Source organism: Dryas octopetala, chromosome 2 (assembly GCF_963921425.1).
Source record: "Dryas octopetala chromosome 2, drDryOcto1.1, whole genome shotgun sequence".
Taxonomy (NCBI): domain Eukaryota; kingdom Viridiplantae; phylum Streptophyta; class Magnoliopsida; order Rosales; family Rosaceae; genus Dryas; species Dryas octopetala.
The window spans coordinates 29,052,973-29,164,992 of record NC_141367.1 but is presented as its reverse complement, the minus strand read 5'-3'; the positions used below and the strand labels follow the sequence as shown (position 1 = coordinate 29,164,992).

Genomic DNA, 112,020 nt, shown 5'->3' with positions numbered 1-112,020 from the left:
CTAAAATTTTGCCAACATATAGAAAATCTTTTGTATGTGCTGCATGTAAGAGGTGACCGTGTGATGTCCTAGCAAAAAGGTAAAAGAAAGAAGATAAAGAATTGACGAAAATATGCCAAACAATAGGCCCTCTAGCTCCTATCTATGACCAAACATATATATTTTCACCAGTCCAAGTTTATTAAAAAAAATCCCATTGAAAGAGCAAAATAAAAAAAATTTGGGTCCTACACTCCTACCCATTAAAGGAAAACAAAAAAGATGAAATAATAAAGAGAAAGCAAAAGACATGAACATGAATACATGATCCATGGCTAGCTACAAGTTATAGATAGAATATGCAGACAGAGTAGAGAGGGGCACAATAAAAGTGAGGAAGGTGGTGCGTACGGAAGGGGACTAAGATTTAACAGCTGCCCATTTTGGCACCATTACATCTTATGCTTTGGAATTTGGAGCGACCAACATGAAACATATGATTATGATTTATTGATTTATGCACAGTGGGTCCAATATTTCTCTAGCTACAAGCTCTCGCGTGGGCGTGGTGGGTGCCCGGTGGAGTGTGGACCAACCCACTAGGGCCAGCCAGCCACTCTCCAATTGCTAGCTTGGCCCGTCAACTCACCCCAAACAAAGTAACAAACCACCCCACCCAACCCAACCCACCTCTCTTTCACTCCAGCGCTCATTTTATGCACAGTTATATTAGGGTCGCTCTTCAATTCTGGAATATCGAGGCAAATCATAAAAGTTATGTATTTTTTTAACATTATATGTGTGTGATTTTTGGACAAGATATTTGTATGTGTCCAATGCTAGCTACCTCCTACATGCCCATTGTTGAATTTAGCTAGTATTTTTTCTTATAAATAATCATACATGTATTATGTTAACGGGTCAAATTAAATTACTGATCACATTTATTACAAAGATATAATGTAATTAAATTTTATATGTGATGTGGTTAGTAATGTAATAAGTAAACATAAATATAGAATGGATAGTCTTATTGAAAACCTCAAGATGTTTCTCTATACACAGCCAAGAAAAATGTGTTATCAACCAAGAGAAAAATTATAGGGTATAACTGATATACCGTCATGTGGTATAAATAATCTAACGTGTAAGAGTATTATTGGATGATGTGTTTATATTAGTAGAATATAGTATTGATAACATCCACCCATATTATAACACAGACTGGTTATACCATGTGTCAGTGTATCGGTTATACAAAATAATTTCTCCAACTAAAGTCAATAAATTGGCAAAAATAAAACCAAGGTCAACAATTTTTGTATATTTCTTTTCTTGCCTCAATAATGTACATGATCAACCCTTACACGTACGATTATAAGGGTATGGTTTTGAGAAGAACATGGAAGAAAACTATTGTCACATGGTGAACACTACAATTATTGTTGTCCCAGCTGAACAAGAAAAACGAAAACGTCCTTCATTTTTGTTTATCCAGATCACGAAAGAGAGTACTTACTGGATCTTCTTCTTCCACATGTCACTGCACGACATTGAATCTCTTGGAAAATTCCATGAGACCACAGGCACCAAATCAACTATATCTATTTAATTTCATGCCCTTTTTGGGCTTCACCGTCATACAATTAATTTCAATTTAATTAATTTTTGGTTCCGACACTTGTACCATAGGTGCACTGTCTCCACTTTCCCCCCCCACTCAAGCAACTAGAACTTTTCCTTCTTCACCCTTCAATTCCATACCTGAGGTCATTACGCTTTGCACTCTTTAATTAGTGATTGGTCCATATAGGATAAGCTCATCATCATCATCATCATCATCATCATCATCATCATCCTCTTCATCACCTTTTCTCTTCTGCTCAATTTTTCGATTCCATATTCTATTCCAAACCCATTTAATTTGTAATTTTGATAGATTTGTTATTCAATATATATTCTCCAAATCTTCTTTGTGGCATTGGTGTTTATGGAGTATAATTTGTCGCATATAATTTATATGGTGGGAACGTGGGATGATATTGACGCATATACTAAAATATTATATACCAACTTCCACACATAATTGTCCTCTGCTTACGCAACTTAATTAGTTAAGTTCATAATCCATTCTCAAAAAGAAATTAATTAAGGTCATAATCCACTAGTAAAGTTGTTTAGGTGTTTCAAGGCAGTGGTGGGTTTTTGCTTAATCATTATTTTAATTCTTCTTCAAAAGAAAAAGAAAAATCTTTAACAAGGTTGCTAGTAGTGCCACGTGTTGGACCCCATATGGCCGGCTTCAAGGTTGCGAATGTAATTGAATTTTAGGAACCCTGAATCCATTCACTTGAATAGGGTGTAATTCTCTTCTTCCCCAAAATTCACTGGAAATTTCTCGAGGAGAGTATTGCTGTATTAATTGATCACCATATATAATAAGCTTCCTAGTACAATCCTAAAGTCACAGTGTTGCCAAACTTGCAACCAAAAGACGTGCCTCAGTGATCAGTCTCCATCGTTTTTTTTAGAGGAAATTACAGATTTAGTCCAGTTATTTTATACCTAGTTCAATTTTGGTCCACAATCTTTTTTAAGTTCTGTTTTGGTCCACTAAATGTTCCACTTGTTCAGTAAAGGTCCATATTTGTTTTCTCAAATTTGGCATGCTTTTTATCCTATCAAATCTCACCCAAATTCAGCGAACATATACTTGTTTTAAAGCTATGTATTTCTTCTTTACAACCATATAAAAATCATTCAAATTGGAGTTCTAAAACTCAAGATAATTGACCCCAAAGTAGGGTACCCGAAACTGCCAATTTTTCAAACTTCACCCAATCTCAATTCTTTTAGATTATAATACTCCAAATTTGTTTTTATGATTAAGAAATGATGAAATATAACTTATAGTTCAATTATAATTGAAGAAAACACAACCCAAAGGATTTAAAGTCACAAATCTGGACCTTTACTGAACAAATGAAACAATTAGTGGACCAAAACAGAACTTAAAAAAGATTATGGACCAAAATTGAACTAGGTATAAAATAAGTGGACCAAATCTGTAATTTTCTCTTTTTTTTAATAGTACTCATCAATGAGTTGATGAACGTCCACATCTTTAGTACATGCATATCAATTATTGATTATTGACCCAATCGAAGAAATAGCTAAGTAAATATAGCTTTCATTCTAGAAACTGAACCATTTAAGCCCGTTTATTTTTCAAAAATGGAGTTTGAGAGAGTGAGAGATCTCACTCTCAAACTCTATTTTTGTAGGAAAAATTTGAAACCCATCAGTCCATCCAGAATGTGTTATGTTAAGCATTTAGATTATTTGAATTCTTGATTATAAGAATGACCAATATTTAAGAGGATTCTCAAAGTATGGAGAGCCACAAGCTAGCATTTGTCTTTGTCCCACCACAATTATACAAGCAGCTAATTTGGCAATGACAGCAAATACTTGAGCACATACACGACATGCAGTGTCAATATGTGGAAAATGCGCAATTAATTGTTTGTGGAATGTGGGCTTATGATCAAACTTCAAATTGCGTAAGCTTGTCAACTTCAAAGCTTTTGGTATCTCCATTAGTAGATTATTATTGTCCCACTTGAGTTTCATCATGTATTCATGTGGATAAAAGCCACTGATTGGGGTTAGTATACCCATGGTTAGAAGTTTGGGAATTGGACTTAAAACTCATGGGACAAACAATTGTGATAAACATTTAAAATAGGGAAATTATTGCTTCGTTCGTTTATTCTAATTTTTGTTGTTTTCTCATATGAATGTTAATTTGATGGTTCTCTCACTTTTTGAATTATTAATATAGGTAAATTTGTTATATAATGATATGATTAGAAAATAGTATATATATATATTCTCTTATGAGACAATCTAACAAAATAACATTAATTGTAAATTTAAATAATTGATTATATTCATGTACGATACAAATTTTCAGTCTGATAAAATAAAACTCTAGAAATAATAATAGATAATAATATAGTGATGATGCACCATCTCTTGAATTTATGTACATTTTTTTTTTGTTTTGATTAATTATCTTAAAATTTCTAAAAAGGGTAAGTATCATCTTTTTTTTTTTTTTTTTTTTTCTATAAGCTGTTAGTTCTTTTTTAGTACTCATGCAAGTTGTTAACTCCGATCCACTACTTCATTAAAGATAAATTAGTCTTATAATTTCATTAAATGATACTTAAAATAGATAGAACTTGATATATATAACTGTACTACTTACGATTGTTATCATGCATGTGTGCAAATTAACTATAATTAACTTGATAGTTGATATAAGAATGTATGATACAATGCATGTCTGCCCGAAAAGGCTAGCTGCAGGTGCGCGCTTTCCGCTTAATAATGATATTCTAAGCATTTTTTTCACTTTACAAGATATTGTGATGCTGTTTATTTTGAATATTCATTCATTATATAAATTATTGTTTGAATTGAGTGATTCAAATTGTCTATAGAAAATATCATTTGAGAACAAAGTGGTATGCAAACCAAAGCCACTCATTAAAGCTAGCCAAAGCTTTAGAAAAGGTCTTGAGGGAAATGAGTGTCTTTTTTATTGCATTGAGAGACACTTGAGGCCTACTGCTGTCTTCTCCAGTTTTGATTTTGGAATGGGACATCTCTCTCTCTCTCTCTCTCTAGCTCTCTCTCTCTCTCACTCACTCACTCTTTTGTGATCCATGGGCATGGGACAAATTAATTATAACCACGATTTGTGGTTTGTTTATGATTAATTTCAATTTCTAATAGCCCTTTTCAGCTGGTAGTCTTGTATATTGTGATGTGTGGTCATCAGTGTTCATACCTGGCTCATCTACATCCTTGGAAACAATAATAGTGGAATATTTTAGTTAGTGTACTCATTGTACCTAATACTATAAAATCTTCGGAGGGTCGCAGAATCTGTTCAATCTTCTTTTAAATTTCAAGTCATCCATTAGTTCCCCTAATAATTATTTTAATTCCATATATAAACTTTAAGGTGCTAGCTAGTGCTAGTCAATGTACCCTTTTGGTTTCATAAAAGGCTGATTATCAAATTTAGATCGACCATGCTCATTATGATGATTTATTTTTATGTATGGAAATTAAGGTTGGAAATTCAGGCCATAACATGACAGCAAAAAAGTTCAACCAGTACTCATGGGAATGGCAAGGAAATTTCCCAGAGCTGCAATGAATGGCTGAGTAGAGCCTAGTATATAACCTTTAGTGGAGTTTGGCTTACTAAAATAGTGGAGTTTTCTCAGATAAACCTTTAGGTTCGTATTAATTTAAGGTAAAGGTGCCCAAAAATTCATATCCTAGCTAATTAGTAGTCCATATATGATTCAAATGGTTACTTGGTTAAGTGATAAATTGAAGAAGTTAATTGCCATGGTGACAAACTTGATTGTTCCAAAGGAGTAAAAACAAATAAATAATCTTAAATGTTTGTCCCTACTGTAGATGCAGAGCACACTCATTAACCTGTAGGCTTATTTCCATGACACGTACAATATCTGGCACGTTATGCCCATTTGGCCATTAATGACATGCTTCCTGCCCCCAAAAGAACTGCAATGTAAGACCATATTTGGAGCTTGACACTGCCTTGCAATTTAGGACCCATAAAATCAGATGCCAGGAGATCCACCAGTGCCATGTAATTCAGTAGCCCTGCAGATGAAGCATTTAGCAGTCCTACCACAATTAGAGCTGTTGGACTGTTGTCACTGTACACATCTGACAAAGCAATCCCCAGTGCTATGCCAAATGGTGTTGTGGTTGAGAAGAAAAACATCATGACTGCTTTCATCTTAATTCCATATTCAGCCAGCTGCAAATACAAATTAAATGCCACGTACATTTGAAACATGTCCTAGCTAGTCTCCTAGTATATATTAATTATGCATGCAGAATTAATGCAAATTAAAACAAGGGCTGAAAGATTATTAATTGATGATCGATGAATATTAATGATCACCTGTAGTATGCATCCACCTAGATGTTGGGGTAAAACAGAATTGTAGTAAGAAAATTAGGAGATTTGTATGAGCGGAAATGCATCAAAATGACTTTTCATTCATGAAGAAGAGCAATACAAAAGGATGAAGTTTTTCTTCTTGCTGTAGAGCTGCTGCTCCTGCAGAGTTCTGATGGTTTTTCTCTTAGTTCAAGTATATTACAGACCACCTCCTATTACTAGGAAAAGAGACTTTTACAGAAATTTTTCTGGACATGTTCCCAGTCATTGAAATTCTAAAAAGCTTCTCTGACATACAGCTGTTCTAGCATACAAAACAATTAATGCTACTTCTTAAAATATTACAAATTAACTTCTAACACCCCCTCTTAATTTGTAATTTTCAATAGGTTCTTGAACTTCTCAAACTTCTCCATGGTGACTGCTTTAGTTAGAAAATCAGCTGGCTGGTCATTGGTATTGACGAACTCCATGCAAATTTCTCCTTTGCTCACCAAATCTCTAATGAAATGATAACGAAGCTCTATATGCTTTGAGCGAGAATGAAAAACTGGATTTTTTGTCAATGCAATTGCAGACATGTTATCACAGTAGATTGTTGTAGGCTCTTTTTGCTCCAGCTGCAAATCCTTGAGAATTCTTCTTAGCCAAACAGCTTCACATGCACTCTTAGTTGCTGCAATGTATTCTGCTTCTGCAGAGGATAAGGCCACTGATTTTTGCTTCTTTGAGCTCCATGAAATTACATTTGAACCAAGACAAAATACATAACCTGATGTACTCTTTTTGTCATCAAGAGCACCTGCCCAGTCACACCATTTTGCTGTGGACTTCTACTAACAGTGAGTTGCCGCTGGATCCCATTCTCTTTGCAATAATTCATGAATGGAGTGTATATAAATTCACCTCCACAATCTGTCCTTAAGGTCTTCATTTTGCAGCCACTTTGTCTCTCTGCTAGAGCCTTGAATTTAAGAAAGGTTGAGAATGCTTCTGATTTTTCACTTAAGAAGTATAACCACATCATCCTTGTGTAATCATCAACAAAAAGAATAAAGTATCTCTTATTGTTGAGAGATGGAGTCCTTGTAGGACCACATATATCAGCATGCACCAATTCTAAAGGGGCTTTAGCTCTCCATGAGGTTTTTGGAAATGGTAGCCTGTGCATTTTTCCATAGATGCAGCCTTCACAAATTCTCCCATCTTCTGCTATTTCAGGGAGTCCAATAACCATGTTCTTTTGCTTCAATAAGTGCACCCCCTTATAATTTAAGTGCCCATATCTCAAGTGCCATAAGTAAGACATATCTGAGCTCTCACTTCTTAAAGCAAAGTTTTCTTCAAGTGGCATGACAAGAGGAAACACCTTATTTCTGGACATTTCAACTTTAGCCACAGTCATGTTATTTTTCTTATCAACAATTTCACACTTTCCATTATCAAAATGTACTGAATAGCCTTTCTTTAATAGCTGGCCAACACTCAAAAGATTTTCGGTTAAGTTTGGCACATATAGAACATCAGAAATTAATCTTTTGTTACCTCCCTTAGTGTGGACAGCAATCACACCCTTCCCTTGAGCACTTTGTAACTTGCCATCTCCAAGTTTTACTTGAGAAGAGAAGCTCCGATCAAGTTGCACAAAAAAGTCTTGATTCCCGGTCATATGGTTGCTGCAACCGCTGTCCAAGTACCAAATATTATGGGAATTACATTCAGCACTCAAACAAGTATAAAATAAGTGTTCTTCATCAGTTTCCTTTGTAAACTTGGCTTCAGTCTGCTCCTTTTTGTTCTGGAACCAGCAATCCTTTTGAGAATGGTTTGGATATTTGGTGCATCTAAATCTGCAGTCTTTTGATTCATGGTTAAATTTTTTGCAAATAAAACATTGAGAGTTCATATTACCATCACGTGGCTGTGAGCTTCCCCTTTTTTCTTTCCAAGTGTTGTGGCTGAAATTTTTATCTCTTCTTCCTCTTCCAAACTGATGATTGTTCTTGGAGAATGAGCTTTGATTCCTCTCTTGATCTGATCTGCTATACTTCTTCTCTGAAATTCTGAGTTTTGACTGAAAGGCTTGCTCCATGGGCTGATTTGAGGACCTATTAATTCTCTGTTCATGAGCTTGGAGTGAACCTGTTAGCTCGTACATGGACATGTTTGACAAATCTTTGGATTCTTCTATAGCAGCAACAGCATGGTCAAATTTAGGAGGAAGACTCCTCAAAACTTTCTCAACCACCTTCTTGTCTTCAATGGTGTCTCCACAACCTTTGATTTGATTCACTATCTCAGCAACTCTTGAAGAAAAATCTTTAACATTTTCACTTTCTTTCATTGCCAAGTTATCAAAATCTCTCCACAAGGACTGCAACTTCAAGGTTATAGCTTTTTCTGAACCTTGAAATTCCTTCTTTAAAATATCCCAAGCAATCTTCGACTTTTTAACACCATAAATTCTTGGAAAAATTGATTTGCTTACCCCCTGCTGTATGTAACGAAGTGCAGTAGCATCTTTCTTTTTGTACTCTTTAAATTGCTTCTCTTGTGCTTGTGTCCAGCCACCAGATTCAGGAGGGTCTTGATAGCTGCTCTCAACGATGTCCCAAAGATCTTGTGAGATGAAGAAGGTCTCCATTTGGCTGCTCCAGTATTCATAATGTTCTCCTTCAAAAATAGGAACTTGGCTGGGAGAGTATGCAAACAAGGTAGGGACTGAAGTAGATCCCATTAGAACAAGGAATAAGAAATTGAGGAATGTGCAGGGAGATCTATAAGCAAGCTCTGATACCAAATTTGTTGGGGTAAAACATAATTGTAGTAAGAAAATTAGGAGATTTGTATGAGCGGAAATGCATCAAAATGACTTTTCATTCATGAAGAAGAGCAATACAAAAGGATGAAGTTTTTCTTCTTGCTACAGAGCTGCTGCTCCTGCAGAGTTCTGATGGTTTTTCTCTTAGTTCAAGTATATTACAGACCACCTCCTATTACTAGGAAAAGAGACTTTTACAGAAATTTTTCTGGACATGTTCCCAGTCATTGAAATTCTAAAAAGCTTCTCTGACATACAGCTGTTCTAGCATACAAAACAATTAATGCTACTTCTTAAAATATTACAAATTAACTTCTAACACTAGACCCATTCCTTCAAATAGTTGATGGAAGCAGAGGGCAGCAATTAGTGGTTTAATTGTGCATGGATTGTTCGATGCCCCCATTGACAAACCAATCACTACTGAGTGCACTACAATCCCTAGTTCCAATACCTTCACTAAAATAAAGTTTAATTATTAGTTGCTACACAATAATATAACTATTCAAATGCAGCACACAATCAGAATGTACATGACATAAAAATTTAAATGATTCAAATTAATCTTAAGATGTTATTAACAAATTTGAGATGCTAGATTGATTGTTTAATATATAAATATATACCTGTGCCACAACACGATGCCTCAGCAACTTGGAATATATCCTTGTCATTGAGCCCCTCCTGACTCTTAATGTGATCACCATTTTTGGCATTCTCTTCATCTTGACAAGCAGCAAGTGGACGAAGAAATCTCTTCTTGAAGTAAGTCATGGAAAACGAATCCACCATGAGAGTGAGCACGGCCGAAAGCATTGCCACGAAGGTCGTGAACGGGAACTTCCTCCAAGGCGTTTCGGGCAGACACTCGGATCTCAAGCAATCAAACGAATCGATCGGGCAACACATGCATGTACCGGTTGCCAGTATGACACCTGAGGCAAACAAGTTTTTATCGGGCTGGAGAGCGGGGACTGTACGTGAAAATATTGGCAAGCAAACACCAATCAAGCTTGCCGCTAGTATGGAACTTATGGCAATCACCTTCAATTTCAAGGCCTGTGACTTGTCATGGCACCCTTCCTCGCCTTTTGAATCGCATTCTTGTGGCACTACTGCTGCAGCATTCGCAGCAAAACTTAGCAGGACGATCAGGATGGAGAGGAACGCACACAGTTTGATAGCCATGGCAGTACCTACAGATTTGTCGTGTATGTGAAACTGAATTTGTTGGAGCTGAGTACGTAGAGTTTTTAAAGGTTCACAGGCTGCTGCTCAAATGTCTATAATGACCCCGATCAGGTTTGTTTTATCTGGCTTTTATGTGGTAAATTTTGGAACAACAAGGGGGTAATTTCGAGAGCGTACACTGGGATGAAGACAAATTGTGGTCGGGGTGTGGTGACTTTTCTTTTGACTCAACCTTTTCTGCCACGGTGTTAGTTAGGCTTGTACGAATCAGCTGCATGGATCACGTGGCAGTTTTCTATAAGGACTCAGGCTTGCGCCACTTAACCCATCACGTGTGCGAATCAGGATAGGCACGTGATACACACACTCTGCTTCCTAAGTTCCTATAATTAATATCATTTATAGGTTGTATAATGTATATGACAATTGTAATTATCTTACTAATATGAGTTCATTAAATTACATAAATTTAAAATACTTTTTATGCAACAAATGTCATGGTAAAGCTTGGAATACCAATAATTAAATATGAATTAATATAGGTTAATCAAATGCTTATCTTTAGTAATATAGGTTTCAAATTGTAACTTTTTTCAGAAGACAAAAAAAAAACCCTGTTTTCTGACCAAAAGGTAATTTTCAAACTTTCATTGAAAAAAATTGAATTGAATCCATAACTAACAAAATGCAAGTTGGAAAATTGGATATGACAAAAAATTTCCGTTTAAAACCAAAATCTGAAATAATAAACTTGGAATGAAGTTAAGCTATTAACCCGAGTGGTCCATTAAGAAGATTCAACCTTTTTTAAGTTCCAACAACAGAAATTAGGGCTTTATGGGCCAATACTTAATTGTCAGGCCCATCTCGGCCGTAATGGGCCAATACCCAACTGTCAAACCCAGTGTAAAATCACGCGGAGGCTTAAATTTCACGCAGAGACGGAAAAATCACGCACCGCCTATATTGCACTCTCCAATCTTATAAACATTCCAACGGTCACTCTCCTTCTCTTCCTCAACCCAAACTCCCACCTTTTTTATACTCCCTGAAAACCCTAATTCCAAGGTTGTTTTCGTTTCCTTCTCATTTATCTTCATGATTTCATCACTGTTCTACGGAATTTTGTCCGATTTTGACTTCTTTTTTTTGGTTAGGTTGTTCGAGGAGTGCGATTCGACTAGACGGTCCGGTGATAGATATCGGCCGAGTATTGGGAACCGAGGAGGACAGTGATATGGTGATGGAAATCTGCGTCACTCGAACTCTGACTCCGCCATTGACGCTCGAGCAAGGGCTTGAAAAAATCAAAGATCAAAGAGGCACTTGTAGTGGAATTCTCAGGTTCCAGGTAATTAAATCTACAATTACTGATTGGTCACTCATAGCTGGTCAGACTGTTTTTTGTCTAAGCATGGGCATTGACCGTCAAAACAAATAGCATCGCCTGAAATACATTTGAAATCTTTGCAGTCAGTTATAATAGAACAAGATGTTGGCACAGTCCTGGCTTCAGCTCCTCACAACGTCGTTGAGAAGAACGGTACACCTACACACAATTAACATTTGGTTAGTGACTACTTACCTTATTTATTATCTAACGTAAAAATGAATTGCCTATAATAGGAGTTTGTATGTCATACAAACAAATCAAATCGTGATTCACCAATTTAGACGCCACTGTTAAAAAGTGAAACTGTCTAATTGAAGGGTTAGAAAAGTGTTTGCATGACATAAGAAATCCTATTTATAAAATTTAGTCCCACAGTACGTCAACACTTGTATATAAGGAGAAAAATTGTGAAAAAAACTCACAAGATACAATGACCAAGATCGAAGAGGACCCAGCTGATAGCAGTCTTCTCCATATTTTTATGTTTGTGTGACTGTGTGGCACCTGGGACTAATGTGAATTTCAAGATTTGCTTTGCAGTATAGTAAGTGCCTTTGGGCTATATTTATTGGGGGTCAACATGTATTGTTTTAACCCTGAGAAATCTAACAAAAGACCCATATATAGAATGTCAATTAATTAATTTTTTAAGTAAAAAGAAAGGAGAAGAAATAAAAGAAAGATCAAATGTCATATGACAACTGATTAATGTTGCAATCTTTAAAGATTTAAATTGAATATTATTACATTTACATTTTATCTTATTTTGATGTTTTCGTTACTTCTGCGTTCTAATATATCGGTATGTAATTAATATGTAATTACTTGGTTATATTTATAGTGGTTGAAACATATGGCAACAAATAAAAATTTAAAATTAAATAGTATCAAATTTCTTATTTACGTTTTTTCCTATTATGACTATTTCGTTACTTATTTGCGTAAACAAAAAGGAAATTAATAACCCAATTTAGGCCATTAATTCATAGCTCCATAAGTGCCGGCCATTAATTTTCTATTTGTTTGAGGGCCATTAATTTATAAAATTATAATATTTTAGTTTATAAGGTAATCTTTTGACTTATTTGAGTTTGCAAGTGTGATTAAGATTCATCGGAGCTCGAAATGTTTTTGTATCTTGAAAATAGGTCATTCAATCTTGTTTAGGAATTTTTTGAGTCCACTCTTTAAGAATAAAAGCAATCCTTAATAGCAATGATTGTGCTAGACCATGGCCGGAAACCATGGTCTATGGAACAATATCCGCTAATCCCTTGTAGTTAGTGGGGATATGGGATGCCTTGAAATGACCTGTATGGTCGGAATTGGTATTCATGAGGAAGTTGGATTGAGGTCATTTTCAACCTCTGCTGAGTGATATGGAATGGTGGTGATAATTGAGCCAATCATATCCTCTTCATATGTTTATATATAAACATGAATCAATTGAGCCAAATTACTTTGTTCAAGGTGAACTACATGTCCACTCATTTGTTCTCAACTCAAGGCTTCTTATATAGCAAGTAAGATGATTCTTCGAGGAAGCTTACTGAGCTGCAGGCAACATGAAATAGACAAGAATTTGTGGACTTTGCTTTCCCTTTGATGGTGTTGGGGTGAGCAGTAAGTTGGACTGGGACAGATCGATATGCATTCAAAAGAAAAGTAATGGCTGCCAAGCTTCGGCGAACTTGCTTGAGCAGTTGAGCCTAAAAACAAGGAAATCATTCAAAATTTTCTACACAAAAAAAACATTATTTAGGTCCTGGTATAAGTTACTTAGGGTCCGTTCGTCTAATAACATTTTTTTTATGAACTGTGTAATAACATTTATGTTTTTACGTTTTAGTTTTTTTAAATAGTTAAGAAGATAGAGTGGAAATTCTGGTGCAATCCAAACTGACCATTTGTTATTAAGATCGCAAACAGTATTTTTTTGGGTACAATGGACTGCTGGAGGGACGAAGCTCAAAACAAGTTAATGATTTGCTCTAAATATTATTAAAACACATGTAGCATATCGGAAACTACGTACTAACAAATATTGTGCTTGTAACTGGAGTGGGCCTGCGGCCTAGGGGTTCATTTGAGAGAATTATTTGGGCCGGCCTGCCAGTGCAGGGGCACAGCATCTTGGTAATACTTCCGTTCTGATTGTTGAATAAATGTAGTGCTCTCATGCATGGACCGGGCTTTGACTCATAAATTTCAACTTATTGAGAAAAGTGTTAAAAAAATAGTCGTATCAAGTGTATAATATGATACCTGTTATGAATTTTATTTATATTAAAAAAGAGAATTTTACAAACATACGGTAGTAGTATTTTATAAATCCATATAAAGGTCCATTATAGAGTCACATAATACAAATAAAATACTGACATATAAACTGCTACATTATTTAAGATATAAATTTAGCATCTTTAACATTATTCTGAAAATTGTAAACTTTACTTAAATAAAAACATAAGCCGTTATTTCAGGAAGATGTTCACTTTGACCACACTCCACTCAAGAATCAATTATCCCTTAGGAAGGAGAAGAAAAGAGTAGTTTTAACTTTTAAGGAATGCAATGGATTTTGTGTGTTGTCGCTTGTTTTTCGTTCTCCAAAAAAAAAAAAAAAAAAAAAAGCCTAATCGATCTTAAGATGTAGTTGTGGTTGACCGAAAGATTGCCGAGATGAGCAGAGCCGTAGCGGAAGCCATGGACAGCATGGAGCAGTATCCGGTAAGCCTTGAAATATTGGGCTTATCGGGCATCATCAAAGCACTAAAGGCACCAGAGAACGCTAAGATGATGGAGATGATGAAGGCACAAAAGGTGGATGGGAGACCTTTAAAGGGTATGATCGGAATTGGCGTCCCGTTTGTGTATTCATGTGGAACTAGGATGAGAAGAGTGGCTGTTGTGAATGAGATATATAAGATCAACTCCAGTATTATTGTGGTCTGGCTTGATGTGCTTGATACCATCATCTGCTGCTGATGATCTTGCTTCTTAGCCATGGACGTCTACTTTTTTCAATCAAAAGCTCTACCTTGGGAAACATATTAGCACACAGAGCTTTTTGCACCCCAACTATTTATAACAACAAGCTCTTAAGGCATCTTTATCTTCTTCTACGAAGGTTGTGAAGGTGGAATTAGAGATAAAGTAAACTTGTCAACTTTTTCTTTGATTAATAGGAGTATAGGACAGGTATTCAATGCTCTTAGGGGACAATATTGTGGAAAAAAGTATGGCTGCGACGCTGCTGCGAACTTGTTCTTGTGGAAACTGGAAAGTTACCAAAGCAGTGGCCAGTGGGACACTGGGACCATGTATTAAATCAATCAATGAAACTTTCATCACTATCTTGCAGGTGTAAATTTTGCTTCTGCTTGGGAACACATCGTCATGACTCCTGACTCCTGAGCAGGTTAATTGGACTATTGGTTTGGTTCGATCAAAGCCCAAAGACAGAAATAAAACATAGCCCAGCCCAACAAACAAAACAAAAAACTACAACTTGGTAAACAAGAAACGGCAACAGAAAAGCCAAAACGGAAACAAAATATATTGTTTGCTGTCTTGACTTTGGTTGTATTTGAGATTTCGTTGTACCTAATTAGTTAGTTGCATGAGGCGACTCATTAGTAGGTCCACAAAGAAGGTACCTCTAGTGAGCTAGCACCTCCAATTATATTATATGTCCCATTAAATAATTGCTGAAATATATGTCATATGGAAATGTAAAGTGTATTCTCATATTGAAAAATTATAGTTTTGTGTAACCACTTATAAAAGTCTTAGACCTATCTTCTTATAGTCAAATGATTTTTGGTTGAATGCTTCAAATTCTTTTATGGTATTACAAGCTTACAGCCAGGTATGGGCTATACGTGCAAAAACGGGTAAGAATATGAAGAATTATCTCACATTGAAAAATTATAATTGGATTAGATGCTCAAATTTCTTTCATGTAGCAATTGATTTACTCGATTGGAAATATATATTAAGATGGCTTTGGTAGCTACATCTTCAATTCCCTGATTATATATATATATATATATATATATATATTAATTTCTGAGGCCCCCATCTTAATTAAGACTGAAAAAGTCCTCAGAATTAAGTTTTGTTTTTAGTTGTCTATATGAGTAATCATGGCATGCAATATTAAGGAAGCTTCTTGGAGCTATGTGAACCGTAGCCAGGAAATTAAACAGGGACAGAATGTTGTTCATACCAGTTAGGACGTTCGAGACGTACACGTATTCACAATATTGTGGAAAAAGCATGCATGTCTGGGAATCTGCTGCGAACTAATTAACTGGGGCCTGATCAGGAGAACGTAGGAAATAGCAAAAGTTAAAAAGAAAGGAAATTAAGGAGAGGAAGCATTTGTAGATCAGAGGCCTAAAGTTTGGACGTACGTTATGGTTCTAGAACATAGAACGCATTTGTTTAATATGGAAATCAAATAAAAGGAACGTAATTCGATATTTCAATGCAATTTTGGTTCTCACTGCAGTCAATTAAGCAAGCAAGCTTTTTGGTGCTGCATATCTGCTTGGAAATTTAACTAAAGCAGCGCGTACGAGTTGCGACCATGGAATTGAATTTCAATCAGACCAAGAAATGTCGCTGAAACTTCAGAGAGTTTTTTTCTCCATCGCAAGCTTTCTCGCCACCCGCGTAAATTATTTCTTTATAAAAGGTGTCAGACATGCAATCAGAAGTAGTACGTTGGTTGTAAGTGCTTTTATTTCCATGGCTTCTCCAAGTAGCTCTAGTAGTAGTACCAGTCCAGTAGTACCATTTTCCCTTGCCACAAAAATCAAACTCGCATATCTCCACGTTTGTAATGTGATATCCCATTTCTGGCAATCAGCAGTTCCTTCTTCAGAGCGTACCAACAGCAGCTCTGATGATCATCATGATCTAATCATACAGAGAACTTTGGTCCCGGTCCCACCGCCAATGACGACCACTCTGACTTCTTTCACAAGAATAAGGAGTTACAGCATGTCATGGGTGCCCACTCTGCAGACTCATAGTCACAGCCACAGTCCGTACTACTGGAGGTCTCAACCATCGGAATATTACTGCTTACCAGTTTATTTGAATGACTCTTATATCGAGACTCAAAGTTACAACCCAAAACCAAACACTGCTAGTACTACTACTCCACTTGGTTTGGGGAAGACGGTTGTGGGCCTCACATTCCAGACCGTTGGCGGCTTGGCTCTTGCTTTTCAGAGCTTCTCGGCAGCTTCATCATCTACTCTTCCAGGTCGACTTACCGGCCAACCTAATCATGACCATGATCAACAACAACGTTTGCAGACTCAGGCTCATATTGTGGGAGTGGTTATGGTGTATGCTTTTGCAGGGTGTTTCTGTGGGATTGTTCTAAGGCATGCCTACCCAAGGGTAGCATTCATCCTCGAGAAAATTGGGTATCTTTTCGCGACCTTCGGCTTCTTTCTAATGACAAGTATTTTCCTTTCAGGGATCTTTACTTGGATTTCCTGGCTAGCCTGTGTTTTTTCATTGCTAGCCCTTTTCATGGGCCGTAATTAATTAGGGTTATATATCAACAACCAAATATAACTTACCTAATAGGCAACCTGCCTTTTAACGGGTTGCTACTTCTGTACTGTTAGATTGTGTGTATTTAATTTAAGTTTTTTTATATTTTACCCACCTGAATTTTAGGATCAATCTTACTTCACCACCTAAAAAAAAATTGTGTCAATTTACCACCTGAATTAAAAATTTGTTACAATGTACCATCTCTTGCTCATTTTGTCTAAACTTTTGTTAAAAATAAAGGTGTTTTGATCTTTTTTAAGTTCCTATTATTAGAATAAAAATAATTTTTTTATATTTTACGCACTTTAACACAATTGAAACTAACTTAAAAGACCAAAACACATTTTTTTTCAACAAAAATTTAGACAAAATGAACTAGAGATAGTACATTGTAACAAATTTTTAATTCAAGTACTAAACTGGCACAATTTTTTTTTAAGTTGTAAAATAAGATCAACTGCAAAGTTCAGATGAATAAAGTGTAATAAAGCCTTTAATTTAATGGTCCTAATTACTCTACATCAGCATATATAACTCCTCCGTTCTATTCTTCTGCGTAACCTTCATGGATTCCACTTCTCTAGAAGCAGGTGCGGTCTAATAAAGATGAACAAGAGGAAGGGGTTCTTGATGAATGGAGAGAAAGTGAGCCCTGTGTATGATTTCATTCTAGGTGACAAAAAGTATTTGTTTTGAAATCTTGGGTAGAAGGGAAACATGTGAAAGGAATTTCAATATTACAATGCATGCGATTAAGAATTATCTAGATGCTGAAGATTGAACTTCAGTTCCAAACCAAACTAATTGCAGATCCGTATACATGACAAACCAGCCACCCATATGTTCCCAGAAAGATGATTTACCAAGCTTATTTTATACGGTCGAACTATCTCTTACTAAAGCTCAACTCAAGTTTATTTAGCTATCAAAGAGATGTTTGGGGAAGTCTTTCTTTCCATTCCCTGGGTCTATATGCTGAATATATAAGAAGAATTAAATTTCAGGCATACTTATTCTGTTATTAAGTATTGTAATCTGGATGCTCTGTTTTCACTTTATGACAATTTGTAATTCTATGTTTACTTCCAAAAGCTGATTCTCATATGTACAACACTTAAGAAGCAGTTTTATATGCCAAATGGAACAGCCAATAACACAATAACACTTTTTAAGTACATAAATTCTGTTGATGGGAGTTAAATCAAGAAATACAATGTCAGAATAAGGACTTGCATTTGTAGAAAACATCAAATTCATCAAAATTTCAACATGTTCTCTCTCTAGCTCTGCCTCAACTTTCATATGACAATACAAGAGAAGCAGCAATGAGCATGCAAAGAGATACATTCAATATTGCACCATGCTCGTACAGTCTGAAATATGAATACATGACAGACTATGAATTTTGGTGCCCACATTCACTTCAACTGCTCTCATCAGCCAGCAAAGATCAAAATAGAAACCAATGCTAAGAGCCCTCAACCAATCCATATAAATAAAACATGTAAGAAGAAAATCATTCAAAATTTTCCAAAAAAATAAAAAATAAAACGTAAGAAAGGAACCCCTTTTACAAGCTTTGCCAAATAAACATAAACGCATTTGTGCATACTGAGTTCCTCAATCCGGGGATAGAGCCAAGCACTGTTCTTTCCAAAATAATCAATGATTTGAGGGATTGTTGGACTCCAGTGAACACCTTATAAATATTTGAAGGACATCCAAACTTTATATAACTAGTAATTGCAATAACAATAGTAACAGATAAACATAATAGGAGTAGGGCTACAGAGGTTTGCAAGACAAGACACGCTAATAATGGCAACTTGAGCAATCAGAGAACTTTGAAGGTATGGGATTCCTCATCAAATTCAGTTCTAAGAATCTCATCATTTTGCTTCTTTTTGCAAGATTAACCTTGTTGCAGAAAACCATGAAAATCAGAGTACAACTTCTAGAGTAATATGGTGGACCAAGTCTCAATAACCAAAAAACACAAACATCTAACTACAAATTCAGATTAAATCTCATTTTGTGACAGATGTAGCAAAGCAATCAGAGAACTTTAAAGACCATGATATAGGTTACTTCCACATCAAATTCAGATTAAATAAACTTCATCATATTGCTTTGCAATTCTAATTCAGGATATTTGTGTTTTGGGAAAAACACAGTTGTGCAATAGAAAACCTCTAATTCACTGCACAACTCATACCAAAGTTTCAATTTAGCACCTAACCCTTTGCTCGAAATTTCCTTGCGACTATACTTCAAAGAAGCAAGGGGCTATCTGGTGCATTACAATATGATAATTCCAAGATAACACTTGATAATGTCAATTAAGCCCAATCCAATCCTACAATAATTACAGAGAAAGAGATAGAACAACGAAAGGCAAACATCATATATATGCAAGTACCTTGCAGCTGTACCTATCAGTTTATAGTACGCTTTCCACCTGATTTGTGAATTTGTGAGAAATCAAGTATCCCCAAAGAGAGATTTTTATAGGGGTTTGGGATTAGGGTTTCTATTGCGGTGGTCAAATGACTCAAATGACGAGGGCTTCGCTAACACGTGTCAAATGAGGAGAGCTGTGGCCCTGGCAGTAGTCTATGGTCACTGGTCGATATCAAATTATCAATTTCGCTTGAAAACGACTTGTCGTTTATGGAGGTCATGGAGGGTTCTATTTTTTGTTTGTTTTCATCCCCTATTTGCATTTTTTCTTTTTACACCGTGAAACAAGCAAAAGTTGCAGTGAATATCTACCGTACATACAAACATTTTATGTCATTTAAAAACATTGAACGGTGAAAATTTTATATCTTAATAGTAAAAAGTTAATTCCAACACTTAAAATAAAAGAAATATTCGTATTTCAATTGTAAGAATTTCCAAAGATGTAGGAGAGAAAAGTACCAACATATCTTGTCTTCCATAATAGAAAATAAAAAATAAAAAATTGCTAATGGTATGGGAATGGGTTGAATTGTTATCAATATTCACTGATATCTTGCCATTATAGAAGAAAAGAAATGATTCTTTCACGTGATATAATTTAATGTGGAGAATATCCTGAGGTCTAAAATTGATTTGAGACCTTCCATTTTTTGTTCCTCCAACTATGAACTATCTGTGATGTTATATGTGTTCTCTCCCATAAAATGGAGTGAAGGATGAGTTGCTTTTGCATACTGCAAATCATATATACTACATATAGCCATCACAACTGACAAGTCCCCCAACCACAACACTGCCAAGAACAATATGAAGAAACCTTCTTTGAAGTTAGCTTCATTGCTCTTTCTATTGGCTACAATGGCTTGTAATCTCTCTCTCTCTCTCTCTCTCTCTCTCTCTCTCTCTCTCTCATACATATACGCATACTGAGACACAGAAACACAGGCACAGAAACACATTGGTATTAGTTTGTACATGGAAGTGACTAGTGGTTACATTGATAATGAACTATAATGGGCAGGCATGGCATTGTGGAGGGTGCCAGGAGCTGAAGCAAGGGGTCCATTTCGTTGTCCTCGTATGATAGACTGCAACAAAGTATGTCAAGGATTTCCCTGGCGCTGTGTTCATGGCCAATGCATATGCGGTCATGACAACAGTCTTCCCCAAGGACCCAAACCCCAAGTTGAAGCCAATTTTGGACCAAATCAATTGTCTTGAATAAGGGTCAGGGAATAGGGATATCATTAGGGTCATCTCCACAGTATGTCCATGTCTAATTCTGAGCTGAATAAATAAAGGAACACCTTTTGTATTAATGACATTGTACATTATACAACATTTCATTCTGCAGAACCTAGAAAACCTAGTAAGCAGGCACCCAACTCAATGTAGAGTGCTTCAGAAAAAATTAGCATGGCTCCTCATGATGTTAGGAGTGGGAAAAGTTACCATCACAATTCTTCAAAGGTGAAAGGTTTCTGGTTAAGCAAATATATGGCTGACACTGAAAATAGTGAGACGAAAATTACTATGAAAACACATTTTCGGTTCAGGCGCCTGGCCTCTACCACTCTGGCAGTGTCAAGTTCTGAAACCATGCCACCAGCATGATTTACTGAACTGGAATCCCCTGCACCAGTATCATACTCAGGTGCCTCTTCTAATAGTTCATCAACCTGATTCAGTAAATAATAGGAGAAATTATGAGAAAAATGGTCCAGAATCAGAAAATAAATCATGAAGATATACAGAAGGTCAATCTCAGCAAACTTTCAGTCTTTGAGTATATTATGCAGTTCTACAATTTTAAAAGGAAAACAAACACCATTTCTAAATCCCTTACAAGTTTTGCACCTTAAAATTACATTGTAACTTGTAAGTTACCTTAATACAGCACCAGCAAAACACTAATAAAAAATTAACTCAAGCTTCAGTCAAATTAATATGACCAAAATAAATATATGTTGTAAAACTTTTACAGTTATACAAGTGGAGATGCAGTCCTGGTTATCAATTACGGTCACTCTTTTTTGATAAGCCACTAAGATCCTTCATTATTTTTCTCTTTAATTTCACATGTAAATCCACTAATCATAATATGAAAGATCTAAAAGAATACCCACCTTGAAACTTTTATCTAAGGACTCCGTCACAGCTTCCACGGGTGTTTTTATAGTAGTAGCATTGGAGAAATTATTCTTGAAAAACGGAAGCTCTTTGTTGTCACTGTCTTCATTGTTGCACGCAGTTACAGAGGCATCTCTTTTGGTGTTACATAGCTCCTCCACCAGAAGTTTTTTCTCCATTGTTAAGACATGTAACTGCGCAGAAGATATTATAGTTGAAACTTGGAAGGATACATATGAAAATGTTTTAATTTTTTTTTTTTTTTCAAAAGAAAAGTAGGAAAAAAAGAGTTATAAAGTTACAAAGAACTCAGACACCTGGAGTAATTGTTCCATGGAAAATTAGTGAATTTTATTTTCTTTTTACATATTATCTGAAGCAGCAGATTCATCATTCGAAATGGGGATTCCAGAGCAAAGGGGGGACCATCACATTGCTAAGTTTTGTTATGACATTGAGTTATTTCAGTTTCCACCATCATACATAACATTAGCCACTACTTTATATGGGAGCACCATTAACAAAACAACAGTGACTGGAGAGAGAGAGAGAGAGAGAGAGAGAGAGGTTTAAAGAAATGAAATGGTTATACAAGATTATATACCTGCTTTTGGATGCGCTCCCTTTCTATGGCTAATTGCATTGCCATATCCATAATTAACTTGATTCTAGTATTGAGTTCTTTTGCACTTGCAAATTTTTCATTGTTAGCTCGATCCAAAGACAATTCCAAGTATTCCATTCTATCCCTTAGAGCAGTTATTTCTTTATTTAGTTCTGAGTTAGTTTCAGATAGCATAACACATTGCTCCTCTGTACTTTCTGTCTTAATTTCAGCTTTTGAAACCTTTGATTTTAGATCTTCAATTAAGGTCTCCATATCCCAAATTGCAGAATACAGCATATTCTGCTGCTCTTGACTTGCTTCAGAAGATGCCTTTGCATGCTGTAATTGGATCTCTACTTCCCTCAACTGCTTCTCGAGAATGCCAACCTTTTTTTCTGTGTTACTAGCAGTTCCTTTGAGAAAATTCATCTCTTCAGTGAGTTCTACATTTGTCCCTGTTAATTCTGCAACCTTAAGTTCTGCACTCTCACCCTTAACTTCTGCTACATAGATGCTTTCTTTCAGAGACTCAACTAAACTTTTTGCTTCCCTAAGTTGCTCTTGACTTGATTCACTGGTGGCATTTGCATTTTCCAGTTCAATCTTTGATTCCTTCAGCTGCTTCTCAAGGAACATCACCTTTTCTCTCAAAGTACACAGTTCAGAATCTTTGGTAATGTTTTCTGCATTGCTCTTCTTGAGATTCTGTATGGCAGTATCTTTTTCTTCTAAACTATCTTGAAGTTTGGATGTTAACTCACTTTCTCGTTGAATTGAACCATTCAGATTAAAATGAACAAGCTGCTGTCGACCTAATAATTCCTTTGAAATCCCCTTGAGCACCTCAGCAGCATTCTCTGCCTCTAAAAATCTTCCCCAAACAACTTCTGTTGCTTCTTCCATGTGAAATGCTGCCTGTTCTATACAATGTAGCTTTATTTTAAGATCTTCTTCATTTTGTCTTGATTCAGTTAATTTCTTCTGAAGATGTAGCTCCCTTGAAAGTGATTTCTCCAGAATTTGTAGATTATGTCTTTGTTGTCTAGCCATTGGCATATTTCGCTTTGCATTTGTATTTGATATTTGACCATTTTCTGATAAATCCGTGGCAGTGTCAGTTTCCCCTGTTGACATGTGTGCCTCATGTAAATAATAACCAAGTAAAAGTGCATCTTCGCTCTATGAGTTTAAAGAAACTTCTAACTAAAGAGAAAATTTGAACTTACAATTCGCATGTGCAAAAGCTAGAACGGTTCTCTGAAACTTCGCTGACAGAATATTGACCTCTGAAATCTTCTCTTGAGACTGCTTTATTGATTCTTCAGAATCATACAACTTTTCTTCCATTGTAGCGTACCGTTCTCCCAAGTGTCTGCATGAAAATATTTTTGGACGGGCATCAACAATTTCTGCTTGCAGAGTACCCAAGAAAATGTCCAGCTCTCTTACCTCAGAATCTAAAATGCCAGACAGAAGATTAAATACCAATACTTTCTCAATAAAGTCTGCCAAGATAAAGTTATTCTCGATGGCCATTGCTTCAAAATCATTTTCCTGAGTGAATAGGTACATCAGAAGTACATGCAGATTTGCCAACTTCTCAGAAGAATATGCCAAGTCCAAGTCCACCTTTGTTAAAAATTTCATGGAGTCCTCTAACCCTTGCACGTCAGATTCATTAGATGACACCCCTTGATGTATGTAGTTTATCTCAAACTCTGGACTGCCTACATTAATATCACAAACAGCATGGTCTTCCATTCTAAATCCTCAGTTTGTGCTTTGGCAACCTGCTAGAGGGAAAATAAAAGGCTTAACACTGATATCTTCTATCTGAGTCTCTACTGTTAGACAATCACTGGATTGCAAAAACTTAAGCTGTTAGGGAATGGGGGAATGGGCCAATAATTTATACCAAGCTAACATCTTCCCTCACATGCAGCCCCATCATGCATGTGGTGATAGTCGTGAGACCAACAAATGCAAATAGAGAGGAGAAACAAATAGGTGCATCCCCACCCTACACCTTGCAAACCAACAAAAAAGGTGGAAAATGAGGATTCGAGGATTTCGAACTCGAGACAGCAACTAGATCTCTGGTACCATGTTAGACAACCCCAAACACTTAAACTGTTAGAAAATGCACTAACAATGCATATCAAGCTAACATCTACAAAGTTCCAAATGAGAGGGGTGGGAAAGACAAACTTAAGTCACAGCAAGCAATATAGGAACGGGTCCCATAGTACAGTCATTGGTACATATCATCAATATCCGTATCATTGCCACCAGATTACACTAATAGAGTACAAGTAACAACTAAAATCAAACATTTGACATTAGTGTAGACTAAAATTGGAAGTGAAACTTTACCAATTCAATCAAATCCTATCACCATTGCTGTCCCCACATTAGGCGAGGAAAGGCATTCAAAACATAAGTGCATTGATACCTAATTTGCAGCCAATGCCGTTACTGGGTTACGAACTTGCTACTCAAAGATTCACAACAATGACACAAGGACCAAACCTTTAGGGGTTTCTCAGTGAACACCTAATAAACTCCCTATGATTAAGCCAGTTATCAATCACCATGCATTAACTCTTTACAAATTCAACAAGTCACAGAATTAAGCCATCCAAAATGCATGTCAAGTACTCAAGTTCAAATATGCAGAGAAACCAATAAAAGTACATAGAAAGCAAAACTATATTTGACAAGGAATATCCATATCTACAAGAAGAAAAAAAAATCTGGGAAATTAAACATCTGGGTCCTGAGAATTCACCTGGGAAGAACCTTTCTTTGTCTTCTTGGCAACTGCTCACCAGGGAAATTTGACAAACAAATGGCAGGAAGGAAGAAATGAGAAAAGAGAAACAGTTTGTTTAACTACCTCTCATGTCTTCCCTTTTACCGTTAAAAACAATCAAGGTGGACTTTGGAATTTGGAGTTTGGACTTTGCTGTGAGGTTGTTTCTGGGATCTGTAAAGCTGAGGAGTCCAAGGCTGTCTAAGCCAAGCGCAAGACGGCAAGAGCCATGGGCACCACCAATTAGTCAAACCGTGAATGCTACTGCTACAGCTTATTAGCTGAACTGCTGCCGTACTCAGAATATTGTGTTGTGTTGTGTGGTGCACGTTGGCACCTACTCCACGTAGGGTCCAAATCCAATAATTGAGTGTACTAAATTACAATAATACAATTATACATTATGAGGTACCACTATACGACCTGTCGAATCGCCTGCTCTTTTAAAGTATCAAACGTCTGTCAGTCTGTGTGATCTGTGAGAGCTCATAACACTCATAACTCACAATCGATTCCATTCCAAGCTATTATTGCATCCTATGTGCATGTGATGTGCAATTGATTGCAGGCCATTTAAATACTTTATTTTAGTCAATCGTCATTCTCATTTCTCATCATTATTTTTATTTTCTTTTTAAACTAGATAAATAAGTATTGTAATATTTAAGAGTGTCAGAAGTGGAATGGTGGTTGCAAATGGAATTATCCTGCATTATAATATTTTATCGACCCATTGGGAAGTTGACAGCTGGCAAAACCTGGGTTGGACTTTGGACTTCGGACTTGCTAGTACCCAATAGGCCCATATCTCATACAAGATATGGGCCATAAACTTACCACCAATGCGTTCGGGTTGAACACAAAATAGCCCATGTTTTGAAACTCGGAAGGTTTTTTTTTTGGGCAAGATGGAACACATTTTAGAAAGTAGTCCGAATCAATCAGACATCGTTGACATATAATTAGGGATTTATTACATTTTATCCACCTCAATTTTCCCAGTCGATCTCATTTTATCACTTAAAAAAAAAAATTATGTTAGTTTACCACCTAAATTAAAAATTTGTTGCAATATATTACTTCTAGCTCATTTTGTATAAATTTTTGTTGAAAAAAAATGTGTTTTAGTCTTTTCAAGTTAGTTTCCATTATGTCAAAACGGGTAAAATATAAAAAACTTATTTTTATTCTAACAATAGAAACTTAAAAAAAATTAAAATACCCTTGTTTTTAATAAAAATTTAGACAAAATTAGCAAAATGTGATATATTGCAACAAATTTTTAATTCATATGATAAACTGACATAATTATTTTTTAGGTGGTACAATAAAATTAACCCCAAAATTTTGGGTAAAATATAAAAAAAGCCTATAATTAAAAGGTTTTATATCCTTTCATTATCTATTTGGTTTGGTGGTTTGGTTTCTCAGCTTGCCATAATGAATTGCCCAAATTAATGCTTTCTCATTTGTCAAATTGACAAATGAGAAATGACAACGGTTTGACACAACACTTAAGTTAGGAGCCCCTACAATCCAAGTTTGTACAAGAAAAAGCAACGAGACGCAAAGCACGTTGTGTTGTCTGAATCTCTCAATCACCGTTTGTTAATTGTCATGTCCTTTTGGTTTGGACCACCATAACCTTTTTCAAAATATCTAGCTCATAGGAATGAGGAACTTGTTATTTTAATTTCGTTTCATTTAATATTTATGAGCTAAAGTAAGCTTCGTCATTGGTACGGGCTTTATACGATCCATACCCCGAACAATTTTTTCTTTTGTTTTTTGTGTATATGTGGTCCACTTTGATTTTAAATTTTGGGCCTGTGTTCTAAAAGCAATAGGACTTGGTCCAAAAACAAAACTAAATATAAAATTTCTCTTTTACATTTTACCCACTTAAAATTTGAATTTCATCTCACTATACCACTTAAAAAAAATTTATTTCAATTTACCACATAAATTTAAAATTGTTGTAATATGCCACCTTTGCTTCATTCTTTCTAATTTTCTGTTAAAATAAGAATTTTTTTTTTATCTTTTCAAGTTTCTATTGTTAGAAAAAAAAAAATTAAATTGTTTACACTTTACTCGCTTTCTAACAATAGAAAACTAACTTGAAATAATCAAAATACTCTTATTTTTAATTAAAATTTATACGAAATGAGCCCGAGGTGATACATTATAACAAATTTTTAATTCATGTGGTAAAATCATATAAAAACAAAAAGAGAGCAATATTACACCATCTTACAAATGATTCAAAAATTAAATTCTTAAGGAAAAAAAAAAACTAACATTTTCTACATGAAGACCATTATACCCTTTTTCACATGGATTGATATGTGTGTTGAGATGGATCGACATGAAAAATGATCATTTTGCATATTGATTTTATTTTTGGGTTATTTGGCCTTTATGATGTATTAATTGCATTGTTTTTTAACAACCTCGTTCATCTAGGAGACAAATTTTGAGCACATGTAAACACCTATTGCATTCAATGGTTTTAGGAGATTACAAAATTAATTCATTTTACCACACTCTAATAGAGGTGAAACTTACAAATATAATTTAATTAAGCAGTGGTACCAAATAGATCAAAATCTCCAAAGGATGTCCCTATCAAATCCGTTTGAGGAAACCCCATAATATTTGAAACATCCCCATATCACTCATTAACCTTGATTAGAAGCCCTTCGATATTTCAAAGACTCAGAAACTCTCCATCGGACCATCTCCATCCAAGAAGGATATAAGTAAGGAAAACGTGCTCAAGCAACACTCTTAGTCTTATCCCATACCATACCAAGAGGGGCACTGTCTTCAACTGCAAAAGACTCCACAGACAAATCTAAACATGGGCTACACAGAAACTATCTGAGAAGGATGATTTGATTCTTTTCAGATCGACCCATCACTTCACTTAGAATCTAGGCTCTGATTTTTCTTGAATTTGTAGCCACAAATCATTTACAAAAGAAAAGAAGTAGAAAGGGAAAACTATATATCTAACACTGTGTCTGTGTCACATAACATTGCAGAGGTCAGATGTTATTAATGATGTAGACCTGATATTTCAGTACTAGCTAGCTTTCCAATGGACTTGTTTGTGTACTTTTGCCTGCAATGTTTAGGCCAATTTTGGATTTTAGGATTAGACAGAGACATTAGTTACCAAACAAGAAACTTAGTTTGAGCTTGTACTTGGGGATTGGGGAGAATTATATAACATTAAGATTGCAAATTTTGTTTGAAGTGGTGGCACAAGTACTGTCAATTAAGTACTAATAAAACCAATCATAGAGTTGCTTAGAAAAATCTGATGATTAGTAATTGGAAACAGCTTTGTACATTCTGCCAAAGTTGGGTAGGACGTAGGGCCAGCAGATGTTACGAAAAAAGGAAAAACGGGTTCACATACTACTTGGATCTCGAAACTCATGAGATGATAAGTTCATATTGAGATAATCATCCATACATGTATAGATGATCGATTAATGTGTGTTTCATCATAAAATTACACGTTAATTAATAACTAAAAATCATTTACTCGATCACTCACTACCCGCGTAGACGAATAATAGAAGCAAAACTTAATTAGTGATTAAGACAAAATTGAGGGGCACAACACGGGAGAATTGACCATATAGGCATGAGTGAAACATTTATTAGACCTCCTATGAATTCAATGTCCAATCATAAATTATTTGAGAGGGTAAGAAGCATTATAGGATGAGTACTACATATAGAAATCATGAAAAAGCGACATTTACCTCCCAAATTTATGATTTTTTTTTTTCACCAATAGTGTTAAATATCCTACATTTTTATACCATCCTATGTGGTAACTTATATAGTATTCATACATTTGACACTAAAAAAAAAAAAACTTTATTTAATAAAATAATAACATGCGAGATGGTATAAAAATATAGTACAAAAATATGATAAGTATATCATTATTCTTTTTTTCACCCTTGTACCTGTACCTACCGATACTTAAAAGAGTCCCTTCTTAGCAGTACCCTAGTCTAGGCCATTGAGATCTGATTGGGATAGTCGTATGCATGGAGAGACAAGGAGTAGGAATAGCAGGTGCTCTTTTATCACAAATCTCCCACCTAAGGTCCCAAGGGGTCCCATATCTAGCCTACAATATTTATAACTTTTGCAGCTGGTGCAAGTTAAAATGTAGGAAAAAGGAACAGGGAAAGTCCCCCACATTTTCACGAGGGCATCTACTGAGAAAAAGGTGGGATTTTATGGGATTAGGGTTTCAGACAGTGAGCCAAAAGAAGGGTACGAAAGTTTAAAAACAATCATTCATGATTCAACAACATCTCATCATGATCATGTTATGTAATGATGTTTTGCATGAAATTCATCACAAATTTTTGATGAGGAGATATGTATATATCTGGATGTCCAATATTGTAGACCCAGCTGACATTCCTCCTCTACTCTTCAAGAATCAAGATATATCTTTGCATCTTAATTAAGTCACGTAGCTTAAATGGGTTCCTAGGGAGGTGACTAAAGTCAAACTAAATGTGCTGTGCAATTCAAGCTACACATACTATCATGCAAGTACTTCTTTAATTAATTGCAATATGTAGTACCTTATACTAACATAAATTAATCAAGCATATCTAGAAGCATATAATATAATAATATATACATCTACAATTCGTTTAATTATTTGAAAACGAGATTTGCAACTTAGCTAGGAAGAACATAGATTGAATAGGTGTCGTCATTGGGTTTACTTAGGAAAATTTGCTTTGAAGTATAGTTCATGCAATTTTTTTAGTTCCAAAGTTTTAGCTCAGCACGTACGCACGCTTTAAGTGAAGCTAAAGAATTAAAGATTCATGTCATAAATACATTAGTATGTGACTGTGTCTAAGTACAATAATAGAATTATATAATTAATTTAATCTTAAACGTGCTTCTCCAATTGATTAAAGGTCAAGTCCATGTACTAATTTATTATTTATTTATGAACATCTCCTATAATATGAATGAGAGCGAGAGTAATGATCAACAATTTCAGTCTTTGATTGAGGTTAAAGAATTCTAAAGCTCTTGTTAAAAGATCTCGAATCCCCAACTCTCATCCCATGTTGCCATGGATGGGATTTGGTTGCTTGGTATTCGCTTTTCCAAGAGCCATGCCAACCATGAACCAACTCTCCTCAATATAATACAATTTTTCAGTTTTTATACTATACCATAGTTTAATTCTAACTTTATTGTTTTCAATTTACATACATGACACCAATCACTTGCAATGACCCAAGGGCACATCATTACACGTGGCAATGTCCCATTTGCCCTGTTATTGGCTTTTTCATAATCTTATTGGAGAAAATGGTATCAAGGAATCTAATCCCTGTTTCCTTAATAGGGCGGTAGGCTGTAGGCTTTACTTTCATTGTCTTCACCTTTGGACTATCCTTCTACCCAGTTTTATTCATGCTTTCTCATACAGTGTACTGTGTACATCGAAATAATCAATGCTATTTATATATTATTTAATTAAATAAAATAGTCTAATATATAAAAAAAACTTACATATATAACATGTATGTACACTATTTCTCTTCTAATAAATAGTTACATAACTAATATGTGAGATGTTGTAAGAGTGTACATCTCTTATATGTAAGATTTTTTCTTAATAAAAATTTTCATGTAATGAGTATATATAATATTGTGTCTATGTTTAGATATGATAAAAGAGATAGACACAAAAAATATATATAATCGTGATAAGTAAGTTTTTTCCCCGACTATAACATACCTAGTACAAGGCTTAAAGCAGCATAATCAACACAAATTAATCAATTTCACCTCTTAATTAGCTAATTACCCATTTTTTAAAGTATGGGTTTGAATGTATATAGATTAGCATATGAGATTTTTTATTTTGGTTTGGTTAAGCAGGCTAGGATTTTATAAAGCAAAGTGGGGGGAGATTCCATTATTCTAAGGCTTAGGTCACTGTGATTGCAAGTCCCAATGCCAACTAATAATGACATGAGAGAAAGAGAGAAAGGGACAGTCCATCAATGGTATAAGCCATAAGGTAGTAGAAAAATCAAGAAATTTTTTAATATTCATGAATGACCTCTATGTAGGCCTTGTTAAATGAAGAATTCATTACTGGTGCCAGATGAGTCAACCTGAAACTGTAGGGGATGACCCTAGCCATTAGATGAAATTACTTTTGTGGATGATTATATCATAAGGTATACGAAATTGGGTACTAAAAAATGAGTACAAATTTGTCTTCATAATCAATCACATAAGCTTATAGAGTCTCAGCATGAGAGATAAAATGGTGAACCCAGTCATGAATTCATATAATTGGTTGTAAAGACAAATTTATTACTCATTTATGAGTATTCAAGTATTTTTCTAAAAAATTTACTTAACATTTTATGTGTTTATATCTCTTATCAAATTAATGAATGTATAAATTGAAATATAAAACATACATAATTTATGAGTAATGTTTTTTGTCGCACCAAAAATTAAATCTATACATTCAATTAAAAATTAACATATTTTATAATTAGATTCACAATATGATAAAGTAACATTGTCGTATAATTGACATTATGCATTCACCATAAAACAAATAGCATAATGTGCTAGTCTGCTAGATAGGACGGTCAAGTTATCACAATGGATCGCATAGATCTTCCCATACAATAATGCAGGCTGCATGAAGCAGATGGGTTAGTTTCTTAATTTATTAATTCCATAAAAATAAGTGTGAAAATGAGGTAGATTTTCAGATTTTGGGTCTTCTTGACCAAACAAACCCCATTAAAGAAATCTTAAGCTCTTCTCTCAAGGTGTAATGAAGGACAATGTAATAAGATAAAAGAAAAACCCCGAGAAAGAGTTGGCAATGTCAGTTGCTAGCTCAACTGGGAATAATTATCAGCTTAAACAATGCAATTATGCAACTTGAATTAATAGAACAAAGTTAAAAATCAAAGTAAAATAAAATATTAAGGGTGGTTTTGGGGGAGGTCTTTTTAATATTTTACAGTAGCAGTGGCGGTGGTTAATCATCAAGAGCTCTCTTTTTTATGTAAGCGTGGGTATAAAAGCAGGACCTTTGCCATTTCTCTTCTCTTTCACTCTCTCTTAAAGAACCTATCTTCTTTGTTTCTCTCTCTACAACATTAATAGCCTTTGCTTTTATTAGTTTATATACAAGTTTCTCTCTCTCTTTTTTGGGTGTGACAGTGAGTGTAGCAGGGTCGGCTAAAAAACAGGGAAGGGGTTTGAACAAAGCCACCCCAATTCAATAAAAAGATTGTTTGAGTAAAAAGCTTGAATGGAGGGCAGAGTACCAAAAGTAGCACAGAATCTGAAATGGGTATCTTTCTCTTGCCGCTTTTAGTTGGCTCTCTCTCTCTCTCTGTCCGTGTTTCAGAGCTGCTGGGTTTCTGCTACTCTGACTAGGGTTTTGAATAGGGGTATTTATTATGCTGAAATCAATGTTCTTTGTTTTAATTGACTGCCTCCCTAGACTTTTACCAGCTCTTCTTTGAACTGTCTTTTTAGGTTTCTGTCTTGGGAGGGCTTCCTTTATGAAATTTGGTACTACATAGTTCAGAATCAGTGGTAACTTTGGAAATGGTAGCTGCCAAATTGGTGTGATATTTCGTACAGTTTTCTTTGGTACATGGGTTTTGTTTCACTGTTTTGGCCTTCTTGTGCTCATCAATTAAAGTGGGTCGTTCTTGTTTTCTTCTTCTAAGCTGTTTTCTTTCTGAAGTTAGCTTTCACATAGTCCATGTTTTCTTTTCTTTCTGGGTCGTGGAACTTCTGAGGTATGTCTTTGAGACCAGTTTGAAGTTTCTTCAATTACGAGTTTAAAATTTCATGGTTGGGGTTTGAAAGCTTGTTTGTAAAGTGTCTAATACATCTTTTGAGATTTACTTGTATGCTATTTGAGTTGAATTTTACTTTCCTTAGCTCCCCTGCTTTTTTTCCCTGGTTTGTGATCCCTGGTACCTTATTGAGCTACTAGGGACTGATAGTGGTGGTCAACTTTGGAGGTTGATCAGAAAAAATTATAAGAGAAAGGTAGCTCTTAGTGGCTGCTTTTGGTCAGAGATGGATATGGGTGACAAAGACAAATTTGAATTAGAAAATAGGAATGAGGATCCCAATCCCATGAATTATTCACCTAGTATGACCTCAGACTGGCGATTTGGTGGCTCCTATCTCACAAATACATCTATGGGGTTGGTTCCCACTGGAAATTCTATGGCAGTTAGCAAAGGGGATCTAATTGGTTCTTCTTCCCGACCCTCTGCTTCAATGGTGGACTCGTTCAGCCCAACAGTTTGGGACAATCCACCCAATTCACAAAACTTGGGATTTTGTGACGTTAATGCTCAGACCAGTGCAAGCACTTCAAACACAATGGGAATGAGAAAAGGCATTCCTGCCTCTTTGAGAAGTGGTATTGATAGAACACTTGATATGTGTTGGAATCCACCAAATTCAATGTTGAAAGGGGGAATTTTCTTACCAAATGGGCCTGGAATGCTCCCACAGAGCTTGTCTCAGTTTCCAGCAGATTCTGCGTTCATTGAGCGTGCTGCCAGGTTCTCGTGCTTCAATGGTGGGAATTTTAGTGATATGATGAACCCTTTTGGTGTTCCTGAATCCTTGAGTCCTTACTCTAGGGGTGGGGAAATGATGCAGTGGACGCAAGAACTTGTAGCAGGCAATGGGTCGAAAGCAGTGCCCGGTGTGCAGTCTCAAAAGAATGAGCTAAATGTGGGTGATGCTTCAAACGATGTTTCTTTGCCTATTGAGCATGGGACTCCTACTGACAGGAGCCCACTTAAGAATGAGAAGAGAAGTGAGAGTCTTGTGAAATCTCATGATGAAGCAAAACACAATATTGATGGGTCTGGTAATGAGTCTGATGAAGCTGATTTCAGTGGTGGTGCTGGTGTTGGGCAAGAGGAGCCGTCTATGTTGGATGGTACATGTGTAGAACCTTCTTCTAAGGGCTCTAAGAAAAGGAAAAGGAGTGGCCAGGTAAACCATCAATTTGAATGTTTTCTTTAACATGTAAAAATTAAAATGAGTTTTTTTTTCCCTTATCCTTATCGTTTATCTTTGATAGCAGGATAATGAACTTCATCAAGCCAAATTAGCTGCACAGCAACCTGGTGAGTCAACAAAGGATACCGAAATTCAACAGAAGGGAGACCAACACCTAGCTTTAACTACCAACAAGACTACCGGAAAACATGGTAAACAAGGGTCGCAGACGTCTGATCAACCAAAAGAAGAATATATTCATGTTAGAGCTCGAAGAGGCCAGGCAACAAATAGCCATAGTCTTGCAGAAAGAGTAAGACTTCATTGTGAAATTTTTAATTTTTACATTTTGGGTTGAAGTTGATTGATTTTGGCAACAGGTCAGAAGGGAGAAGATCAGTGAGAGGATGAAGTTTCTTCAAGATCTTGTACCTGGATGCAGCAAGGTTATTTTGTTGGAATTAATAGCTTAAAGAACGGAATATTGTCAAATTCTTACCTGAAAGTTGTCTTGTGCTATTCATGACAATCAACTGGTTTTCGCAGGTAACCGGGAAGGCTGTGATGCTGGACGAAATCATTAACTATGTACAATCATTGCAACGGCAGGTTGAGGTATGGAAATTTGTTTCGCTTCCTCTTCTTCTGAGGTTGTGGTTCTCAGTATATCCAGTGTACTTGGGTCTTTCCTGTATCTTGGATTGGGGCATCAAACATTTGATCTCATCTAACAGTTTTGGTTGGGAAACCTGGTTTCTTTAACTTTATGCAACTTTTGTGTTTTTGACTAAAGATCTATTCATAACTTGCTATGTTGATTTAGGTCTCGCTTCTAAGAAAAATATTGCAAATAGATAAACCCATTACTAATATGAGTAGCTTAAACGTTCATAGAGGCTATTTACTCTGTTTTACTGTTTTGAATTTATGTTAGAGATGTGTGCTTCTGATTAGTTAAGTGTACTCGATCATATGCACTGATCTGTCCTTTCTGCAGTTTTTGTCAATGAAGCTTGCAACAGTGAATCCACGACTGGATTTTAACATTGAAGGCCTCCTTGCAAAAGATGTAACTGATTTTGCCTTTACTCCATGAGAAGTGCAGAATAATCATCTATATATATGTGTCTCATCTGATTCACCCTTATACGTCCTACATTTCTACACAGATCCTTCAGTCACGAGTTGGACGTTCATCTACGCTAGGGTTTTCTCCGGATATGCCTATTGCTTATCCTCCACTACATCCATCTCAATCAGGACTTATCCAAGCAGGCCTTCCTGGCATGGGGAGCCCTTCTGATGTACTTCGGAGAGCCATGGGTTCCCAAATGACACCTATGACTGGAGGATTCAAGGAGCCTTCTCAGGTATCTTTCAAATGATGCCTAGAATTGTGTTACACCTATGCAATCTGGATAGCACCCATACACCATGTACACCAGAATGGTATTCTTTTGCTCAGCTTTCAGACTCTCTATAATGTTACAACTGAATTTTCATACTCATATATTTGGCTACAGTTGCCTAATGTGTGGGAGGATGAGCTCCACAACGTAGTCCAGATGAGCTATGGAACCAGTACACCACCCAATAGCCAAGATGTGGATGGTATTTGTCATTTATCCATATAAAGCAATTTTGATATTACTCTGGTATCTTGAACCAATTTCTCTTCTGAATTTGCAGGGTCTATGACACCAGGCCGTATGAAAGTTGAACTTTGATTATACGATTTCATATTTATGCCACGCAACACTATCACGGCCCCATATGTGCACAATACTACACCTTAATGAAATAACAATGATCATGATATTCCTTCTTCCCATCACTAAGGATGATGAAGATACCATTGCAATATTCGCTTGAAGCTCTACCAGTTAAAATGTGAAGGCTTTGACCTAGCGGGTTCTCAGAAATATAGTGCAGCAGCAGCAGATGACATGTTCATTATTGGTGAAGCATCATATGTTATAGACGCAGAAAGGTGAAATTCTTTGCTCAACGAAGTGGGTTTACTCCCCTATTTAATGTATAGAATACAGAGATAGTGGTAGGGAAGCTGAGATGGGGGTCTCCTTGTATCTGGGGATGAGATGGGCTGGGTGTGAGTAACAAAGAAATTTGCAATGAGAATCTTGGTGATGTTTCTGTTCATTTTAGAGCATGAAGTCGTTTGTGCTGATTATGTATCATCAAATGTAATGATATTTCTTCTCTTCCGCTCTCTCTCTCTCTCTCTCTCTCTCTCTCTCTCTCAACAATTATGAATTTATGAGTTTTCAATTCTTCTCAATACTCATTATAGCTTAGTAGCTTACCAATGATTAATTATGAAACTTGGTCAGATTCTGTTAAGTTCACTACAACTAGTCATGGAACTATCTATACAGTTCAATATCTACTAAAAAAAATGTATGAGAAAAACATTAGTTTTAATAAAATAAAATATAGAATAATTAGAGATATTGAATTCAAATAATTAGTTTTGATAACATTAGATTCAGCTTTCGGCAGATATAATGATTATGATTACAATATTACATTCAACAGTATAATTAAAATAATATATCCGGGTTTTTGAAACTTCCAGAAGCACCCTTTGGCAGTTGTGACTGTGAATCTGTGATGCATGTATGTCAAGATATATGCAATATTTGGTGTTTCCACTTTCCACCCCCCTCCATGATAAATTTAAAAAATATTTATTTATTTTATTATTCATTTGGAAGTCAGATTTTGTGGGCGGTCCTACCTCAAGCTTACCATGAACTCGAGCCCATCCGATCACAAACTCTTCTCTAAATTACACTTGGCTTCGTCTCTTTGCCGCCAAAGGTCTTTCGCTAATGTCTTGGTCCTCTAACTACTACTGTAACTTACTCAAACACTGCTGCCAAGTACGAAACCATGCACAAGCAAAGAAGCTCCACTGCCAGATTATCAAAACCTTGACGACTCCCGAAACCTTTCTTCTCAACAATCTCATTTCCGCTTACGGGAAATTAGGCAACTTAAGCTATGCTCGCCATGTGTTCGATCAAATGACTCACCCAACCCTTTTCTCATGGAACTCCATTCTCTCCGTTTATTCTAAAGCGGGTCGTCTTTCTCAGATGCAAGAGATCTTCAATCGCATGCCAAGCCGAGATGGGGTGTCTTGGAATTCATTTATTTCGGGGTATGCGTGCTGTGGTTTGGTTGCTGAGGCTGTGAAGGTTTATGGTTTGATGTTAAGGGATGGACCCGTTAATTTGAACCGGATTACATTCTCCACGATGTTTGTACTTTCATCGAAGCAGGGGTGTGTGGACTTGGGCCGACAGTTTCATGGGCATGTAGTGAAATTTGGGTTCGAATCGTATGTGTTTGTTGGTAGTCCTTTGGTGGACATGTACTCAAAAGCAGGGTTAATGTATGACGCAAAGCAGGCTTTTGATTCAATGCCAGAGAAAAATGTGGTTATGTATAATACAATGATCACTGGGCTTTTGCGGCTCGGATTGATCAACGATGCTGAATGTTTATTTAGTAAAATGCCTGAAAAAGACTCAATTTCATGGACAACAATGATTACGGGACTTACTCAAAATGGTTCAGGCAGAAAAGCACTTGATATGTTTAGAGATATGAGATTGGAAGGTTTAAGTATGGATCAATATACGTTTGGTAGCATATTGACCGCATGTGGGGGCCTATTTGCCTTGGAAGAGGGCAAGCAAGTTCATGCTTATATTTTTAGGACTAATTTTATAGATAATATTTTCGTTGGTAGTGCTCTTGTTGACATGTATTGCAAGTGTAGAAGCATAAAAGCTGCAGAAACAGTTTTCAAGAGAATGAACCACAAGAATGTAGTATCGTGGACTGCAATGGTTGTGGGCTATGGCCAGAATGGGTACAGTGAAGAAGCTGTTAGATTTTTTTGTGATATGCAGAGAAATGGGGTTGAACCAGATGATTTTACCTTGGGAAGCGTGATTAGCTCATGTGCAAACCTAGCCAGCTTAGAAGAAGGTGCCCAGTTCCATGGTCGAGCTCTAGTTTCAGGCTTGATTTTCTTCATTACAGTTTCAAATGCACTTGTCACATTATATGGCAAATGTGGAAGCATTGAAGACTCCCATAGGCTGTTCAATGAGATGAACATCAGGGATGAAGTCTCCTGGACAGCATTGGTTTCTGGGTATGCCCGGTTTGGAAAAGCCTATGAGACAATTGATTTGTTTGAAAGGATGTTGGCGCATGGTTTGAAACCTGATGGAGTTACCTTCATAGGGGTTCTTTCAGCATGCAGTAGAGCAGGACTAGTGGAGAAAGGACGTCAGTATTTTGAATCAATGGTAAAAGAACATGGAATTGCACCAATTGTTGATCACTACACTTGCATAATCGACCTTCTTAGCCGAGCTGGAAGACTTGAAGAAGCAAAAGGCTTCATAAATAAGATGCCTTTCCATCCTGATGCGATTGGTTGGGCCACCCTGCTGAGCTCATGTAGACTTCACCATAATATGGAAATTGGAAAATGGGCAGCTGAGTCTCTTCTGGAATTAGAGCCCCAAAATCCTGCAAGCTATATCTTGCTCTCAAGCATCTATGCTGCTAAAGGGAAATGGGATGATGTGGCTAAATTAAGGAGAGGAATGAGAGATAAGGAGGTTAGAAAGGAACCAGGATGTAGTTGGATCAAATATAAGGGTAGGGTGCACATTTTCTCTGCAGATGACCAATCAAGTCCATTTTCAGATCAGATATATGCTGAGTTGGAGACACTAAATTGCAAAATGATAGAAGAGGGGTATAAGCCAGATATGAGTTTTGTTCTTCATGATGTTGAGGAATCAGAAAAGATGAAGATGCTTAATTACCACAGTGAGAAGCTTGCAATTGCTTTTGGATTGATATTTACTCCTGCTGGCCTTCCTATACGAGTAGTTAAAAACCTTAGAGTATGTGGAGATTGCCACAATGCCACTAAATATATTGCCAAGATCACCAAGAGAGAGATACTTGTAAGAGATGCTGCCCGGTACCATTTATTTAAAGATGGAACTTGTTCATGTGGAGATTTCTGGTGATGGGATGGCAACAGTGTCAAAAGCTGTTAGAGAGGATTGTAAAACCATATATTTATCAGGTAAGTGACCGAACTCAGAATTTCACGAGTTTCAGTAAATTAATTTGTTGCTTCATATACATAGATGCGTTGGGACATCACTAGAGCAATTGAGAGCTGTTTTGCATGAAGTAACTATTTAAGAACAACATCTTTGTAAGGTTAAAACAACGTAAATGTTTTCATCTCAGGGATTTTAACTGTCAGAATTGTAGGCGAGCTCAAGCTTTAAAAAAAGAGGATTATTTCAGGCTGAGAAGGTAATCATCCTTGGAAAATCCAAGATCAATTGCTCTAGTTTAACCTTGGAAAATGTGAGATTAACTTCAGCGGCTCATTGGATTATGTTTTAGTGGACTACAGTGTGTCACACCAAGGGTTATGATTTTCACTAAGTGGCTAACTGCTGATAGATTATGGCCTCACTAAGCGGTGGACCCTTGGCTTACCGAATCTTTGCATTGTTTACTTGAATAAATCGATGGCTGCAAAGTATTAGAAGGGGGTATGTAATGGTTTTCCAAACTGTTAAAATGAACTGCATTCCCAGTAAATTCATGTCTATGCAAGCCTTACAAAATATACAAGCGACATCTATAACAGAGGATTAATAAAAATTAGTATGTTGCCTATCCTGAAATTACAAGGTATATATGTTTTTAATCATTGTGAATCTGAAGCATGGCCAGAAAATAGTGATCTAACTTTCATTCAAATTGCCGTGATCTTTTTCTGGACTCCTCTTGACCTTCATGTTGGTTCTGCATTTGGTTAAAGATGAGCTGTTAATTATAAATTTATATTGGATGCAGACTCAGGAAGAATTAGAAAAGCCAACAAGAATTACCTGCAACTGAGTACAGATCTCAATGACTTCAGCTAGAGGTGCCCAATCGCCAAAGTTCCTCTCAATAAACTGGTATGCAATGCCACTCCTCCCACTGCCAACTATAAAGAGTCCCCCCTTAATTTCACCTTCTCCTTTGAAGTTTTGCTGTATTCCCATAGCTTTTGCACGCTTGTAATTTGCTATAGCTCGAGGATTGAAAACAAAACCTGATAGAAATTTTTCCTTGAGCAATTTCCCTCCACCAAGTGCTTTGAAGAATTCCATACCACGATCAAATAGTACAACACCACCCCAATATCGAGGCCAGAAGTCTTTTACCTGCAGCATCAAAATTATACATCAATCATAAGGTGATGGTAAAAGCCGGAAGTTGAAGTGTAGTAAATACCTCTGACTCCATATGCTCATGAAGAACTGCAAATAGTTGAACTCCTAGTGCATCAAATATGGGTTTTTTGGCATATAGCTGATGAGCTTCAGCTCTACACATGATGCACCTGTTTCAAGTCAATATATATTATATACACAGAAGAAAATTAATTAGTTTCAAGAAAGAAGCTCATATCTTATAGAAAACTCTTTGTCACAGTATAGTTGAGCCAGCTCTTCAAGGTCATACGCTATTTTTGACTGTTTTATTTACATCCCTTTGGACTATAAGACATGGTTATCACTTATCATCCTGTATCAATATAAAGACATCATGTGCCCTTTATTGTTGGTTTATAAAAATCTGTCTTGTATTTACAAAATACACCCGCATGAAAGTATTGATCAACGAAGCCTCCTACTTGTCTGATTTCTTGACACCAAATTCAGCACTTAGTATAACAGACAAAATCAGCCTATGTCAAACAAAGCCATGTCACAATGCAGAGAGTATAAGAGTTTACCCAGGACGTCGGATGCAGAGAACCACAGCTGGTTTGTTTCGCCACAGTTCTGAAGCCTTCATTGGAGGTGTTTTGGTTTTCACCAAATGCTCCATCCCAATCTTATACTGTGGAGTCAGCTTCTGAATTGAGATGTTTTCGATAGCAGAGTATGGAGCAACTTTGTCAACTACAGGAGGGGGTTGTACACAACCACATGCTCTAGGCTCAGCTGGCTCCATGGCAACTATCCCTTTGAAGATGTATCCATCCTTGATTTTAAAGTTCGCCAGTGATTGCTCAATAGATTTGTCATTTATCGAATTACTTCTTGCTGTGGCTTTTGTTATACCCTGCATCTTTTGAGAGTTTACAGATTGAAAACTCCTGTACATGCTACTATTTTCTGGATGTAGAGATCAACTCTATTGGTGTTAGGCTTAACTACTCAAGACATATATATAGACCCGAACTCATTAAAAATGAACCAAAATGCATCCCATTTCGGCAACATCAATGATGTAACAGTTTTGTTCAATTTTCTTAGAGTAAATTACACAAACACCCCATAAAGATAATGGTCAACTCAAAGACTTGACAAAATCTTGAAGAATATGAAAATCCTTACCCTGAAAAAGAATCTTATTTGGAGAAGGTTGAGCACTTAAACATCATAAAAAAAAAATTAATGATATGAAATTAATGGTATTTATCTTCACTTTGTTAGAAGAGATCAAAAGTATGAATCCATTTTTCGTAGATTTAAAAAAAAAAAAAAATTTGGGTGATGTTTTCTTAATGATGTTAACGTTTGATTAGTGGTAAACTAATGAAGGGACTCAAGTAAGCGCATTCTAATTCTTAAAATACATGGTCAAAGTTAAAAAAATATGGTAAACCTACATTGGATGAGCCATATGGAGGCCCTGCACAACAATAATTAAAATAGAGCTAAATCCCTTCATTAAGGACAAACACGTAGCTAGATAAATTTGGTATCGGGTACTAAAAAAGGAGGCTAACATACAAAAGCTAGAAACAATACGAGGACTGTTGTTGGACATAAATATTGATTACAGGGCAGATTTGAAATTTTAAATTAACAGAAGGATCGCAGGTATATTTATTTGGAAATTTAATTACTTGGTAAAGGTTGTATTTGCCGGCCGAAACCTGCCCCCATTGTTACATTGTATTTCAAATGTCTCAATAACGGGACTTGCTTTGGCCAACTTGCCGTGGAAAGTGTTTATTATTTATTTAATTAATTATTATGTTTTCTAAGCAACGGAGTCAATTCTCATGTAGATGTTATCATGTCACCCTTGTTTGTTTGGTTATTCAAAAGAGTCGCAGTCGCCTACTCCTTTTTATTTCTTTTTTCTTTTCCTGGAAAATTTTATTTGTTCCGAAAAATACTTCCAAAAAGTGGGGTCTGGAATCTGGATGCTATGTTTTGGAATTTTGTCTCTAACCTGTTAAACTCCGGATAATTAATTGTCCCAATGATTTTTTGTTATGGGTTATTTAAAAGATTCAGATAAAACAATAACCAGAAAAGAAAAAAAAAGGGGGAGTATTAATTAAAGCCAGTCGGCAAAATGAGAGCATATTGCATTTCCCCCACTGAGAAATCTGCTACGATATCCCAAATCTGTATGTGGGCTTAGGACTAATGAATCTATCCATCAAGTTTCCACTGAAGTTGGAATGAAATGAATAACATGAAAAACACTCTGTATATACATGTTATGTGTCTATCTCTCATCACATGATATAAGGTGATCAAATTTTCGGGTTTTGATTATTCATTACAGTAACCCTTCACAATCCCATCTACTAATAACAATGAACAACCGAAATTGTCAAAGTTCATTATCATTTGCAATATGGCATGCTGGTGAGCCTGACATTTTTGTGGCTGAATGCCATGGCAATACTGGACCATACTGATATGTCAGGTGACAGATCCTTAAAAGCAACATTACATTGTATGAGCATGAGAGCCGGTTTTCTACATGGTATGGTTGGGAGTATAGAGATTGGGCATCTTATTCAAATGCCTCAGAATCTTCTCAGCCATCTCCCTGGTGTTTCCAGCTCCATGATGGAAAGCACTCACCAGTATGGCAGGCAACACCCTATCGTTTGATATATCTGAAGCAGACTTATCCCCACCTTTGATCAAGAATTTTTCAAGCACCCAAAATGACTTCTGCCACAGTCCCTCTTGCCTGTGTTCTTTCACTGCATTTAAAACATGTTGCACAGCATTCACCTCGCTCAGCATGCTGACACACTTGTCCACATCAACTTTGTCATCCAACAAAGTGCATATGGTTGACAATGCAGCTTCAACAACCTCTGCATTCTCATGGTCCAAACAAGCTAATAGCCTCTCAACTGCCTTTGCATCGACTATACAGAAAGTGTTTTGTGAAGAACAGGCCCCTCTGTGAACTGGGCACACTGGTATTTTCCTCCTCTTTGATGAACCAAAAGATAGATATTTGGGGAGGTAGAACAACTTCATGAACTTGGTTTTCTTGATTTGTGGCGGTTTCGATAAATTTATTGACTCTGAAGAAAGATTCTCCAACCCAATTGCTGATAACCTCTGAACTTCATCACTTGATGTTCTCATGAGCAGTTCTGTGAATAATGTCGTAAAATTGTGGGTTCTTGCTAGAAACAATACCTGGGGTTCATACAGTGTTGTTGTGAATCTGACTAGGATGCCCACTAGACCTTCTAAGTAAACGCTTGCAAACCTGCTTGATCTTGTTTGTCTTTGAATTTGATTGATTGCTTGCAGGACTGTAGGCACTGTATTCTTGTATAGAAGAGCTAGGTTGAGCGTCAGGTTTTGGTGGGGAAGTTTTGCTAGAAATTTTGCTGAAACTGCCTGCTTCTCAGTGATGAGAGTTGTTTCATTTGGGCTCTGGATAAGGTTCTCAGGTTGGCTTCTGGTTTTGCATAGTCTTCCTGCTAGCACATGGCCCATATGAGGTGAAAGAACAGTTAGTAGCTTGATGGCTGCAGTGGCAAGTTCTTCATGTGGATTATTGATGAGTTCAATGAGAGTGTAGCTTGCTTCAGTCTCTTGTACCACTGAGACAATGGTGGCTGCTGATCTGGGGATCTTAATAAGAAATAAAAGAATTCTGATAAGGTTGTTATTCAGTTCATCTGGGTTTGAGTTCTTGAGCATGTAGATGATGTTGCACACAACATAGTCTGAAGTCATGGTGTGGCCGTGAGAATTAACCTGAAGGTTCTCAAGCTCAAGCCCAGACTCAATTATATTTGCAAGGATTGCAGCTGCTTCACTCTTTGAGTTCATTGGTTCATTGTGAATTTTCCGAGTGAACATCTCTTCAGCCATGATTTGTATAATACCAGCTTCTTTAAGTATTTTGCAATTTGGTTGGTATGATGAGAGTTGCGCTAGAGCTTTGAATGCCTCCCTTCTGGTTAGTGTATTTCCACTATGTACCATTTTGATGAGAGCAGGAGAGGCCCTCTCAGCAACATAGGTTTTGGTGTCGTGTCCAAGAACAATTTCCCCAAGGTAACTTGCCATTTCCATCTTCATCTCTTCACAGCCTGTTATTTCATTTTTTTCAATTAACAATATTGTCATTACAGAAGATTTGGCATTTTAAAAACAGTATCATAAACATGTCATTTGATCTGAACTTGTAAAATTGGAGGAAAAAAAAAAAAAAAGATCTGAACTTGCAGAGTTGCAGAATGTTCACGGGTAAAACTATAGTAGTTTGAAAAATTTCAGTTTCTTTGCTATATATGTTTATTTTTTATATAATTATTCGTTGAACAGAAACCTTTGGTCTCAAGATAATTATTAGTCCAAGTTTTTTGGAGATGGCTCTAAAACTGAATGAGAATGCTTGGCCAGAATTGCGGAGTTCTGAATATTACCTTCAGTAAGATTCTTTAGGAGGGGTTCCATGAGTCCATTTTCTGCCATGCGTTTGATGTTATTTGGTGAATGCTCTAGATTCCTTAAGGTTTCATCTGCTTTTTCTGAAGAAAATGCATCAATGGATCGTCTATATTTAATTGTGATCAACATCAGAATTGCTCCAGTAACTGATCCGATTTTCTCACATAATGATTGTGATCTTGAAAGCTCAAGCAAGAATAGCAATGATGCATGCCTTATGGACTGGTGACTGCTAGAAAGCATTTTGATTATAGTTGAAATATTATTTTCTTCAGCAATCATTTCCTGCAAAAGAAACCACAAGTGTTGAATATGTCTCCAAGAAACCATTTTCAAAGTTATGGTTTGTTCTGAAGAAGTAAATACGCTAGTATGTAGATATTTATTTCAGTAAGAGACAGGTGCAAAAGGCTAGAATAGTAGTGATATATTAGAAGTTGTTTGGATATATTTTAATAGATTCTGTCAGAAGTTGGAGCCAAAAAATGGTCACTGTTGTCAATCGATTCCCTTGATAAGCATATGTTTCTGCAAATCATAGTATTTGTTTTGTTTGGTTGTTTCTCACTAAAATTGAGGAATTTAGAAGTTGACCTTGTTTTTGTCATCATCCTCCACTAGTTGTCGCAAAAGTTCCAGCACTGCACATCTAACATCTTTGTCTTTGTACTCCAGACACTGAACAAGCAATGGCAATATTCCAACACTGCGAACTTGTACCTTACTGTATGGCTTCCTTTGGCAGATACTTTGCACATCTTTTACTGCTTCAAGTACCATATTCTCTGAACTAGCTAACGACAATGCTGCGCGGGCAACCTTAATCCTTGCTGCTTCATTCCTTTCCTTCCACTCCTCTATTGTGGATTTCAGAGCTATATTGGCATTGAAAGCTTTACTCATCAACTTCTGGCCAGTGGTTGGGCACAAAATTTCTTCCAAGTCATTGAACTTATCAAACCACTCGATAATTGCTTTCCTCTCATAGGTTACTCCACTTTCTATGGTTACCGGGTCATCTATGATCTTCTTTGTCAGTGGGCAGAAGAAAGCCTCATACAGAGGCTCCATGTCCTGACCCACCTGTGGCAATGTCATTGATGATCCACTCATTTTCCCATGTTCTCTTCTGCTTTCGAAACTTGTGCTTTTAAGGATTTCGATCAGTTGAGGTGTATGTAAGAACGTAGGATTATCTGTGGAATCCTCAGAATTTATAGAGTAGAGATCCGATTCTGTTGGTATCAGTTCTTCCTTTGTTTGCTCCTCCAAAGGCAACATCTTTGTATCTAGTTCATTAGTCTCAGATGCATGAGTTTCAAAGTGAGCATTCTGCATCTCATTTGAAAGGGACCGAACTGCAACTTCTGCATATTTTTGGTCTCCAAATGTTGAAGGTGGTATTAAGCTCAGGCATTCTCCTATGTGCTTGATGACCTCCTCCAGCTGTGCCATGATGATTCTCAGTTCATGATCTGAAAATGGTTGGATGCCTATTTGGCATTTCTCCACAAGATCTTTGGCCAAATTAACACTTTTTGAAATAGATTGCAGAATTTCTGTTGCATTTGCAGGCCTAGTATCAGTCGTCTGCAACTCCCTTATGGCCATAGAGGCCCGATAAAGGTAACATCCAATTTCAATAAAATTTTCTTGTTCCACCTCTATGCTTACTACCAATACTGTGATCTCTGAAATGGATGCCAATATGGACTCTGTAAGACTCTCAATTGAACTCCCTTCTTCCTTGGGCTGAAGAGAAGAATGAGACAGATTAATGTTCGCTACACTCATTATCAAGTTAAGGAACCTAATCTTTATAGACAAGATTCCTTCGTTTAGATAGTCCTAAAAAATAACTTCAGGATGTTTAGTTAGAGCTAGTTGGTAATGAAAAAAATGATTCAGAAATTACAATAAATCTGACATGAAAAACCTCTTGGACTTTTTTTTTATTTTCTCTTGAAATACAGCAACAAATAAACCTGACATGAATTCACATAGTAATGTGAATTTAGGGTATGCTATGTTGTGTAGTTAAGTTTATCATATAATTTTTTTGTTCAGATGTGGTGGCTGAATTACTCTTAAAAATAATCTTGGTGTGGTTCCTGAAGTTCAAAAATCTGCAAGCAAAGAATATGTATCAGAAACTGGAAAGCAGTGTTTTATAAACCTTTTGCCTATAAACTTGTTATAACATAGGTTGTGAGCTTTTATGGCTTTTAGCCTTATAAACTAATTTGTAGATAGGCAGAGACCCCTGCCTACATAGGCCTTATGAAAAGCTTCCCAGAACCTTGATTCTCGGACACATACAACTATAAACGACTGGAAGAAAAAATGAATGCATGAAAAAGCTCCTACCGACATCCAATTGGAGTTGCTCTGCACTATACTATACCCTTCCTGTTATGAACCCCAACCTACAAAACCAGAGTGCTAACATAGTCCGGCTGCAGAAGATGTTGGAAGGATGAAACTTTCAATTATCAGTCACTGATAATCTCTTGAATTTTTTCTGTAATCTCACTGAAAGTAATTTCCATTTTCTTGAACAGTATCCACATATATGTACCTGGATAAATTTTGGGTGGACAGACTTAAGAGCAGCTTCATAGACTTGGTCAGTTAATCACTTCTTGTTTGGTATGAAGTTTCTTTCTGATGATTAACATAAAGAAGAAAGCCAATTAACGGTATTGGTCATTGATACATGTAGTCATGGCATGTAGTCATTTTTTAAAAAATCTTCTTAGTAAACTGTCATATTTTTAAAGTTAATTTCAACGGGTTTGGATTTAAATGGCATTACATCATTACTATATGCTTTTGGGTTACTCTGTTACTGTGCATTATGTTGACTAAGTAATTTCCTTCAGAGATGTATCTATAATAAGGTTTGAAATTTATGAATGATGGTTCAATCTAACAAGGTACGTATAGACTTTTTCTTTTGGCCATATATTAGGATGCTGACCTGACAACCAATAGAAGATCGAAATATCGAATTCATATTGTCTAGTTTTTTGGGTTTCTGAAGTTCATGCTATCTGTTTAACATGCTTTCTTTTGATTTGCAATTTTTACCATTTGAGAAAACAATTTATCGATGAAACTGTCAAAACAGTATCAACCACTCTGGAGGCCTAGATAATGCATGTAGTACTGCTTCATTGCAACATATATATGATCCCTTCAGCAATCAATCGTTTACTAAAGAAATGGTCTTCAATAGAACTTGGTTTTGTTTGTGGGATTCTGAGTACTGTAGATTATTTGACTTGCTTTGCAAATTGCAATAAATAATCATGATTGTCAGGGTCTCATATATATATATATATATGATATATCACATAAAAATAATGTGATAATTTTGACTTCAGAGACTCTAATCATAAATATACTACATAGAAGCTGGATGCATGCAGGCTTTTTTAATGCTTTAAGGGGTAAAATTGAAATTTTGGGAAATTTTTTGAGTGCTGTGTGACTGTGAGGTGCTGTTGGTTGGTGGGCTTTGGGCTTTGAGCTTTGTATTTGATTACCAAGGGCCGCTAGTTCGAAGCCCATGAATGAGGATCATTCAGCCCAATTTTGTAAGGCAATGAAATCAATCCACGTGTCTGCAGGCACATGGACCCTAGGAGCTGATCAGAAAGAAAGAGAAAACCGATACCGCAGCCGCATTTAAACACGTTCCTTATATAAATTAGACGCACAGTTATTACGACGAGCCCAAACACATTTGTCCTTGCCAGCCCAATCACATTGCCATTTGCCACCATGCTAATGGATAAGACCATAGCAACAGCTCAACTACCATTGTCTACTTACGTGTCCTTTCCAAAGATAGCAGCGACTAATTTCCACAATTCCACAAGAAAGTGAAAGCGAGTGAGAAAAAACACAGAACACTCTCATCCACGAACCAGTAAGAAAACAAGAACAAGAAGATGACCATTGAAGAAGACAAGAAAACCAAGAGTTCGACAAAATGCGAGAGACCCTTTAGCGATAAATCTCCATTACTGCCGAGTCACAGTGCGAACGATGAGCAGGCAGTACAAGAATTCAATGGGGCCTCGTTCACTGGGGCAGTGTTCAATCTGTCCACGACCATTATTGGTGCTGGGATTATGGCGTTGCCTGCCACCATGAAGGTGTTGGGTCTTGGTGTTGGGATTGGAATGATCGTCTTCGTTGCGGTTTTGACAGAGGCCTCCGTGGAGATGTTGTTGAGGTTCAGTAGGGTGGGAAAGGCGGTGTCTTTTGGTGGAGTTATGGGGGATGCTTTTGGGAAAGTTGGGAGGGTTGTGTTTCAGCTATGTATTTTGGTTAACAATGTTGGGACGCTCATTGTCTACATGATCATCATTGGTAAACATTTAATCTTGTGTCCCAAATTTTAGGCTACCCTTTACTGCGAATTTTAATTGGGGAAGCTCTGACTTAATTGGTAAAGCATCCAAATTGTATGATATTGCACGTTAATTTCAACCAGTTATGATGATTATTATAATCCAAATTTGTGTGCTAATTTAAATAAAAAGATGCTGAGCCATGTATTTATTTATTGCAATTTGACTGCAAGTAATAGAGCATTAATTGTCATTTTTCTTGTTCGAATTTCCATGTGACTTAGGTGATGTGCTGTCTGGAACTTCTTCAACTAAAGTTCACCATGCTGGCGTATTGGAAGGGTGGTTTGGTGAACACTGGTGGAATGAGCGTACCTTTGTGCTGCTTGTTACAACCATTTTTGTATTTACTCCATTGGCATTCTTGAAGAGGATAGGTACAACGTATATATACTCGGTCTCTTTCGTCAGATTAACCCAAAAAAAGGACTAATCCTTGTGATGGGATACTCCACATCATAGTTACTCATATGTTGGAACTTTGATGTAATCTCTTGTTCCTGAATCAGCAATTGTGCAAGAATTATGCGGGATATCAGTGCAAATTCAAATAATATCGTACAAAATTTTCTCTAAATCAAGCATTTCATGGGTTTCTGGATTAAGACAACTAGTTCTAGTCTTGTTAGTTAAATATAACTGGTGCTTTTTTATGCTTGCAGATTCGCTGAGATACACGTCTGCTTTAGCAGTTGCGCTGGCAGCCGTTTTTCTCGTTATTACTGCAGGAATCACAGTTACTAAACTCTTTTATGGAGGTATTGCTATGCCCAGATTCCTTCCTAATGTGTCTGATATGGCATCGGTGTGGAATCTCTTCACAGTTGTTCCTGTTCTTGTGACAGCCTTCATCTGCCACTACAATGGTATGCTAGCTGATCCAACATGATATGCAGCTTGGGGACTCTTCCTGTTCAAGTGAAAAAGCATAAACCTTAACAAGAACTTTCCTTTCCTGCAGTGCATACAATTGACAATGAGCTTGGGGACTCTTCCTTGATTCAACCTGTTGTGCAGACATCATTGGCTTTGTGCTCTGCTGTCTACATAATGACCAGCTTTTTTGGGTTCCTCCTATTTGGGGACTCAACTCATGATGATGTGCTAGCCAACTTTGACACCAACCTTGGCATCCCTTACAGCTATTTGCTCAATGATATTGTTCGCATCAGCTATGCCCTGCATCTCATGCTTGTTTTCCCTGTTGTCTTCTATCCACTGCGACTCAACTTGGATGACCTTCTCTTTCCTTCATCCAGGCCTTTGGTTTCAGATAATTGTAGGTTTTCCTCGACCACAATTGGACTCATTTCTCTTGTCTTCTTGGGCGCAAACTTTATACCCAGCATCTGGGATGTTTTCCAGTTTTCTGGAGCGACTGCTACAGTCTGCATTGGATTTATCTTTCCAGCTGCCATTGCTCTAAGGTGAGTTTTGTGACATACAATTGGTTTTATTTTCAGTTTGACAATGATGTTGGAAGCTGAGTTGCGCTTGAGTTGCTTTAGATGCATATACATTTCAAAAGTAGAGTTTACACAAGCTGACATCAATTTCAATTTGCTCAAAGCTACTTCGGACATAGTAATCCCACTACTCATTCAGTCATTTGATTTCAAATTCTGTGATTCAGGGATAGACATGGCATAGCAACAACAAAGGACAAGATCTTATCCGTTTTCATGATTGGTCTTGCTGTGTTCTCAAATTTGATGGCAATATACAGTGACGCCACTGCCCTGTTAAAAAAGGATGTGCCCCCTCGTGCATGATTTTACTTTTGTTTCATTCATTGGCATAAAGGACCAAATAGAAGATTCTTCTGATAGATGAGCAGCCTATAAACATATCGCATGGTCATTTGAAATCCAGAATAACACTCTAGTTTTCTGGGGAGTAATATGCAGTCTGTGAACATACCAGCCACCGTTACGATATGTATTTACACATTAAAAATTCTAATGCAATGCCGTAATTGCCTATAAGATCTTGCACATTGAAAAATTAGAGAATTTGCAAAGATCTCAAACAAAAAAATCAATATTTTATTTCAATTTTTACTTTAGCATCAGCTCACAAATTTGCTTCCAAATTGAGCAAGAATCAGATGAACAATAATCAGTACAAAAGCTTATTGTACACTTCCTATGAAATGAATCATAACGAAACATAATATACTACAAGCAGAACTTGCCAACAATTATGTTGGCCTTTTAAGCAAAAGCCAATAATAACCATAAACCCACCCAAATCTTTTGTACTCATCGTCTTGGGAGTTTTAAAAACTACGTAACATTTGTACACCATCTTTTGCCCATCTGAATCAACTCACCAAGTGTTTCGACAACGTTGATGCTTTGCTTTGATTTCCCATGGAGCTGTTCTTTCAACAAATGTTGCATGTTGACCATCTGATTTCCCCAATCCTTTCAAAATAGCGGATGCAGAAGACAGTCAAGCCCTGTGTGGATACCTCCGGCTAATTGTTAAAGATAGTTGGTATCGACATATATGTACAAGAATATGAACTGGAATTGGATAGCAGCAGCCAAACATCAAGCTTTTATTCTTCTGAATTCTCTCCTTAACAGGGCACGGTAAATTTGTCTTAATCTCATGTCCAATGAGAGGATACAAATTAAATTGCATCACCTTGTGATCAAATGATACAGGGAATGAGAACAAGCAAAAAGGGTACTGCCAAGGCTCCAGACTAGTTGAAGAAATAGGGAGATTCAAGAACATCTCTGAGATCGAAGTCTCCACGATCCGGTAAGGGAGGAAAATTCATGGTGGGGAAAGACTTTTGAAAGCCCTCCAACAACTGTAACCATGAAAGCAATAATCACAAATTTAATAGGCAACATCATAGGATGGGAAGGGCATATTTCAATTTAGTAAGTCAGAGAACGCCAACCATCATTTAAAATTAGGGCTACTACATCAATGTAGATACAAAAAATTAGGACCAAACATTACGAAATGCAATTTGGAAGGCTATATATATTTGGAAAATTAGGACCAAGCATTTGAATTATTATGTAAAAATAAAAAATAAATAAAAAAACCTGTTTCTTCCCGCATCTGCACATTCTTTATTTAGAAGGTTCAAATTGTAATAAATATTGCTCAGCACAGCTGTGGCAAAACCAAAAGAAATACATATATATATATATATATATATTTTTTACATATAAAGAGTTGTGGGGACAATATCCACCCTACATATCATGTACACTTTGGCAAGGAAATCGCATCCATTGAAACAAGTAAAGGAATGTGCTTGGAAATCCTTTATTGCTGTTATTATTATTACTACTATGTCAAGGATTATTTCCAATCTAAAATTACTAATTACATTTTCTTGTCGTCACTAATTTTAAAGCGAGAAAATTCTAGGGAACTGATGAATCACAATATAACAAGTTAAGTGGACAGCCTATCGGTACTCCTAACTTAACAAAAGCAAGGATAGCCACACACACAAAACCACCAACTTACCAAACAGGGCTGTAGCTGATCTTAATTAAAAAAAAATGTTGTAATAAAGTAAAGACACTCACATTCTCCAGTATCGGTGCCTCGTAGAGTTCAACAAACTTTTCTCTGAGTATCCTATTCATTTCATCAACATCACATGCATGCGTCCAATATGAATCATGGACTCCTGTAATCATTAGCAGTAAATGGGTAAAACTCCAAACAAGTGCTAGTATACGTGTACCTGTACAAATGAGAGAATGAAAATAGAAAATAAGAATCCAGTAGAAACCTGCAAAGTTTAAGCCTGCATTCTTGCAGGCAACAGCAGTCATCATCATGTGGGAACTGTCAAGGGAGTGAACAAAATTTGGGGGAAAGGCTGTCCTCTGCCGTTTAACCATGACCTTGTCAGTTTCTCTTTGTAATGTCAACACCTGAAGGGAAGTCTTAATCTGCAGTCAATTCAAAGTGGCATCTTAATGACATACTGACCTTAAAGTTATTTTTTCAAAGTCTTTATAATTAAGTAAAATATTTGGCCAATTTGAAGTCCTCAGAAGTAGTTAATATATTACAAGATGCCTTCCTAATTGCCGGTACGGTTGTACAACAGGAAGTCCAAGGGGAGTGGTCCACCGAACTGGATGATTCTCTGAAGCTATCACCTATTTATGTTTCAATATAGCGGTCAGGACTTGTATAAGAACAATACAAAATTAGTACGCACTGATAAGGAAGTGATAGATTCAAGCAGAAATCTATAAAAGAAACACCGAGTATGAAATTTCAAACATTACACTCGGAGGCAAAGGTGCTAGAAAGCAAGTAACTTATACTTTTTAAGTTTTTTTATATAAAAATGAATAGACATGTTATACCAACATCAATTCAGCATCCACAATACACATTATAATTTTCAAACCATGTGTGTATATCTCATCAGCATACAGAAATGAGAGAACTAAAAACGTAACTGCAGAACAGAACAAAGTTGGATTGTTTTGCCCATGACCAGAAGGAATACAAGCCAATACCTGTAGCATTTATACCGGGAAGAAAAAAGAAGAAAATAAAAATAAAAGTTGACACAGGTTATGGAACTCTATAATTAATCTCCTGCCAATAATCTACCCTGAACCAGCCAACCCTATATCATTAATCAAATATAAAATCCACATCCATCCCCTGTGCATGTGCTTAGCTTTTATAAGCATTAACAGTTAGATCATTCACATAATTTTATGAAGTACAGACAGATCACAAAGTAGATGAGACAAACCTTCGCACAGTCACCAAGCCAACTCATAATACTTCTTGCAGCTTCAAACATCTCTCCTAAGGCAGTCAAGGTGGTCTTCTCACACAGTAAAATAATCAGTACAGACAACATTACAGACACATCAACACATACGCTCACTCTAGTTTTATTCACTTACCCTTGCAGCATAGCAAGCTGCAGAAAACAGCGCTGAGTCATCAGATATGGTATCACGCTCCTTTAATCTCCTCTTAATTTGATCACGTGCACCAACATAAGTAACACCATATACAGACGTCATAACAGTCTGCTTGACCAATTTACGATCCACCTGAATTTCCCAATCACAAAGTATTAGAAACATAATATAAAAGCAGTTACACAGAAGCAGAGCAGAAGAAAATTCTTTTTCATGACAATGCAAGCCAAATTATTTGTTTACAATTAGGAGAATTCTATAAATTTTAACATTTTGGGCAACACTATTTGAGTTTCATTATCCGATGAAAAATTTCAACCCAATGCAATTTGGTAAGCACAACTAACAATATTAACCTGATCAATTAAAAGCCTAGCATGCAATGCATTTGGATTAGTGGCAGGATCTTTCTCTGCATCTTTGCGCATAATATCCAGTACCCTGCACAGAAAAAATATTTTATTAGACAAATTAGTAAGAATGATGTCACTTATCAATGGTATATTCCTAGGAAATCAACAAATTTTAAGTTTTTTTTTTCCGCTTCTCAGGGAAATGTATCTGGCTGCTGACTCCTCTAAGTTTTCTACATCTTTAAGTGAACCAATATTAACAAAAAAATGCACCAATCAATATCATTGCAAAATACCAGGCCAACAATATAATCTTCCTCTCCAATTCACCATCAGAGAGAGAATGAGAGAGAGAGACAGACAGAAACAGTTACCTGGCAGCAATCCCTGAGTAAACATCTGCAGGTTTCTCTCCAGCAACAAGATTTACAGCAGCTGCTCCCAGCTAAAACAGGATGAGCAATTTGATCAAGAAATGGAAAAGTTCACAAGCACATAAGGTATAAAGTATAAACACTTCTGAGAGAACTTCTGAATTTTTGTTTTGATGACCAAGAAATACTTAAAAAGTTATTGTGCCATTTTCAGGGGAAAGAAAAAGAAATGAAGTGGAGAATAAGAAAAGTTCATTACCTTGTCCCTTCCAAGGGCAGCATAGTGTTGTAAACCATTGCATGAACCATCCTTGCAACAGAAAAATAAAAACTAAGATCAATTTTTGGATAATAGAATCATCTTTACCAAATGAGTTTTTACAAAACGTAAAAAAGCTCGGGAGAGGCAATTAACTTCAATAAAAGTAAACAGTTGACAAGGAAAAAGGACAATATGGAAATCTCAATATCACTTTTCACTCCTTGTATCTATCATAAATTCATGATCTATAATATGTAAGGACTAAGTTCCATCCATGCTAAAATCTCTTCATTTTAGTACCTGGCAATTCAATCTCAAACAAATTGAACCTTTTGAATTTTTGATTAACTTTCTTACTAAGGAAAAAGAAACTAGTGACTTCATCTTCACAGATGATGAAACCGTAAGTCCATAACCAAGTAGAACTCAGAATTTTGGTACTTTCTTGGTTCAAAATAAAAGAATGAAGTTATAACTCTTCACAGATTATCACTACACTATGCTGAGAGATAAAGTACCTGGTGGACAGGCATATGTGAAATGGTAGTCTCCGGAGAGGGGCTTCTCAATGCTTCAGACAGATTAATACATGCTGCCAAGCATTGGAAAGGATCCTCCGCACCCAACCACCAGCGCCTTCCTTCAAGAGGTGTGTCAGCGGAGTCAAAAATTTCGTCTACATGATTCTCAGTAAATGCTACTCGATCATCATAGGAGAGTTTGTCCACACCACCAGCATATAAATTTGCCAAATGTATCTTCAACCAGCGCAAGCCTGACTTTCCAAGACACCGTCCCTCTGCAAATTCCAGGATGCCTCGGCACATATCAGAACCAAGATGGTTTAGATATGGATGCATGGGGTAAGCACGGCCTCGAAAATCAAGGTTGTGTGGGTAGTAGAAGCCTTCCTCATCCCTCATCTTTCGAGATACCTGCTCCCATTCAGTGAAACTTAATATCAGAGTATCCAATAGCACGGCATTATTTAACTTAACAAAATGATTCTTACAGCAAGCTTAAGTTCTATATCACACCGCTGCGAGTGCCTCTCACCATTCTCCTTCTTTACATTTTTAATTTTCCACTTCCATTTTCGGATTTCTGCCTCATCTTCTGTGTCTAGCTCTTCAGGGAAAGGAACCTATTTAAAGCAGGAAGAAAAGTGAACGCAAAGCAATTATTGATAAAAACCAGAATCAAGGTGTTGAATTAAAGATGATTTCCCAAAATAAAGCAAAGCAATAAAGTTTCTGCCAAACAAAATCAGTTTCTTCTGTCCAGAAGCACATAAAAGGTATGCTACAATGATTATTAAAAACAAATTCCAGTGAAATGTAACCCACATCTTCACGGTCAACCAAGTCAGCAAGACGGCCTCCGCTAGCCCATATCCTGTCTATTACACCAAGTACTCTTTTGTTTACCCTCCATTTGGTACTTCCAAGAGTATCCAGGGCCTAATACAGAGAACAATCAAAAGAATAGAGGAAGAACCAAAAAGTACAAGTGAGAAACCCTTGCACAGTGGAAACGTTTAAGGGCTGTTTTCTGAGGAAACAAAGATTAAGTACAAATACTAGAGACAGGAACGAATACAGTGCAGAAACTAAAAGTAACAGGTCCTGGGGATTTCAAACCTCAAAAACAGGTTCTAATTGCTTCCTAGGAGTTCTTTTAACAACTTCGCGTTGTTGTTTCGCTCCATGAGTTCGCATAACATAGGATGGTAAGAATAAATATGCTCCTTTGTCATACCTGTCAAAATTTACCAACAGGCAATAAGAGTTGGCTAAAAACCCCAAAAGTGTTTAATCTAGCTAGTTGCTTCGAATGAACATCTAATGACAACAATATATTAAGCGTTTAATCTCTTTTATATGATCTGGTTGGCTATATCATCTGAGAAAAATTTATACTACTAAAACTAAGATTTTTAACTAATATAAACACTGCATACCCTGTCCAGTTAAGAGGAGGCACCAACATCGGCATATAAGGAATGACCATGTGCCTTGCCTGCTTGGACAGAACAGAAATCATTACAGTTGTTAATCCTCAGGATTCATACAATCATACGTTTATAAAAATTAAAAGGAAAAACAATTATTTCCCTTGTATATCACAAGAACACAAAAAATATTTACTTGCAAAAACAACCAGGAAACATGAAAATGGGCCAAACCAGTTATAACTGTTCTACTTACAGTTTTCTCCAAGCCTTTGCGTACTAATGGGTTGCATTCAATAACCCCATATCTCCTACAGGACTTCCTATTATAAGAAACCCACAAAAGTATAAAAATACTGATATTTGGGACGGGGAGAGAGAGGGGGAGAGAGAGAGAGAGAGAGAGAGAGAGAGAAACAAAGATCCAATCTTGCTTACTGTGTATCTTTAGTGATATTCTTAAGGGTATGTACAAATGCAGGATGTATATCAGGCGGTCCATCTCCTAATTGGTCAACTGGAGGTTGTATATATGCTGATTCCATCAATAACTGAATCAATCGACAGCCAACCTGGAAAGTACGAGCACCGATATAATATAACAACAATAATAACAAGATAGTTTGCATATTTAAATCTATAGACGTCAAAAACCTTAACATGGGCTTCCTGACCCCATGGCTTTAAGTCTTCTTGTTCCTTCACAATTTCCCTTACTTGCTGCATTTTCTGCTTTTTTATTAGTTTAGCAACCTTTTTTCTAAGTTTCTGTTGTTCTTCGGTCAGTTTCTCTTGTTCACTGGTCACAGGATCAGATTCAGCTTCAGGATTCTTATTGGTAGTGTTCTTCTTCTTCTTTGTCTTCTCCAAAAACCTGTGTATCCTAACCTGATCGACATGATTATTATATATAATTGTTATAAGTTCAAAAACAGCAGTAAATTAGCATGACCACCTCATGTTAAAAGCATTCAATTAGTCTTAGAGCCATGATGAGAGGTCAAAGGACTCAATTTCTTACATTTGTGTGAATACAAAGAATTTTAGTAATGAGTTTCTACCAAACCTAACGAATTGATAGTTGGACCACCAAATACAATGCAAATTTTAGCCAAAAAGTTCATACTACAGTAAACTTAGGACCAACACCAAAAACTTATTCTCGGTTTTGATATGTTTACCACAGCCAGTATTCACCACAACAATATATACCCACAGAAGGAAATTTATAGAATTTGAACAACATACGCCAAAAATAAAAAGCAAACACGAATTACCAAATAAGAAAATTCTAAGCTCACAGACCTCATGCTCAATGGCTTCACCTATCGCACAAGCAGCTTGTACTACCCTGACACTGCCAACTCCACCAGTATTTGTCATCAATAGCCCCATCAACTTATGCATTGTAATAACCGCCATCTTATCCGCGGGTAAGTGACCAAAATACTGAGCATGGCTCGCTCTATTGTTAATTTGCTTGCAGGACTCTTGGTCCACCACAATCGCATCCCTCAACGGCTCAAACCAGCCAAGAAACAATGTCTTAATGTATGGCAAATTGGGTGCAAGCTTCTGCTCACACATATCCGCTAAAAGCTCTTGGTACTCTTTCGCCGCCTCTTCCCAAGCCTCGGTCTCCAATTTTATTTGCCTTTTTCGAAGAATACTATACTTTCCTGCTGCCATACCAGTCACCACTTTCTTTGGCTGCTTGAAATGGGACTCCTCCACCTTGTTTTCTCTGATCAAATTCTCCAACAATTCCTGAATTTCTTCAGACCCCGACCCCGACGAGTCTTCCTCACCATCTGTCGAAACAATGGCCTCGGCGACACTGGCATACCCTTTGGAATAGCTACAAAACCCAGAAATGCCATAAGAGAAACTTGGCTTCACTAAACTGCATCTGTCCAATTCGTCTTTCTGAGAAGCTCTAACACCAATTTGACGAAAACCCATTACCAAAAACCGCTCATTTATGCAGGTCCGAGTCTCGAAATGCCTGGTTTTCTCGAGAAAATTCGATTCTTTTATAGAAGAAGAAGAAGAAGAGGAGCCAAAAAGAGACTGGGTGGAGAGCTTGGTCCTTGTTGAAGCAGCTTGTTTGGCTAAGTTTCTCCACATATTTCCCAGTAAAATTTGTAAATTAATTGATTATGTGGAGCAGCGAGATCAGACTTGTAGCTGAAACATACAGAGGAAGGAAAATATGCTACGAGACATCAAACAAATTCTTCAATTTTCCCAGAAGCACAAAGTTGGAGAGAAAGAATGAGAAAAATACAAAAATAGATTTTCAAAAATAAAACTAGAAGAAATGAATTGGAAAAGTGGGATCTCGAGGAGGTGGCGAGGAAGGGTGAGTGGGCAGTAGCCGCCTTTAAACCCTGCTTAAACCTATGTTCTGTCTGTTTTTCGCAAAGCCTTCGGGTCTTTCCAAGGTTTTCCAAGTCGACCCGTTTCGCTTAAACCCCGGTACAACTCAAAACTAGTTTGTGGGGGCATTATTAATTGGGCTGACCCAGTTGGAGTCATAAGCCCCATTATATGGAAGTAGTTCAGTCGGTTTATATATTATGGTGGGCTTTAGGTTAAATTTCTCTGCCACAAGTTTTAGTCATCAATTCCATTATATGAATTTTATTAATTCCAACATTTTTTAGTATGATTTTTTATATGAAGAGGAGATATAAGAACTTTGGACCTCTCTTAACATTGAGGGTGATAAATGAATATCAATTCACATAATTGGATTGCAAGAATATCAATTCACATAATTAGATTGCAAGAATATCAATTCACTAAATCAAATTTAACATATCCGTTCATATTTTGATTCCAGACCTACCATTTTTTTTTTTCTTTTTTCAATCTGTCGTGCATAAGTTTTTGATACCGACATATTTCGATTCCGAACATACCCCTGTCATTTCATCTTTTTGTTTTTTGGAATTAAGAATGGACTCTTCTTGCTCTCGCTGGACCCATGTGTTCTTTCTTGTTTGTGAAATTCTCTCTATGCACCTTCAGTAATTTGCTAGCTGCAAATCGTATAATTAATTGACACATAATTTGTATCTTGATGTTATAGCTGGACCTGCATTACTGTTAAGTGGCTTTTGTTTTGGGGCATCGCCAGAACTGGAGCATAGAACACCATTTTCCAACTTCTACATGTATTGGACTCTCATTAGTACTGAAAAGTAAAAATTTTAGGGAGGAAAAAAATCCCATGTACTTGAGAATATTGAAACGTTTTCATAAGCTGGAAATTGGTATGCTTCAGTCCACCATGAATGCTTATAAAGGGTCTCCTAATTCATTGTAGGATCACATGACCAGAATTTATCAGTAGAACCATCACTATTTATGGAGAGAAGCAACACCTTTTCCCCATCACAACTTTATGCTCATCCTTTCTCCTAAACAATAATATGAGATCATGCCAAAATTTCTCAGACGGACAATTTCAGTAAGACATTTAATCATTCCATGGATCACTCTCTGCCCTCACTTCTGATGGTTCAATTACTTCCGAGGCTTCACCAGCACTTGCTTCAGACTCTGCTGCTGTCACATTATCATCTGCTGCCGCCGCATTATCATCTGCTGCATCCGCCTCTTCATCTTCCAATCTACCCCATCTTCCTCCAAGGGCCATTGCCATCATCTCGTATATCTTGTTTCCCAACTCAGCTGGGCTGTCAGGCTGTCATCATTAAACGAAGTAAGAATGACATAAAGCTACTCCAAATTATGGCATTACAAGGAAACAAAAAAAAGGTTTGTCCCTTACAGTGAATCCACTGGAGATCAATGCTGTGTCATACAGGAGGTCTACAGCTCTCTTCGCATCACTGCTGTCAGGGGCGTTCTTGCAAGCAGCCTGCAGCAGACACAGTTGTCAATGCAGTAATCTTAAGTTGGGTACTTTCAGTCATGAAACAATTGTCCCACCCTGAACACCACATGTGTGAAGGTATGAATTATTTATTTAGTTCTTTATCATTTCTCCATCCACCTGAAGTTTGAGAAGTAAAATAAATAAAGTGGGCTGTAGCTTAGCAAAATAAAAGATAGAAACCTTTACCCTTGTCTCGATTCAATAAAAGACCATAATGCAGCCATTATTGTGTATGATGCATTTTTTAAATAAAATATACAAGGAAATGAAATATATGTGAAATGAGCCGCTCCTGAGTGTTCTCTCACCATAGCACAGATATATGACACAATGTTAACATCAGTACTCAGCTGCTTTTTTCCATTTTCTTACGTTGTGTTTCATCTTGATTCTTGGCCATCTGTCTTAGTGTAATTTAATCTACAATGGCACTCTATAGTGTTAAACTAACCATCAGAGGAGTTCCATGATCTTACATTTAGGTCCTTAACGATGGGATGATCTGGGTTAATTTCCAATATTCTCCTGCCCCTCATGAACTCCAAACTTGAAGTATCTCCAAGTGCCTGAGCTTTCATCAATCTGTAGAAGCAATTTTTTTTTTTTATCATAAATCATAATACGGGAAGGCAACAATTACCAGCATTGTCTTAGACTCTTAGTATGCATCGTGGACACAAGAAAACATATACCTTTCCATATTAGCAGACCATCCAAACTTGCCAGAAACAAGCACACAGGGAGATGAGCTTAGACGCTTCGAGACTTGGACTTTTGCCACCTTATCACCCAGTTGTTGCTTTATCCAGTCGCATAGAAGATTGAATTCTTGCTTAGTTTCCCTTTCTTTAACCTCATCCTCATCACCTGGTACAATAAACTTTTTGGTGAGAAATATGAGGAAGATGACAAGAGGGAAACAACAATTCTGGGCATGGTGAAACAATTTCCAACAATATTTAAACATGCTGAAACAATTTCCAACTAACAACCAGGGGGGAATACTAACCAAGCTCTAAATCTTCCTTGCTGATGTCTACAAACTTCTTCTCTTTGTATGTCTGTAGGTTCTGGATAGCCACTTCATCAATAGGTTCAACTAAATACAAAACCTAAGACAAAAGAACAAGATCAGCAACCTGGGGAGGAAAACTCATCATAAAAGAACAAAAATCCATGGAGAGAAAGAGGGGGAGCGGGGGTGGGGGAGGGAGAGAGAGAGAGAGAGAGAGAGAGAGAGAGAGAGAGAGAGAGAGAGAGAGAGAGAGAGAGAGAGAGAGAGAGAGAGAGAGAGAGAGAGAGAGAGAGAGAGAGAGAGAGAGAACAACTGTAACCAATTAAAAGGCTTAGATATGAGGGTAGAACATAATCATATTAAGATCCCTACCCCCAAAATTTGAAAAGGTAAAACATAATCATGTTGACTTTGATTGCCTCCAAATTCCACATGACACATACCTCAATATCTTTCTGAACCAACTTCTCCAAGAATGGAGCGCTTTTTGCACTTTGCAGACTGTCTGTTGCCAAGTAATAGATAGCCTTCTGGTTCTCTGGCATGTTGTCAACATAATCATCCAAACTTGTCAGTTGTTCCTCACTTTTTGAAGTGTAGAATCGCAATAGGGGTGTTATGCGCTTGTGATTTCCAGAGTCCTCGATGCATCCTAACTTTAGAAACCTTCCAAAGTTCTCCCATAATTTCTTGTAATCCTGGGATCAAGTTCAACCATTTTCTAAGTCAAGAACAACTTTCCGGTGCAATTGAGAAAGAAAACATAATTAATTGCTGCTACCAACCTCTTTATTTTCACTTTCAGAGAGCTCTTGAATCATGTCAAATGTTTTCCTTATGAGTCTCTTTCTCATAATTCTTACCTGAAAATTTCAGATTGACAGAAACTAAGAACTTCCGCTATATTATCTAAGACAAATTTTTAACAAAAAATGCATAAAGATTGTAAAGAAAACTCAGGCTTACAATACGACTTTCTTGAAGAATCTCTCGAGAAACATTGAGAGGAAGATCATTTGAATCCACCACACCCTTAACAAAGCTCAGGTATCGCGGAAACTGCAAAAAGGATAATTCAGTGTCTAGCAGTGACAAAACACATTTTCAAGCAAACAAGCACTCTCAATACCACTCTTATTCTAAAATAGCCTGCTAGAAAGAGAGGCAATTGACTATAACATCTAAACAACTCCAATAATGATGGATAAAACAAGTCGTTTTGATTAGAACATGCAATAACTATAAAGAACAATAAGGGATACAATATTTTCCAATTTGGATACAGATTAAACAGTCAACACCCCATTCTTAATGATTTACAAATTGTTATTCCATCATAATAAAGTCAAATAGAAAACTTAATGCAAAACAGTCCATGTAACAAAGAACATCAATAACATGAAACCAAAAAAGAACTAAATGGAATCTTAATGCATAACAGTTTCCAATATGGCAAGACTTACCAGTTCACCATCAAAATCATCTGAGATAAATACCCGCTTCACATACAAACGTATATTCTTTGTTTTTGGATTTACTACATCCTCATTGTTAAGAGGCCCCATTCCAGGAATATAAAGAACAGACCTGAACTCCACCTCACCCTGCACAGATTTAAAAGTCACACTCCAAATATGCTATACTTTCTACCTACTGAACCAATTTCTCAATAAAATAAATAAAACAAAACGAGAGAGAGAGAGAGAGAGAGAGAGAGAGAGAGAGAGAGAGAGAGATCATTTCAATACCTCAGTGGTGAAGTGAGTGTATGCAAGTGGATCCAAGAACTCATTAAAAGTTTTCTTGTAGAATTCATGGTACTCATCTTTTTGAACTTCCTTTGCATTCCGCATCTGCAAAGGACAAAAACAAAATTACCATGCAGAACCCGAAATACATATACCATGACATCAATGACACTATGCTTTCAACTTACCCATATAGGCTTTGTTTCATTGGCTAATTCCCAATCCCAATACTTCTCGGTTTTTGTCTTCTTTTTCTTCTCACCCTGGTAACAAGTGCAGTAAATCACTGTAATGTAATATTTACCATGAAAGAAACTACATTGCCCACAATTAAGAATCCCGTGTCAATTACCTCTGGCTTTGCTTCTTCTCCTTCTTTTGGTTCTTCCTCCTCTTCCACCTGCCAAAAGTTTCAATTAATCAAGACTGGCAAATGCTAATTGCTTCATAATATGAAAAATAGATACTTTTTACAATTAAAATCGCTAGCCATAGAAAAGATACAGCCTTGAGGATTAGTTTGCAAGATCAAGACAATGAGGACTACCTTTCCAGAGAGTATAAACTGTATAATTAGGAAAATAATATTATTTTTTTAAAACCACCTACACATACATCACATGCACATTCAACTAGGGAAAAAGAATCCAACCATTAAGGAAAATATAAAGTGGATGTAGGAAACACCACAATGTCAAGTAAGCATTGAAAAAAAAAATTAGAAAGTAAAAGGAAAATAGCTAGGAAACCATCATATGCAGATAGCAATTGTTTCCAATCCCACCAAAACCTGCTATATAGAGGAGGAAAGGTATGTTCAAGCAGAAAACGAAGCCCTCACCTCAACAGTCCTTGATTTTTCTTGCCATGTGTAGATGGGGAAGGAAACAAACTGTGAGTAATTCTTCACCAAACTCTGGATCCGGGCCGGCTCTGAGAACTCATACTTGTCATCTGGCTGCAAGAAAAGAAAGTTTTTTAGATGGCTATGCATAAAAAAATTCAAAAAAAAAAAAATCAAATTTGGAAAAAAGACCTGCCCCAATAAAAAACAATGACTCAAAGCTGTCACCGTGTGGCAATAGCTGGACGTAACTTCAACATTCATGTAATACAAGCAAATATGGCACCAGATACAGGATTTTTCCTTACTAATTTTCTTTATGTCCAATAAACCATGACAGTCACAAGCAAAATGACCAAAGCTCATGAAATGAGAAATGAAGTAGCACATAAAGTACCCTTAAATACAGTGTGATCTGTGTTCCACGGCTAATGAGATTTTCGGGATCAGTTTCTTCCCTAATCACATATGAGCTACTGTCAGCCGCTGCTTCCCAAACATACTGCTTATCTGACCTTGGGCTTTTTGTAGAGACAACAACCTGATTTTGCATAATATATACAAGCCAATGAGCAACTTCCCAGGTCAACCATCCACGTTAAAAACTCAACTATGAGCAGATGTTGCAACAAGGCATAAATTAATTGTGAAAACCGTACTGCACCTTCTCAGCAACAAGGAAAGCAGAATAGAACCCAACACCGAATTGACCAATCAAACCATTGTCCGCACCAAGATCCTTATTTTCCTGAAAATATATAAGGCTGAAAGTTAAGATTCGAAAGCACCAAAGAACCTCAAAAAATATTCACTAAGAAACAACAACTGCAAAATAATGCATTCAACAGATACATTAACTGATGCACAGAGAGAGAGAGATAGAGAGAGAGAGAGAGAGAGAGAGAGACCTTCAGTGCCTTTAAAAATTTTGAAGTACCACTCTGAGCAATGGTTCCAAGGCAATCAATGAGTTCCTCTTTAGTCATTCCAATACCAGTATCCCTAAAAGTCAGAGAACCGCATTTCAATCATCTCCACTAATTCATCCAGGATAAAAAATGAAGTGAAGATTTAGAAACAACATACGATATAGTGATAGTCCCATTATCTGGATCAGATTTGATGCGTATCTGTAGCTCACCAGCATCTCCAAGCAGAGAGGGCTCAGTCACACTTAAAAATCTCAACTTGTCCAAGGCATCACTTGCATTACTGGAACATGAATACAAAATAAAGTCAACATATGGACTAAATAAAAAGGGACTTACGTCGCATACTCATAATCATGCAAGAAGCACATTTTAATCAAGTGTAGGCATATGCAGCTCACCTCACAAGCTCCCTAAGGAACACCTCCTTGTGGCTGTATAGACTATGAACTATCAAATCCATTAACCGAGTGACCTGCAATTAGTTTCAAAGTCCTCAACTTTCAATTCCAAAATTATAAACCAAAAACACAATCCTCACAAGCCTGTAAATCCCAACAACGAATATGGAAACAGTAAAAATAAACAATCCTTCTTCTCATTGGCTGTCCAAAACAGTAACAAAACCCCATAATTTAAAACCAAGCCGTCCATTTTGATTTCCAAGAAAACAGAAAAAATACATAAAAGGCTAGAAATTTATGATAAATAAAATTTCAAAAACCCAATTCAGTCAGAAGCCAAAACACCCAAAATTTATAAAGACAGAGAGAGACCCACCTCGGCTTGGTACTCGAATTTCTCACCAGGCGTCTCGGTGGCCTCTTTATCGGCAACCGCCGCGTCACAGCGAATAGATATTTGTCTATTTTTGCTCTCAAGCCTCCACTTCAATCCACCGCAAGAGAAGCCCTTTCTGAGCCCATTTTGTGGCACAAAAGCAGTTCTGAGGCTCAAGGCCTTGTTGGGGTTTCTGAGCGTGAAGGGGGATGAAGAAGGAAGTGAAGCTAGAGAGGCAGTGGCTAAGCTTCTGCTTAGAACTGGAGCCATTGAGAGCCCTAACAAACGTTGAGTTTCACAGTCTCAAAGTGTAAAAACCCTTGCGAGTTGCGACTTATAAGGGTTTAGCACTTTTAAGTAGTAGGGGAGAGGAAGTGGCCAAAAAAAAAAAAAAAAGTAGTAGGGGAGAGGGGAGGATTCTAGAAGGAAGAAAACAAAGGGAACGGGAGGCTTCTTTTGTTTGGACTCGGAGCCATTTCTGTTAAATTGTAAGGCCTAGATTCTGCCATTTCAGCTATCACAATATCCGCTTCATTTTTTCATTTTTCTTTTACAGTTTTATTGCCAAATTTGAATTATGATTGATGACAAGAGAATTTGGTTACTTGATGGGTTCCATTTTCTAATAAATTAATTTTTTATTAATTTAATTATTAAAAGGAAAATTAGGACCATATTAGAGTTTGAAAATTGTAACGGTAATTAATATTTATGCATGATTAAAACTCCTATTATAATGTTCATTGCCAAAGGCTTGGCTAAAGTAGGTGGTGTATTGAAAATTTGGATGGATTCATACGTATTGGACCATATTAATTTTAGGCAGAAAACGAGCACAAATTCAATGTTGTATAAGCTTGCATTATCTTGTGGCAATTCTCCCCTCCTTTTTAGCCAACCCAACGATCAACCAGGTCACGAGGACAACATGAAACAGAACTAGAAGTAACATGGCCTATGTAATATCTATATTGCAGCTTATGTAGTAGTAAAAGATTCAATAATCCATAAGCAAGCAGCAACATATTTTAAATCAGAAATCACAAGTATATCTACCAGCATATCAAATTTTGATGGATCTCTACCTGTGATTCTCATTGATATACAGATAAATAGGAAAGGAGAGGAATGAAATGAGAGTAGATGGGTTACATAGATTTGCAAATAAAGATAAATGAGTCTCTATGTGTAGGAGTTGGAGATAAGAAGAAGAAGAAAAAGAAGACCCCCATGAGGAGTGGAGCTGCATGTGTGTTACTAGCAATTGATAAAATGTTGTGGAAAAAATGAAGTGATTCCCTTGAGCCAAACATCTCATCAGCCACAGCTGGAGTCTCTAAGCAAATTGAAATTACAATCCAAGTATGAGCACTGAACCTTTCTAGCTCAGGCCTCTAAAGCTGCCTGCTTCAAACAATCAACATTACACAATCCAACTGATCTCACCATATCTCCCAAGCTGCCACCATTGGTTTGAAACAGTCAGTAAGTAGTAAGAAAAAGTGTAAAGAAAATGGAAAGAAAATCATTGATAGTTGAACAACTGACCGGTCGAAGCTGTTTCTTGCTCTTTCTGAGTGATCTGTGCTATTCCTTGCCTTTCCTGATCGGTCCATGCTCCTTCTTGACTTGTCTCTCTTATCAGTGCTGCTTCCTGATTTCTCTCTGCTGTCTGTGCTCAGTCTAGATTTTTCTCTCTGTCCGGTGCTAGACCTCGACTTCTCCCTCTGGTCAGTGCTTGATCTGGCCTTGTCCTTGTTGTCTATGGTCTTCAGAGGACACTCCATTTGGTCTGCACTTGCTTCAGTTACATTTCCAAGACGTGGTAATTTCTCTATGGCAGATATGAACTTCCTGAGATGCCTCAAGTACTCTGGATAGAGTTCCAGATTACAATGGTTCCCTCCTTTAAGCCACAAAGGTTCATACTTCTCTTTGCAAAGCTCCCACAGCTGCTTACCATGGGAGAAATCCACAACTTCATCTTCAGTTCCCTAGGAAATTCAACAGCTGTAATTAACCAATTTAAACAGCTGCAAGGCCATTGTAAGTAATTGATTCAGAGTGTTTGTTGAAACCCCACATTTGCAGTCAAACTGTCAAGGTTTTGGACTTCATACATACTGAAACATTCTGTTCCTAGAATCCCCTAATAAAATCTGAGCACTAGAAAGCATTTCTAACCAAGTTAACAACACAAAGTTCAATTTGTGCATGGCATAGAATAGAACTATACAATCAAGTTGAAGCCCAACTGAAATGCAAAATCAACTTACATGAATTACCAAAACCGGGCAATTGACAAGTGGAATTTTATCAATATTCTGCAACAGAAACAATGCCATTCACAACTTTCAATAATAGAATTGTATAGATCAATCAACAAAAAACAAAAATCTGAATGTGTTAAATGAAAGAAGACAATTGTATATGAGGAAAACCTTGTAAATGTCGAACCAAAATGTTTTCTTAACAGGGTACATTACTCGAAGGCCAGAAAGTATTGGACTGTGCAGAACAACAGCCCTCAAGTGAGGCAAACGCATGGCCAATTCCAAAGCAGGTCCACTCCCAACTGACTGTCCGTACAATATGACGTCTTCCTCCTTTATACCATAAGTCTCTTCAAGGCATTTGTATGCAGCCTCTATGTCTGCATAGGTGTCCTGCTCACTTGGCTAATACATAAAGACATGTTACACTATATATATATATATATATATATATATTATTAATATGATGCTCTTATTATGGTCTGAAATTGATTTGTCAAAAAATGAATGTTAAGGAACTTGGTCATTATATTATATGGTTACATAAATCCTTTGATTTGTATTATATAGTTATGATTAAAATAAGCAAAAACAAGACAAACAGAGAATCCAAATCCAAGTGGATTATATTTATATATACCTTCCCAGAAGATTGTCCATACCCAGAATAGTCATACCTGCAAAGCACAAGAAATGTTATTTACCCATATTTAATTTCTTTCCTAAAACATTTTCATTGAAACAAATTAAGTAATAACTCGATCAAAACAAAACATATATGGAAACTCAAATATATGTGACTGACCCCATTAGATTCACACCCAGATGAAGACTAAGCTCTGTAAAAATATGGTACATCTGGCCAAGATCAGCAGCATTCCCATGAGAGTAAAGTAGAGTGAGAGAAGCAGATGGGTTTTTGACGTACATAGCCACAATCTCATTCCCTCTCTTGGTGCTGAGCTTCACCACGTCCACGTCCTCTCTGGGATGAACATCAGAGATCCTCATCTTCCCAGTTGGCTCATCCACGTGTATGGTGTATGATGGAGGGTCTGGTGGAAAAAATGCAAACTTTGCAGCCATGGACGATGTTGCAGACCCCATTTTTTGATCGGTGGAGAAAAGGGTATGACTATGGAATGTTGTTAATTCAGGTGAGGTGAGAAGTAATGCATGGTAAAGTTTGGCCTTGAACTAATTTTTTTGAACTTTGAAGTTGGTATTTTGGTATGAGCTCTATGATGAGAGACAGAAAAGAATAAGAAGTGGAATTACGGGAATTTAGAATATGAAGGTCAAAGGTTTAGTGTTCCATTTGGTTGTTGGGAAAATGTTTGAATTAATTATTATTTTATGGGTGAGTGAGAGAGAGGCAAAGATGGAAAAAAGGACAAGACAAAGATATATAGATCCAGGCAGGAATTTTTGTCGGATAGGAGGAATTTCCCAAGTCTATCTTTCGTTTCCTTATTTATATATATTAATATATATATATATATTTTTTTGGTATACCAATTTAACATACTTAATCACTAGAATTATAAATCCCACAATCACTAAAATCTTGATCACATATTAGAACATTACAAAATCATATGAGAAAATAGGAAGTAATAAATACCAAATGCTAACAACAATTGGATACAAAAAAAAAATGCTAACAACAAAAAGAAACATAATTTCTTATGTAATAAAAGAAAAGGCAAAAGTGTTGCAAACGAATTGCCTAAAAATCATCCCATTAGTTTACTTGCGTAAAATCAAGAAGGCCATTATATACTTAATGGGTTGTCAATTCTAATCCGTTACCTTTCTTTGAATTAAATTGGGTATAGTCAAGGCAAGATGAAAGCCTACATACATTTTGCAAATATTTGTTTTTAAAATTTCAAAGTTCATGTCCTATCAGAAAAAAAAAAAAAAAAAAAATTGAAAGTGCATATAATTAACGATGGATAACACTGAGTCCCCACCCCCACATAATTGTTATCTCTGATCAACACCTGGCTCTCTACTAGCAACAAAAAATAAAAAATAACAAAACATATATAGTCCAATTAGGAAAAACTCATTTTGAATTAGTGTTAGTCCATCCGGCGGACTAAAAAATTGAGACGGCAAACTGCAAAAGTGAATGGTGAATGATGAATTGTGGGGTAGAAATGATGAAAAAATTAGGAAAAGAAAATGAATAGGTGCTGGGTGGGGGATGAGTTATAAGAGGAGAGGGAACATGACATGATTACAAGTGATTTAATTTTGATCTTCTGAAATACCTCACTAAAGATTAGAGCCCAGCCACACTTACACACAAATCAAGGCCCAAACATGAAATGGGCCAGGCCTAAGTTAAGAAGAACAAAAGAAGAGACCAAAGTGAAGCCCAAAAGACAGGACACCACCTAGGGACCTACAAGAAGTGAAGTGACCACCAAAGTTGATAACACTAGTTCTTCTTCAACATAGCTTCAATAACTATATTTTTAACAGATGCACAGTTCATTTGGAATGCGAGAGAATTTCAATGAAGGAATTCAAATTAATATCTTATGAACATAAATGTTTTTTCTTGGTCAAACTATGAACAGAAATGTTTGGATTGGTATATATGGAAAGAAACACAAACCTTTTCTGCTAACAAATATACTACTTGATACATGAATCTCAAATGATACATTGTACATGATCATTTCAAATCAAAATACCTGTTAATTACATTGAACTTATATTATTCCGAACTCATTGTAATATTTTGACGATTCTTCAACCAATGTAGACTTAATCAATGTTGAAATCCAAATCTTCTGCTGGCTGAAAACTCATACATCTTCACTCGGCAACTTGCAATTGCTGGTAAGTTTCTACAATTCTATACCTCTTTTCTTCGATCTAAATTAAATATTTGCTTATAAGAACATGCATGGGTCATTGCTGTATAGTTGTGTTTTTGGGTTATACAAGGAACTACTCATGTACGTATGTTGTTTCTTTGAATTAACTTGGACTTCTTTTTGGCCAAAAAAAGAACTTGGAACTCTTGAATTTGATGTTTGAAAATAAACAATTAATTGACCAACCAGAAAGAAAAAAGGATATAGAATGTGGCAGCACATGAATGTACCACATTGCACAAATTCCGACCTTGAAGAAACATATTTAGAGGTGGTTTAATCCCCGGTAAAACAAATTAATGACTTACAATGTAGACGAGGGACACCCACTGAAACTCTAGTTAATTGGATGACTCGCTTCCTTAATAACTACAATTCTAAGTTTCTAATTCCTAAACCCAATTACACCTGCCAAATAAATAGTTTAAATGCAACATTGATAGTGACTCCTACGTATCTGCTTTCTTCCATCAGATTAGTACTCTAAATTAATAAAATGTCATTTGAATGCATTATAATTCAAATTAACTGTATGAAGTGTGTGATAATAGCTAGAAATATTAAAGGGTAATGTTTTATTGTCAAATATTTTTATATTATATTGTCATACTGTGAATTTGACACTACATATTTAACAAAAGCTTATTATTAATCAATAATTAAAATTTTAGATTGATAGTTTAACAACATAATATATATATGTTTAATTGTACAGCAATCACTAAAATAATGTTGACAAAAAAAAAAAAAAAACTAAAATAACGTACATTTTGGTAGCAGTAAGTATAGTATCTTGAGATCTCATTGTGACTAGGGATTAACATATGAATATAGGGATACACAAAGTGCGGCAACTGCATTTTGATGTGTAAGAAACAGTAGCCTCCCAAAAATGCATACATGGAAGAAGTTTAGCCAACCTCGGCATACAAAACAAAAGCCAAGCTAGCCAGCTCTTCAGCCTCTTCTCTTTGATGGTATATATGGCGGCAGACAGGCACAAAACACCTTAACACCCGTAGCTTCCGTTCCACGCCATAGTACTATCGATTTTCCTCTAACTATGCCCCTTCAGCGATATATATAGGGTTTGTTTCTCAAACTGCGAGAAAATTAGTGCATCCAATTCTTCTCAAAATGCTTCGAAAGATTAAACTACACATGGGTGACACGAGGTTTTATGTACTATTTGTAATGGGTGGTCTTGGCCACACCCTTTAAATATTGAAAAGGTTTTGGAATTGGTACCCTAGAAGTCCCTAGTTTGACTCGGGTATATATGTGTTACTAGCTAGCTACGTACCTAGCTGCGATCCAGGTCTATATATTTGACTTGTGTTTTAGACATTTGACTCTCTCTTTAAAATCCAGATTTAACAGTGTCATTGATCAGTTTGTCAGTACTTTTGCTAGCCAGCTTTCATTTCATGCGTTTATTCTTCGCTTTGAAGGGTAAGAGGGAAGACATGCAGATGGGTCGTGGTTCTATGAAGTCTGCTTGCTTAGTGTTTGTGTTTCTTTCTGCTGCATGCTTATGGAATATCTCAGATGCTCATCCCAATCAATTAGGTATATATCTAACTTTTTTTTCTTCTTCTTCTTTTTGCCCTTTATGTATGCTTCAAGAATTGAGTTTATAATGGATCAATGTTTAAGCTTGATATTGACTGTACATTTCAATTTTCCACTATTTCAAGATGGGAATGCTACTGTGACAAAAATTAATGCTGTTTCAACTCTAAAGGTACGTATATACATATCATGATAAATTAAGTTAATTCTTAATTAATTGAATATGGCATTCATATTCAAAGCCTAACAGCATATGCATATTTATATATGTTGTCAAACTATTTGGTTCTGAAATATTACTCTATAATCACAGATGGGGTGTTTTTTGACTTGTGATTATAGGTTATTGGGCAAAATATATTTAAAGATCTCAAGTGATTATTATAAACATGTGCAGGGTGATATTGAAGTGGTTGGTCCTCCTACTGCTATTTATGAGGAGAAGATTATAGGAGGAAGGAAAATGGGGGTACACGAAATGATGAAGTTAGAGAAGGTTAAAGTAATAGTGGATGGAGAGAGTGGAATTGGGAACTCAAAGACAGGCTTATTAAGCAGCTCATCAAACCAGCTTGAAGGAAAATCATGTGGCAGTGATCAAGTGAAGTGGGGTACTACCCATAAGGAATGTAAACAAAGTGGTAGTACTAGTTTTTCTGAAACTAGTGTTGATGATCCGTCTGGTTTTGTAGCTTTTAATGAGGATTACCATGCAGCAAGGCACCACCCGCCTAAGAATAACTGAGATAATCAAACTTATTAATTGAAGTTTTAATCAATTTCAATGAAGTAATAGACCTTCTAACTCTAGCCAGCTACTTTGTCATTTTATATAAATTAAAATGCTCATGTTAGTTTTTCCCACTTCAATTTCTTGTACATTTAAATTTCTGCATATGCACGTACGTCTGTGAGTGCACACTGTGCGCGAGAGGTTGCAATCACACTACAAGTTATAATGGGTGGGCCCATCATTTATCAGTCTGGGCCGGACTGGCCCATCAAACTGGATCAAATCTCAAGGTGGCAAGTCTTTTTTTTTTTTCGTTAAATAGCAGTTGGCAAGTCAGCGAATAATCAGGGTGAGTGCAATAAAACTCAGATATCTTGGACAACTGACAACACACGAAGGTGACGAAACATGTGGAATTCAAGTGTCACCTTTATTTCTGAAAAATCCAATATATGAGTTAACAACGCCGCAAGTCGACGACCAATCAACTACAATAGACATCGTTCTTTATTACCAGTTACAGCTTCGGTTCCGAAATTCACGTGTAAGAAATTTAATGCTCAACATGTTTATAATGCACAACCATCTCTCCCTCTCTCTCACCAAATTAAAACCATGTCCAGCTCCGGCACTGCCAACAACAACAACAGCAATGGCGGTCATAATACCCACATTCTGGTGTTTCCGTACCCGGCCCAAGGCCACATGCTACCACTCCTGGACCTGGCCCACCAACTGGCCCACCGTGGCCTCTCCATAACCGTCTTGGTCACACCCAAGAACCTCCCAATCCTCACTCCACTCCTCTCCGCCAACCCCTCCATCCAAACTTTGGTCCTCCCTTTTCCTCCTCACCCCAAAATACCCCCCGGCGTCGAGAACGTCAGGGACATCGGCGTCTTCGGCAACATAGCCGTAATCAACGCCCTCCCCGACCTCCACGACCCAATCATCCAATGGTTCAAGACCCACAGTAACCCCCCTGTGGCCATCATCTCCGATTTTTTTCTCGGGTGGACCCTCCGCCTGGCCCACCAACTCAATATCCCCAGAATCGCTTTTTACTCCTCTGGAGCGTTTTTGGCCTCTGTTTCACACTACTGCTGGCGTAATATCGATGCCGTTCGATCATCGTCATCAACAGTTGTGCATTTTCCTCATCTTCCCAGATCACCGTCTTTTAAAGAGGCGCAGCTGCCCTCCCTGTTCCGCAGCTACAGAAGATCGGATCCCGAGTCAGAGAGCTTGAGGGATTGCATGGTTGCAAATATGGAAAGTTGGGGATGCGTTTTTAACAGCTTTCAAGACTTGGAAAGTGAGTATTTGGCCTACTTTAGGAGGAAAATAGGCCACGGGAGGGTTTACGGAGTGGGTCCATTGAGTCTACTTGCTGCGGCAGATGGTTTGGGTCGGGGCGACTTGAATGCGAAGGACTCGGGTGGTGCCGACGTGCTTACATGGCTTGATGGGTGCCCAGATGGGTCTGTGCTTTACGTTTGCTTTGGGAGTCAGAAGTTGTTAAATAGGCAACAGATGGAGGCCTTGGCTTCTGGGCTTGAACAGAGCGGGGTCCGATTTGTTTGGGTGGTGAAAATGGGCTTGGCCCAACAAATGAAGGATGGGTATGGGGTTGTACCAGATGGGTTTGAGGAAAGGGTTGGTGAGAGGGGATTGGTGATAAAGGGTTGGGCCCCACAGGTGTTGATCCTGGGTCATCGGGCCGTGGGAGGATTTCTCAGCCATTGTGGGTGGAACTCTGTGCTGGAGGCAGTAGTTGCTGGGACATTGATATTGGGCTGGCCCATGGAGGCTGACCAGTTTGTGGACGCCAAACTGTTGGTTGACGACATGGGTGTGGCCCTGAGGGTGTGTGAGGGTGCCCAAGGGGTACCAGACCCGGCGGAGATGGCAAAAGTGATTGCTGAGTCACTGACCGGGGACACACCGGAAAAGGTGAGAGCAAAGGAGCTGAGGGACAAGGCATTTGCAGCTGTGGGAGCTGGTGGGAGCTCTTCAGAGGACTTGGATGAATTTGTGAAAGAGTTGGGTCAACTTAAAGTGGGTTGAAGCACAACCTAAGTGAATATAGAGTACTATCAGTATCAGACAAGTCTTTTTTAAAACTAAAAAGTTGGAATAAAAAGAAAATAAAGCTCATTCGTAATTACGATTTTACTAGCCTCTTAACATGAGTGGAAGCTCGTGTCAACACTTTGATATAAAACATGTAAGTAGTGCTAGTATTTCAAATGATATGTTAGTGTTTGATAGATTCATATTTGACTTCATTTTCTCATTAACAAAACACTTACACATATAATGCCATATTATTTGGAATCCAAATATAAGATCCGTAGCTAGTATACAACCATTGTACACACAGGCCCCACGCCACAACTTTGGGTCCCAAATCCACCTGTAAATCTTAATTAGTGAATGGTGATTATTGCTCCTAGTTTATAAATGTGTGAGCATCTTTCACCACACATTCACACAACCCACGTCAACTCCAAGTCTTCGCCCATCAGTCTCTCTCGCTCACCAAAAACCATGTCGATCTCCGGCAGTGGCAACAACAATAACAGTCACATCCTGGTGTTTCCATACCCTGCCCAAGGGCACATGCTACCACTCCTGGACCTGACCCACCAACTGGTCCTCCGTGGCCTCTCCATAACAATTTTGGTGACACCCAAAAACCTCCCAACAGTGACACCACTCCTCTCCACCCACCCCTCCATCCAAACCCTTATCCTCCCATTTCCTTCTCACCCCAAAATACCCCCCGGCGTAGAGAACGTGAAGGACATAGGCAACCACGGCAACATCTCCGTAATTAGCGCCCTTACCAAACTCCATGACCCAGTCATCCAGTGGTTCAAGTCCCACGCGAACCCCCCTGTGGCCCTCATCTCCGATTTCTTCCTTGGGTGGACCCTCCGACTGGCCCACCATCTTAATATCCCCAGAATTGCTTTCTTCTCCTCTGGGGCCTTCCTCGCCTCTGTTTTTTACTACTGTTGGAGTAATATTGACGTCGTTCGCTCCTCATCAACGGTTCATCTTCCCGATGTTCCTAGATCACCGTCGTTTAAAGAGCACCAGCTGCCTTCTCTGATCCGCAGCTATAGGGAATCAGATCCCGACGCGCACCTTCTGAGGGAATCTATAACTGCAAATATTTCGAGTTGGGCATGTGTTTTTAACAGCTTTGAGGACCTGGAGGATGAGTATTTGGGCCACCTGAGGACGAAAATGGGGCACGGACGTGTTTATGGAGTTGGCCCAATCAGTCTAATTGCAGCCGCCACTGACAAGTTGGGTCGGGGCAACCCGGACACGGACTCGGATGTGCTGTCCTGGCTTGATGGGTGCCCAGATGGGTCTGTGCTTTACGTTTGCTTCGGAAGCCAGAAGCTGTTAAATAAGCAACAAATGGAGGCCTTGGCTTCTGGGCTCGAACAGAGCGGGGTTCGATTTGTGTGGGCCGTGAAATTGGGCTCAGCCCAACAGGCGAACGATGGGTACGGGGTTGTACCAGATGGGTTTGAGCAAAGAGTTGTTGGGCGAGGATTCGTGATAAAGGGTTGGGCACCGCAGGTATTGATCCTGGGTCATCGGGCCGTGGGAGGATTTGTTAGCCATTGTGGGTGGAACTCTGTTCTGGAAGCGATTGTTTCTGGGGCATTGATATTGGCCTGGCCCATGGAGGCAGACCAGTTTGTGAACGCGAAGCTGTTGGTTGAGGACATGAGTGTGGCCGTGAAGGTGTGTGAGGGTGCCGACGGGGTACCTGACCCGGTCGAGATGGGGAAAGTGATCACCAAGTCAATGACCGGGGACTCACCCGAAAAGGTGAGAGCAAAGGAGCAGAGGGACAAAGCATTCGCGGCTGTGGCAGCTGGTGGAAGCTCTTCAAAGGATTTGGATGAGTTTGTGAAAGAGTTGGGCAAACTACAAGTGGGGTGAAGCACAACATTTTAATCAAGTGGAAAAAACACTAAAAGAAAAAATTAGAACACAAAATAAAGGTCAGTCTTGAACTCTTGATTATGATTTTATGAAATTTGTACCAAGTCTAAGAGCATGTTTTCAGTGAATGAATAATATTTGGATCAAGTTGAATGTAGCAGACGATGCATTCTTCTCTGTTTCAGAGAGAGCTAACAGTCAAACACCAACCCCAAGATGTCACACATATCAACAAGGAGGAAGTGTTTTCTACTTTTATTATTCCTGGTTCCAGCTATAAATGATGATGAAATAGTAATGAAGTAGATTAAGTGAGAAATGGCCTAAACAACCCAAGAAAACCAAAAAACTCTTTTTTAATAGTAAAATCCCCCTGAATTGGCAGAACATACCTAGCATTCAAGAAACAAGAGCATTTGAACTGTCTTGGCAGCAGTAAATAGTCAAGAGTTACACACTTCAACTATAGATGAGCAGAAGAGAGAAAATTGAAGGTTTAATATAGCATACACCCATAAGGTAACTTAACTACACTTTGAGAAGTTGAGCAGAGCTAAATGCAGCCTTTATCAGAATGTCAGTTTGCAAAAAGAAAAGTCTCAAATTTGTACCCCAAAAAAAAAAAAAATAAATAAGTCTCAAATAAACAGATAATAAATTCTATAATCAATTTTTATTTGTGGGGCTACCAATTACCAGTACTTGAAGAATTCTCAATCGTGTGAGAATGCGCTTTGAATGACAGCATTATATTGGCACATGATCTGCAAGGAGGAGTAGCTAGCGACGCATGGTTGGTTTATAAATGCCTGAGCATCTTTCACAGCCCAAGTCAAGTCCAAGTCTCCAAACACAGAAAGTAGAAACCCATCAGTCTCTCTCTCTGTCTCTCTCACCAAAAGGCAAAAACCATGTCCATCTCTGGCCATACCCATATCCTGGTGTTTCCATACCCTGCCCAAGGGCACATGCTACCACTTCTGGACCTGACCCACCAACTAGCCCTGCGTGGCCTCACCATAACCATCTTGGTCACACCCAAAAACCTCCCAACCCTCACCCCACTCCTCTCAACCCACCCCTCCATCCAAACCCTTGTCCTCCCTTTTCCTCATCACCACAAAATACCCCTCGGCGTAGAGAACATCAAGGACATAGGCGGCCACGGCAACATCTCCGTAGTCAACGCCCTCTCCAACCTCCATGACCCTATTATCCAGTGGTTCCAGTCCCACAGTGACCCCCCTGTGGCCATCATCTCCGATTTCTTTCTTGGGTGGACCCTCCGCCTGGCCCACCAACTCAACATCCCCAGAATTACATTTTACTCCTCTGGGGCCTTCCTCGCCTCCGTTCATCATCATTGTTGGCGTAATATCGATATCGTTCTCTCATCGTCGGTTGTTCATTTTCCTGAGGTTCCCGGATCACCGTCGTTTAAGCAGGAGCATGTGCCCTCCGTGGTCCGCAGCTATACGGGAACAAATCCCGAGTCAGAGCTTTTGAGGGAATCCATGGTCGCAAATACTTCCAGTTGGGGATGCGTTTTCAATAGCTTCGAAGACTTGGAGGGTGATTATTTGGGCCACTTGAGGAGAATAATGGGCCACAGGCATGTCTTTGGAGTTGGCCCATTGACTCTAATTGCTGCAGCCGATAGTTTAAATGGGGGCAACCTGAACGATGACTCGGGTGTTGATGTGCTGGCGTGGCTTGATGGGTGCCCAGATGGGTCTGTGCTTTACGTTTGCTTTGGAAGTCAGAAGTTGTTAAATAGGCAACAAATGGAGGCTTTGGCTTCTGGGCTTGAACAGAGCAGGGTTCGATTTGTCTGGGTTGTGAAAATGGGCTCAGCCCAACAGGTGAAGGGCGGGTACGGGGTCCTACCAGATGGGTTTGAGGAAAGGGTTGGTGGGAGGGGATTGGTAATAAAGGGTTGGGCCCCGCAGGTGTTGATACTGGGTCATCGAGCCGTGGGAGGATTTCTCAGCCATTGTGGGTGGAACTCAGTGCTGGAAGGGGTAGTTTCTGGGGCATTGATATTGGGCTGGCCCATGGAGGCTGACCAGTATGTGAATGCCAAGCTCTTGGTTGAAGACATGGGTATGGCTCTCAAGGTGTGTGAGGGTGCCAACGGGGTACTGGACCCGGCCGAGATGGGAAAGGTGATTGCTGAGTCACTGACTGGGGATACACCTGAAAAGGTGAGGGCAAAGGAGCTGAGGGACAAGGCTTTTGCTGCTGTGGGAGCTGGTGGGAGCTCTACAAAGGATTTGGATGAGCTTGTGAAAGAGTTGGGCAAGCTTAAACTTGGGTGAAGCACAACACTTTAACTGGAAAGAAAAAATGGAAGACAAGATAAAGGTCATTCGTGATTATGGTTCTAACATTTATGTAATTTGCACCAAGTCCAAAAACATGTTTTCAGTGAATAAATAAATTCAGATCACACTGCATGAAGCAAACGCTATACCTTTTGAAGGAACACTTTGCCGATATGTTTGTCGAATTGATGCATTCCTTCGGACCCCCTTCAAGAAACCAACCTTGCATCTCTTTTTCTAACATTGTTTGCAAGGATGGTCATGGACAAAAGCATCCGAAGGAACTCAATGAAGGAACTTCCTTGCATTTCCCAAAGCAAGGAACTGCCATCCCTTTTCTGGTTGGTAATGAGGCATAATGAAATTGAACCATGTATGGGTTACATTCATCTCTTATCCCAGCAACAATGACAGATTGCCCTCAAAGTCATCAGGGCAACATGGTTTACATTCATCTTTTATGCCTACAAGAAAGAGCACACAGTCAAATACCAACCCCAAAATCAATGCCACACAAATCATCAAGTAGGAAGTGTTTTCTACTTCTATGACTCTTGGTTTCAGCTGTGTGGTATTTATGTACGAAATTTTTCAGCATTTTCCCCTGGTTCCAAAAGGAACTTAAAATAATCGGATAATACAATGAGAGCACCTGAAAGTTGGGGTGGCATGTCGGCGCATCCTAGTTCAGCTTCATGATTCTATAGAAAAGCACCCTATCATTCTTTACCAAGAACTTCCTTGCTTCTAGGTCATAGTTTCTGGAAAGAGAGTAAACAAGTAATTCAAAATTTTTGCTTGCACAGTCATAAAAAATCATAACCATGTGTGAAAGAAAGGAAGTTCAGTACTTATTTTAAATGTACTCTGTGTTTGGTTGTGCTAAGCAAAAGAAAATCATGGCACTGTGATATAATGTTAAAATGAGAAAGTCCAACTATAAGAGGAGTGAACAAAAGTATTACATGAAATTGGGATGAGAATTCATTTGAGAAGAAAAAAACAAAGATTTGGAAAGATGCTTGTATGAATTTCAAGCTTCTTAAGTTGTTTTAGCAAATGAACCTCAACTGTCCTCCAAAAAATATCCTGTTTGGTTGTCAAATTACAAGTAGAATCCCTGCCAAAAGGATATATATGAATAAGTTTTAGGAAGAATGCCACAAACAGAAGATGCAAAATTTATGACTCTGATTTTACTTCTTTAAATCTCTGAAAGATCCCTGTAATGAAGGAAAAAGGGAAGCCCAGGAGTTAGAGCTGCACACATAACCACATAGACCACCTAAAATAAATAGATAAATGAAGTTTTTTATCATAAACAAAAGAATGATATAATTGCTCTTGAATGCACTCATCTCGCCAAGTATATAGTGATGATGATGAAAATAGTAATTCTTAAAAAGAAAAAAGAGGTATATATGCTTATACCTCATGTACTGAACTTTTTTAAAGAGCCAGTGAACAACTTTTTCCAATGGCCAGATGCTAAAAATTCTCACTGTCCCGTGGATTAATCAAGAAGAAAGCCAAATTTGATCATCCCAGAAAGTAGTTCAAATGCTGAATTGAAATCACCACATCGATGGAAAAGATTAAGCATCACCTCGCAAAGTTCTATATCGGGAGAAATCCCATCAGATAACATCATACAGAAAAAATATTTTGCTTCAGTTATTAGACACCTTTTGCACAATCTATTAATTACAGCACTATAATCTCTGATGGAGATTTCAAATCCTTTCTCCACCATTAGATGGAATAGCTCAACTGCCCTATGTACATCACCCTTTGCACAGTGTGCTCTGATTAATGTGCTATAAGCAACTTTTGTCAAAATGATATTGCAGTTGTCAAGAGAAACCAGTAGCCTGTCAGCATCATTAAGGTCACCATATACACAAAGACCATTGATGAGAACATTATATGTAACAGGAGTAGGCTCAAGATTATGCATTGACATCTCATTGTGTAACTGCAAGGCTTTCTTGAAGTCTTGAGCTTTGCAGAAACGTTTGATGATAGTATTATATGTGATTTGATCTGGGGTTAGACCCTTAGCATACATTTCCTTAACTAAGTGGACAATCTCTTGCAGCTTCCCCTGTTTGCAAAGTCCTTTGATAACTACAGTGTAAGTAACATGAGTTGGTTCTACATCTTCTCTTTCCATCTCCCGAAGCGATTCAAGCATGCCAGGGATGTTTCCCCGTTCACAGTAAGCATTCATAAGAGTAGTATAAGTAACTGGACTTGGTAGCAATCCTTGTAGCTTGATGGTATCCAACATCCTTTGAGCCTCAACTAGTTTTCCAGTGTTGCAGAAACCATGTATAAGAGTATTGAAAGTGACAATACTAGGAGTTATTCCTTTTTCAATTATTTGTTTATATAATTGTACAGCTTTTGCAATATTCCCAAGTTTTACATACCCATCCATCATAATATTATACAAAACAATATCCTCTGTCATGTCCCTTGTTGTTAAGGTATCAAAATACTTCCTTGCCTCAGATATACTCCCTGTCTCACACAGACCTAAAAGAATAGAACGGTGGGCAAGGTAATTGGGAAAGATTTTCTTCAAGTACATTTCTCTATATAGTTGGCTAGCCCTTTGAACATCTCCTTGCTTGCATAGGCCATGAATGATAATAGAATATGTTATAAGATCTGGTGTCAAGCCAACAGCTTCCATCTCATAAAGCAATCTCAATGCTTCTTCTACTCGCCCACTTTTACACAAACTGCTGAGTAGTACACTGTATAAAATGACACTCAACTGAAAACCCCTTGAAAGCATCTCTTCCCGCAACTTAAGGGCTTCCTCAATATTACCAGCATGGCAGTGACCACATATCAGAATTGTATATGTAACATGATCCGGATTCAACCCTTTAAGCAACATTTTCTGAATGACCTCCCGAGCTCCACTCATCAAACCAAGTAGATGAAACCCTTTACAAAGGATGTTGTAGGTTACTGTGTCAGGCTCTATTCCATGCCTTTCCATGTCTTTTGTGAACTCTAAAGCTTCTTCCAGTGAACCTGCTACACATAGTCCATGAATAAGAATATTGTAACTGTATGAGTCAGGAAGTAGTCCATACTTGAACATCATACAAAAAATCGACTTTGCAACATCCACAAAACCCAATTTACAGAACCTCGACATGATGGTATTGAATGAAACAACTGAAGCCCCAGTATCCTTCCTTTCAGCATCCCTGAGGAACGAAATTGCATCTTGCAGGCTGGATTGCTCGCATAGTCCATCTATAAGTATGGAAATAGTGTATTCACTCTGAGGAGTTCCACAGTCTTTAATTTCATTATATACATTCCACATGATATCCGTGCGCCTTAGGTTATGCAACAGGCAGTTATAGGTCGATGTTGAAACATTCAAATTCAGGTCTTTCATCTTAGCAAGAACAGAGAGGGCATCATGAACCATCTCGGTTCTTGAATAAGCAAATGCCACCATATCCCACACCACACTACTCGAATCCCAGTCCCTGAATCTATTCAAGAGCAGCTCACAAATTGAAGGTGAAGAACCAGAGCCTATCACAAATCACAAGAAATCTATAAACAAGAAAATGAGAAAAACAATGTTAAAGCTATAAAGCAATTAAATGAATACGCTGATTTGACCTAAAACCAATACCAACCCAAGTATAAGAAACTACCATTGATTTTCATTGTTTAGCTATTCAAAGATTTAAGTTAACAAAAACTTCCACCCATGACTCAGTCAGAGCCCAATATGGCAATATATCTATAAGCCTTGCATAATCTCAGAAACCAAGCCGCAATCTACATAATAAAAGAAGTGATCAAAAACCATACCTTCCTCACACACCATTTGCTTTACAACCAAATGCAACTCCTTGAACCGCCTTTTTGCGGCTAAAACATGAGCAACAACAAAATTCGAAACCCTAGAATGCCGAAATCCATACTCATTTCTCAGAAAATTGAAGAAACTGATAGCTGACTCCGGGCTCTCAACGCTCAATCTTTCAATAATCAAATCAACCTGATGCTGATTCAACGTTGAGATGATGGTCTTAAAATAATGATCACCCATAAATCTTCCCAAACCCAAGACTCTCAAGCCGGTGATTATTTCGGAGACTGTGTTTCTAGGGTTTGGGACGACGGTGGGCTCGTCGTCAAGCTTTGCGGCAAAGGCTGAGGCTTTAGCGAAGATGAGGGAAGAGAGGGGAGCGAGAATTTGGGATTTTTGCAGAAAATGGATGGGTTTCCATTTATGGATGTGATTGAGCATGGAATTGGGGACTGGGGTTTAAGAAAGAAAGGGCTAGAGCCGTTTGGTTCCTAGGAAAACTGGAAAACTAAGAGGTAGAAAAGCAAGAGAGAGAGATGCAATGGGAAACAGAGAGGGCTTCGCTTTTGGATGAAATTCGAAGCTTTGGTGAAGTGAACTGTGGAGGGAGGCTAGGGTTTTAGGGAGCCGTTGGTTTCCCGGCAATTTTGAAGGTTCACTGCATTGAGGATTTGAGGGAGTGAGAGAGGAAGGATTTCGTGCAAACTAAGCTTGGGGAACCTCCCGGCCAAAAAAACAAAAGCTTGGGGAACCTGAAAACGGTGTCGTAACCAACATGATTTGAGTCTGACCTAAAATAATAATAGGGATATCTACCCGAAAAAAAAAAGTTAAAGTTTGGATCTTTGTTTATATTTTAGCTCGACATTTGAGTTAGAAATGATCATTTTAACGTGACATAATAATATTAAAGCATAAATTTAATTTAGACATAATTATATATGTCATTTCAATGGAGTTCACGAATTTTAAATATTTCAAATATACATCCGATCTATTATCTAAATTGAAAAATAAACTTATGTTCATTGATTCATTGAGAGATCAGTTAAATGCCAGATTGGCTTTTGCTGACCGGGATTACTTGGCGACGTGGCGTTATCTTAGCAAACATTTCCCGTCAAATGAGCGACACGGTGACACATGTCCACCTAACCCCTGACACAGGCCCACAAACTCATCGTCTATTTCTCGCTCGTCAAACACAGGTGAGAGATTTATATTCGAATTTGAGGGAAAACGTGATGTTTTTTGGAGACTAAATGGTCAGGAGAGCGTTCGACGAGCGGAAAAGAGGTAATGGGTGTGTGGGCTCATGTCAGGTGGACATGTGTTGCTCATTTGGTGAGAAAGGTATGCTGAGTTGGCGCCACGTCGCTAATTAATCCCCGTCAGCAAAAGCCAAGATATCATTTAACTGATCTTTCAACAAATCGATGGACGGAAGTCCATTTTTCAATTTATATAATAAATCAGGTGTATATTTAAAATATTTTAAAATTCATGGACCATGTTGAAAATGACATATATAATTATATGTATAAATTGAATTTATGCCTAAACCCTAAACCCTAACTCATATGCGACATGAGTGATAATCTATAAATTTTTGTTGATGGGGCAAAATGAAGTAGCACACTTGCTCCTCTTTTTCTCCTTAAAAAAATAATTATCTCTTTGAGACATTTTCTACAAATACATTAACCAAACTTAAAGATCAAACCAAATATTCAAGACCTCAAACCCACACAATATGCATCTAAGAGAAGAAATTTGAGTTCAAAGGTCAAGTTTGCCTTGCTTCCTTTTCCCATTGCCCCTGCCAATTGTGAGAATAGGAGTTTTTTGTGAGAATATAAAGTGTTTTTGGGTTATTTTTCTTATTGTCAATTAATTTTGAAATAGATGCTTAGATTTTTTTCAATTTCTAATAAATATTGAATTGTTTTTCATAGTTTTCTTATTATTAAATTATGTGAATTTATCTGTCTCATTATACATTTTGAGATGTCCAACTTTAAATGCTTCAAGGTCTTTTCTGATGTCTGAAGATTCATTCTAAGATGTTCTAAAACTCACCCCGAAATGATTGAAGGTGTACAGTGAGATATCTCAAGTTGTATCTGAGAAGTCTCAAGATACATAATAGGGTATCTAATCATCCACAAATCCACAATACACCACCTTAATTAATTACTTGTTTCTCCTTGCTCCAAGGCTCCAAGACTCTCCAACCACTTGCCCTTGCCCATTTGCTTCCTGTTGTATAATTATATGGTTTAATTCCTCACAAGCAACCCAGGTTGAAATTTTGACGAAACAAAGAGAGCCTAGCTAGGAAGCTAGCTAGGTAGCATCATATGAGGGATGGGATATCTTTTTCTGTGCAGGCAACAAGTATGCCTCATCAAACCTAGTAGCCACAGAGCACAAGAGTAGGAGTTAAGAATGTTATGGACCCATCACCAGTCACTTGCGCTGAAACAAACACCACAACTACAAGAACTTCCATTGCAAACTGGAGTGCACACATTCCCATCCATTAGAGAAAGCCATTAACTCCACAACTTAATCTTCACCTTTTTCAGAAAAAAAAAAAAAAAAAAAGAGAGATTTATTAATGTGACAACATGAAAGCAGAACAGTAATATTTATGACAGATTGATGACATGGAAGATTTAATTATTAGTTAAGCAGTATTAAAGAGAGAGTAGTTCAATAAGTCAAATGATTCCATTCACTTAAAAAATACTTGTTCTTTCTTTTTCTAATGGGACTAGCCATTAAATATTTCAGGTGATCTTTATAAATCACAGGGGCTCAATCATTTGGAAGAAACCTTTTCCAAGAAAAGTCGATGTTTTCCCTCTTCCAGTATGTAACTATGTATGTTTAAATACATACTATTTTGTATTTTGCTTGGAAACCAAGGACGAAATGGCAACCCACAAGTATGCATGAAACTCACATTTCACCAACCAAGTTAAGCATAGCTCTTCTTGATACCTCAAAATTATTCCCAAGCTTATAAATCTCAACCCACTTTAGCATGTCTACCCCCATTTAAGCAAAAGCCAGCTAGCTTAATTTCCTTATCCTCTGCAACATGTCTAGAGCAAATGTAAGAAGGCAATTAGTACTTCTGGAGAAGAACAAAGTTGTGAAAGAGAAAGAGAGGAGTGCAAGCCCCGACTTTTATCCTAGACGCCTGAAGAGAATCTACCCAATTGGGCTTCAAAGGAGCACTTCATCATCTCTATCTATATCTCTCTCATCATCATTGTCTTTGTCTTTGTCAGAGAACTCCATCGACTCTTCTTTCACATACTCTACTTCTCCACTGGATCAGAAGATTTCACAGGCTCTCCGACTCATTGCACCACGACCTCAAAGAAGAGAACCCACAGTGGCTAAAGTAGTCCAACAACAAAGTCAGACTCAGGATACTAATAATGGGGAATTGAAGAGGTGCAACTGGATAACAAAGAATAGTGGTAAGTTTTATATAGCAGTCTGGCATTAATATTCCATCAAATTGCAGAGAACTTTGATGTTTTCTTATTGCTCATTGCTTTGGAGAACTGATTATATGACTAGCACTAGAGCTCAGAAACTAGATTGAAATGATTCTATATACAATAAGGCCATGTAGCATGGGGAATGTACATAAATTCTCATGTCAAATTTTGAAGCCTTAATTGAGAGCATGCAATAGGGTCATGTAGCATTTTCTTGTATGCAATGTCTTGAACCCTATTGTTAAATTGCTGAAACACTGCTTTAGGCCAAGTGGTTAAGATGGTTGTAGCAGTTGGGATGTGGAATATAAAGAAAATGATAGTAAAGTAAACACACAGAATAAACAAAGCTAGAAAAGTCATCAAGCTTCCATCACTACCAAGTGGTTGACATTTCAGCAGTTTCTTGTATAATGGAAGTTGCCAAGTCCCTACAGCGATTCTGAAAGATGATAATAAAAATGACAACATGAGGCAACATTTTACCCACTCTACAGCATATTACATAAATCTCAATTGAGAAAGGAAATTGCTATATTTTCTGAAATATAATCATACATGCATGAATTTGTGGCCCTGCAGGCACACAACTATGACAAAAATTGTAAAAAAAAAAAAAAAGGATTAATTCTTTTTTTCTTTTTCTTTTTCTGGAGTAAATAAAGAATTCTATGCAGACATGCATTGATCGTACGCTTTTATACATACAGATAAGGTTTATGTAGCGTTTCATGACGAATGCTGGGGAGTTCCAGCATACGATGACAAGTAAGTCCTTATTGGAACTTTAATGATCAAGTCTAATTAATGAATAATTATGGACTCTTATGTCAGTTATTAAGTGTTAATTAATTAATTATCATACAGTCACTTGTTTGAGCTGCTTGCACTTTCTGGTATGTTGATGGATCACAATTGGACTGAAATTGTGAAAAGAAGGGAGCTATTCAGGTAACCTCTTCTCTAGCTATGTGACTAATATTGATAAAACTTTGAGTATTTTGTATATGTTACTTTACAAGCTGAATAGGTGGTTTTGCATAAAAAAAATTGATTGAATAAGCTTATGATGATTTAATTTGCAACTTAGGGAAGCCTTTTCTGGATTTGATCCAAACAAAGTTGCCAAAATGGGGGACAAAGAGATTGCAGAGATAGTCTCCAACAAAGCAATAATGTTGGCTGAGAGCAAAGTGAGGTGCATAGTAGACAATGCCAAATGCATATTGAAGGCAAGCTAGCTACCTAGAAATTATTAAAAGCTGATGAATACATTATTCTTGTTTCTTTATCATGCATTTATTGGGAAGGCTGTTGATCAAATATTATGCCTGACCATCTTTATCTAAATTAATGTAGATTGTGAGGGAATTTGGATCTTTCAGTAGCTATATGTGGGGTTCTGTGAATCACAAACCAGCCATAAACCGATTCAAGTACCCAAGAAATGTTCCTCTAAGAACCCCAAAAGCAGAAGCCATGAGCAAAGATTTGATCAAGCGTGGATTTCGATATGTTGGACCAGTCATTGTGTATTCATTCATGCAAGCTGCAGGGTTAACAATTGATCATCTTGTGGATTGTTATAGGTATGGTGAATGTGTAAGCCTTGCAGAAAGACCTTGGAGACATATCTAGTCCAACATAAATTATATATCTTTAATATTTATATGTATATGTACCAATTATAAACATACTCAATAATATTTATATAAAGTTGTGCCTAAAATGGAATAGAATCCAAGTTGGATTCCACAGCTCATCTTTAATTTTTCTATTTTTGTGCATGGAATAGTATCAAGTGATGCATGTGCAACAACCCCAGCCTCACAATTTGGGCAATATTTATTTGGTTGGTACAGCAGAGACATCATAGTAAAGATAATTAAATAAGAATGACAAGCATATGCTCTGTTTTGATAAGTGAGGCATTTGTCAACTGCATGAATGTTGCATATTCATCAATCAATCTAGTGAAAGTGGGCTGGATTCTGCAAGATTAGAGGGGCTTAGACATGGCCCAAACTATTCCATGCATGGACTTTTTTTCATTGTACTAGACTAATTGATCCTTAGGCCAGCCCATCTTGGCCACAATAAGGCCAGCCGGTACAAGCATCAATTAAAGGCACCAAGCATATAATACTTGTGGGTTCACCCAACAATGCATGTGTCTCAAATCTGCCTCACAGGCTCTCATTCTGTGACAAGTTTTTCAACATGGGGAAATGAACCCATCTGCAACAACTAAAGCTCTTTGTTGAAAAAATTCACGGATGCACGGCATGCACCCACTAACAGGATGATACATAATATGTCACAATGAAATAGGAACTGAAATTGTGAATGACCCAAAGAAGCTGTCCTGCACTCCCATGTTTCCTAGTCATTTTCTGCAGTACTTATCCCTCATGGGGTATACCTCTACTGGATTTCCCGTGGAGTTTCAAGTGCATTTTGGCATTCTCATTAATGATTATATATCATGTGGTTAAACATTTTTCTAAACTGTAAGAAAGTTTGAGTCCCTTAGTGATAACAGTTTATACCAGTTTCACAGAGTGTTAAAGTGAATAGCAGAGTCAATTTGACAAGTCCCCTTTGCTTCAAATCGTTGTAATAACTAGAAAGGGGATAACTAGACAAGTCCGAGTCGCACGTTTTGTCTGTCTCTGCTGCACTGTGAATGCATCAAGCATCTTCTTGTCTTGCATTGCAAACCATTAGAGGAGTGTAGCCAGAGGAGCCCCCACACCAGAGACAAGTGACAATATATAATACAAAACTGCTCAAGTTCAAGATTAGGCTAACACGTCCATACACCAATATTTATTTTTAACATAATTAATATATTAATCCATTCATGCATGTGGGCTCTGATCAAATTAAGCAACAACAATTCCATCAACTAAAATGGGAAGCCCTTGACTGCCCTCAAAGATTGTTAGTTGAAGAGTTTGAAGACCCTCACCAAACTCCAATGTCTATCTTCTTTGTAGATAAAGTTCAATATGAACTTTGTTAAGAGTGAAAGTGAAACCCCACCACCAATGGTTCGTAATTAAGGTAACTTTTATGAAGTACCCTTTGAAGTTGAAATTTCAATGCACCTCTTTATTTCCTTCACTGGTCTCAATCCAATCTACGAAATTTTTGTCTCTACCCACAAAATCAGTAAAAACCCATGAGCTTACTGAAGCAAACAGCAGGCAAAACAACAATCTGCTGCCGAATAAAGAAGGAAACAGAAAAAAATTGTGTACTGCTATTGACCTCGCCAGAAGTTGAAAGGCCAACCTAGAAATTATTTGATTTCAGTCTAAATGGTACGTACGTGGGACCTTTCCATGTGATGTTTCTTTGTTGGTTGCTAATATCTGTTTTGCTATTTATGTCAGCATCGACAAAATTTCTTTGTAATCCTTCTTCTATATTGTTCATTTCAACAACCATGACATAAACAGAGTGGTATCTTTTTCGAAATGAATTAATTATAAAAGTTATGAGTTATGAGCATGATTGAACCCCTCAAATTGAGACCGCGAGATATAATAGACTGCAACTTCAAACTGTGGATGGCAGCCTGATGTTTTGTAACACAGATACACGTCATGTGAAGCACACAATGCCCTGTGTTATCATCCACATAGCTAAGACTGTAGACTATCCCCAAAAGGGTGGAAATTAAAAAAATCAAAAACAAAAACCCTGGCTTTGTTAGGCTAAAGTAATTCAGATACTTTTATCAATTGAATTCATGTACAAAACACTAGCTTCTCAAGAAAATGCAAATGGATAAACAAGGAATTAGAAACAATGCGAAGAAACAGAGTTCTCTATTTACATAAACTTCTTTTTCTTGATTTCATTCTACAGCATTATTTATCAAACACATCCATAAAGGAGTGAAAGAAGAAAAAAAATCAAAACAAAACGTAAAACAAGAAATACAGCTCATCGGTCAGCCGATGCCAAGAATATTTACAGAAGTTCCTCCTACACTCACTCATCACTACAACACCTTCAAGGAAGAAATCCATAAACCGAAATCTATCTTAAGAAAGTAACAAACCTTCACTCCCACAAACCTACTAATCTTATTGTTCGACTTTAGTCAGCTCTATCACAGCACCACGCATTGCTGCCTCAATCTCAAAACTGGCACGAAGTACCAAGCCTCTGTAGTCTCTGCCTCTGACCTAGGGTGACAGAATTCCGTTTTGCAAATGCTGGGTACAGCAACTCTTGAAACTTCTCTAGAAACAAGGTCCAATCATCCTCATTCATGTCAGCCAGCTTCACAAAGCTCATGCTTGCAGGAAGCTGCTCATTCGCACTCCTGTGTCCCGATGATGTATTTGCCACGTATCCATTTTCTGCTTTTGATCCTGTATATTTCAGGTGGCTCTTCTCACTCAAACTTGTATTCTTCAGCGACATAGAAAGCTTGGAAACTGTTGGGATCCTTTCAGGAGCTGGCAGACTCGCTAACGCCGCTTGCTCTTCTCCTTCACTGTCCTCTTCCTCCTCAATGCTTTCTTCAAGTCTAGAGAGAGGAGAGCGGCCATGCCCACTGCCATTTCCAAATTGAAAAGGTGCCCCGGTCACATAATCATCTGCTGCAAGTTTTAAGTTTAAGTCTAAGTCTGCATCCTCGCAGTCAATGTCAAATAGGAACTCCTCGACTCCCAAATCAGACTTGGGAGATAAAACCTCCCTCTCTGCTACCATCCTCCTAGCCTCCATACAAATTACCTCAAGTTCACTGGGCTCCTCTTCACCACTACGAAATTCCCTACTCATCATCTCACCTATTTCAGCAAGACAGAGACCAAATGCAGCAGACTCCTTGAGGAAGATGGTGCAGAGAACCAAAACCCTGAGACAAGCCTCTCGAATCATGGGGAGCTCCCTTCGTAGCATGTCACAATCCTCAAGTGGGTTAAGTTTTGCTATGTACTCAAGCTCATCATCTGAGAATGGAATAGAAGCCTGAGGCCAATGAATCCACTCAAAATATGGATCCTCCAAAGTTTCTGGCAAGCAAAGGCCATGATCAATTGGAATGAGATCCACTTGACCAAACCTCCCAACACCATCAAGTTTCCGAACTAAAAGGTTCCCTGCATGCCTGTCAGTGTTAAAAATCCTAATGTCTAATATCCCTATTCGATGCACAGCAGATACGGGAAAGCTGGAGGTCCCATGATCACTGGCATCAAAATCATGCTGTATGAATTGTTGGCAAGATGCAATCTTGCTAACCAGCTGCTTCTTCTGAACCTTGTTCCCATTCACCCCATCATTTATGTTAAAGATTGAGTGAGTGATCTTCACCAAGGCAGTGGGAGGCACATTTGCAAAGTTACCTTTGTCCAGCAGGAAAGCTGCGACTTCTCTGAACCCAGTCTCCCCAACCCGCACCGAACGCTTCAAACCCGGTTGCCCAAGAGCTTTACCAACAAAGCCTTTGGGGTTGTTCGGTGCAAAAGGCTCTTCATCAGTTGGCTTCACTATTGCTACGCTCTCACCTCTGCTGTTCCTAAAATAGTATGCACCTCCAAGCCCACTATGAACAGGAATTGGATCAACTCCCATCTTAATGGCCTTCTTAATGTCCTTGACCAATTGCTTTGTTCCAGCAAACTGATCTAAATTCCCCAATATCTCTATTGGACCACTCCGATCTCTCTGCTGTAGATCCCTCCCAGTAGGTGATAGACAGGGAGTTGACGAGCTTCGATGCATAATGTTCCGTGTAAGAAGGAGAGGGGAATCATTTCGAACTGCACTAAGATCGTTCTTCAACACCATATCCCCAAATGTCAACGAGCTCTCATCGGTTGGGACATTGAGAGCAATCTGCAACCTCCTCTTCACAGTATGGACATTATCACTGCGATCCAAATCCATCCCCAAGACACATCCAGTATCAGTTTGCACAAAAACTCGCCTCCTGCCAGTGGACTGCTTCCCTTCCATTCTCTTGCTTCCATGGTACTCCCCACTGAGGGGGCTGTTAAACAATGTCACTGCCATTTGGGTCTGTACAGGGCTGTCTAGATTACGAGACATAAAGCAAGGAGAAGTGACAGTTTAAGCAGCCAGCAAAAGAGGTGGCAGTAGAAGAGAGCTTCTCCCCTCCCCCAAAGGTGCCAAGCTCCAAAGCTGCCGAAGACAGAACAAGTAGAAAAATCGGTCCCAATCGATCATTAATTGGTAAAGAGCAGGACTTTGAAACCCAACCAAGATTCTCAGATCACAAAAAGCATGAAAAACGAATGGAGACTGAGAACGAGATGCTGAAGCTCAACGCTCCATTGGGTGAGGAGCCACTTCCAAGACACTAAAAGATAAGAAATCTGCAACAGAGAATGTAACAGTCAGACATTACATTAATTATTTCCACTGGATAATAATATACTACACAGCACAAAGAGTGAATCAAATACAAATAGCAGTTCACTTCATTTGACTTGAAATAAATAGACATAATAAAAAAAAGAATCCATAACCTGAAAAATCCAATATACACACTAATTCATTGATTTAATCCTTACGCATGCATAGCACAAAATGTTGGAATTATAGAGATTAATGCACTCTTAAGTTATGAGGTCCAAATTTAGATCATTCATATGAATTATTGAGGACTTAATTACGAAACTCTCTCAATAACTAATCAGTAACGTAACAAACTATAAATTCGAGTCACTGAAACTGAAATTTTTCAATTTTTGCGCCCAAAAGTCCAAAACAGTGAATCCAAAAATACATTCAATTCGATCTCAGAGTAGAAAATAAAATACAAGATAAAAATGGCGATAATAAGGCAAAATAGAATAGGAACTGACAATGAAGAACGAAATTTGAACATTGGTGAGCTATGGAAGAGCCCTAATCAGACGAGTTCGGAGGTAGAGACTCACCAGAATGTGAGATCTGGAAGAGGAACAATCCGAGACGCTCCCAAACGACGAGACGAACTCTAATAAGCCCAAAGCCCCTTGAAATTTGACTAAGAATCAAAGGATGAACAACGGACCGAGTCCCGAAAGGTTATCAAGGGAAGAGAGAGTCGACCAAGTTGACTCACAAAACCCTCTCTGTTTGTTCCTTCTTCTTCTTCTTCTTCTTGCTCTCTGAGTCTCTTGTCTGTGGCTTCTCTCTCTCTCTCTCGCAGCCTCGTTCTTTAACTCAGCGCGTAAGGTTGGGTTAAGAAACCAACCCCGGTTAGAAGGTGACCACCCTCTCTCTCTCTCTCGCTCATTGCTCCTGTGTGTGAGATTCGAAGACTCTAGAACACGTAATATGGGCCGCTGGATCGGGGGTCGGACTCCCTCCTGGTGAAGCGTGGGCCGTCCGATCAAAATGGGCCTTGGTGATCGTGTTGGGGGAGCAATGGGCGATGGTGACATGGAGATAAGGGACTGAGTGATGACATGGCATTTGTCACCGTCAAATAGGTCATGGAAGCAAACGAGAGGTTTTTGGATCGGGAGACTTTCGTCATTTAATCTTATAATTTATTAAATAAAGCCTTATAATTTTTAAAATTTTAATTAAAATCTAATAATATTATAATTATTATTTTATTTTTTATTTTTTTCAAGCATATCAAGCACCAAGCAGTCAGCAATCATTTTTAAGTATTTTGTAATGTATTTTTATTTATTCATTAAATTGTGATTTGTCAGTTTTATATTAAATTTTAACTTTAAAATTTTGGACGTCCGAAATTTTAAAATTAAAACTTAATATATAGTCTTTATAAATTTTATTTTATACCCTAAAAAAATATGAAGTTAACCCATATTTTATATTTTTAAAAAATAAAAAAATAATAATATATTTATTTACCGAGACAATTATCAAAGTAATTAAATTTAGTTTTTACGACTTCTGTGCCGATCCGAGATCCGATCGACGAATCTCTCAAGCCCACCCATGGTCACAACACTTGCTATTAAATATTCATTGGGCTTAATTGACCCCGGCATTGGAATGTGAAATACCAACGCTGCCCCTGATGCGAGAGTGTAATAAAATTCCCCTCCATCATGGAAATTAGTGGGGCCAAGTAGGCTAGTAGGACCGTTGATTTTGGGTGGGCTAATCCCACCGTTTAATTGTATTTACTTTGTTATTTTCTATTTTTATTCAGTATAGTATTACTGTATTAGTATAGATGGACACAGATGGTTGGTCTACTAGTTTATCATCAAATTGTCGAGTTCAAAATCTAAAAAAATATCTTATTGCAAAATGATTAAATCTAATAAATCTAGTTTGCTAATCTCATTCTTGTTAATTAAAATTACATTATTTTATAGTGTAGATTCATGATCAAAACCATTCATATTTTAGATTATTTTTAAAAATTTATTTTTATAAAAAAATTAACTAATATGAAAATTATTTTGTCATGACACTATTGTAAAATAAACATATTATTAGTGTATTCAAAAATAATTACATAACTAAACGATTTTTTATTTGGTTACAATTTGTAGAGATGACCTTTAACAAATGTTCTAAAAGATGACTGGTTCTAATTACGAGTCTACACTAACATAATTTTAAATCAACACACAAAGATTAGTAGATAATCTAAATCTTAAAAAATAAAATTAATTATCTATGAATAATTGAATATGATTTAAAAACATTTTGAGACATTAGAACATTAAGGAAAAAATATACACATAAATACAACTTGCAATAAATGTTGTCCAACCTCCGATATTTACTTTTTCTTTGGGTTTATTTCATATTTAGTACCTAAACTTTGACCATTGTTTTAATGTGGTACCTAAACTTTTATTTGTCCCAATTGAGTACCTAAACTTTTATTTTGTGTCTAATAGGTACCAAAATAAATTTCTGTTAAAATTGTCAACAAAATTTAGGTGCAATATAGTCAAAGTATATTTTAATTATTTTCTTTATATGTTTAAAATTATTATAAAAAAAACACACAACAAACAAAAAAAATAAAAAATTATAATTAAAATATAAATTTTTTGAAGTGACTATATTGCCCCTAACTTTTGTTGACAATTTTAACATAAATTTATTTTGGTACCTATTAGACACAAAATAAAAGTTTAGGTACTCAATTGGGACAAATAAAAGTTTAGGTACCACATTGAGACAATAGTCAAAATTTAGGTACTAAATATGAAAAAAAACCATTTTTTCTTTTTACCTTTTTATACCTAATTAGATGTGCTCACAACTAGTATGTGAATTATTCAATTTGAGGCACACCAACTATATTGGCTCTCAGCCTCTTAATTGGTAAAACCCAAATATATGTTATTTAGTGGACATTTGTTACTTGTGTGAGGTAACTCGCACATATTGTTGATTGTCTCTTAATAACTTAATTTTTTTAAGTCTAATAAATCCTAATATTAGTGTCAAATTTTAAGAGGGCTGTTATTTGCACACTTTTTTTTTTTTGCACACTCTTCTTTAAAAAAAATAAAAAAATAAATACAAAAAAACACAAACACCCTTATCTCTCCTTCTTTCTCTCCTCTCTTCCTTCTCTGCAAACACACAACTTATGCACCCTCCCCCTTCCTTTCTCTTTCCTCCTCCTTCCTCCCCCTCCCCCTCCTATGCGCCCTCCCAGACCCATCAACCCAGCCCTCCTCTTTCTCTCTTACAAAAAATTTGCAGCTACATTTTTTTTTTGGGAAAATGTTGAGGGGTGGTCACCGGGGTGGGTTGGTCGTGGGGGGGAAACGAAAGAAGCTTGGGTTGGGTTTCAGGGAGAGAGAAAGATGAGGTGGGTTGGGTTTGGCAGAGGCGGTGGGTCGCAGAGGGAGGGGAAGAAGGAGGGGGTGGCGGGGGGAGGAAGGAGGAAGGAGGAAGGAGGAGGAGGGAAGAGAAAGGAAGGGGGAGGGCGCAAGGGATGTGTGTTTGCAGAGAAGGAAGAGAGGAGAGAATGGTGTTTGTATCTTTTTGTACTGATTTTTCATTTAAAAAAAAATGTGCAAAAAGAAAAAAAATGGTGTGTAAATAGCAAACTCAAATTTAAATCTCAAGAAATATAAGTTCACAACTCTAATATTGCCTTTTATTTATCATATCAACTAATATCACAAGACTTGCTTCTATTATCTATATTTATTATCGTGTAGTATTTTTCATGAGAGAAAATACTTTTTAAAAGCACTTTTATAATCAAAAAATACTTTTATTTATTTTTATCAAACATTATCAAAATCGTTTCTATTAATCTAAAAGTGTTTTTAGCAATTTTAAAAATAATGTCAAAGGGACTCTTAATAATTGTTGAACAACTTATAGTAAAAGAAATAAAACCAGTCAAGACAAACAACAAAAACCCGAAAATTGAAAGGAAAAGGAAATATATTAAAAATAATGATGAACTAGACGGTAGTATCAACGATTTTTTTTGGCCAAGTAGTATCAACGATTTTAATCATAACTAGATAAGTACAAAGATTTTAAATAAAATGGAAATAAATTTTTCCCTTGGGGCCACGGGACGGTGATATTAGAGCAACAATAAATCAAATCAAATATTAAATAAGACACTTCACCCATAACCGTATGGACTGGGTTATTAAGCGGGGTTTAATTAACATTAATTGAAATTAGATAGGGCCTGCACTCTGCAGGCACATGAATATATAAAGAAGTGAGTACGTGCGAGACGGCACATGGGACGTTGAGGGCGGTCGCGGCTTAAGAGCTGTTTACCTATATGCTCTGTGGCATGACTGCAGAGAGACACTGCAAGTGCTGAGTCATCAGCATCGTTGATCATCATCATCATGCGGTCAACTAATCCCCAAAGACTGCACTCTACACGTGATGCTGGCCACTGACCATGGAGCTAACTTTATCTGACCTGGCGTCATTATCCCTATTAATTCACTAAAGTTTTTTAATACAAGTGGAGTCGTGGAGATGGATATTATCCCACAGAGAAGAACTTATTATTCCTAATACCATATGGTATTTATATCTTTTCTTTTTATTGGCTCTTTCTTTTTTTTTATTTTCTTTCTCTCTTTCTTTCTCTCATTTCTTATTTTTATCTCTCTTTTTCAAAAAATACTATATCGCTACAACATAATGATAGATAAAATTTTTCCTATTCGACATCTTGACATCATGCATTCTACAATTTCTACTAAAGTTTATACCTTCTTTTTAGGGTATGACCATATGTATCATAATATTTCTATTTTCTCCATTATCTTAATTAATAATTTTAAAATATATATATGATAGAAAAGAGTAAAAATTGAGGAAGATACGAGTGATAGAGAGTATAAGAGAGGTAAAACATAAAATGGAAAGAGTATATAAAACAAAAACTAGCTACTTGAAATTATTGCTGGTTTTTTATTTTTATTTTGTATCTTGTACATGAGTTCGTATACATTTAATTTCTCTCTTCTATAAGTCTCTAACATTTATCATTTCTATTCTCATTATTTTCTGATCTTTTTTTCTTTTTCTATTTTCTTGTTTTTTAAAAAACCGAATGCTGTCGCATTGACTTCCTTGTTTGACTATCACCATGCAAATTGAACGCGATAAAACAGGTGCACAAATACACAATAACGTATCAATTCAATTGTGTGTTAAGACTTAAGAGGAAAAGAAAAGTATTTTTTCGCGAGGAAAAAGAAAGAATATCTTGTAATTATCTGTTAAATTTGGCTCCAGAAGCGTTGAGTATTTAAAATTAAAATATAATGATAAGCTCATAAGCCTGCCACGCTTTGATTTGGAATATATTATGTGCCACATTCATTGGTCCGAATTCAGATAATAATATCACGGACAAACTAATGAGTAATGGAAAACCGAAAACCCATAACGTAGAGCCACACCGGTTGGCCGGCGTCTGGATACATTGCATGGTTGGAATCTCTGTATCCAAACAAATGACAATTCACAGATCCCAGTCAATAGCAATCCGCCACGTGGCTGTGCAAGATTCCTCCAGTTTTTATACGGTGTACGACACGCATCAAGTGGCGTCACCTGATTGGTTGAGCAGTGCCAGCGTATACGAGGGTGTACCAATAACCAGTGTGTTCCGGTGGGCGGTGAAAGAAGGAAAGCACATGGATTTCACTCTATTGGGTCAGTCAGAGAGAGACAACTGGGCCTCTTCTGCCTGTTTTCTTATTATTCAGATTCCAGAGCCCGCTTTTTGAGGCCGCATTGGGTACTGTGCTATGCTCTATAGTCTACTGTTCACGTGTATCAACCTTCATGCACACGAGGGTGTATCAACCTTCATGCACACGAGGGTGTATCAACCGTGAACATCGAGACCTGTCTTCGCCATACTATATTACTATCATATATGTATGGCTTCTTAAATCTATATACACGTTATTGATTGCTACATGGTTTAAGAAAACAGAAAAGTGCTTCCAATATTCTTGTTGGGGACTTGGGGTCCATTTGATTTTGCTGTCATTTCAAGGAAGCTAGCTAGCTATCTCCCATGATTCATGTTTGAAATTTGAATAATTTTTTGCAACTATATATCTTCATTTTGTAATATTACTTAATTTGACGCATATTGTACCCAAAACAGAAAACAGAGATTTCCAGCTTCATTGGATGCAGCTAATGTGCTCTCATTTCCTCTCTTTGGAATGAGATTTTGGATTCAATCTAGATAGGTGAAACCGCGAAAGAGTTTTTGAGAATTTACAATATCCCACTCATATTTTTAATGAAAAATTGGTTTAGGAGTGTTCTGATAGCTTAAAGAGCTACTTATTTTGTCCCCATATCTTCTGGTCTTGAGTATAATTTCAAGCCCAAAACCAACCTCTTCCCAAATTAGATATTGATTCATTTATTTTGGGTGTTTTTGGAGTTCCCTATTGTTATAACTCATCCTAAACAGGACCCAAGGTTATTTGGACTTAGTACAGTAATTTGATATTTTAACGATGATGATATGGGCCAAATGAAACAAAAATGGTGTGGACCCGATGTCGTCAAAGCCTATATTACAGTAGACAGCCCATTGCGGAAATGGGAAAATATGTACTCGACATGTAGGATAATTTTGTAATAGTCTTGGAGAGTCTCTCTCAACAAAAAAAAGAAGTAAAAATCCTAATGGACCAAAGAGACGGATACAAATTTTATGGTAGTTAATTTCTTGTAAAATAAAAACGTGAGTAGGGGAAATAATGGAGATAAATCGGGTCTTATAGAATTGGGTCCTATGAAATTGAGTCAGCAGCCCAAGGTGCAGTGGATTCGATCCATCCCAAAGAAGAATATGCAATACTGCAGTCTGCAAATTACTTGACTTATTGTATTTTTACAATAGGAAATGTGCGATTCACTCAAATATATCACTTCTCTTATTGTTGATTTGTTGATATATATATATATACAGGCTCCTTCTGTTGAGGTATACCTCAACTTATTTATGTTGAGGTATACCTTGTTGGGGTCCACACGAGCCGTTTTGTGTCGATCCGAACCGTTCATTTTTTACATCTCCATTGATAGATCATCCTTGCAAAAAATTAGCTAAATCGGAAATCATTTGCCTATCTAACTTTAATCAAATAAATGAACGAACCAAATATTTTCAATGAAATCGTCCATTTGTTTTATCAAAGTTAGATAGGCAAATGATTTCTAATTTGACTAATTTTTTGCAAGAATGATCTATCAATGAAGATGATCTTTGCGAACGGTTCGGATCGACACAAAATGACTTGTGTAGGCCCCAATAAGGTTATACCTCAACATAAATAAGTTGGGATATACCTCAACATATATATATATATATATATACTAGTCGTTCCGCACCCGTTAACACAAGTGCGAATTGACTTTTACTTTGCACATACACATAGATGGCCAATTAATTATTTATATGAATAAATAAATTACCCAAATCAAGTTGATTTTCTCACATAACATTAATAATACCACGATAATAATAATAATACATCCAAAGAACAGGAGAAAAAAAACCTGTAATAGTTCAGATTATTTATATAAACAGAGCATTACCTAAATCACATAAAGAATAAGCAGAAAACAAAACATTGAAATTACTGTATCATATGCCAAATGTTGAATATGTAGTGTTGGATACCTTATGAAGAAAAAATCAAAGCTATTAAACATATAAATAACAAACAAAACAAAAACAATCAGTGAAAGGAAATTACCATAAACCACCATAAGAAATCAAATCTCTAAATCAAACGTTAGATATATGGTCGCTATGTATTGGTTGTCCATTTGAGTCGTCCTTGTTTTTCTTCCTGTACTCAAATTTTCCAATGGTGCATCAAAGAATGAAATTTTTTATGTTTCTCTTTTGTGCTCTCAAATGCAAGTTCTTGTAGAGAAACTATTTTTCTGATATTCTATTGTGGGTAAGAGAGTATCATACTATTTTCTTCTTGTATGGGGTTTAACTTGTATGGAGTTTAAACGTGAGATGAATATAATGGCAAAAACAAAACGTGGGATGAATACTTACGATAAATAATTGTTAGGTAGCTTTGATTTTCAATTTGAATTTTGTGTTTAGTTGTTAGGTAGCTTTTTTACAATTTTGGTCTTTCTAATATAATTAGCTTGTTTCAAAATTAAATTTAAGGAATGATGTTTATGGCAATTCAAAAGTTGGTGAAGCCTGTAAGGCTAAAAGTGTCTCCTAAGTTTATAATAGTAAAAATACTTTTTTTTGAACATATCAAGATTCAAAACAGTTATAATTTATTGTCGATTTCGTTTTTTTTTTCTTTTTCTAATGAACTTCCTGGTCGTTTCATCAGGGAAGAATTATACTTCCCGCATTTGACTCAAGAATTCTTTGACCAAACGTTTCACAATTCAAACGATCACAAATATAATTGATCGACGATGTAGTTTGCAAGTGGTGATCAATCATTTACTTCTTATCTTTATTTTTTTTTCTATCGTCAACAAAGACCACTGTTCACTCAAAACGAGTGAGTTCGTGTCTTTGTCAGACGTTTTTATTCTGCTTTCCAAATATTATTGTGACTCACGTAGAATTACCTGGGTTCCTCAATATTTTTGGATGCCAATGCTTAGATTTGGGCTTCAAGTTGTACAAACAAACGTCATAATCTAACCATTAATTAATTTGTTGGGATCTTTCCCTTTGAACCAATGAAGTCAAATTGATAATTTCAACTTAGCCTAGCCCCCAAGTAATCTGAGATTATGTATAGGCAAAGATGGGTTTCACAATACACAACAAACAAATCAACCACACAAGTTAATAAGAAGTTTGAGACCATTTGTGCTACCCTTCCACACACACTACACATTCTGTTGTTTTTCTGAGTGTTTCTGCAAAAAGGCTTGTCTTATTGTCTAGATGCCAAGTCATACTAATTTGATAAGAAATAAGATGGGTTACAAGGAAAATAGAGAGAGTAGCAGGGACTCATCAGTATTGAGTCCCTTTGTCACTTGGTGGTTCTCAGTCTCTTCATCTGGTAAAGGGGAAAATGTAAGCACCACAAAAGCTGTATCAACCAGTACTACTGGGCCAGAGGCAACCATGATTGCCGCAGCAAAGCATTTCTCTTCAGCACACAAAATTAGGTTCAATTAGTCAAAGTTTAGGGGTTATTACTTTTCATTTTTTGTAATGGCTAATATTACTAGCACTGCTTCCTACACAAAATGAAGCGTAAGAAGCTAAAATAGAGTGCTGGTAACACTGTCCTCTATAATTTGTATTTATGATTCATAATTTATTATTTAATTTTTTTCATAATATGTATTTGTAATTTGTAAGCGGCTTTTGAATTTGGATCGGACACAATTGAATTCATATTGTTCCTATATATCTTTACCATGTATATGGCTAGATTAATCTGTTTCCATCTTATATATGTAGCTTAATTAGAAGAATAGGGAAAGGGTGATTAAGAAAATAAGGTCTGATCGAGAAGGAAAATAACCCCACATGGTGGAGACTGGAGAGTGCAATATTTCATTAAATATTACTGCACAAATCACAATGTCGATATTGGGTCATTTTGTATATGGAGGCATGGAGCTAACCAAATGAAAAAGAGAGCAAGTCCTACAATCTTACAAGATGTTGTTGGATTCTTCTATTCCTCGCCCTTCTCCTTGCTCTTCCAATAGGACAAAACATCGTAGAACTGTCCAAATCATCAATTACAAAATTAGTAATTAAAAAATCAATATTAATACCTTTTTTTTTTTTTTGAGAAACAATATTAATACCTATTTAATATAATACAACAATTGTTTTTTTAATGAAAATATACCGCAACAAGTTCAGCAACATCACAAATATCTCCAAGAAACGTCCAATATCACTATGTGTCCTGATTGGAGATCCCACATTTATATATAATCTATTTTAAAACATAGATATAATTCATATTTGACACATATTTAAATCTTTGTTTTTGTTTAAATTTCAATCTATATATTGGCCCAAATAGGCAAATACAGTAGGAGATTTCTAATTGGGATCACCTTTTGGTCTAAAATATGATTATGTGTAGAACTTTCCCGTCACAAATGTATGTGACTAATAAACGCAAAGTATGTAAAACACACATGTAATAATTTGGAACCAAAAACCAATAGAATTCATTCCAAGCTGCTATATATATATATATAATAATTTGGCAAATCGATCAAATGGCATGAAATGAATATATACGTACGTACCGATTGAGGTTGTTTCCTTCTGACCAGAAATCGCCATGAGGCAGCTGCTTCCTGGTGCCTGCTGCAAATTTTAGCCATTGCAGCCTCCTTCCCTAATTTGCTTTTCTCTTCATCTTCGATATCGGATTCAGAGAAACTCGGGATCTCAGAGGGATCCAACTCTATGCTCACCTGCTTATCCTCCAGACTCTTAGCTAATAACTCATTCTTATTATCCTCATCATCACACGACTTGGATATGTTGCTGCCTAATTTCTTCGACGACGTCGTTGCACCAAAGTTGAATAGAATTCTAAGTAGTGATGAGGGGGATAAGAAATTGAAGATCTTACAAAGAAAGACTGCCCATAAATAAGCACCGAAAAATGGTAGAATGAGAAGGAGACAAAATGGGAAGCAAATGAGGAAGAATGGGAGTAGTAGACATATCACACATGTCCTTGCCCACAACTTTATTAGTTTAATTAACCAGCTGAATATTGGGGAATAATGATCATTATTTTGCGAAAACACCGAAGGCATTGATGATTTCAGGCTTTGTGGGAGTACGTGCTGATTTTGAAGTTTCAAACATCAATGATCGTTGCTAATAATTAAGCTACTGTTGTGGGTTTAGAGAGGACCAAGAAACTAGCTAGCTAATGAAGAATCCACACTGATCAATTGGTACGTTGCAGAAGATCGTATGTTAGATTCATCCAAAATGTATGTGCACGTTAAGATCTGGCTCGCGTGGCACACCCTACTATGGATGTGTGCCACGTGGCTGGACGACGGACTGTTCTCCAGGTGACATTTAGCATGCAGGCTCCATATATGTTTGGGTGATGATCAGTTTTGGAGAGGTAGGTGGGTTGGGAATTATGTAAGATGGCATGCAAGCTAGAAGGTGTAATGGGCATATATGTAGGCACATATCAAGGGGGTCCTTTCGTTCCTATTTCTGACTCTTGGCACTCCATGGATGACGGATCCACCTCAATAATTTGGAGAGAGGGAGAGAGAGAGTTGCTAGCTTCCAATTGTTTTTGGAGTTTTTGAGTGACACATGACAAGGGCTTGGTTATATATGCAGTAGTGCTAGATATACCACATTTTTATACCATAATTTCATACCACCTTATGTGGCAACTTACATGGCATTCATACATTGGATACTAAAAAATAAAAATAAAAACCCATAAAGAAAAAGAAAAACTCTGTCCAATAAAATAATGACACGTGAGATGGTATAAGAATGTGGTATAAGAAATGTGGTAAGTATAGCATTATTCTTATAGATATAATGCACAAAACATAACTCTATCAAAAGAAACGTACAACACCAAATTAAGCAGGAGACCAACTATATTTATCTGCCATCTGATTTAGTAATGCTGGTTTTTAATTAAAGGTAGACAGTAGACTTCTAATTAACCCAATTTGTCAAAGTCATCTAAAAGGATCAAATTTGATAGAATATATCAAATTAATAATATTTATTAAAAAGTTTTTTAGGTGACAATAATATTATATGGCAGTGTGATCATTTTATTCAAATTAGAATATGTGTACAATTATTAATATATAAAATTCTAAATTTTAAATAATACACTTAAAATTATAGTCCGTAATTTATAACACCCAACTATAGGAAAAAATTTGTTGCCGCACCCAGCCATTACCCAACACACCAGCCGCACCCTAAACACAGCCTACCAATAGTTTAGGCTTCATTATTACTAGAATTTACGTCTATGCCATTAACCAAGCCCACAGCCCACAGCCCGCAACCAATCCCATAGAAACTGCAACCAAGCCCACAAATTGCCAGAAGCCCACAAACAAACCGCACCCAAGCAAGTCCACAGGACAGCTGGAAGCCCAAAACCCCCCAGCAGCCCAACCCACCTCACGAAAATATCCCACGATCTCTCCCACGAACAGTTTCAGACCCTCTCTCTCCCACGAACAGTTTCAGAACCCATTTCAACTTTCCATACTCCCTCCTCCAAGATTTCTCCTTCCATTAGAAAAAATTTTGGAACCAACTCCCCCCTCCCACGAAAACAGTTTCAGAACCCATCCCCCTTCAACTTCCCCACTCCTCCCTCCAAGATTTCTCATTTCATCACTGAAAGAGTTTCAGACCCACTGCCCCCCACGAAAACAGTTTCAGAACCCATCCCCCTTCAACCTTCCCCACTTCTCCCCACCACGATTTCTCATTCCATTGCGAAATCAGTTTCAGAATCCACTCCCTCTGAACTTCCCCCAACTCCCCCCCCCCCACGATTTCTGATTCCATCACGAAAGCAGTTTCAGAACCCACTCCCCCCTCCGAAAACAGTTTCAGAACCCACTCACTCTTCAACTTCCGCCACTCACCCCCCACGATTTCTCATTCCGAAATCTACTCCTTCTCCTACAAACCAACACATATATTAGCTGAAGAAACCAAAATCGACAACAAACATAAAGAATTTTTGCAGAAAAGGTAAGTGTACATAATTTTCTTCTCGGTATTCTGGGACATAAAAATTTGTGGATATTCTGGGTATGTGTACTAATGTAACAATATTTGAATTGAATTTGTGTTTCTTATGCAAATTTGTAGGGTTCTAAAACTGTGACTACTTTCAGCAAGGTCACTAGTATATTCTAATAACTGTGACTACTTTCAAAATTGCAGGGTTTAAAAAATGGCAAAGGGGAAGCAAGCAACAAAACAAAACAAAGCACCGAAACATAAGGTAAAACGACAAAAAACAATTGCAACTCAATTTCTAAATAAGAACAGTTTCACTTTGTGTAGGAGGAAATAGTTTCACTTGGTGTAGGAGGAAACAGTTTCACTAAGTTGCATAATGTAAGATGGTTTCGTGATTTGACTGATGTAGTTTCACCTAGTTTATGCAAGTTGCACAAATTTATGTAACTATAACAAGATCTAGGAGGAAACAGTTTCACTTAGTGTAGGAGGAAACAGTTTCACTTAGTGTAGGAGAAAACAGTTTCACTTAGTGTAGGAGAAAACAGTTTCACTTAGTGTAGAAGGAAACAGTTTCACTTAGTGTAGGAGAAAACAGTTTCACTAAGTTGCATAATGTAATATGGTTTCATCATTTGACTGAGCTAATTTCAAGCACATAATTGTTCTTGATATAAATTCACTTGCTATAAATTCACTATAATTATCCATTTACACATAAACAGTTTCACCATAATTATCCATTTGCACATGTTTACTTTACTTTACTTTACTATAAATGCAATGTAACTGAATATGGGACTAGGAAATGTACCTGGACATGTTTCTTATGTTTGAGTATACCTTGACATGTTTCAATTCATAGCATATCCTAATAAGTGTAACTGTTTAAACATTTATAGAGTCAGAAAAAATCACCAGCGAAGGACGCTAAAAGGAATCCAGGTATACAATATCGATCTAACCTGGTGAGCTTTTTGAATATCCTCGAAAGCATCAAGCCTAGTCTACAGCAGAAGCATCTGGCCAAGTTAAAACAGACTCCTTTTTGGACTTTTTTCGATGCCTGCAACAGAGGATTAATAACAAAGAAAGAGCACAGGAAATCAGACCAGCAGATCCACCAAATCCTCAGCTTGTATGACACAAGAACACACAAATTCAAAATTGGGGGAAGATTTGAAGCAATTGAAGTTGAAGATGTTGCACAGATGTTTGGGTTGCCAAGTCATGGAAAGGAAGTACAAATCGACAACTATGGCTGCACAAGATGTGATTCAAGTTTTGTAAAGAGATATTTCAGTGAAGACATAAGAGTGACCAAAAAAGAAGCTGAAAATGCTCTTACAAAAGCCCTTCAAGCAGACAGAACGGATGATGTGGTGAGGCTGATTGTTATCTTGATGTTAACTATCATCTTCTTTGCAAATTCGGGGTACACACTTGCATGGAATTTAGTCTCCCCGATAGAAAACATCAAGAAAATGAAATCGTTTGCATGGGCAAGAGCCATAAGAGATTTCTTGAGAAATAATTTGAGGAATAGTCCACAGGGCAGTTTTGTCAGTGGATGTGTTATAATGATTTTGGTACGTAATTACATTTTTCTGTTTTTATTAACATTATTTTACAATATGTTGATATGATTGTAACTATATCTTTATTTATTGTATCTTCACAGTATTGGTTTTGTGAGAAAACTAGAGTTATAAAACCAATAGAAGGAAGAGAAAACATGAGTCCAACAATTGTAAAGTGGGACTTGTTGAAATTGATTGCAGCTTTGAGAAAGACAAAACTTGCAGATATAAAGGTAAAAATTTCTATTCTAATTAAGCTGTAATTGTATTATTAATATACTGAAACTGTTTTCTCAATGATACTAACACTAATGTAAATGTGCAGTTTGCAGAAGAAGATGTTGACAGTAGTAATGAGGATGATGATGATGATGATTTTGAAGAAGACATGTCATTAGTACAAATGGTAAGTGAAAAAAACATTATCTATACTGAATCTGAAATTATTGTATTGTAACTATTATTGCAATACCTTATATTGCAACTATGCAGATGGCAAGAAAGAACTTAAGGATCCGGCGAAGAAATACAAACCAAGAGGGTCCAAAAAAGAAACACAAAGTACTGGATGAGGCTGCAGAGAAAGATGAGGGAAAAAGCGATGGTGAGGAAGGAAGTGACGATGAGGAAGAACAGCAGGGTGGACACACTGAAACTGAATCTGACGAGGAGGATGAGGGAAAAAGCAATGATGAGGAAGGAAGTGAGGATGAGGAAGAAGAGCAAGGTGGACCTCCAGAAACTGAATCTGATGAGGAAGAACAAGTGGATGACACTGCAAAGGGGAAAAATGACAACAAAAAACAAGAGGAAAAGAAAGATGAGGATGAACCTGTAGAAGAAGAAGATGAAAATGAAGAAGAAGGGAATGAGTCTGACAGCAGTGCAACTGAAACTGAATCTGATGCTGCAACTGAAAATGAAGATGTCGAAGGTGGAGACCAGACAGGCGGCAATGATGTTTTTCGAGACATTGTTGGCTCATTGGAAGATCATTATCTGAGAGAAAGGGAAGAAAATTATAGGCAAATTAAAGTTCCACATGGAGTCGAATATCAAAGAATATCGACTCAAGAAATGCTGGCAGAAGAAATGACTGAGAATGAGGAGCTTACACGAGAAAGGAATGATCTAAAACATCAATTCAACATGCTGAAAGAAGAAGCTGACAAACTTCGTGAACAGTTACAGGAAAAAAATAGAGAAAATGAAGAACTGAAGCACATGTTGCAAATTGAAAAACAACAAAATTCTGAAGTTGAATTTCAGATGCAAATGTTGCATGCTACAAATGCATCTCTAAATGAACATGTAAATGGATTGAATGAACAAGTGAAGGGAATGAGTAATGACCTTTTGGCAATAGCGACTGAGAACTGCAGCCTAGAGCTTCAGATCAAGAACCTAGAAGACATCCAAAGTGAAATAATCCACATCAAGAACGAACTCATCAAAGAGGTAGAGTTCTTGAAGGAAAAGAATACTCCTGAAACTCCCTGCCAGGCATTAAAGATATCAAATAAGCATTTCATCCAAAACCTGTCAGCAATATTACGGATGAAACAAAGAAAGAGGAAGAAGTTGGAGTACCCTGAATTCGATTATGACTGTGGAAAGAAAAAGACAAGGACCACCATCAAAACTGCCGAAGTTGCAATGCCAATTTCACAAGTGGGTCCTGATGATGTTGAGGAACTCGACAACACTCAAACCACTGAAACTGTTGAAACCACTGCAACTGTTGATTCAGCAGTAGTAGATCAAAAGAGGAGAAAAATCCCATGGGGCAGATGTGCAGTGTACAAGATGATGGAACCTGAATTGAAAGCACAAATCATATATTACTGGAAAGAAGCTGAATTTGAGTAAGTCAAATAAACTCCATCTTTTTACATATGAAGTTTCACTGCAATACTAGACTGAAACTGAATCTTCACACTGCAATTGAATTTATACTGTAACTGAAATTGTTTTCTTTATCAAACAGTGAATTCTTTTGGTGTGGTAAACCTGGATGGACAGTATCACGCGAGGATGTGGACCAGTTGATCAAAGAGCATGATGTGGCAAATACTGTAAGATAAAAGCATGAAAGTAACACATGCTCAATTTCATTCTTCTATACTTCTTATACCTTAAAATACTAATTTCTAACATTGAAATTCATCACAAAACATAGGTTGTCGACTCATATAATCACTTATTGCAAGAAGAGCTACAAGAAAGTGGTACATTCATTTTCAGTACTTATGCCTGGGTAAGAACTGAAACTGCATTATTTATTTCTACTATTAATTCTAAATGTGTATATGTATGCTTTATCAAATTCAAATCTATTTTTCTTGAGAACATCAGAGATTTTTGGAAGAGAAAAACGACAGTGGCATCGTTGGATTCCTTTTGAAAGAATTGTTGCAACGCTTGCCAAAATATGACAAATTCCTGTTTCCTATGCTATCTACAAAAAAGAGCCACTTCACACTACTTATGCTTGACTTGAAGAATAGAAAGTGGACGCATTTCAATTCCCTCAGATCAAGGATTGTGAACGGAAGTGATGTATGCTTTGAAAATGCAAAGTATTTGGTAAGTAACAAACAAAATGTATATTAACATTAAATTACACTAACATATGATTCATTCAGTTACACTGACATATGTTGTCTTAAACATGCAGAAAGATTACGTGGATCAATTCCTCACTGAATCCAAAAAGAATGCTGCACAAGATTTAGCTAAAGGGACAAGGAGGCAGAATCTAGTGAAACAAATAGGTCCAATTTCCCTAAACCAGGCAAATCAACAGAAACTAGATGACTTATATCAAGTGCAACTAAATGAGGATGAGAAAGTAACATTGACTTGGCTGTTGGAACACAACATTGAAATGCCAATTGAAGATGACAACAACTGTCCCCAGCAAAAATCGGGAACGTAAGTATTATTACATATTTTAAAAAGTGCAAATATATATTTCAGAATAAAGGAATGACTGTAACTGTAAGTTTGACTGTAATTGTAACTTGTCTATTGCAGAAATGATTGTGGATTCCTAGTCATGTACTACACAGAGCAAATTCAAAGGGGAGCTCCATTTAAGAACCCTTTCACAAAGTCAGATGTGCAGAAATTCAAGATACAAGTCCTGAAGAAGTTCATGGATCATCCACTTAGCTGGTTGAACATATTGGGCAAAAAAGTTAAGAGACCAGAAGCCAACAACAAGTTTGATCATATCATGGCGAAATTCAAACATTGATAAAATGTCGAGACTTTTATATTTTTGACTTGTATATAAGTAGTTGGTTTATTTCTGTAATTTTTCGCTAAATTCAAACATTGATCTAATTTCTTAAATTTATTACTTGTATATAAATAGTTCTTTTATTTCTGTAATTTTTGTAATGTCTAAACAATTTCGCTTTAAAAAAAAAAACTTCTTGGTCATTAAGTTAGTGTAACTGTTAAACAATAACTAAAATTGGACACTAAAAGTAACTGAAACTGTATTTAAATGTTGTCAACTTTGCTTGTAGGACCAAAAAAACTCGCAATAACACCAACGCACTTGTCAACTTTTACAAAACAGTTTCTCTTGAAAAACAATTTCACTTGCAAAACAGTTTCACTTACAATACAGTTTCACTTAAAAAACAGTTTCAGTTGCCATG

At 37.1% G+C, this 112,020-nt stretch overlaps 14 protein-coding genes, 1 long non-coding RNA gene, 2 other non-coding genes and 3 pseudogenes across 22 annotated transcripts; 9 read left to right on the top strand and 11 right to left on the bottom strand.

Annotated features, from left to right (window-relative positions):
* Window positions 1–5,542: 5,542 nt before the first annotated feature.
* LOC147295337 (fe(2+) transport protein 1-like) lies at window positions 5,543–10,007 on the bottom strand (annotated as a pseudogene).
* A 947-nt stretch (window positions 10,008–10,954) lies between these two features.
* On the top strand, window positions 10,955–11,853 carry LOC147295336 (uncharacterized). Its single transcript, XR_015120946.1, has 3 exons — window positions 10,955–11,078; window positions 11,168–11,361; window positions 11,484–11,853. It is a non-coding gene; the product is annotated as an uncharacterized LOC147295336 (long non-coding RNA).
* A 6,959-nt stretch (window positions 11,854–18,812) lies between these two features.
* Window positions 18,813–18,882, bottom strand: LOC147295335 (small nucleolar RNA R160). Its single transcript, XR_015120956.1, has one exon. It is a non-coding gene; the product is annotated as a small nucleolar RNA R160 (small nucleolar RNA).
* A 151-nt stretch (window positions 18,883–19,033) lies between these two features.
* Window positions 19,034–19,113, bottom strand: LOC147295334 (small nucleolar RNA R160). The gene has a single exon (XR_015120955.1). It is a non-coding gene; the product is annotated as a small nucleolar RNA R160 (small nucleolar RNA).
* Window positions 19,114–20,390: 1,277 nt separating this feature from the next.
* On the bottom strand, window positions 20,391–25,225 carry WIT2 (WPP domain-interacting protein 2). Of its 3 annotated transcripts, none has more exons than XM_086234575.1 (5): window positions 24,972–25,225; window positions 23,410–23,976; window positions 22,181–23,307; window positions 21,573–21,770; window positions 20,391–21,125 (listed from the first exon to the last, which is right to left on the bottom strand). In XM_086234575.1, the coding sequence occupies exons 2-5, from the start codon at window positions 23,942–23,944 to the stop codon at window positions 20,901–20,903; spliced, it is 2,085 nt and encodes a 694-aa protein (XP_086090701.1). In that variant the 5' UTR covers window positions 23,945–23,976; window positions 24,972–25,225; the 3' UTR covers window positions 20,391–20,900. The 3 variants fall into 3 exon arrangements, with proteins under 3 accessions (XP_086090701.1, XP_086090700.1, XP_086090703.1); XM_086234574.1 differs by having other exon boundaries at window positions 23,410–23,973; XM_086234577.1 differs by lacking the exon at window positions 24,972–25,225 and having other exon boundaries at window positions 23,410–23,555; window positions 23,633–23,773.
* Window positions 25,226–32,205: 6,980 nt separating this feature from the next.
* Window positions 32,206–36,315, top strand: LOC147295332 (basic helix-loop-helix (bHLH) DNA-binding superfamily protein). 2 transcript variants are annotated; one of them, XM_086233995.1, is made up of 9 exons: window positions 32,206–32,497; window positions 32,586–34,079; window positions 34,171–34,398; window positions 34,466–34,531; window positions 34,632–34,700; window positions 35,083–35,154; window positions 35,255–35,455; window positions 35,609–35,696; window positions 35,775–36,315. In XM_086233995.1, exons 2-9 carry the CDS (start codon window positions 33,141–33,143, stop codon window positions 35,810–35,812), a joined length of 1,701 nt encoding a protein of 566 aa, XP_086090121.1. In that variant the 5' UTR covers window positions 32,206–32,497; window positions 32,586–33,140; the 3' UTR covers window positions 35,813–36,315. The 2 variants fall into 2 exon arrangements, with proteins under 2 accessions (XP_086090121.1, XP_086090120.1); XM_086233994.1 differs by having other exon boundaries at window positions 32,206–34,079.
* Window positions 36,316–36,845: 530 nt separating this feature from the next.
* On the top strand, window positions 36,846–40,131 carry LOC147295331 (pentatricopeptide (PPR) repeat-containing protein). Its single transcript, XM_086233031.1, has 2 exons — window positions 36,846–39,228; window positions 40,020–40,131. Exon 1 carries the CDS (start codon window positions 36,938–36,940, stop codon window positions 39,167–39,169), a length of 2,232 nt encoding a protein of 743 aa, XP_086089157.1. The 5' UTR covers window positions 36,846–36,937; the 3' UTR covers window positions 39,170–39,228; window positions 40,020–40,131.
* On the bottom strand, window positions 39,401–42,112 carry LOC147295330 (uncharacterized). Its single transcript, XM_086231252.1, has 5 exons — window positions 42,073–42,112; window positions 40,951–41,335; window positions 40,446–40,554; window positions 40,055–40,375; window positions 39,401–39,968 (listed from the first exon to the last, which is right to left on the bottom strand). The coding sequence occupies exons 1-5, from the start codon at window positions 42,110–42,112 to the stop codon at window positions 39,915–39,917; spliced, it is 909 nt and encodes a 302-aa protein (XP_086087378.1). The 3' UTR covers window positions 39,401–39,914.
* A 679-nt stretch (window positions 42,113–42,791) lies between these two features.
* LOC147295329 (Armadillo/beta-catenin-like repeat family protein) lies at window positions 42,792–47,498 on the bottom strand. Its single transcript, XM_086232466.1, has 4 exons — window positions 47,264–47,498; window positions 45,491–46,648; window positions 44,872–45,181; window positions 42,792–44,535 (listed from the first exon to the last, which is right to left on the bottom strand). The coding sequence occupies exons 1-4, from the start codon at window positions 47,267–47,269 to the stop codon at window positions 42,944–42,946; spliced, it is 3,066 nt and encodes a 1,021-aa protein (XP_086088592.1). The 5' UTR covers window positions 47,270–47,498; the 3' UTR covers window positions 42,792–42,943.
* A 1,232-nt stretch (window positions 47,499–48,730) lies between these two features.
* LOC147295328 (amino acid transporter AVT6A-like) lies at window positions 48,731–51,276 on the top strand. The gene is made up of 5 exons (XM_086232801.1): window positions 48,731–49,276; window positions 49,542–49,694; window positions 49,980–50,183; window positions 50,279–50,744; window positions 50,951–51,276. Exons 1-5 carry the CDS (start codon window positions 48,853–48,855, stop codon window positions 51,087–51,089), a joined length of 1,386 nt encoding a protein of 461 aa, XP_086088927.1. The 5' UTR covers window positions 48,731–48,852; the 3' UTR covers window positions 51,090–51,276.
* Window positions 51,277–51,347: 71 nt separating this feature from the next.
* MGP3 (male gametophyte defective 3) lies at window positions 51,348–59,572 on the bottom strand. Its single transcript, XM_086232799.1, has 18 exons — window positions 58,503–59,572; window positions 57,852–58,085; window positions 57,636–57,769; window positions 57,454–57,520; window positions 57,207–57,265; window positions 56,887–57,004; window positions 56,593–56,706; window positions 56,259–56,390; window positions 55,765–56,181; window positions 55,244–55,294; window positions 54,985–55,055; window positions 54,614–54,698; window positions 54,237–54,389; window positions 54,080–54,154; window positions 53,376–53,465; window positions 53,090–53,252; window positions 52,881–52,984; window positions 51,348–52,141 (listed from the first exon to the last, which is right to left on the bottom strand). Exons 1-18 carry the CDS (start codon window positions 59,322–59,324, stop codon window positions 52,031–52,033), a joined length of 3,000 nt encoding a protein of 999 aa, XP_086088925.1. The 5' UTR covers window positions 59,325–59,572; the 3' UTR covers window positions 51,348–52,030.
* An 848-nt stretch (window positions 59,573–60,420) lies between these two features.
* Window positions 60,421–66,765, bottom strand: CR88 (Chaperone protein htpG family protein). Its single transcript, XM_086232800.1, has 19 exons — window positions 66,421–66,765; window positions 66,042–66,115; window positions 65,798–65,923; window positions 65,620–65,713; window positions 65,376–65,459; window positions 65,109–65,252; window positions 64,709–64,825; window positions 64,220–64,267; window positions 64,056–64,130; window positions 63,868–63,972; window positions 63,583–63,723; window positions 63,086–63,178; window positions 62,905–62,982; window positions 62,563–62,817; window positions 62,114–62,216; window positions 61,797–61,971; window positions 61,581–61,686; window positions 60,997–61,086; window positions 60,421–60,909 (listed from the first exon to the last, which is right to left on the bottom strand). The coding sequence occupies exons 1-19, from the start codon at window positions 66,688–66,690 to the stop codon at window positions 60,682–60,684; spliced, it is 2,406 nt and encodes an 801-aa protein (XP_086088926.1). The 5' UTR covers window positions 66,691–66,765; the 3' UTR covers window positions 60,421–60,681.
* Window positions 66,766–67,585: 820 nt separating this feature from the next.
* Window positions 67,586–69,966, bottom strand: LOC147295325 (alpha/beta-Hydrolases superfamily protein). The gene is made up of 6 exons (XM_086231365.1): window positions 69,499–69,966; window positions 69,334–69,370; window positions 68,862–69,098; window positions 68,697–68,744; window positions 67,969–68,414; window positions 67,586–67,879 (listed from the first exon to the last, which is right to left on the bottom strand). The coding sequence occupies exons 1-6, from the start codon at window positions 69,798–69,800 to the stop codon at window positions 67,807–67,809; spliced, it is 1,143 nt and encodes a 380-aa protein (XP_086087491.1). The 5' UTR covers window positions 69,801–69,966; the 3' UTR covers window positions 67,586–67,806.
* A 3,048-nt stretch (window positions 69,967–73,014) lies between these two features.
* Window positions 73,015–73,904, top strand: RGF2 (root meristem growth factor-like protein). The gene is made up of 3 exons (XM_086231251.1): window positions 73,015–73,156; window positions 73,285–73,331; window positions 73,557–73,904. Exons 1-3 carry the CDS (start codon window positions 73,015–73,017, stop codon window positions 73,902–73,904), a joined length of 537 nt encoding a protein of 178 aa, XP_086087377.1.
* A 603-nt stretch (window positions 73,905–74,507) lies between these two features.
* On the top strand, window positions 74,508–75,959 carry LOC147295323 (UDP-glycosyltransferase 89A2 pseudogene; annotated as a pseudogene).
* Window positions 75,960–76,159: 200 nt separating this feature from the next.
* On the top strand, window positions 76,160–77,971 carry LOC147295322 (UDP-glycosyltransferase 89A2-like). Its single transcript, XM_086232429.1, has one exon. The coding sequence runs from the start codon at window positions 76,356–76,358 to the stop codon at window positions 77,859–77,861; it is 1,506 nt and encodes a 501-aa protein (XP_086088555.1). The 5' UTR covers window positions 76,160–76,355; the 3' UTR covers window positions 77,862–77,971.
* Window positions 77,972–78,201: 230 nt separating this feature from the next.
* Window positions 78,202–80,331, top strand: LOC147295321 (UDP-glycosyltransferase 89A2 pseudogene; annotated as a pseudogene).
* LOC147295320 (Tetratricopeptide repeat (TPR)-like superfamily protein) lies at window positions 80,060–84,692 on the bottom strand. Of its 3 annotated transcripts, XM_086233607.1 has the most exons (6): window positions 84,041–84,692; window positions 81,620–83,755; window positions 81,154–81,308; window positions 80,841–80,949; window positions 80,338–80,652; window positions 80,060–80,197 (listed from the first exon to the last, which is right to left on the bottom strand). In XM_086233607.1, exons 1-2 carry the CDS (start codon window positions 84,480–84,482, stop codon window positions 81,702–81,704), a joined length of 2,496 nt encoding a protein of 831 aa, XP_086089733.1. In that variant the 5' UTR covers window positions 84,483–84,692; the 3' UTR covers window positions 80,060–80,197; window positions 80,338–80,652; window positions 80,841–80,949; window positions 81,154–81,308; window positions 81,620–81,701. The 3 variants fall into 3 exon arrangements, with proteins under 3 accessions (XP_086089733.1, XP_086089732.1, XP_086089734.1); XM_086233606.1 differs by lacking the exon at window positions 81,154–81,308; XM_086233608.1 differs by lacking the exons at window positions 80,060–80,197; window positions 80,338–80,652; window positions 80,841–80,949; window positions 81,154–81,308 and adding an exon at window positions 81,433–81,473.
* A 2,423-nt stretch (window positions 84,693–87,115) lies between these two features.
* On the top strand, window positions 87,116–89,280 carry LOC147295319 (DNA glycosylase superfamily protein). The gene is made up of 5 exons (XM_086233687.1): window positions 87,116–87,535; window positions 88,270–88,327; window positions 88,427–88,510; window positions 88,650–88,791; window positions 88,919–89,280. Exons 1-5 carry the CDS (start codon window positions 87,148–87,150, stop codon window positions 89,195–89,197), a joined length of 951 nt encoding a protein of 316 aa, XP_086089813.1. The 5' UTR covers window positions 87,116–87,147; the 3' UTR covers window positions 89,198–89,280.
* Window positions 89,281–91,376: 2,096 nt separating this feature from the next.
* Window positions 91,377–94,721, bottom strand: LOC147295318 (phosphatidylinositol 4-kinase gamma 7-like). The gene is made up of 2 exons (XM_086233924.1): window positions 94,489–94,721; window positions 91,377–93,921 (listed from the first exon to the last, which is right to left on the bottom strand). Exon 2 carries the CDS (start codon window positions 93,632–93,634, stop codon window positions 91,712–91,714), a length of 1,923 nt encoding a protein of 640 aa, XP_086090050.1. The 5' UTR covers window positions 93,635–93,921; window positions 94,489–94,721; the 3' UTR covers window positions 91,377–91,711.
* Window positions 94,722–112,020: the final 17,299 nt, after the last annotated feature.

Coding starts and splice junctions, on each gene's coding strand:
- LOC147295330 (XM_086231252.1), bottom strand. CDS start 42,112: ATGGGGGCAGGTTTCGGCCGGCAAATACAACCTTTACCAA. Junction 40,376..40,445: donor ATGAGCATATGGAGTCAGAG/GTATTTACTACA, acceptor TTGATGCTGCAG/GTAAAAGACTTCTGGCCTCG. Junction 39,969..40,054: donor AGATCTGTACTCAGTTGCAG/GTAATTCTTGTT, acceptor AACCAAATGCAG/AACCAACATGAAGGTCAAGA.
- LOC147295319 (XM_086233687.1), top strand. CDS start 87,148: ATGTCTAGAGCAAATGTAAGAAGGCAATTAGTACTTCTGGAGAAGAAC. Junction 88,511..88,649: donor AAAAGAAGGGAGCTATTCAG/GTAACCTCTTCT, acceptor TTTGCAACTTAG/GGAAGCCTTTTCTGGATTTG. Junction 88,792..88,918: donor ATGCCAAATGCATATTGAAG/GCAAGCTAGCTA, acceptor AAATTAATGTAG/ATTGTGAGGGAATTTGGATC.
- LOC147295331 (XM_086233031.1), top strand. CDS start 36,938: ATGTCTTGGTCCTCTAACTACTACTGTAACTTACTCAAACACTGCTGC.
- WIT2 (XM_086234575.1), bottom strand. CDS start 23,944: ATGGAAGACCATGCTGTTTGTGATATTAATGTAGGCAGTCCAGAGTTT. Junction 23,308..23,409: donor AGCTTTTGCACATGCGAATT/GTAAGTTCAAAT, acceptor ACATGTCAACAG/GGGAAACTGACACTGCCACG. Junction 21,771..22,180: donor GGGAGCGCATCCAAAAGCAG/GTATATAATCTT, acceptor TCTTCTGCGCAG/TTACATGTCTTAACAATGGA.
- LOC147295320 (XM_086233607.1), bottom strand. CDS start 84,482: ATGCTCAATCACATCCATAAATGGAAACCCATCCATTTTCTGCAAAAA. Junction 83,756..84,040: donor GCAAATGGTGTGTGAGGAAG/GTATGGTTTTTG, acceptor GATTTGTGATAG/GCTCTGGTTCTTCACCTTCA.
- LOC147295329 (XM_086232466.1), bottom strand. Junction 45,182..45,490: donor AGGATGATGACAAAAACAAG/GTCAACTTCTAA, acceptor TTTCTTTTGCAG/GAAATGATTGCTGAAGAAAA. Junction 44,536..44,871: donor CCTAAAGAATCTTACTGAAG/GTAATATTCAGA, acceptor ATGAAATAACAG/GCTGTGAAGAGATGAAGATG.
- LOC147295328 (XM_086232801.1), top strand. CDS start 48,853: ATGACCATTGAAGAAGACAAGAAAACCAAGAGTTCGACAAAATGCGAG. Junction 49,695..49,979: donor GGCATTCTTGAAGAGGATAG/GTACAACGTATA, acceptor TTATGCTTGCAG/ATTCGCTGAGATACACGTCT. Junction 50,745..50,950: donor CCAGCTGCCATTGCTCTAAG/GTGAGTTTTGTG, acceptor TCTGTGATTCAG/GGATAGACATGGCATAGCAA.
- LOC147295322 (XM_086232429.1), top strand. CDS start 76,356: ATGTGTGAGCATCTTTCACCACACATTCACACAACCCACGTCAACTCC.
- CR88 (XM_086232800.1), bottom strand. CDS start 66,690: ATGGCTCCAGTTCTAAGCAGAAGCTTAGCCACTGCCTCTCTAGCTTCA. Junction 64,826..65,108: donor AGATCACACTGTATTTAAGG/GTACTTTATGTG, acceptor CTTTTCTTGCAG/CCAGATGACAAGTATGAGTT. Junction 64,131..64,219: donor GAGAAGAAGCAAAGCCAGAG/GTAATTGACACG, acceptor ACTTGTTACCAG/GGTGAGAAGAAAAAGAAGAC.
- LOC147295325 (XM_086231365.1), bottom strand. CDS start 69,800: ATGGGGTCTGCAACATCGTCCATGGCTGCAAAGTTTGCATTTTTTCCA. Junction 69,099..69,333: donor ATGGACAATCTTCTGGGAAG/GTATATATAAAT, acceptor TTTATGTATTAG/CCAAGTGAGCAGGACACCTA. Junction 68,415..68,696: donor GCCCGGTTTTGGTAATTCAT/GTAAGTTGATTT, acceptor TGAATTTCCTAG/GGAACTGAAGATGAAGTTGT.
- LOC147295318 (XM_086233924.1), bottom strand. CDS start 93,634: ATGTCTCGTAATCTAGACAGCCCTGTACAGACCCAAATGGCAGTGACA.
- RGF2 (XM_086231251.1), top strand. CDS start 73,015: ATGCGTTTATTCTTCGCTTTGAAGGGTAAGAGGGAAGACATGCAGATG. Junction 73,157..73,284: donor TGCTCATCCCAATCAATTAG/GTATATATCTAA, acceptor CACTATTTCAAG/ATGGGAATGCTACTGTGACA. Junction 73,332..73,556: donor ATGCTGTTTCAACTCTAAAG/GTACGTATATAC, acceptor AAACATGTGCAG/GGTGATATTGAAGTGGTTGG.
- LOC147295332 (XM_086233995.1), top strand. CDS start 33,141: ATGGATATGGGTGACAAAGACAAATTTGAATTAGAAAATAGGAATGAG. Junction 34,399..34,465: donor GCCATAGTCTTGCAGAAAGA/GTAAGACTTCAT, acceptor TTTTGGCAACAG/GTCAGAAGGGAGAAGATCAG. Junction 35,697..35,774: donor CAATAGCCAAGATGTGGATG/GTATTTGTCATT, acceptor CTGAATTTGCAG/GGTCTATGACACCAGGCCGT.
- MGP3 (XM_086232799.1), bottom strand. CDS start 59,324: ATGTGGAGAAACTTAGCCAAACAAGCTGCTTCAACAAGGACCAAGCTC. Junction 56,182..56,258: donor ATATAGAACTTAAGCTTGCT/GTAAGAATCATT, acceptor GAATGGGAGCAG/GTATCTCGAAAGATGAGGGA. Junction 53,466..54,079: donor GGCTTGGTGACTGTGCGAAG/GTTTGTCTCATC, acceptor AAACATAAATAG/GTGATAGCTTCAGAGAATCA.